General features: G+C 41.0%; 2 protein-coding genes across 10 annotated transcripts; one reads left to right on the forward strand and one right to left on the reverse strand.

Moving 5' to 3' along the window:
* Nucleotides 1-359: 359 nt before the first annotated feature.
* On the forward strand, nucleotides 360-69,289 carry RBL2 (RB transcriptional corepressor like 2). Of its 5 annotated transcripts, XR_014019699.1 has the most exons (24): nucleotides 868-1,984; nucleotides 3,927-4,057; nucleotides 6,086-6,286; nucleotides 10,254-10,318; nucleotides 14,618-14,746; nucleotides 16,999-17,159; nucleotides 17,481-17,545; nucleotides 18,252-18,438; nucleotides 24,902-25,068; nucleotides 26,336-26,445; nucleotides 27,986-28,089; nucleotides 30,393-30,530; nucleotides 31,834-31,998; nucleotides 32,486-32,597; nucleotides 37,555-37,824; nucleotides 38,031-38,311; nucleotides 38,399-38,575; nucleotides 44,415-44,486; nucleotides 45,008-45,107; nucleotides 45,597-45,802; nucleotides 46,307-46,471; nucleotides 54,800-54,971; nucleotides 68,429-68,600; nucleotides 68,841-69,289. XR_014019699.1 is itself a non-coding variant. In XM_081274799.1 (23 exons), the coding sequence occupies exons 1-22, from the start codon at nucleotides 1,721-1,723 to the stop codon at nucleotides 54,968-54,970; spliced, it is 3,441 nt and encodes a 1,146-aa protein (XP_081130925.1). In that variant the 5' UTR covers nucleotides 868-1,720; the 3' UTR covers nucleotide 54,971; nucleotides 68,841-69,289. The 5 variants fall into 5 exon arrangements, 4 of the variants coding, with proteins under 4 accessions (XP_081130926.1, XP_081130925.1, XP_081130924.1 ...); XM_081274799.1 differs by lacking the exon at nucleotides 68,429-68,600; XM_081274798.1 differs by lacking the exon at nucleotides 68,841-69,289 and having other exon boundaries at nucleotides 68,429-68,615.
* AKTIP (AKT interacting protein) lies at nucleotides 56,310-66,580 on the reverse strand. 5 transcript variants are annotated; one of them, XM_081274802.1, is made up of 10 exons: nucleotides 66,461-66,580; nucleotides 63,889-64,001; nucleotides 62,220-62,425; nucleotides 59,573-59,637; nucleotides 59,385-59,485; nucleotides 58,828-58,916; nucleotides 58,651-58,749; nucleotides 58,448-58,555; nucleotides 57,121-57,181; nucleotides 56,310-56,952 (listed from the first exon to the last, which is right to left on the reverse strand). In XM_081274802.1, exons 2-10 carry the CDS (start codon nucleotides 63,928-63,930, stop codon nucleotides 56,842-56,844), a joined length of 882 nt encoding a protein of 293 aa, XP_081130928.1. In that variant the 5' UTR covers nucleotides 63,931-64,001; nucleotides 66,461-66,580; the 3' UTR covers nucleotides 56,310-56,841. The 5 variants fall into 5 exon arrangements, with proteins under 5 accessions (XP_081130928.1, XP_081130930.1, XP_081130931.1 ...); XM_081274804.1 differs by having other exon boundaries at nucleotides 63,889-63,999; nucleotides 66,444-66,567; XM_081274805.1 differs by lacking the exon at nucleotides 66,461-66,580 and adding an exon at nucleotides 66,010-66,437 and having other exon boundaries at nucleotides 56,310-56,949; nucleotides 63,889-63,999.
* Nucleotides 69,290-144,179: the final 74,890 nt, after the last annotated feature.

Below are 144,179 nucleotides of genomic sequence, written 5' to 3' on the forward strand. Positions count from 1 at the left end.
TGAAAATGCTTTATACTATACCCAATAATAAAGAGGACTGGCAATTTAAAAACTTTAAGTGGAAAAAAGAAGATTGGAAATAAAGTGATTCAAGTCCACTAAAATGTAAAAATAGAAAGTAAAATAATAAAAATTAAAAGGAAATAAAGTTACGCCAATTGGGTGGTTGAGGATAGTACACCTAAGTCACAGTGAATGTAAATTTGTCATGTTGGGGAGGGGATGGAGAATTACTGCATTTAAAAAAATCAAATAATTACTTGAAAGGCTCACATAACACTAAAACATAGGAAAGAAATAGAAATTACAAGCAGGGCTGAGGTTTGAATTTAGGTGATAAGCTCTTCCTGTTACATTTTGGACAAGGACATCCAGATGATAAGGAAGTATTTCTGGGAACAGTTTGGATGAATCTTCTCCTGTCCATGTTTCTTGTACTTTTTTATCTTCAGAACAGCTTCTGAATGGTCTCACGATGGGAATATACTTAATATACGAAAAAGTAGCTTGTATTTCATCCCCCAAAATCAACACAAGCTGATCTTTTTCTTCATAGTTTTTGGCCCCCTTGAGTTTTCGGTTTGGACTACATTTCCCAGCGGGCCATGCTCAATACTACGGGTGCCTTCAAGAGGTCAAGCGCCGGTGGCGGCGACGCAGTCGCGGTACGGGCGACTGACGGGCGACTGACGGGCGGGCGCTGTGCTGTTTGAATGGCTACGGGCCCTGGCCTTCACCTCACCTGAGGACCAGCTGTCCAGGGGTGCGCTATGCCGTCCGGTGGCGACCAGTCGCCGCCGCCCCCACCTCCTCCTCCAGTTGCTGCAGGCTCTGATGAAGAGGAGGACGACGACGGTGAGGCAGAGGACGCCGCGCAGCCGGCTGGGTCGCCAACCCCTCAGATCCAGCAGCGGTTCGACGAGCTGTGTAGCCGCCTCAACATGGATGAGGCGGCGCGGGCCGAGGCCTGGGACAGCTACCGGAGCATGAGCGAGAGCTACACTCTGGAGGTACGCTCGGGGGAGGAGGCGAGGGGCTTCCTGGGCCTAGTCGGCGCGCCCCGCCGCGGGGATGGGTTGCCTTCCCAGTGGGTGTCGGGCGCCCGGCAGGGACCCCCGGCCGACCCCGGGTCTCGGGGCGCCCGGGTCTGCGGCGCCCGGAGAGCGAGTGTTCCTCTCTGCGCACCGTAGTACTGCAAACCGGCGTTTAAAGGGCTCTCGCTGCTCTGGAGGTGAACTCTTTCTCGCCGCTCTTGTGTTTAGGACGGGGTACACCTTTGTCCCCAAAATTGCACAACCAGGTTGAGATGCGCTAGGGTCACGATTACAAAAAAAAAGGGGGGGGGTTGCCTGTGTAATCATCTAATCTCCCACCCACCAAGGTGGTCGAACGAACAGGTGTCGTTGTCCAGACCGTGGGAAGAGTGGGCGAGACTCGTGCTAGCGCAGCGATGGGCCGGATCGGAGTGCTCGGGTCTCGAGGCTTCTACTCCATTTGTTTTCAATTTCGGCTCTACCTGATTACCTCTGCCCAGGTGTTGCAGACTTTTGAGTCGTTAAGTTTCGGGCTGTGTTTATGGACGTGTAAACCAATTAAGGCAACTCTTCCTCCGGCCAAATGAAATGGGCTTTCTGCCTGTCCGGACCTAGATAGACGCCCCCAGTTGTTGCTAAGAATCAGGACGGCGACTACCTTGAGGATCAGGGTGGTTGTCGCCGTGATGCGGACGTGTTTTGTCCCTTTCTTCAGACGAGGCTTGCATATGAGAAAAATAGCCCTCCTAGCCAGTGGCTGTCAACTCTGTAGGCGCCTCCCCTTCATGGGCCAATGGGAAGTGACACGGAAGTCCGGATTGTTTGTCGGCTGTTTGCCTGTGTGTGTGGCATTCAAACGTGAGGCCGTTCGATTTTCTCGAGTAGTTTTACGTGTAGCTTGTGGAAAGAGTAGGGCAGATAGGCTCCAAATACGAAGGCCTGCTACCAAGGTATGATTTAACTGTGACATGCTGCTTTTGCGTATGTGTCTTTCTGTTGACTGCTTAAAAAAAAAAAAAAAAGATCTTATATTAGTAGAATTTCAATGCGATCACTAATTCCCTCGCCCCATTGCTATTTCTACAGAAAAAGGCAGTAATGATGACTTTAGAACCTGACAGACCTGGGTGACTTTGAACAAATTACTTGACCACCGGAAAACTCAATTTTGTTATATGTAAACTAGAGATATTTATACCTACCCCACAGAACTGTCTTTAAGGTTAACTAAGGTAACGTGTGGCCCATCATGCATACTGCTTCAGAGTTTACTGAAGTATATTGAGGTGATGTGGCTGAAGAGGCTACTTCTCTGGGTGCTTTCCTAGTAGACTTTTTGTTTGTTTGTTTGAAGGACATACATGCCTCCAAACAAGCTCTAATTTTACCCTTAAGATATTCCTATAACTTAGAACAAGCATTGTCACCATACAGTTTAGGTATTGCAACTCATAAAGATTGTCATGTTAAGTCTAGTGTTACCTTAGCAACAGATGTTAGTGAATTGTTATTATTTTTGGTACTGGGACTTGATCCCAGGACCTTGCAAATGCTAAGCAAGGGGTTTCCTAAAGAGCTTCATCCCTAGCTCCTTTTTTTTTTTTTTTTTGTTAATTGTTTTGAGACTTGGTCTTGCTAAATTGCTCAGTCTGGCCTCAAACTTGAGATCCTTCTGCCTCAACCTCCCCACAGCTGGGATTACAGACATGTGCCACCACACCAGGCTTAGTAAATTAATTTTGAAAACATGTTTGGTTACTCGATTTTTTTTTGATCAGTGAGACTTTAATCTCTTCTTGGCCCAGAGCACCTAATAAATGCATGAATATTTGTTCATGTACCAAAAATTTCTTTAGTACCCATTACTACTTGCCACAGTATTCTAGGTGCTAGGAATAAATCGGTGAACAAAACTAAAATTCCCTGCCCTTGTGGAGCTTATAGTCAGATATGCTGAAAGGTAACATGGGATGGGAATCTCAGGTAAATGTACAATGAAAAAATAAAGTTCTGTGATATATTTAATACAGAATACTGGTTTTAGAATTTTACCTTTTTTAATTTTTATTTTTTGGTACCAGAAATTGAACCCAGGGTCACTTAACCACTCAGCCATATTCCCAGCCATTTTTTATGTTTTATTTTGAGACAGATCTTGCTAAGATCTTAGGGCCTCACCAAATTGCAGAAGTTTGTCTCAAACTTGCAATCCTCCTGCCTCTGCCTCACAAGTCACTGGGATTATAGGCATGTGCCACTGTGCCTGGCTCTTTGATTTTTTATATTTTCTGTGCTTTATTCCTGTGTTTCCCTTCGTTTCTAGGGATTAAATTCAGGGTGCTTTACTACTAAGCTACATCCCCAGCCCTTTTTATTTTTAATTTTATGTTATTTAAGTTGCCTAGGAGCCACAAACTTGTTGTCCTGCTTCAGCCTCCTGAGTCACTGCAGAGCAGCTAAGGATTGAGCTGCTAAGGACTGGCACAGCTGGAGAGCTCTTTGGGCATCTCTCTCTATATGACTGATCACATCATATGGTCTCTCCCCAGCATTGTGACTCAAGGTAGTCAGACTTCTCACATGTTGGTGTAGGACTCCCAAGCACATGTTCTGGAAGATTAAGTGGTATCACTTCAACCTGTGTTATTTGTTGAGGCAGTTAATCAATTTAAGGGGACATAGACCTATGCCCAGGTTCAAGGTGAGGAAACACTGACCTCCCACCACTCATGGAAGAATGTGTCACATTTTATGAAGAGCATGTGGGACAGTACCATTTTTTGAGAATAAAATGTCCTATAAGCATATAAACTACTCTTTCAATTTAAACATAAGAATTTTTGTATTGAAATATACATAGTTCATTAGCTAAAAATCTACTTTATTTTACAGGGAAATGATCTTCACTGGTTAGCATGTGCCTTATATGTGGCTTGCAGAAAATCTGTTCCAACTGTAAGCAAAGGGACTGTTGAAGGAAATTATGTATCTTTAACAAGAATCCTGCGCTGTTCAGAGCAGAGGTAATTATATTAGTTTGAAGTATAACTAATAAAAAAACTTATAATTCATAGTGATAAAAAGAATTCTCTGTCCATTATTCTCTGAGCATGTGGATTGCTGAATTTGGACACCAGATCATGGTTTTCCTTTACCACTTCAAAGTTAGTACTCATTATATTTTATTAATTTAATGAAAATATTTGCATTATATGTATTAGGCACTTGTGTGGAAGAATTTACTTTTGAAAGTTATTGTGTAAAATGTGGAGAAATCGAAATAAGGATATTAAGAACTTTAGGAGACACTCCAGATTGAAAAGGCAAATAAAATATTAGTCATATGGTATTTTGTTTATAACTATATGTACAGGACTTGTGTCTTAATGTGTATACATGGAACAGGTAGTAAAATCAAAGGTGTATGTTCTCTGACTCTGCTTCTTGGGATGGTCCCTAAATAAATTACTAAACACATGGACAAACATGGGTATTACAGCATTTTTGTTATAAAACATTAGAAACAACCTAAATTTCCCTTGGTTAGGGAATGAATGCAAAAAGTCATGGTGTGTTCATGAGTAGGAATGTTTTTAGCAATTAAATGAATGGATTAAATCTGTTTGTATCAACATTAATGAATTTCATAAGCATTGAGTTGAAAATCAGGTTGCAGAATGCTACTTAATGTATGATTCCTTACATATAAAATACGAAACACATGCAAAAGTGCTTAAGTTTATGGATCCACATATTTAGGTAGGAATCAGAGTAGCTTCAGTGTGGTTATCTTTCGGGAAGAAGGACTAAGGAGGGGAATTGGACTAAAATGAGGAGTACAAATGGGAATTTTGACTATTTATGTAGTGTTTTTAGTTTTTAAAGAAATCTGAAGTAAGCATGGCAAAATTTATTCAGTATGTTAATATTTGTTAATCCTGGAAGTTGGGTACGTATTTGCTAGTTATGTTACTCTTGTTCATTTTTAAGAGAGAGAATTTTTTAATATTTATTTTTTAGTTATCGGCGGATACAACATCTTTGTTTGTATGTGGTGCTGAGGACCGAACCCGGGCCGCACCATGCCAGGCGAGCATGCTACCACTTGAGCCAAATCCCCAGCTCTTGTTCATTTTTTTATATTTTAAAATATTTCATAATTTAAAAGGCAAACCTCAGGTAGCCAGATACAATGACACAACCCTGTAATCCCAGTTAGTCAAGAGGATCTCAATTTTCAGACCTGCCTGAGCAATTTAGCAAGATCTTGTCTTAAAACTAAATTGAAAGAGATTTTTTGGCACCAGGGATTTAACCTAGGGCCACTTAACCATTGAGCCACATCCCCAGCCCTTTTTTATATTTTATTTAGAGACAGGGTCTTGATAAATTGCTGAGGCTGGCTTTGAATTCACAGTCTTCTGCCTCAACCTACTGAGCTGCTGACATTACAGGAGTGCACCACTGTACCTGGCTCAAACTAAAAAAAAATTTTTTAAAGGTATAGGTATGAAACTCAGTGGCAAAGTGTATGCCTAGTATCCATGAGGCCCTGGGATCAATCCCCAGTACCAAAAAAAAAAAAGCCAAAACCAAAAAACAAACAAACAAAAAATCTCAGGTGTAAGGATCAGAGTAATAAACCAATCTGTATGATATTAAGCTAGTCAAAGACATGAGTTGTGACTTTATATTACTGTCACAATATAATATTATTTTTTATTTTCTTTTTTTGTGTTATTGGGGATTTACCCAGGGATACTTTACCATTGAGCTACATCCCCAGCCACTGTTTTTCTTTTTGGTTTTTGTTTGTTTGAGACAGGGACTCACCAAGTTGCTTAACTCCACTAAATTGCCCAGATTCCTCTTTCCTCAGCCATCCCCCCGCCCCTTGCCTGGGATTACAGGCATGCTCCACGGCACCCAGCTAAAAGTAATATAATTTAGTACAATAATTTTGGTTTACTTTTATCTGTTTGTATTGATATAAATATACTTCACTTTTTATGTTAGTCATGAAATTACCTCATTCATATCTTTATTATCAGCTTAATTGAATTTTTTAACAAGATGAAGAAATGGGAAGACATGGCAAACCTACCCCCACATTTCAGAGAACGTACTGAGAGATTAGAAAGAAACTTCACTGTTTCTGCTGTAATTTTTAAGAAATATGAACCTATTTTTCAAGACATTTTTAAGTATCCCCAAGAGGAACAACCTCGTCAACAGAGAGGAAGAAAACAGAGGTAGGTTTTTATATCCATTTCTTGGGAATAAGTGTTTGTCTTTCTGAGTTACAGTTTTGATACCTCTGTTAATTTTGCTAGTGTTAAAAAAGAAATGTGATTTCATAAAGAATTTTTTCCCAAGAGTTTTCTTTTAATAATGGTTTTTACTTTTCATTGTGTGTTATGAAGAGTTTGACTTCTTTCGTTTTGCAAAATGTATGGGGGTCTTTGTTGGTATAAACTTTCCCTTTTCATTTAATCAACCAAAAATGCAGACTACAAATCAGACATTTGGGGTATTCAGCAATCGGCTGTCCTTGGTATACACTGCATATTGACTGTAATATTTTCTATTATTGACTATAGAGACTATTCTTTAATTTGATTTTTATGCCAAATTGAGTAATAAATAACCCCCTGAAATGACTTCTCCATGTATTTTGATATTTATTATCAGAGTACAGAAACTGGACTCAAGAAGGCTAGAGGGAACTGAAACTATTATGAATTTGTGCTTTCTGATCAGCTCTGCAAAGTCAGTAACTTATTCTGGCTCATTGTCTTTTGTCTTATAGCTAAGGGCAATCAGAGGATACAAATTTGACAAAAGATTTTCTATAAAATAGAAATGGAAATTTGTGTTTAAAATAGAACTAGAAAAGTGTTGATAAAGTGCAGGAAAAGGAGTTATGTTTGACTGGAATGAATAATGTTTGCTTCTCATTATGGAAAAGTTTTCCCAAGCTATGAAGGATGTTTACAATAAGTACAAACTTTGGAAAATATGACAAACCACAATTTTTTTTTTTTTTTTTTTTTTTTTTTTTTTTTAAAGAGAGAGTGAGAGAGGAGAGAGAGAGAGAGAGAGAGAGAGAGAGAGAGAGAGAGAGAGAGAATTTTTAATATTTATTTTATTTTTTAATTCTCGGCGGACACAACATCTTTGTTGGTATGTGGTGCTGAGGATCGAACCCGGGCCGCACGCATGCCAGGCGAGCGCGCTACCGCTTGAGCCACATCCCCAGCCCACAAACCACAATTTTTAAAAAAAGTTTTTTAGTTGTAGATGGGCACAACACCTTTATTTTGTTTATTTACTTTTATGTGGTGGTGAGGATCGAACCCATGTGTCACATGCTAGGCAAGCACCCTACTGCTGAGCAACAACTTCAGCCCAGAAACCAGAGTTTTATATAGTTGACACTACTGATATGGAAGCAGCTGCTCTAGTTTGCTTGAAGTTTGGGAGATTGACTATTTGCAAATTAAGTATTTTAAACTTTGGATATAATTTTTTAAAAATTTATTTATTTTTATGTGGTACTGAGGATCAAACTCAGGGCCTTGCCTGTGCTAGGCGAGCACTGTACTGCTGAGCCACAACCCTGGACACAAGTTTTATTTTGTGTTTCAGCAAGGCCAGTGTGATTGTTTATAGAAAGATATAGAATATCTTTTTTCTTTGGAGTGTCTAGAAACTGATTTTATATTGCACATGTTTTGATATTTATTAGGCTATATATACTACCTGTTTCTATTTAAGAAAATTATAGCTGGCACTGTGGTGCCTGCCTGTAATCTCAGAAACTCTGGAGGCTGAGACAGGAGGATTACACATTCAAGCCTAGTCTTGGAAATTTAGTGAGACCCTGTCTCAAAACAAAGAAGTAAAAAGGGCTAGGGATATGACTCTGTTGTAGAGTACTCCTGGACCCAATCCCCAGTATCACACACACACACACACAAAAAAAAAAAAAAAAAAAAGAAAGAAAGAAAGAAAGAAAACTATAAAATTAATTTAAATTTTGTGTTTGGTGGGGTACCACAATTGAAGCCAGGAGCATTCAACCACTGAGCTACATCCCCTGCCCTTTTATTTTCTGTGTGTGTGTGTGTGTGTGTGTGTGTGTGTTTGTGTTTGTTGCTGGGGATTGAACCCATGGCTTTGTGCATGCAAGACAAGCACTCTACCAATTGAGCTATATCTCAGCCCTTATTTTCTGTTAGAGTCAGAGTCTCACCAAGTTGCCCAGGCTGACCTTGAACTTGTGATCCTCCTGCCTCAGCCTCCTGAGTAAATGGGAATATAGGATTGTACCACCTTGTTTGGTTATTAAAAATTTTTATATCACTTTTTTTTTTTTTTTCTGGTGCTGGGCATTGAACCCAGGACCTTGCCCAGGCTCTACTAAGGTACTCTACCCTCCCCCAGTCCTATAGCACTCTATACTTTTTATTATCATTTTCTGCTTACAATAATACTAACAATGTATAGCACTTACTGAGCATTTATTATGGGGGCAGGGACTCTTCTAAAACATAAACAGATATCATTCAGTTAATCTTCATGACAATCTTATGAGGTTGATATTATTGTTACAAATGGGGAAAATAAGCCTCTGGGAGGTAATTTGGCCAAGTTCACACAATTGATGAGTGTGAAGTTACTATTGAAACTAAGGTAGTCTGATTGCAGAATCCCTGTGCTTCACTATAACTGTATGCTACATCTCACACACATTATAATTTGAAAGTTTGTCATCAAGTATTTATTGAACACTTACCTAAAGGAAGTACTTTGTTAAGTTTTATGTAGGACACAGATATTCACAAAAAAATCCCATAGTTTCTGTCTTTTGAGCATTTACAGTGTTGTCAAGGTGAGGAGGCAGATAAAAAGACTCCCGTTTGTGTGATACATCTTATTACAAAAGTCACCAGAATGCAATAGATAGTAGAATATAGGATTCCTGAAGCAAAAATAAATCTAGATGAGTGAGTTGGGAATGGACTAACTAGAAATAGGTCTTAAAGGATGGGCAGGATTTTAACAGGTAAATTTGGAGAAAATGCATAGCCTTCTGTGTGGAGGAAAAACAATAGACAGAAGCAGCAAAGCAAGAGGAAATTTGGCAGCAAGTAGGTTAGTCAGATTTTTTTCTGAGTTTTTAAGTTACAAATCCAGAATTTAGAGCGGCTCGAATATTAAACTAAAAATTTTGAATTTTATCTTGATGGACAATCAAAGCTAGAAATAATTTATCATGTACTGTGGTAGGGAAGCTACTTTTAAAAGTAAATCACTGACTTTTAATTCTTTCGTGGAATTGCTGAATTAAGTACACAGTATTATATCCAAGTAGAATAAACTTTTGACAGATGGAGGACTAATGCTCAGGGAGAGAAATGTACCCAGCTAATGGGGGTACTGGAAGTAAACCCAATCTCCTGATCATCTTCAGGGTATTTTGCTCTTCTTGACACCCTGTTATAATAAGGCTTTTGGGATGTCTGAACATTGGCAGAGGATTTTTTGGAAAGCCAGATTTAAAGCATATCTGATCAGACAACTTGGCAAAATATAACAGGTACTTTCAATGAATGGAAGTGTAAGGGCTTGTAGGAAGGCCAGAATTCACCTTAACAAGATCTGTTTATGATTTGACGTAGCTGGGAATATTTTTAGGGAGATGTATTCTCAGCTATGAGAGTGGGGGCAGAGGATACGCGACCTCCTGTAGGAGTCTCGAAGCAACATTAGCTATGACGGTGTTATAAAGATGATTACTGTTTTTCACTTTATTTTCTACCCTATGTATCTTTTAAAAAATATTTTATTTTATTTTGAGTTGTATTTGGACACAATAACTTTATTTTATTTTTATGTGGTACTGAGGACCGAACCCAAGGCCTCGTATGTGCTAGGCAAGCGCTCTGCCACTGAGCCACAATCCTAGTCCTGTATCTTGACCTCAAAACTTTCAGATATTTTTCTTTCTGAGATGAGCTCTTTCCTTGGCTCCCAGTTATTTCCTCACAGTGTTTGGTTGGGGGTAGAATTTCTTACACATTTTCCCTGTGAAGCTGAATCTGGTATTATCACTCCTCTAACTGTGGGTTTTGTTTCACACCTAATTTGTAGTCATTTGGGATGTCTTTTTCTAATTCTTCTGTTGTCTCATGACCTTTTTTTCCTCCCCCAAAGGCGACAGCCCTGTACCGTGTCTGAAATTTTCCATTTTTGTTGGGTGCTTTTTATATATGCAAAAGGTAAGAAAAGAGTAATATTTACTTACATATTAAGTAGCTTATTTAAATTTTAAGATATTAATTTTATCAACCTGTAATATGTCTTAGGAAGAACAGATCCTCATTGAAAATTTTCTCAAGGATTTGAATCCCAGATTCTTTTTGTACCACCTTTTTTAAAAAAGGGTCTTTTGTAATTCTTTACACCATCCAAATCTTCTCTTATGAAATGGAGAATCCTTTAATTTTGTTCTTACTCAACATCTTTTGGACCCAAAGCTGTTCTTCTGAATTTCAAACTGAAAACACTTTCTATTATGAACTGTATTTTTCTTGACATGTCATTCAGCTGAGTGGGCCTGACCAGCCTAGAGTAGTTCAAGTTATTATCTGCATATTAATCAGCTAAATATACTTAACCAAATGTTATGTTAGGTTTATTTTCTCTCCCTTTCTTATCACCCCATTTCACTTATTCAAGATCCACATTCACTGAATTATGTTTAGACTTCTGTATTTCTACTTAGGAAATATTCTTAGATATCTAAAGGAAAAAAAAGAAAATATAACTGGTTAGTTACATAGCTTTTTTTTATATTATGTGGCATATCTTTGCCTATAAGATAGCCTAATAAAATATAAAGTTAAAAACAAAGTATCATAGAACTGGAAGGATTTTCACAGATAAGGTAGTTCCCCTTTATCTGTGGAGAATACATTCCAAGACCTCTAAGTGGATGCTTGAACCCATGCGTGGTTTTGTATCTCATGTTCTTTTCTTAAAATTGCTTTTATTTTTTAAATACATTAGAATGGAATGCATCACAATTCTTACTACACATATAGAACACAATTTTTCATATCTCTGTTTGTATAAAAGTATCTTCACACCAATTCATGTCTTCATACATGTACTTTGGATAATGATGTCCATCAAATTCCATTATCATTGCTAATCCTCTGCCCCTTCCCTACATGTTCTTTTTTTATACATACCAACATAAAGTCTAATTTGTAAATTAGGTATCATAAGAGATTAACAATAATAACATAATAAATTAGAACAATTATAGAATATAAGAGTTATGTGAATGTGGTCTCTCTCAAAATATCTATTGTACTTTAGATCTTAGCAACTTCAGCATACAATTTTTTTTCCTTATTAAGTCAAGAACTGTCACTTTTTTACCTAAAGATAGCACTTTAGGGCTTCCCTGTGGCATATCTAGGTTGCTGACATTACTACTTTTGCTTTTTAAGGTTATTATTAAGTAAAATGAGGGTGAACGAAAAACTGCTATACTGTGACAATGGATCTGATAACCAAGAAGACTACTAGTGGATGGATAGTGTGTACTGCATGGATACACTGGGTGGAGCAATGAACAGCAAAACAGATTTCATTTTACTATTCAGAACAGTGCACAATTTAAAACTTACAAAGTGTTTATTTCTGGAACTTTTCCATTTAATATTTTCACACTGTTGACTTAATATCTGAAATTGCAGACAGTGAAACCATGGATAAGGGGAGATTTTGTAGAAGAGATCCTCATTATTAGATCAAGTATCTCAATTTACTCACTTTAAAATTGGGCAACTGAGGCCCAGAGACTAGGTATTAGGAACAGAGCTAGAATTTGAACCCAGACCTCCTGGCTCCTGATTTCATGCTGAATATGAAAGCTTCTAGCAAGGATGTGTCATGCTATTTGTCTCTAGATGTGGTTTGTTTGGCTATAGCTGGTCTTCTCTAGTTAGGTGACAGACATCCGTACTTCCTTGAGCTGTGTGCTTGATACAAAAGAAGCCTTGTCTTCTGTCAAATGTGAACGATATGCTGTGCATCAGTCTGGCAGCTTTCTGTAGTAGGATAAAGGTGACATGATCTGTGGTGTGAAATAAAGGGTTAGGAGTCTATAAACCATTTTTATAATGGCTGCAACAAGTTTTAGCTTGTGGGGCTGATATTATATATGATAGTAATCTTTTCAGATGATTGTATTGGGAAGGTATGTCTGATTTTCAGGAGTTTTATCTGTTTTGTTTGTACTTACGAATAAATGTATTTGGTACCATAAAAACTATTAAAATAATATTTGTTGTCCTCACTTGATCAACTGAAGTGGTATATTTTTTGTCACTTCAAATAACTCAGTGTTTGAATCTTATTAATTCAGTCTATAACAACTTGATCCAAAGCTTTGTCCTTTTATAATCTACCACTGTGGGTTTGTTGTTGTTGTTGTTTATTTTTGTTTAGGGTTTTTTGTTTTTGTTTTTTGAGACAAAGTCTGGCTATATTGCCCAGGCTGTCCTTGAACTCACAATTTTCCTGCCTCAGTCTCCCAAGTAGCTGGGATTACAGGTATGCACCCCACCCGCACTATGATCTTTTATGATGCAGGAGAATCTTTACTCAGAAATCAGCTTAATTAGTTTTCTTCAGTTCTTGATTTATTTGGGAGGATGATGGCCTCTATAGACACTTTTCATGATGACTTTTTCTGCAGCATATGAGTATCCCAGACTCTCTCATTCCTGAACTAAGAAACTTTTTGCTTGCTATCTTTGTTGACTTCATATGGTTAAGTACAAACCAGTGGCCAGTTTGGGCTCATCACACAAAGAATTTTGTGGTCAGAAAACCAATTGGTACCACTTCCTATTTTATAGGAAATCTCAAATCTTCTCATTCTTGATAAATTAGCCAAGTCTATGGGTTAAACAGCTTTCCAACTAGCTGTTTTCTTTCTTGATTGAAATATAAAGTATCTCACAAGGTGAGATTTATTTATAAGGTCAGGGTATGGAATAGAAAGAATGTCACATTGAAACAGACCTAGAATTTAAATTAGAAGCCGATCTTCAGGGGCATTTCAGCTTTTTGTCAGAAATTACAGTACTAGTGGTTTTTCTTCCTGTGGCAAGTACATGTGAGTGGCAAGTTTAGACTTGTCAGTGTGATGGGCTTTGTAGCTTGAAACCAGTAGGTGCCACTTCCTGTTTTATATATGAGGAATTAAGTCTAATATTAAAACTCTGTAAAGCCAAGAAAGTTCATTTGGATATATCAGTATAGAATTTAATTCATTAATGATCATTTGCCATATGGCATCAGAAGATTTTTTTTCTTTTTAATTCATTTAAGTTGAATTGTTGAATTTTTCCATTTGTATGAAAAAAGAACCATATATCCTGATATGCTGAGGTAAGTGGTAACTTTCTTTGGGAGAAAGGAGAGGAAAACCTGAAATGAAGCTCAGTGTGTGTACATGCATGCATTGGTAGGTATTAAGTATGGAAATGCTGAGGTTTGGAAATAGTTCTCCAGATAGATTAGCCATTTACATTGAATTTATCTGATATTAAAAGAAGGTAAAATCAATATGAAGCATATAATGACAGTATTTTACCAAAAAAGGAACAGAATTTAAGTTGCCAAAAAAAACCCAAACTACTAGAAATATTTCTTAATTTATGAGAATAATAAAACAATTTAACAGCCTCTATAATATGCTTTCAGTATTAGACTTAAACAGCACTGCTGCAAGGACACACTTCTGTAGTTTAGGTTTAAGTTTCTTATGTGTTTGTTACCAAGCACCAACAGTTACCTTGGATAGTAACTCTGTAATTTAAATATCTTTGAGTCCCTGTCGCATTAATTTCTGTAAGTTTCTATCATGTAGAAAAGTATTAAAATGTTATATTGGAGTTCTGATGGTTTTAAAGTATGTACATGAGAAATTGATTATGAGTCATAATTTCTAAATAATATCCATGTCAAATTGTTTCTTACAGTTTGAGGTAATTTATAAATTCTCCTTTTTTTTTCTTTTTGGTACTGGGAGTTGAATCCAGGAGTGCTTTATCACCATATCGCCAGCCCTTTTTATTATTTTCAAAAAGAGTCTCCTTAAGTTACTTAGGGCCTTGCTAAATTGCTGAAGCTGGTCATTTGCCACCTTACCCAAGTGCCACTATGCTCAGCCTATAATTCTTTTCAGAAATTTCAAAATCTAATGATAATATTAAGATTTAGTTAGCTACTAAGTATTTAGTAAGTGCTTATTTAATGAATACTGAATGAATGCATGGCATTTTTAGTAAGGTTTTTGTTTGCATTTAACACTAGGAAATTTATTAAAATATATGAGTAATGTCTCAAAATGTGAACTTCCCAAAACACTTAATATAATTCTTGAGTCAACTTTGTATGATGTTGTATAGTGTCATTAAAATAAAGGAATAAATTATTTTTTAAAATATTGTAAAGTTGATGCTAATTTAATTCCATAACTGTCTATAATCCTGTAGGTAATTTCCCCATGATTAGTGATGATTTGGTCAATTCTTATCACCTTCTTCTGTGTGCTTTGGACTTAGTTTATGGAAATGCCCTTCAGTGCTCTAATCGTAAAGAACTAGTGAATCCTAATTTTAAAGGTAAGTGTTTATTTAAAAGATTCTTGGGCAACCCAGATTTCTACATTATGTTTATTACTCTTAGAGGTTGTATACATAATACAGATTTTCCAGCATCAGAGACCATGAGTATTTGAAAAAACTTCCATCATAATAGTTATCCAGGACATATATGATAAAGGGTCAAAGCTCTCTTGACATTTTTTGTTTTGGAGATATCACAGAGTTTCAAGTCTTAAGTGATAACTTTAGAAGTTTCTGAAATATGTACTACAAGGAGAAGGCATTTAGAAATTCAGAGTAACAGAAGATTACCCATGTTAAATATCATATGTTGTATATTTATTTGTCATATAAAAATATTAAAATATATATATTTATTGCACAGTTTTATAAAAAGAAAGAAACTCAGCAAAGATGACATTAAAGCTGGTATTATTTTCAACATTGGCAAGGGTTTATACCTCACACACTCTGTAGAGGTGAAAAAGGATTTACTGTTAGAATCTTCTTTCCAATTTTTTGCTATATAAGAGTAGTTATGGTTCTAAAATAAGTAAAATGAGCCAGGCACAGTGGCACATACCTATACTTCCAGTGACTTAATAGGATTACAAGTTTGAGGCCAGCCTCAGTAAATCAGTAAGGTCCTGTCTCAAAATAAAATTTTAAAAAGGGCTGGGGGTATAGTTCAGAGAGATAGCTCTCCTGGGTTCAGTCCATTGTACCACCCACTAATTATTTTGACAATGCATTTAGTGTGCTTTAATTTACATAATTTCTATGAAATCGCAGTTCAGAATCCAAACTGTAATTTATAAAGTATATATTAAAAAGTATTTATGTAACTAATATATAAGCTACTTTTAGTTGAATAATACCATAGTAGGATTCTAGAGAGTTGTTGTCAATTTTGTAGTGGTTACAGATACAGTTTTACCTTGTCTATCAGGAGCAGAGATTTTTTAAATTAGCCTAGTTACTTACTTCAGTTGCTCCTGATTTGGTAAATTAATGTTCCTTGTATAGGTTGAGCATCCCTAATCTGAAAATACAAAATCTGAAGTGATCTGAAATCTTGACACTTTCTGAGTTCAGACATGATGATCAAAAAGTTTAATATTTAGGGCTGGGTAGATACAGCACTTCCCTACCATGTACAAGGCCCTGATTTTGATCTCCAGCACTAACAAAAATAAAAAGTAAATTCAGATTTTGGAGCATTTCAGATTTTACATTTTTGGATCAGGGATACTTGTCTGGTAACATCTATGCAGATTTTCTAAAATCCAGAAGACTTCAAAATCTAAAACACTTCCAAGCATTTTGGAAAAGGAATAGTCAACCTACATTCTTTTTTTTTTTTTTTCAACTTAGTTGTAAGTGGACACAATATCTTTATTTCATTTTTATGTGGTGCTGAGGATAGAACCCAGGGCCTCACACATGCTAGGCGAGCACTCTACCACTGAGCCACACAACTCCAGTCCCTCAACCTACATTCTTTTTTGTCCTTTCTCTCATTCTCTGTTTTACTTTTTTTTAGTTGTAGGTGGACAGAATACCTTTATTTTATTTATTTATATGTGATGCTGAGGACTGAACCCAGGGCCTCATATATGCTAGGCAATTGCTCTACCACTGAGCCACAACCCCAGCCCCTCTCATTCTTTCTTAACTCTCTTTTTTCTTTCTTTCTCTCCTTACCTCTTCCTTCTTCCTCCCTCCTTTCCTTCTTTCCTTCACCCACTACCCCTCATGCTGGGCATTGAACCAGGGCCTGCCTCTTTGCTCCATCCCAGAACTATACCCATAGCTCCTTTTTATATTTTTTTAATGGTTGCTTCCCCCATTTTTTTCTTTTAATCTTTTATTTTTCTTTAACTTCTTTTTTTTTGCTCTTGTGCTGAGCCTACAACAAGAATAAACTAAATTAATATGATAAATAATCTAATTAAATCTAAGTATATAATCCTTGAACTGTAATTTTTTTTGAAGTGGTGTTTCTTGTTTGAATGTAAGCTTATTTGCAAAGTTGTATTTTTTTTTTTTTTAGGTCTTAGAGCAATAAATTAATTTTTAATCATATCCAAATAGATAACCAAATAAAATCTTTTAAGTTGTGATATACTTTTTTAGAGTTGAATTAGGAATATATACACTATTAACTATACATTCATATGCTATTCAGATCTTGATTAGATTCTGAATTTTGGCTTATTAAAATTTAATTTAGTGAGTACTGATATCTCCATTTTATTCTTTCATCACAGGCCTATGTGAAGATTTTCACACTAAGGATTTTAAACCTTCCTCTGACCCACCTTGTGTCATTGAGAAACTCTGTTCCTTACATGATGGTCTTGTTTTGGAAGCAAAGGGAATAAAGGAACATTTCTGGAAGCCCTATATTAGGAAACTTTATGAGAAAAAGGTTTGTAAGTAAAAAGAAATAACAAGAAATTATTTTCTAGAGAAAGACTTGATTTCGTATGATAATTTATCTACCCACCTACTTATTTTTGGTACCAGGGATTGAATTCAGGGGTGCTCGACCACTGAGCCACATCCCCAGCCCTATTTTATATATTATTTAGAGACAGGGTTTCACTGAGTTACTCAGCACCTCACCTTTGCTGAGGCTGGCTTTAAATTCATGATTCTCCTGTCTCAGTCTCCTGAGCCACTGGAATTACAGGAGTGTGCCACCGTGCCTGACTCATATAATAATTTAAAATCTCTTCTTTCATCATAGCTCCTCAAGGGAAAAGAAGAAAATCTTACAGGGTTTCTGGAACCTGGGAACTTTGGAGAGAGTTTGTGAGTACATCTGTTAAAGTATCTTATTTTAAATTGTGTACTTAGGAAACCTCAAAGTTTGATGTTTTTATTGTTTTGTACTCTGGGAATTTAAAATGTTTTATGAGAGAATATAGGAAGCAATAAAAATTCTGTTTTTAAATTTAGTGAAAATTGTTTTGGTTTTTTTTTTTTTTAATACTTATTTATTTTTTTAGTTTTCGGCGGACACAACATCTTTGTATGTGGTGCTGAGGATCGAACCTGGGCTGCACGCATGCCAGGCGAGCGCGCTACCGCTTGAGCCACATCCCCAGCCCAAAAAATTGTTTTTTGAATGATTAGTTACATCAAGCTTTTGCAACTTTATGGGTGAAAAGTGACAATGTGGAAATATTGAGGTTTTCAGAGGTTCCTATAAAAGCTGGGAAAGATAGCTAAGCTTTTCACCAGGAGTTGCATCTACCAGGCAGATTGGCACAGGGTATACACTATGAAACTGTCAGTGAGATACACTCCCTGTGCAGTGGATGCACATAGTGTAGCAATCTTATGTTTTATTCTCTTCAGTTTTTATAAACAGTGATCTCAAATGAAATTTAACTTTCAAAAATTATTAGAACTTTTAGTAAATAAAAAATGAAATAATTAAGTGGCCTGAAACATTAACTGAAATGGCAATTCTTTGAGAGAGAACATTTTGTTGTTTTTTTCTTTTTCCATACAGTAAAGCCATCAATAAGGCCTATGAGGAGTATGTTTTATCTGTTGGGAATTTAGATGAAAGAATATTTCTTGGAGAGGATGCTGAAGAGGAAATTGGGACTCTCTCAAGGTGCCTGAACTCTGGTTCAGGAACAGAGAGTGCTGAAAGAGTACAGATGAAAAACATTTTGCAGCAGCATTTTGACAAGGTGAGTGGAGTCATCTCAGGAGAGTACAAATACAGGTGCAGATAAGCTGAGGGTTCTATTTTATTTTTGTAGTTCTCTGTGTTTTATTTGTTTACTGAATGAAAAAAAAATAGTTCCATCCTACTTCTCTCAATTAAAAGTTATCTTGTTAATTTACTTTTGGTTGACATCAACTTTGAAAGGTTTTAGTTAGGTCTGAGCAAAAGAGAATTTATTGTAAATTAAAACAAAAGTATCATGCTGATAATTTTTGGTTTTGAAAAGATGGGCCAATAGTATATAGCCTATGCATGTGATGAACATAGTAGGGATTTATAAAATGTTAATAATTAACCTGAATTGTGGCCTTCATTGAAGAAACTGGAGAAACAAACTCTATTATTTAAGAAAATTCTGTTAAAATGAGTTTCAGCATTGTGTGGTGTTAGGTAGACTGATAAAGACTAAGAGTTTCCCCTCCCTTTAAGTGAGTTGCTTCAGATTTGAGACTTATCTGCCTTTTTATTTCTAAAGGTATTTTATATACCATATTGTGTCTTGGACATTGGAAAATATATCAGTGAACAAAATAACCATGTATATGTTGTTTTAAAGAAGCTTATAGCTAGAGTAGGGAGGTGGATCTCAGATAACCAAAGAGTTAAATGTATGTTGAATTATAGTATATGAAGAAAAATTAAATAGATTAGTAATGCAAAGTATTGGGGGTAGGAGAGAATGGATGGGCAGATGGAGCTACTATAGATAAGGTAGGAAAAGTGTTTGAGGAGGTAATATTAGCAGAGACCTAAATAAGTGAGGAAGCAAGTCATGGAAATAGCTGCAGAAATAAGTGTGAAGCTAAGAGAATAGCAGGCGCAAGGCTCTGAGGTAGAAACTCCATGTCATTTCTGAACAGTGAGAATATTAGTGCATAAGGAATGGAGTGAGGGAGGGGAAGAGTGATAAGAAGTAAAGGGAGGGAGGAGCAAGGGACAGCTGGGATCATGCAGGCTCTGGAGGCCTTTGTAGGAACTTTTCTTTTGCACTGATGGAAATGAAAGGTTTTAAGAGGGTGTTTTTGAGGAGTGACCCCTGCTATGTGATCTGATTGGCCTTTTTAAAGGTCTTGTGGGGAAGTGGGGTCCGGGGCAAGAGTGAAAGTAGGCAGTTAAGAGGCTATTGGTTATCACTAGTCTAGTGATAATCCATGGATGGTACCTTGATGGAGAGGGATGGCCGTATTTGGGTCACATTTTGGAGATGCCACAGGATTTATTGACATTTTGGATTAAGATGTGACAGATGAAAAATAATGACAATAGGGTGAGTGATATAAAAGCTAACGTCCTTACAAACGCCTCTGTGGTCTTAAGGGACCTGGCCCTGTTATCATTCTGAATTCATCTCTAATTTCTTTCCTCCTCACCCATTCCACTATGCCACATTAACTTCCTTTTTCATTTTTCAGATATGCCATGCATGCTGCCAACTCAAAGCCTTGGGCCTTGCTGTTTCCTCTGCCTAAAACATGTTTCTTCAGATATTCACGTGGCTTACTTCCTCACTTCATTATGATCTCTGATAACTTGATTACTATGTCAATTAATAACCACCAGCGTCCTCCAACCCTCAGGACTTCCTTTCTCCTGTACTCTGCTATTGATGTCATTTCAGTATTTATTGCTAGCAGTAAATAAGTAGATAGGTGGGTAGGTTGATAGAAAGAATTGTTATCTATCTCCTTGTACTAGAGCACAAGTTTCATGAGGGATGTGACCATGCTGTTTGCAGTGTTCAACATATAATAGGCATTCCAAATATATTTATGGTTAACATTTATTGAAAGGGAAGAACAGATCTTGGGAGTAGATCAAAAGTTAGGGTTACGGCTGGAAGGCTGGGGATGTAGCTCAGAGGCAAAGCACTTGCCTAGCATGTGTAAGACCCTGGGTTCCATACCTTGCACTGCCAAAAAAAAATTGGAGTTAAAGTTTAGCATGTTAAATCTGAGTTATGTCTTAGGCATCCTAGTAGAGTCATTGAGTAGGCAGCTCAGAAATTCATCACTGGAGTTCACAGCAGAGGTTAAGATTATGTATACATACATACATATTTTTTCTGGAGTCATCAGGATGTGGATGGCTTTTAAAGTTATGGAATGAAGAGAGATTACTTAGCAGTGTGAGAGAGAGGGAGAGAGAGAATTTTAATATTTATTTTTTAGTTTTTGGCGGACACAACATCTTTCTTTGTATGTGGTGCTGAGGATCGAACCCGGGCCGCACGCATGCCAGGCGAGCACACTACCGCTTGAGCCACATACCCAGCCCCAGCAGTGTGATTTTTAAGGACAGCTGCATTGCAAATTTTGGAAGTCTTCACTTGGAGAAGGAACAGCCTAGTATATATATGTGTATGTGTGAGTGTGTATATGTGTGTGTGTGTGTGTTTTTTTTTGCAGTACTGCAGAATTTGAAGCCAGGGTACTGTACCACTGACCTATATCCTCAGATTTTTTTATTTTATAGTTTAATTCAAGGTCTTACTAAGTTGCCCATGCTGGCCTTGAACTTGAGATCTTCCTGCCTCCACTTCCTGAGTAGCTAGGACTAGAAGAGTACCATTGTGCCCAGCAACATCCTAGTATTTTTAAACTATCAACTTCATATCATACTTGAGTTAAAGAAAAATTCCTCTTGGTTAGAATGCACAGGGAGCTTTAAGTAAGTTAAACACTTAAAACAGTGCTACCAAATAGCTCCATGTTGACCTTGAAGAGAATAGGCAGGAAACTGGTTGTTATATTCTGATTTTCTCTATAAAAATGCTGCCTGTGGGTGATGTGGTTAAATGCTGCTGGCTGCTGTTGACTTCTTAGGTGCACCAGGTATTTTTCTCCCTCAATTCAGGCACAGGTTCATATATGGTAAAGAAGTTGGCTCCAAGAGACCTAAGGCAGGGAGTTAATGCAGTTCATCTACCCAGATCATGTTATGAACTTAAAAAAAAAATGATAGGATGAATTTCCTCTAAACAAAATAAAATGAAGGTCTTAGCTCTACTGGTTTTTTTTTTTTCTTTTTAGTGAGACAAGGGACAAGGTCTTGCTAAGTTGCGTAGGGCCTCACTTTTGCTGAGGCTGGCTTTGAACTCCTGATCCTCCTGCCTCAGCCTCCTTAGTCATTGGATTACCTGTGTGTGCTGACATGTGCTGCCATGCCCAGCTAGCTCTACTGCTATCTGAGACACACAGAAAGCATACAGATTTACTGTAGAAACCACATAGATTTCTTAGTTTTTTTAAAAAAGATTTAAATTTGTTCTACTTAGTTGTACATGACAGCAGAATGCATTTCAATTCATTGACCACAAATGGAGTCCAACATTTCAATTCTCTGGTTGTACACGGTGTAGAGACACACCATTCATGTAATCATACATGTACCTAGGGTAATGATGTCCATCTCATTCTACCATCTTTCCTATCCTCATAACCCCTCCCAGCCCTCCCCTTTGCCCAATCCAAAGTTCCTCCATTCTTCCCATGCCCCACCACCATCATAGATCAGTATCCACTAATCAGAGAAAATATTTGGCCTTTGGTTTTTTGAGATTGGCTTACTTTGCTTAGCTTAATATTCTCGAACTCCATCCATTTGCCTGCAAATTATGCCATAATTTTATTCTCTTAATGCTGAGTTTTATACATTGTGTATATATACCACAGTTTCTTTATCCATTCATCTATTGATGGACATCTAGGTTGGTTCCACAGTTTAGCTAATATGAATTTAGTGGCTATAAACATTGGTGTGGCTATATTACTATAGTATGCTGATATTAAGTCCTTTGGATATAGACCAAGGAGTGGTATAACTGGGTCAAATGGTGATTCCATTCCAAGTTCTCTGAGGAATCTCCACACTGCTTTCCAAAGTAGTTGCACCAATTTGCAGTCCCACCAGCAATGTATGAGTGTACCTTTTCCCCCAACATCCTCTCCAACACTTATTATTGCTTATATTCTTGATAACTGCCATTCTGACTGAGGTGAGATGAAATTTTAGTTTTGATTTGCCTTTAATTACTGAAGATGTTGAACACTTTTTCATATATTTGTTGATCGCTTGTATATCTTCTTCTGAGAAGTGTCTGTTCAGTTCCTTAGCCCATTTATTGATTGGGTTGATTTTTTTCGGTGTAAGTTTTTTGAGTTATTTATATATCCTGGAGATTAGTGCTCTATCTGATGTATGTGTGGTAAAAATTTGCTCCCATACTGTAGGCTGTCTCTTCACCTCAGTGATTGTCTCTTTTTGTTGAGAAGAAGCTTTTTAGTTTGAATCTATCCCATTCAATAAATTCTTGATTTTATTTCTTGCACTTTAGGACTTGTTAAGGAAGTCGGGGCCTAATCTGACATGTTGAAAATTTGGGCCTACTTTTTCTTCTATTCAGTGCAGGGTCTCTGGTCTAATTCCTAGTTCCTTGATCCACTTTGAGTTGAGTTTTGTGCATGGTGAGAGAGAGAAGTTTAATTTTATTTTGCTACATATGAATTTCCAGTTTTCCCAGCACCATTTGGTGAAGAGGCTATCCTTTCTCCAATGTATGTTTTTGGTGTCTTTGTCTAATAAGATAACTGTATTTATGTGGGTTGGTCTCTGTGTCTTCTATTCTGTACCATTGGTCTACATGTCTGTTTTGGTGCCAATACCATGCTGTTTTTGTTACTACTCCTCTGTAGTATAGTTTTAGGTCTATATTGTGATACCTCCTTCTTCACTTTTCTTCTAAGGATTGCTTTGACTATCCTGGGTCTCTTATTTATCCAAATGAATTTCATGATTGCTTTTTCGAGTTCTATAAAGAATGACATTGGGATTTTTTTTTATATTTATTTTTTAGTTTTAGGTGGACACAATATCTTTATTTTACATTTATGTGGTGCTGAGGATCGAACCCAGTGCCTCATGCATGCTAGGCGAGCACACTACCACTGAGCCACAACCCCAGCCCCCGACATTGGGATTTTAATAGGAATTGCATTAACTCTGTATAATAGTTTTGGTATTTATGGCCATTTTGACAATATTGACACTGCCTATTCAAGAGCATGGGAGATATTTCCATCTTCTAAGGTCTTCTTCAATTTCCTTCTTTAGGTTCTGTTGTTTTTGTTGTAGAGGTCTTTTACTACTTTTGTTAGATTGATTCCCAAGTATTTTATATTTTTTGAGACTATTTTGAATGGTAGAAACCACATAGATTTATTTCTGAGCTTTTCTGTGTCAAGTGAGAATTGAACAGCTTGTTCTTATGCCAGATGAAAATTGTGCTAGGTGTTTTAAAAACTCTCCAGAGTAAGTACACTTAATACTTAGGGAAATGTGGCTTGTCTTTTTTAAATATCAAAAATGCTGCTGAGGACTGGGGTTATAGCTCGGTGATGGACTACTTGCTTTGCATGCACAAGGCCCTGGGTTCCATAATAATAATAATAATAAAAAGATAGTATTAAGCTACTTTAACTACTTTAACTTTTCAGAGTTTATGCAAAAATCAGAAAAGATGCTTTATTTGCAGATGTATTTATGCTTAAATTCTTTGTCTTTAAGTTGTATCTTTTTTATATTATATACAAGAATACATTTCTGGGAAGACTTGTCTATTCTAGAGAGAAAAAGTGTGATAGAGTCCAATAACTAAAGATAGTGGAGGGGCAAAAAGATTGATGAAGATTGCTTTTCCTCAGATTGCCTTTTTGGAGAATGTTTAATCGTCTCTCTGAAGGAGATTTGATGCTTTGGATGGACTTTGTTAACTCTTGGATTTTATTTGGGCCAGATTTAATCCATAGCTTTCATTTGTCCATCTTTTGAGATTTGTAGACATGATGGTGAATATGAGCTGTCAAATTCTGTTTCTCAGACCTGAGAATAATATTCTTAATTTTTAAAAACATAATGGTTTTCTTTGAGCTCAAGTTTTGAAAGAGAGATAATAGGAAGATATACCTTAAAGTTTTAACTTTTTTTTCCCTTTGGTACTTGGGGATTGAACTCGGGACACTTTAACACTGAGCCATATCCTCAGCCCTTTTTATTTATTTATTTTTTTTTTTGAGACAGGGTCTTCCTAAGGTGCTTAAGGCCTCCATGAGTTGCTAAGGCAGGCCTCAAACTTTCGATCCTCCTGCCCTAGCCTCCTAAGTCACTGTGATTACAGGCATGTGCTACCTCACCTGGCTTAAAGTTTTAACTTTTAAGACACAAACATATAGTTGGCTAAAATAAATAGTGTCTTGTCACATATCTTTACATGGATAATGGCGGCTCTTAGTTGTGTTATATTTAAATTCCAGGAAGGTGATAAATGAGTTGCTAAAATTTATTGATATTATAAAGATAAGGTCTGATTGAATTAAATTCCTATTTGTGAAGTAACAAAGTCTTTCTTACCTAATAATTTTATTCACCAGTCTAAAGCACTTAGAATCTCCACACCACTCACTGGTGTGAGGTACATTAAGGAGAACAGCCCTTGTGTGACTCCCATTTCTACAGCTACACATAGCTTGAGTCGTCTTCACACCATGCTGACGGGCCTCAGGAATGCACCAAGTGAGAAATTGGAACAGATTCTCAGGTTAGTTTGAGCTCTGTCTACCTTTCCAAGATCGGGTGTTGATCATTTTCCAATTCCTATATCAATTTTCACTATTATACCTCATTTTAATAATTGTATAGCAGTTGCATGCTCAGTCTTGTTGGTCAGCAGAGGACATAGCAATATAAGATGAATAAGCAGAAGATCATCTTTGCTCATATTTCTCTAATGTGATACAGGAAATGGTAAACTAACAATGCAAAACCCTGTATGATAAGGTACCAAATCTCATTATCAACTATTTTACAATTGTAGAAAAGGAGGTTATGTGGTCAGTGTCAATGAGAGTTGACATAGAACTTCATGAAAGGGATTGGACCTGAACAAATTTCTGAAGGGTGGATCAGATTTGAACAGATAAGATGAAGCTTTCTGTGTTCATAAAGCAAGAGTAAAACCACTGTTGCTTTTGAAAGCTCTCTAAACACTTGGCCTACAAAGAAAGTTAACTGCCTCCCAACTCTAATCTTAAATACCCTCAGTGGGGTTAAATATTACCAGTAAATACTAGGTAAAATCAAAGGGTTTTGCATTTGTAAAAAGGTAAGTGTGTGTCATAAATAAAATTCTGGTTATATACAATACTTGGTAATTATCTCTAACAGAATTATAACTGGTTTTTAAAAAAAAATTTTTCCAAGCTTGTTATGTTTTTACAGTGAAATGTATATATTTATGATCAAGATAAACACACAGAGGTTACAAAGGCCCATATGGTGGTATTTGTATAATCCTTCTGAATTTAATTTATATTGCTTTCTAATAAAAAAGAATTAATGACATAAACCTCATTTTGGTGAAAAAAAAAAGAATGTCAGTAATGGTTTATGTGAGTCTGCAGTATAGGTTACATACCTCTTCCTGTTTTCTTTCAGGTGTTCTTAAAAGCACCTATGTTCTCTAGGGAATCAATTGAAGGCAGTTTTTGGTTGTCATCAGTTATTGGGGATATGCAAGTTGAGTTTGGACCAGTCATGGCATTAGTTGGACCCCAGGGCCAAGATTGCTAAGTTTACCAAAGTGAAGGGTACAGTGCCTCACAAGATAGCATATGTACTTTTTCACTCCAAATAATAGTCTAGCCACCTTTGTAAAGGAAGCATGGGATCTTCTGAATTAACTTGGAAGGTATATAGTGTCCAAAGATTTTACATTTACATGTTAATGAAATTACAGAGTTGTAATATTTTACCCTTTCATAACCTGATACGACATTTATATTAGATAGTTTTTTATTACTTTTTAGGACATGTTCCAGAGATCCAACCCAGGCTATTGCTAACAGATTAAAAGAAATGTATGAAATATATTCTCAGCATTCCCAGCCAGATGAGGATTTTAGTAATTGTGCTAAAGGTAAGGTTTATTATTGTATTTAAGTACATGGAGTACTTTCTTGGTAATCCAGTCAGAAACATGAAAAGACTTATGACTAAATGGAGAGGTGTAGTGTGGCTATTTTTTCTTTTATCCAAGTGACTTCTAGGCTCTTCTCTGAAAGAAATTTTAGACTAGTATCTATATTATGTTAGATTTTTTGTTCTTTTTTTATTGGTAAATTCTTTTTCATGTGTGTGGTTTAACTACTGAGCCGCATTCCCAGCTCTTTTTATGTTTTGAGACAGGGTCTCACTGAGTTACTTAGGGCCTTGCTAAATTGCTGAGGCTGGCTTTGAACTTTCCATCCTCCTGTGTCAGCATCTGAAGCCACAGGGATTAACAGGTGTGCATCACCATGCCTGGTGACTATTGGTAAATTCTTTAGTTTTCATTTGTAAACTGGAAATTAAACAAAACTATAGTGATTCTTCAACATAGTACGAACAAGGATAGATAAATGGGTTGACTATCTCTTTTCTGAAATGCTTGGGACTAGAAGTGTTTCAGATTTCAGATTTTTTTTCAGACTTTTGAGTATTAGATATACAAATTGAAGTATCTTGGGGGATAGGACACAAATCTGAACACAAAATTTATTCATGTTTTATATATACCTTATAGCCTAATACTTTAATGCAATAGTTTTAGTGTATCTGTGTTTTGCCTGTGACATGAGTTCAGGGTTGAATTTTCAAATGACTCCATCTTGGTGCTTAAAAAGTTTCAGATTTTGGATCATTTTGGATTTTGGATTTCCACGTTAGGGATGATCAACCTGTAACTGGTCCATATGCCCAAACGTGGACTGGGAATTGTTTGATGTCAAAATGGAACCAAGTATGTGGAATAGTAAACCAATTACATATCTCTTAGCATCTGTCAGCTTCTCGTTACTGTAATAAAACACCCGAGAGTATTAACTTAGAAAAGGTTTATTCATCTCACTGTTCCATTCCATGATCAAGTAGCTCCACTGTTTTGGGTCTCTTTGGGGGGATTCTGGATAACAATGTCAGAGAGTATGTGGTGAGGCAAACTCATATCATAAGCCAGAAAACAAGAAAGAGACAAGAAGAGATGGGGATCCCAGTGACTTAAGGACTTCCAATTAGGCCCCATCTGGTAAAGGTCCCACCACTTTCCCATAGAGCCACTCTTAGGACCAAGTCTATTACATGGGTATTTAGAGGATATTCAACATCCAAACTGTAGCATCATAGAACTATTTTTTTTCCAAACAGAACAAAAATATGTGAATCTTAATGCAGTGATATTATAAATTTTTATATGCAAATTTCAGTTAGCAATTTTAGAAAAAATATGAATGTTACCATGAAGAATATAAGGAATTTTAGGGATAACTAAATAAGCTATTATAGAAAAGGCATATATCTGAAGTATGGTTTTGGTTTTTAAGTTTTATTTTGTGGGTAGAGAGTGAGTGATGGGCCTTCATTTTGCATGTTGTTTATTTTCTTGGTATTTGATTTTTGTGTTTTTAAAATTATTTCTACAGAAATTGCCAGCAAACATTTTCGTTTTGCAGAGATGCTTTACTATAAAGTATTAGAATCTGTTATTGAGCAGGAACAAAAAAGACTGGGAGACATGGATTTATCTGTGAGTAAAACAGTTTCCTTCTTCTCTACTCAAAAATTAAAAAAAAAAAAAATAAGGTGGGGTAGAGAAGAGGGAAAGAAAGGACAGAAGAGGGAGGAAGGTAAGGAAGGAAGAAGGAGGAAGAGCCATTAAAAAGAAATGATGTATGACTCTAGGGAATAAGATTGGCATCTCAGAATAGACTCAATTCAGGAAGATGAAAAGAGTTCTGGAGGTGGAGGGTGGTTATGGTTACATAACACTGTTACCATACTTAATGTCACTGAATTGTAAACTTCAAGATGGTTAAATGCTGTTTTGTTAAGTATATTTTACCACAGTAAAGAATTTTTTTTTAAATCAGTTACTTTGGTGAATATAACTTTATTGGCCTCTAAACTGTAGCTGTTTTTTATATATCCTTCAATATGTGCTTTACAAAAAATAAAGTCATAAGTCATAAAATAGCCCTTTAAATTCATACAGCAATTTATACACACATACACACACACATATACATATTCACACACACCTTGTTCACCTCTCTCTCTATATCCTTTGGTAACCTTTACTTAGTCTGTTTTCTGGCTGTCTTTTTATGAATTTATTTACCTATGCTAGGTATCTCATTTAAATAGAATTTAGTACAATATTTGTCCTTCTTAGTCTGGCTTAATGCACTTCTCAGGGTTTATCCACATTCCAGCATAAATCACAATTTTTCTTCCCTTTTGTTTAAACATGTTGTTTATCCATTCATTTTATGGTGGATATTTGGATCATTTCTACCTTTTGACTACTGTAAATAATGCTGCTGTTAATATTGGTGTAAAAGTATTTGTCAAGCATCTGTTTGAGTCCCTGCTAACAGTTTTTTTGAGATCTTCATACCTAGAAGTATAATTGCTAGATCATGGTAATTTTTCTTTTCCTTCTTTTTTTTTTTTTTTTTTTTTGGTGGGGGGCAGGGTTGGTGGGGGAAGACAGTTCTGGAGATCAGACCCAGGCTTTTGAGCAAGCATTCTATTACTGAGCCACATCCCTAATTCCATGTGGTGACTATTTGTTTAACTTTTTCAGGAACTGCCATACTGGTACAGCCATAGCAGCTGTACCACTTTCTTTACATTCTCACCAGCCCTACACCAGGGTTTCGGCTTTCTCACATCCTCAAAACATTTGTTATTTTTCATTTTTTGAAAAATATTCATCTTGATGGATATGAAGTAATATCTCATGGTGCTTTTGATTTGCATTTCCCTAACAATTTTTAAAATTCTAGATATTAATTCTAGATGTTAATCCTTTCTAGATTAGTTTTTTAAATTCTACATTTTAATCCTTTACCAGGTGTCCAATTTGCAAGTATTTTCTCCCATTCTGTGGGTTTTGTTTTCACCCTGTTGTTAGTCTCCATTCTTTTTTTTAAAAAATATTTTATTTATTTAGTTTTCGGCGGACACAACATCTTTGTTTGTATGTGGTGCTGAGGATCGAACCCGGGCCGCACGCATGCCAGGCGAGCGCGCTACCACTTGAGCCACATCCCCAGCCCTCTTTTTTTTAAATATTTTTTTTAGTTGTCAGTGTACCTTTTATTTATATGCAGTGCTGAGAATTGAACCCAGTGCCTCACATATGCTAGGCAAGTGCTTTACCACTGAGTCACAATTCTATCTCTCCAGTTTATTTATTTATTTATTTTGGTAGTGTTGGGGATTGAACCCAGGGCTTTGTGCATGTGAGGCAAGCACTCTACCAACTGAGCTATATCCCCAGCCCCATTTATTCTTAATTTTTAAATTTTGATGAATTCTCATTTATCCATATTTTTTCTTGTTGGCTGAGTAACTTTTTAATTCAAAAATAATAAATATTCATATACACTTTTGAGAAACTAATAAGCAAAGCAAATCACCTGTACTTATGTCACTCTACAATAAACATGTTTTTTGGCACATGGTCATCAAGCCAGTCACCTTCTTGCCTGCCTTCCAGCCGTCTTTTTGTGACAGTGCCCTCTTACTGTGAAAACTGTTTTGTAATATCTTTTTACATTATTCTAAGCATCAGGGTGCATTTGCATTTTGGTTAGAGATATCATATTTCATAGTATATAAGATTTTTGTAAGTTCTTATATATTCCTTTATATTTTTGATAAAAGAAAGCTTATTTATAGAGTTAAGAAAGGTTCTGTAAGAAAGTAAGCACATACTTCCACTAACTCAGAAAACAAGACCTTATCTGGTGTTTTTATTTTAAGTATGAAATGTCCTTTTAGAGTAGGCTAATGTTTCTAAATGTTTTTAACTTTGTTTTATAGGGTGTTCTGGAACAAGATGCATTCCATAGATCACTCTTAGCTTGCTGCCTTGAGGTTGTAACTTTTTCTTATAAGCCTCCTGGGAACTTTCCATTCATTACTGAAATATTTGATGTACCACTTTATCATTTTTATAAGGTATTTTTTCTTCTCATGTTTTTTTAATTGGTGCACTATAGTTGTATATAGTGATGGGATTTGTTACATATTCAAATATGCACATGATATTATAAGGTATTTTTTTAAAGTATGATATTAATGATCATGGATGAGATGAACTTCCTGTTGTTAGTCCTTAACAACTTTTTGTTTGTTTTGTGGTATTGGCAATTGAACCAGTGCTTTGCATGTACTAGGCAAGCACTCTATCGCTGATACAACTCCCCAGTCCTTTTTATTTTATTTGAGATAGGGTCTCACTAAGTGGTCCATGCTGACCTCAGTCTCCTGAATAGCTAGGATTACAGGTGTGTACCACCACACCCAACTGATAAAGGATTTTTAGAATACTGTGATTTCAGGAGTCTTACAAGGCTTTAAAAAGTAATGTGCGCATCACTAGCTAATCTTGTATTGCAGCCTTTTTTTGTTGTTGTTGTGAAAGTTAAATAACATTGAGAGTAGTTTGAAAAAGTAAGTTCTCTAGCTGGGTGTGGTGGCACATGCCTGTAATCCCAGGGACTTGGAAAGCTAAGGCAGGAATGTTGCAAGCTCAAGGCCAGCCTCAGCAATTTAGCAAGGCCCTGAGCAACTTGGTATGACTCTGTCTCAAAATAAAATATATAAAGGGCTGGTGATGTGGCTCAGTGGTTAAACAACCCAGGGTTCAATTCCTGGTACCAAAAATTAATAAATAATTTCCTGTCATTACAGAGAGGCATTAATCTTCTAGCTATTTACTTCTTTTGTTTGGTACTAGGGATTGAACACAGTGACACTTTACCACTGAGCTACATCCCCATCCCTTTTTTGAGACAGGGTCTTCCTTGATGTTAACTTAGCATATGGTCAAAATTAGTTTCTGTTTAAAGGGCTTTGATGTATTTTTTTTTTTGGTTTTTTTCTTTTGTGTGTATGCTGGGTATTGAACCCAGGGTCTTGTGCTGAGGCACACACCAGGTTCTTAGTATAAAATATTAACAGTAATGTTTTCATACTCAATATACAAAGGATATTTTTTCATTTACACATTTTGAAATATATCACTGTAGAAAATATTTTATATAATTTATGTATACATTAATTATTTACAAGATAGTAAAAGGAAGAACCACTGTTTCAAAATCAAACTTTTGTTAAATTTATAATTTTTGATATTTGTCTAAATATTGAAAAATATTTAAACAGATGAGTCCATTTTACTTTTATGCTTAGTAAAAATTTTTTGTGTGAAAAATCATAGTAATTATTAAATGATCCAAGGCCTTTTTCTTTATTTCAGGTAATAGAAGTATTCATTAGAGCAGAAGATGGCCTTTGTAGAGAGGTGGTAAAACACCTTAATCAGATTGAAGAACAGATCTTAGATCATTTGGCATGGAAACCAGAGTCTCCACTCTGGGATAGAATTAGAGACAATGAAAACAGAGTTCCTACATGTGAAGAGGTTTGTGAAAGTATCCTAACAGCTTTTTATAAGAAAAGTACATCAATATCTATCCTATTCCAGTACCCTTTCACCAGACAGCATTTAAATTTAGTATTTTCCATGTAGGGGGTGAGAGGTTTGATAGTTGGCATTAATATCTATCTACCTCTGTAAATATTAACAAGAACCAGGAATAATTTGAAATTGTCCCAAGGTTTCAGTGACAGTAAAATTCAATGGTTTTTCTTGATTCCGGATCAAGTTTCTGTTCATTAGCATAATTGCCATTCTAACTCTCCAAATCAGTAATAAAGGTTGATTCATATTTAATACCCAATTTTCAGTTTGGGAGGCTTTTTAGTTTTAGTATGAAAATGGAAAAAGCTGATTTTATTAAGGTGGAAGAACTAATGAGCCAAGATAGTTTTCTTCTTAGAGTATTACTATATTTCTAATGACAATGCTTCTTCAAATATTACCATTTTGTGTGAACAATTATTTATAGGTCATGCCACCTCAGAACCTGGAAAGAGCAGATGAAATTTGTATTACTGCCTCCCCTTTGACTCCTAGAAGGGTGAGTGAAGTTCGTGCTGATACTGGAGGGCTCGGAAGAAGTAAGTTCAAAATGTTAGAAGGAATATTTTGGAACCTTGCACCAAAGTCTGTGATTTGGTGCCACATGAATCATTTAAAAATAATGGTTTTAAAGAATATTTAATGAGGAAAATATATGACAGAACAAGAATCTTCTTTGTTGTGCTGGGCATAGAACCCATGGCCTCATACATGCTAGGCAAGCACTCTACTTCTGAGTTTTATCCCCAAGCCTCAAGTTACTTTTTAAAAGGATAGGATGCTATATATTTAATATTATCCTTATTTTTAAAGTGAATGTTTTCCTCAAAGCATAAAAATGGGCAGAAGTGGAAAAACCAACTTTTAAGAATAATTCTTGTTGGGTGATAGAATTCCCAGTGATATCTATACTTTTTTAAAAAAGGGAAATGGGTTATTTTTAAGATTAGAAGAAGTAGAGAAGTCTTCTTAAGGTTAGAGCTGCATGAACCAATTAGGTAGAAATACCAGTGAGATAAGAGAACTTGGTGGCCTAAACACATTCAGTTTTATCAGTTGAGCTGTGCTACCTGAATTAAGATGACAGCAGTGCTGGTCCAAGAAGTACAGAAAAGAGCAGGTTTGCTATGCATCTGGTTTATATTTTAATCAGCTTCTTAGATCTACTAGGTGCAAAATTTAAATTCACCCTATTTGCCAACAACATGATTCTATATTTAGAAGACCCAACAATGCCACCAGAAAACTTCTAGAACTCATAAATAAATTCAGTAAAGTAGGAGGATATAAATTAACACCCATAAATCAATTGTGTTCCTGTACACCAATGATGAATCAACTGAAAGAGAAATTTGGAAAACTATCCCAGTCACAATAGTCTCAAAACTAAAATACTTGGGACCCAATCTAACAAAAGAGGTGAAAGACATCCTCAATATGAACTACAGAACAGTATAGAAAGAAATTGAAGACCTTAGAAGATGGAAAGATCTCCCAAGGTTCTTGGATAGGCAGAAGTAATATTGCCAAAATGGCCATATTACCAAAAATGCTATACAGATTTAATGCAATTCCTGTGAAAATTTCAATGACATTCTTCATAGGTTTAGAAAAAGCAGCTGTGAAATTCATTTGGAAAAATAAGAGGCCAAAGCAATCCCTAACAAGAAGACTGAAGCAGGGGGCATCACAATACCAGACCATAAGTTACACTACAGAGTTATAGTAACAAAAACAACATGGTATTGGCACCAAAAAGACAGAATAGAATCCTCAGAGACAAACCCACATAGAGTTATCTCATACTAGACAAAGGTGCCATAAACATACATTGGAGGAAAGATAGCCTCTTCAACAAGTGGTACTGGGAAAACTGGAAATCCATATGTAGCCGAATGAAATTGAATCCCTATCTCTCACCCTGCACAAAACTCAAAGTGGATCAAGGAACTAAGCATTAAGACCAGAGACCCTGTGCCTACTAGAAGAAATGTAGGCCCAACTGTCCATCATGTCATTTTAGGAACTGACATCCTCCAGAAGACTTCTAAAACACAAGAAGTAAAATCAAGAATAGATGGGATGGTATCAAACTAAGAAGTTCTTCACAGCAAAGGAAACCATCAAGAACATGAACAGAGAGCCAACAGAATGGAAGAAAATCTTTGCACCTTATACCTCAGAGCATTAATCTCCAAGATGTACAAAGAACTCAAAAAATCCTAACACCAAAAACCTCAAATAACCCAATCAATAAATGGGCAAAGGAACTGAACAGATACTTCACAGAAGAAGTAATATGAATGGTTAAAAAAAAATCTGAAAAATTGTTCAACATCACCAGCAATTAGAGAAATAAACAGATTTCATCTCACTCCAGTCAGAATAGTAATTATAAAGAATACAAGTGGGGGGAAAAAAGGGGAGAGAATTGAACAACAGCAGAGGAGGTAGAGAGGGAAGAAGGGAGGGGAGGGGAGGGGAGGGGGGATAGTAGGGGATAGGAAAGGTAGCAGAACACAACAGTCACTAATATGCCATTATGTAATAATGTGAGTATGTAACAGTTGTGATTCTGCAATCTGTATTTGGGGTAAAAATGGGAGTTCAAAACCCAATTGAGTCTAATGTATGAAAGATGATATATCATGAGCTCTGTAATGTTTTGAACAATCAATAAAAAAAAAAGAATACAAGTAAAAATAAATGTTGGCGAGGTTGCAGGGGAAAAGGTACACTCATAGATTGTTGGTGGGACTGCATATTGGTACAACTACTCTGGAAAGCAGTATGGAGTTTCCTCAGAAAACTTGGAATGGAACCACCATTTGATCCAGTTATTACCACTCTTCAGTATATATCCAAAGGACTTAAAATCGGCATACTACAGTGATGTAGCCACATGAATGTTTATAGCAGCTCAGTTCACAATAACTAAGCTATGTAACCAACCAAGATGCCCTTAAACCGAGGAATGGATAAAGAAAATGTGGCATATATACACAATGGCATATTACTCAGCCATAAAGAAGAATGAAATTATGGCATTTGCCAGTAAATAGATGGAAATGGAGCCCGACATATGCTAAGTTTAATAAGCCAATCCCCAAAAACCAAAGGTTGAAGGTTCTCTCTGATATGCAGATGCTAATACACAATAAAGGGGGAGAAAGGAAGAATATAAGTTCATTGAATTAGACAAAAGGGAATGAAGGGAAGGGAGTAGAGATGGGAATTGGAAGCAGACATAACTTTCCTGTGTTCATATAGGAATACATGACCAGTATAATTCTACAACATGTTCAACCACAAGAATGGGATCCTAATTAGAATAAATTAAACACTGTGTATGTATAATATGTCAAAATACATTCTACTGTCGAGTGTATCTAAAAAGAGCATTTAAGAAATTTATCACAAAAATAAATTTACATGTAGGAGATAACACTGCTTTTTCTTTTGGTGCTGGGGATTAAACCGAGGGCCTTGCACATGCTCTACCACTGAGCCACACTCCTAGTCCCACAACTACTATTTAAAAAACAGTTTTTTAAATTAAGCAAGTTGTGTATGGTTGAATGCCATTCAAATATTCTTGTTCTAGATCAGTTTGATAAGTCCTGGCTGTAGAAGGATCAGTTTGTATTTTGCAGTACTAGCGATTGAACCCAGGACCTCACTCATGGTAGGCAAATTCTTTCCCACTAAGCTACATTCCTAAATTTTTAAATTTTGTTTTGAGACAGAGTATTGCTAAGTTTCCCAGGCTGGCCTTGAACTTGCAGTTCTCCTGCCTCAGCTTCCTGAGATTACAGGTGTGTGCCACTGTGCTCATTTTAGGTGGATCAGTTTTAAAGTCAAGAATCACTCTAGTCAGTGCAGTCAATAAATATGTATGATCCATATGAAAACTTGAAGAGGATTCACAGTGGCTTAAATGTTTTCCTGCTTATTATCAACTCGAATATATCTATGAATCTTAACACCTATTCTTTCTCATGTTTCTATAGTTTTTCCTTCCCTAATCTATGGATTGGGATTTGACATTAAACTTCATTTTCCTTTAACTTATTAGTTGTCCATTTTTCTCAGTGTTAAAAAAAAATATTTCACACATTCTTGCTGATTCTGCAGTTTTGTACCAAATGCAGACCTAGTAAGTTTATTTTTGGATCATCAGGTAAAGTTAAGGCACAGTCTCTCAGCACTTACTCCTGTAAACCCTCTTATGATCTTCCTACATATATTTTTAAATTTAAAAACCTTCTGATGTACAGTTTTTACAGGTGGACATGGAAGAGGGAAAGGATTGCTTCCTTCTTAGAAATAAACATTGGTTTGAATATTTAAAAATAAACTAAGCTGTAATGATTAGTGTTTTTGGAGTAATGAAAAGTTTCGGAAATAGTGTTAATGATTGTACAATGTTGTAGATGTGCTTAATGCTACTAAGTTGTACACTTAAGAATGGTTTTTTAAAGTGGCTAATTTTATGTTACATATATTACTACAATTTAGAAAAATTCATAATACACCAAACCCCATTGGTTTACACAACTTAAATGGGTGAAATGTATGGCATGTGACCCATATCTCAGTACAGCTGTTTTTTTAAAAAAGAAAAGTATTGCTGGACTTGGTGGCTCATAACCTATAATTCCAGTAACTTGGGAGGTTGAGAGGTAGGAGGATCACAGGTTCATAGACAGCTTCAGCAACTTACCTGAGACTGTCTCAAAATAAAAGGGCTGGGCATAACCTCAGTTCAATCCCTAGTATGCCAGGGAGGGGGGACAATTCTAAGCTTAGTTGAATCTAAACCGTGTATGTCCACCTTGCTGAAGAGCATAATATTGAAATTCAGTAATTCTGTTTATGTAGAAAAATACTAAGGTGAAAATTCATGCACAACTGGAAAATGCTGTCAGATGTGATACTACCATCATGTTCCCCTTATCAAGTAATGGCTTTGCAGTGAAAGTACACTGTGCACGGATGTTAGAATTTCAGTATGGGCTGGGGATGTGGCTCAAGCGGTAACTCGCTTGCCTGGCATATGCTGGGCGCTGGGTTCGATCCTTAGCACTACATACAAATAAAATAAAGATGATGTGTCTACTAAAAAAAAAAAAAAAGAAATATTAAAAAATTCTCTCTATTTTTCTATACTCTTTTTAAAGAGAAATTTCTTAACTTTCCTCTGTATCATGGAGTCTTTGTAGTAGAAGACAAAGCCTAGTTTTAGTGGAAAGTGGAATAGAGAAGGCAGCACAGTGAGAAAAATACAGAAACATTTCTTCATAAAATTTTGCTTTCAGTAGTGTTGACCTGAATTTTTTATTAGTTGACTGTAGGTACACTATGACTTCTGTAAGTTTTATTTGCTTTTTAAGTTTTTAATTATTTGAAATATTGTAGTTATTTTGAACACAAGAGCTTCGATGGAAGTGGATTTGTCTCATGTTAAATGGTTTGTTTGATTTGTTTTTACCCTAGGCATGACATCTCCAACTTCATTATATGATAGGTACAGCTCCCCAACAGCCAGTACTACTAGAAGGCGGCTGTTTGCTGAGAATGATAGCCCCTCTGATGGAGGGACACCTGGGCGCATTCCCTCACAGCCCCTAGTCAATGCTGTACCGGTACAGAATGTATCTGGGGAGGCTGTTTCTGTCACACCAGTTCCTGGACAGACTTTAGTCACCATGGCAACTGCCACTGTCACGGCCAACAATGGACAGACAGTGACCATTCCTGTACAAGGTAAGGAAGAGTTGGATATTGAGTTCTCTGGCATTTATTGGAAAGTTACTTAAGGTTTGGCTAGAGGAGTAACGTCTGGAATAGAGAAGTGATGGGGAGAGGAACTTTAGGAGGAAAGAAAAAAAGGAAACCTCTGCCAAGAGAACCTCATATTTTCAACATTTTCTTCATGTCTTTTTTTCCCATGTTGTAACAAACTGGTGTAGGTATTGCCAATGAAAATGGAGGGATAACATTCTTCCCAGTCCAAGTCAATGTTGGGGGGCAGGCACAGGCTGTGACTGGCTCCATTCAGCCCCTCAGTGCTCAGGCCCTCACTGGAAGTCTGAGCTCTCAACAGGTGACAGGAACAACTTTGCAAGTCCCTGGTCAAGTGGCCATCCAACAGATTTCCCCCGGTGGACAACAGCAGAAACAAGGCCAGCCATTAACGAGCAGCAATGTTAGACCTAGGAAGACCAGCTCGTTATCACTTTTCTTTAGAAAGGTAATTTTTTATGTACCCTAACCAGAACATGAGCTGGGGATATATAAGTGTTAAACAAAATTTTAAATATTCTTATTTATTTATTAGGTATACCACTTAGCAGGTGTCCGCCTTCGGGATCTTTGTGCTAAACTAGATATTTCAGATGAACTGAGGAAAAAAATTTGGACCTGCTTTGAATTCTCCATAATTCAGTGTACAGAACTTATGATGGACAGACATCTGGACCAGTTATTAATGTGTGCCATTTATGTGATGGCAAAGGTGAGTGCCATTCAAGGCTAAAAAGGCAAGGGCAAAGATGTTATGTCATTTCTCCAAACATTTACTTAGCAGCTTACTTGACATATAACCTGTCCATTTAAAATGTACAATTTAATGGCTCTTATTCACAGATATATGTAATCTTCACAAATTTATAGAGTATTCTGTTGTGTAGATATGTGGCATTATTTTTTTTCATCAAATGAAGGTCATTTGGGTTGTTTCTATTCTTTGGCTATTATGAATAACACTGCTATTAGCATTTGTGTATATCTTTTTGTGGGGACGCATGCTTTTTGTTTTTTTGGGTTATATACCTAGGAATGGATCAATGGATTATATGGTAAATCTGTTTAATCATTTGGGGGAAAGTCCAGACTGGTTTTTTTTTTTAATATTTTTTTATTTGTCAATGGACCTTTATTTTTTTTTTATTTACTTACATGTGGTGCTGAAGATCAAACCCAGTGCCTCACGCATTCCAGACAAGTGCACTACCACTGAGCCACAGCCTCAGCGGCCATACTGTTTTCTAATGTACTGTACCATTTTACCACCAGCAGTCTGAGGAGCCTTAATTTCTTAATTGCTGGGGATTGAACCCAGGGCCTTGTGCATATGAGGCAAGCACTCTACCAACTGAGCTATATCCCCAGCCCCATAATATAACAATACTTTTTTTTTCCCCATCCTTTCCAGGGATAGAAGTCAGGGGCACTCGACCACTGATCTATATCTCCAGCACTGTTTTTTGTATTTTATTTATTTAGAGGTAGGATCTCACTGAGTTACTTAGGACTTCATGCCCGGCCAATAATACTTTATTTAAATTAATGTTTTTAGTTGTAGATGGTCATAGTACCTTTATTTTATTTATTTATTTTTATATGATGGCAAGGATTGAATCCAGTGCCTCACACATATTAGGCAAGTATTCTACCACTGAGCTATAAGCCCAGCCCCACAATACCTTTTATATTTGTTTTTAAAAAATATTTTTAATTTATTGAGTTGAAATTCACATTACATATACTTAATCATTTTAACTTAAACAGTTTAGTGGCTTTTAGTATTTACTATTCAGTGGCTTTTTGATATTTCATATCAATGGAATGGTATAACAATGGAGTTGTGGCTTAGTGGTAGAGTACTTGCCTCATAAGTGTGAGTTTCAATCCTAGCACCACATAAAACCAAATAAAGGCACTGAGTCCATATACAACTTAAAAAAAAAATCCCAAAACGTTGACCTTTTGTGTATTGCTTCTTTCATTTGGGATAATGTTTCCAAAGTATATCCTTGTATCAGTACTCCATTCCTTGTTATAGCTGAAATAGCATCCATTGTGTGGATACATTAGAATTTATCCATTCATTTATAGAGGTACATTTGGGCTCTTTCCAACCCTTGGCTGTTATAAATAGTGCTATTGTGAATATTTGTGTACTTGTTTGAGTGCCTGTTTTCAATTTTTATTTAAATTTTTTTTATCTTGGGATAATGTCTAAGTTACTGAGGCTGGCTTTGAACTTGGAATCCTCGTGTCTCAGTCTGGAGTTGCTGGGATTACAGGTGTGTGCCACCACACTTGGCTGTTTTCAGTTTTTTAAGAGTTTATACCTAGAAGTGGAATTTCAGGGTCATATGGTAATTCTGTTTAACATTTTGAGGAATCATCATTTTACATTGCTCCTAGTAATGCAAGAGAGTTCTAGTTTCTCTATATCCTTGCCACCTTATTTTACATAGATATAATCTTTAGTTTGGGATATTGAGTGTTATCTCATTGTGGTTTTGAATTGTATTTGTTTAATGATGTTGACCATCTTTCATTGTGCCCTGTTGGCCTTTATATGAATTTTGATTCCAGCCTTTCCAGTAGGTATGAAAGACTTATGGTTTTGAATTCCTGACTGATGATGATAAACAGCTTGTAATTTGCTCATTGGCCATTTGTGTATCTTGTTTGGAGAAGTACCTATTTAAATCCTTTGCTCATTTAAAAAATTGGATTATTTATTTTTTGAGTTGTTGGAGTTCTTTATATACAACTACCTTGTCATACATATGATTTGCAAATATTTTCTCCTGTTCTCTGTTTTTTCTTTTCTTTTGGGTGGTTGATGATTGAACCCGGTACCTCAAACATGCTTGGCAAGGGCTCTGCTACTAAGCTTCCCTTCCAGTCCAGTGTGTTATCTTTTCACTTACTTGATAGTGTCATTTGAACCTTTTACAAAAGTTTTTAATTTTGATGAATTCCAGATACCTATTTTTTTTTTGTTTTCATATCTAAGACTCCACTGTCAAATCTTGAGAACCAATGTCATTTTACTTCTATGCTTTCTTCTGAGGTTTTTACTTTTATCTCTTAGGTTTTTTATCCATTTTGAGTAATTTTTGTATATGCTATGAAATAAAAGTCCAGCTTCATTCTTTTGTGGCTTTCCAGCTACTCCAACCCCATTATTAAAATGACTATTTTTCCCCATTGAATAATCTTGGCACCTTTGTGGTTGATCAGAAACACACAGACATTTAGGCTTATTTCTGCCCAATTAGTTCTATTATCTGTCCTTATGTAGTACCATACTCTTTTGATGACTGTTGCTTTTTTATAAGTTTTACTGGGAAATGCAAGTCCTCCTACTTTTATTTTCAATTATTTTGGTTGTGTTAGTCTCTTGAAATTCCATGTGAATTTCAGAATCAAGTTGTCAATTTAACAGTCATCTGAGATTTTGATCGGTTACACCGAATCTGTATTTTGGTTTAGGGAGTTTTGCCATCTTAAGTCATTTGATCCTTGAACATGGCATGCTTTTAACATTTATTTAGATCTTTTTTAAATGGTCTTTCAACAATGTATTACACTTTGAAAAGTATGACTTTTGCTCCATTCATTCCTACATATCCTTTTTGATGCTATTGTAAATGTAACTTTCATTTTTGGTATGTTCTCTGCAAGTGTGTAGAAATAACTGATTTTTGTAAATTGGTCTAATATCTAGGAACCTAGCTGAACTTATTAGTTCTAATAGATTTTAATTGATTCCTTAGACTTTTTCATGTATAATTTGATTTCTTGTCCAAATTAGATACTTTTTATTTCCTTTTTCCCAGCTACCCTTCCCAACTATCTTGGCTAAAACCTACAATGTTAAATACAAAAGCTGAGAGCAGAAATCTTGTCTTTTTAGTTAAAAAAAATTTTTGAGATACTCAACTATGAAGTCTGACTTTCATTATTTTCTTGGATGCCTTTTATCAGATTGAGGAAGCTCCCTTTATGTTCCTAGTTTGTTGACTGTTTTATCATAAAAAAGTGTTAGATGTTTTTTTTTTCTGATTTTACTGTATTTTACTTATTCTAATCCACTGATTTTCTTATGTTAGACCAGCCTTGCATCCCAATGTTAAGTCCTTTTTGGTCTCATTGATAATTTTTATGTTGCTAGGTTTAGTTTACTAGTAGTTTGTTGAATTTTGTCCTTATTGCTAAGGATAGTATCTTCAGATGGACTTTTTTCAAGGACTTTGTAAAGATATTTCTAATTATCTTAACATCCTTTTATAATGTAGGCATTAACAGTTATAACATACACTGCATCTCCTACGTATGGTGTATATTTATCCCTAAGTATTTTTGAATTTCCCTTTTGGTTTCTTTGACTTGTTATCTAGGAATATGTTAATTTCTACATTTTTCCTGAACTTCTTTACTGACTTCTAGTTTAATTTCACTTTGGCTGAAAAAGAAAACATTGTATTATTTCAGTCCTTTTAAATATATCAAGGTTTTATAGCCTTGTCTATGGTCCTTCTTTGAGAATTTCTTTTGGAGCAGAATGTCATTAGACTTTAGCGCTATGAAACAACTAGACCTATTTCTTTTTTGAGCTTCTGCCTCAATCATCTTTTATCCATATTGAAAGTAAATTTAAATCTCCAAATATTATTGAAATTTTCTGTTTTCCCCTTGTTTTGTGATACCAGAAATTGAACTGAGGGCTACCACTGAACTACACCCCTAACCTTGGTTCATGTAAGTTAGTACACTATTAACGTGTGTGCTTGTGTTTACTGCTTCCTAGTATAACTTCCTGATGGATTGATATTTTTATTATGAAATATCCCATATCCCTCTTTAACAGCTTTTGTTTTATAATGTGATACTTGTGTAGTTGTAGTCTGCTAAATCTGTCTTTTCAGTTTACTTTAAATATATGTGTTTGTGGCAGAATCACTTTAGCACTGAGCTATCCTCCAGCCTTTTTTTGAGGGTGTTGCTGAGGCTGGCCTGAACTTGAGATCCTGCTTCAGCCTCCCAGAGATTGCTGGGATTTCAGGCTTGTGCCACTGTACCCAGCTTGTATTATTTGAGGGACGGGGGTACTGGGGATTGAACTATGGCACTCAACCACTGATTCACATCCCCAGCCCTATTTTTATTTTTTAGAGACAGGGTCTGAGTTGCTTAGTGCCTCACTGTTGCTGCTTTGAACTTGTGATCCTCCTGCCTCAGCCTCCCAAGTACTGGGATTCCACCATGCCTAGCTTGTTTTTGAATCTAACACATCTCCTATAAACAGAATAGAGTTGGGTCTCATTTCTAGTCTGACAATTTCCACCTTTTGACTATTCAGTTCATTCACTTTAATGTTGATATAATTGGTTTTTCATTCCTTTATTCTTTTGCATTAAGTATTTTTTAATGTTCAATTTTAATTTTAGTAATGAATTTTTACACCATATTGTTTCCTTAGTGGTTGCATTGTTTACATATTACAAATCGAACAGCTACTTGGCATTGATATACTTGTATGACTTTTTAAAAAAGTAATGTATTTATAGTTTGCTATAATAACCTTATTTTCATTTCTCTTATTGGTTCTCATGAATTCTGACATCTGGAATCATTTTATCCAATACAGCTTTGCTCCTATGTACCTCCTTTCTTTGTAACAGCTCCAACAATACATCATATACATATTTTATATAATTGTTCTTAATCAAGAGAAAAATGCCTTTTTTAGTGTCTATAATTACATAGTCTTTGTGAAAAAGGTCAAGAACACTGACATATATTTGGATTACTGTCCAGACGCACTTATTTTTAGCTTCAAGAACTTTCTGTAATATTAAGCTGGTAAGGAGTAGCTGCTAGCAAGCACATTCTGGTTTTGAGGATATATTTCATTTATGGAAGATAACTTTAAATATGTTATCTCATTATCTCTTGACATGTGTACTCTTATTTTATCAGGGTTTCCCTATAAATGAAAAAAAGAAATTGCTTTTCTCACTAATGTTCTCTATTTGGCTTTCTGCCTTTTTACTATGATATATTGACGCATGGATCTGTGTATCCTTGGAGTTTCTTGATCTTCATAGATATGTACATTAATGTTTTAAAATCAATTGGGAAGATTTCACTCTACTTCTCTGAACTCTTGCTTCTCTATTCTCTCTTCCTTGGTACTCCCATTACACATAGTCTCAGAGAAATGTACATGCTATCTGTTCTTGAGATCATACGATCTCTTTATTCAATTTTGCTAATTCTTTTCTGGTTCAAATTTACTATTTTTCCCCTAGAGTTAGTTTTTAATTTTAGTTATTGTACTTTTCTACACCAGATTTTGGTTCACATGCTAGAATCCTCTTATTGAATTTTAGATTTTCTTGAATAGATGTTTTTTCATTTGCTATATACCCTTAGGACCATTTCCAGAGACTTTAAATACAATTTTTACTACTTGCTATGGAAAGCAGATTCACCGAGTTCCTCACACTGTCATGCTGGAAGTTGATCTGAGTACTCTCATTCTTTGCCAGGTCACAAAAGAAGACAAGTCCTTCCAGAATATCATGCGTTGTTACAGGACTCAGCCACAGGCCAGAAGCCAGGTAACTATAGGCTGAAAATTAAGCTTAAAGTCTACGACGAATACAAAGATTAACTACTTTAATCTTTCTTTAGTCACTAACAAAGAACTTCACATGTTGGTAAAGTCTTCTTTTCTTTCAAGGTCAACATTATGGAATATTTCTTAATTTCTATCTAGTGGTTCTGTGAATAAAGTTATCCAAGTAAACACTATTGTACATTTAACCAAGATAGTGTTAAAAGAAAAATGGGTTTAAAATTTTAATACCATTTCTCAAAGGCAAGACTGCTGGATCTTTGTAGATGAATTGAATTTTATGGTTGGGGGTTATTATGCTCTGTGGTATTTTAGGAAGTACATGGAATCTGAAGCTAGACAGGCTCTGATTAAATCCTGGATTTGTTATTTAATAGCTGTGTGCCTGACCGTGGCTGCATTTAATATCCCCTGAGAAAGATGACTCCTACTCACTGTCAAGGTTCTATTATTTAGGATGCATTTAATAAATACTAGTTTCTGTGACATTCTGTCTCTTTAAAGGTGTATAGAAGTGTTTTGATAAAAGGGAAAAGAAAAAGAAGAAATTCTGGCAGCAGTGAAAGTAGAAGCCATCAGAATTCTCCTACAGAACTAAACAGAAGTAAGTAGATCTTTATGACCTCAAACAAAAGTAGGCTCTTATTTTTTTAGGCCTAGGAGACTAAGAATTACTATAGAAAGTGCTTTCTTGACAAAGAATCTGCTAGAAAAATAAATTCTAAATTTAGTGACAGAGTTCTTCATTTCTTTATTCTGAGACAAAGTGCATACAATTTTTCTCCAGGGGAATTAGAAAAGGCTTCAGAAAGGAATCTGCTGGCATCTTATTTGGAGCTATGCTATGGAAATGCCATCCCTAGTTATTGATTTGCACCACTTCGTGCAGGGTTCAGATCCTAGGAAACTAACGACCGGTATACCTATGCTCCAGTTATGGCATGGGAGTAAAGTTATTTTCTGAGATTTGCTTCTTAGTGGGAAGGAAGTTTGTTTTTCATACCAAGTAGTGTAGGTAGCTGTTCAGCTTTTTTACTGAATTTTTTTTAAAACCATCAGTACTAGCAAACTTTGTGTTTAACACTCTTTGTAGCCAGTAGAGACTCCAGTCCTGTCATGAGGTCAAGCAGCACCTTGCCAGTTCCACAGCCTAGCAGTGCCCCTCCTACACCAACTCGTCTCACAGGTGCCAACAGTGACATGGAAGAGGAGGAGAGAGGAGACCTCATTCAGTTCTACAACAACATCTACATAAAACAAATTAAGACATTTGCCATGAAGTACTCACAGGCAAACATAGTAAGTTTCACAACAGTATTTGTTTTTTCACTCCAGAGGAATGAATAATCATTTATATTTGACCTGTTTATGTACAAACTAGATTTATAAGCAACTATCAAGTAAAACTAAGGAAGTCTTAATAAGATTGTATTGATTCCCTGCAAAATACGAGATAGTTACATGGATTCAAATTATCCAATATTTAATGGTGGTAGTGATCTTACCACTTATTTACTTCTATTCCCATTTTATGAGAAAATGAGGCATAAAGAAGTTTCCAGCTTATAAGGTTGTTGCAAGGATGACATGACAATAATAGATTTTAAAATGCTTAAAGTGGAGATGGGCATAAACTAAGCACTTAAGTTTGCTGCTCATCTGACTCTCTTTAGGGTCTGATTGTTGCTAATACATCACCGTTTACCATTTATAAAACTACTTGCTTATTACCTCTTAAAAACTTTCTAATCAGGTATTTTAAATAAATGAGTTTCTTACAATTACTGATTTTGTTTTTAACAGATGGATGCACCTCCACTCTCTCCCTATCCATTTGTCAGAACAGGCTCCCCTCGCCGAATTCAGTTATCTCAAAATCATCCTGTCTACATTTCCCCACATAAAAATGAATCAATGCTTTCACCCCGAGAAAAGATTTTTTACTACTTCAGCAACAGTCCGTCAAAGGTGAGATTGACATAAATGTCCTTTACAAACCCTAGAATGCTTTTAGGATGCTCCAAATAGGGTTTGGGCTTATCCTAGGCACTCACTAAAGTGATGAGAACTGCCAGGGAACAGTGGCCAGTAAGTCTATGCAGCAAAAACCAGAGTGTTTGATTTTTTTTTTTAATTTTTTAGTTGTATATGGACTCAGTGCCTTTAGTTGGTGCCAAGATTAAACCTAGTGCCTTACACTTGTAGCTCACTTGCCTTGCAACTCCAGCCCATGGTTGTTGAGAGCTTTGTGGTTGGAAACAGGTAAAGGACTCAGATTTATATTTATCTACCCCCCCATCACCACTTCTATTTCTGTATTGCTGTAAATGTGGAGATCGTAAAGTTTATAGGCTTGGAATCTTAAAAGTATCCCATTCCTTAGAAAAAATGTATAACTTATTGAAAATTAATTTAGTATAAATGAAGATATATCAGTGCTTCTGAATAAGACTCCTGTATTAAAAAGGTAAAGTTTTCAATTATATTCCAAGCTGGATTGTTAATGGAACTCAGAACTGGTAATTATAACCTCTTAAATGGAGTGAGGGGGAAATGACTGTTTGGAGTTTATTTGGTAAAAAGGAATCACTAGAATGTGGTACACAATGCTGCTTTTCTGACGACTGATACTTAGACAAAGGAGATGAACTAGAATAATTCAATAGGAAAAAGGCAAGACCAAACCATTTGCTGCTTCTAAATAACCTTTAAAATAAAAGGAGTGAACTACTCATACATACTTCAATGTGGATGGACCTGGAAAAATTTGCATGTTATGATTCCATTTATGTGCAAGTATATTGGCAGAAATAGATTACTGTTTGCCTAGAAGGGAAAAGTTTCCAATTATCAACCTAGATAGAAGCTACTTCCCCAAAGAGTCCACAAATCTAGGAAACATACCAAAACCCATGAAGTTGTTACACTTTATGTGGATGAACTATATCTAAATAAGGATGTTTAAGTTAAAGAATGGAAAAAGCTATACCATGTTACCGGTAATTAAAGGAAAGGTAGAGTATATTAATTAGCAATTAAGTTGATTTCAGGATGTATCAGTGATATTTTCTTAGATTATACAATCCTTAATAGAAAAGAAAAATTTCACAGTCTGGTGGCTGAGGACTGCAAGTTCAAAGCCAGTGTGGGCAATTTAGCAAGACACTGAAATAAAATGAAAGGACAGGGATGTAGCTAAATGGTAGAGTACCTGTGTTCAATTCCCAGTACCATGAGAAAGACAAATATTCAACATAATTGATAATATCATAAGGATATAAACAGCTGACATCTACAGAACATTCCCATAGCATCAACTATACGTGAAACATTTAAAAACAACCACACTCTGGACAAATCTCAAACTTTTTTTTTTTGGTAGTTCTGGGGATTGATCCTAGGGACTCACACATGCTACATCTTCAGGCCTAACAAATTTTAATAAAATTTGTTTTACTTGCTTTTGGAACTGAGTATTGAACCCAGGGGCACATCTCCAGCTCCTTTTATGTTTGAAATAGGGCCTTGCTGTGATCTGAGGCGGACTGTGTGTGTGGGATCCTTCTGGGATTATACACGTGCATCACTGTGCCTGGCTCTCAATACATTTTAATGTATTTTTTCAATTTTTCTGGTTATGACGGCATCAAATCTGATATCACAGGTAAATGTTATCTGGAAAATCCAGTTTTTGAAAACTAAATCAGATTTCTGTGGGTCAAAGCAACTAGGAAATAGACTATATTGAAAATGAGAACCCAGAATAAGCACCATGTTAGCTCTGTCTCACAAATTAAAGAGAAATTTATAGCACTAAAAATATATATTAGAAAAGAAGGGTTAAAATTAGTGATCTAAGTTTAAACTAGAAATCAGGAATCATTGAAATAGAAAACAGATCCCACCCAGAGAAATTAAGGCACTTTTAAAGGCTAGTTGTTTTTTTTTTTTTTTTGAAGAAAAGAATTTCAAAAACTGATCTCTGTAGATTCATCAGGAAAAAGAATGATGCATTACCAGTATACACTAAGGTATAATGAGGATTAAGAAACAATTTTTTTTTTGACAATGCAGATGAAATGAACCTAAACTAATAAAACTCACTCAAGTAGTAGCAGCCTCAAAGCTGTAGGCCCAGACAGCTTTTACTGGTCTATTCTACCAAACATGTAAGAAATAATGCCAGTTCTATACAAATGAAGGAAAACAAATGACAAAATTCAACATTCATTCAAGGGCAAACTGTGGGAACATCCCGAGAGAGGGTGATAATGAACACAAGCCAAAATATCTATAGACAATAACATCCTTAGTGGTGAAAGACCGAATACCTTTCCCCAAGATCAGGAATCGGGCAAGGACGTCCACTCTCTTCTACTCGGTATTGTAACCATGTGTAATCAGGCAACATAAAGTAGGCACACAGACTGAATTATGTACAGAAAAACCACCAAGAATTGAAGCAGTTTCTGAAATTAAAAGATTTAGGTTGTTATAAAACTCCATATTTCTATATACTACTAATGAAGAATCAGAAGTAAAAAAAAATTAAATGCCAAAAATAAAATTTAAAAATTAAGTATGAGACATAAAACTACACACCTTTGTTGAAAGCCTGACAAACTAGAGAAATGTTCATGATCTGGAAAACAGAATATCAGTTTTCGCCCAGTTGATCTACAAATTAAACCCCATTTCACCCCAAATCCTAGCACAATTACTTGTATAAACTGATGCTAAAATGTATATAGAAGGGCAAGGGAAATATAATGACTAAAAACAATTTTGAAAAAGTTGGAGGAGTCGCACTATCTAGTTTCAAGACTCACACTAAAGCTATAGTAATTGAAACAAGTGTAGTGCTTCTCAAAGTACAGACAGATCCCTGGAACATGCGTTCAGCCGATTTTCAACAAAGGTGATAAAAACCTGGATATCTATATACCATGAGAGTAAACTTAATCCTGTACCCTGCACCACAAAAATTCAAACCAAAAAGGACATCTAGAAAAACAGAATCTTGAATGACGTGTGTTGTGGAATGATTTCTCAGATACATCAAAGCACAATCCATTAACTGTAATTGTATTTTATCAAAATTAAGAACTTCTTAAAAGTCACTTAAGAGAATGAAGAAACAAATCATGGAAATTAGAAGGTATTTACAAATCCCAAATCTGATAAGGACACATTTACAATATATAAAGAATTCTCAAACTCAAATGGAAAGATAAACCACCTAAGGTAAAAAGTTGGCCAAACATTTGAACACACCCTCCCATTCCATGCCTACTGGAATGACTTTATACAATGACGGGAACAAGTCCTGGCAATGAGGTGAAGCAGCTGGAACTTCTCTGTGCTACTGGTGAAAATGCAAAATGGTATAGTCTTCTGGAATTACAGCGTGGCAGTTTTCTTCTAATGTTGAATATACCCTTACCACACAACCAGTCATCTTATTCCTAGGTACTTAAGTGAAAGCTTATGTTTATACATGAACATGAATGTTTATGGTGACTTTACTCCTAACCAAAAAGTATAAAACAATGGAAATGTCCTTCAGCTGGTTAATGGGTAGACCTGCAGTGCAGCAGAAAATGAACTACTTTACAATAAAGAAAGAAGTGATACACTTGGGGCTGGGGATGTGGCTCAAGCGGCAGCACACTTGCCTGGCATGCGTGCGGCCCGGGTTCGATCCTCAGCACCATATACAAAGATGTTGTGTTTGACGAAAACTGAAATAAATATTTTTAAAAAAAGTGATACACTCAACAATATGTATGAATCTCAAATGCATTAATGCTTAAGTGCAAGATATGTACCAGGCTACTTATGATTCCATTTCTGTGACAATTCTAGAAAACACAAAACGACAGGAAACATCAGTGGTTGCTTAGAAGTAGGTGGACCACAGGGAGATATGAAATGTTTTAGGTTTCTGTTATGGTATTCATACAACTAGGTATTTGTTTAAATATGCAGAAAGGCATTGTACTGTATGTAAACCCAAGGTGGGGAACTAGTATTTTATGTGAAAAGGAATTAAGCATCCAGATTATTTCAATCCTGCATCTGTAATATCACCAAAAGAAATTCTAACCCAGAATTGGGAGTTTCTTCAATAAACGATAGCAACTATTAAGCTGTTAGGTGGAGAAATAGTCATCATGACGACTTAATAGGTGATGACGGAGAACATTTCAAAGCAAGAAGTAATTTGGGTCTGCAGCCAATTTGTAGTAAACTAACATACTACCAGGAGAAAAGAATCAAGTATCACACAAGGTCAATTAAGATGAAGTTATCATTAGTAATTATAAGGGCTATTTCAGTGGATTACTACAGTTAATTGAAGAATAAGTCAAAGAATTATATACTTAATAGTAGTATAATTGTTTAACAGCATTAAGCAATTTTTTTTATTGGTTGTTCAAAACATTACAAAGCTCATGACATATCATCTTCCATACATTTGATTCAAGTGGGTTATGAACTCCCATTTTTTACCCCAAATACAAGTTGCAGAATCACATCGGTTACACATCCACATTTTTGCATAATACCATATTAATGACTGTTGTATTTTGCTACCTTTCCTATCCCCTACTATCCCCCCTCCCCTTCCCTCTCATTTTCCCTCTCTACCCCATCTGCTGTTGTCTAATTCTCCCTTTTTTCCCCCCTTTCCCCTCACAAACTTATATGTAATTTTGTGTAACAATGAGGGTCTCCTTCCATTTCCATACAGTTTCCCTTCCTCCCACCCCACTCGTCTGTGTTTAATGTTAGTCTTTTCCTCATGCTCTTCTTCCGTGTTCTGATCTTAGTTGCTCTCTTTATATCAAAGAAGACATTTGGCATTTGTTTAAGGATTGGCTAGCTTCACTTAGCATTATCTGCTCTAATGCCATCCATTTCCCTGCAAAATCCACGATTGTCATTTTTTAGTGCTGCGTAATACTCCATTGTGTATGCCACAGTTTTTTAATCCATTCATCTATTGAAGGGCATCTAGGTTGATTCCAAAGTCTAGCTATTGTGAATTGTGCTGCTGTGATCATTGATGTGGCAGTATCCCTATAGTATGCTCTTTTAAGGTCCTCAGGGAATAGACCGAGAAGGGCGATAGCTGGGTCAAATGGTGGTTCCATTCCCAGCTTTCCTGGGAATCTCCATACTGCTTTCCAAATTGGCCGCACCAATTTGCAGTCCCACCAGCAATGTACAAGTGTACCTTTTTCTCCACATCCTCGCCAGCACTTGTTGGACTTCATAGTGGCTGCCAATCTTACTGGAGTGAGATGGTATCTTAGGGTGGTTTTGATTTGCATTTCTCTGACTGCTAGAGATGGTGAGCATTTTTTCATGTACTTGATTGATTGTATATCCTCCTCTGAGAAGTGTCTGTTCACGTCCTTGGCCCATTTGTTGATTGGGTTATTTGTTATCTTATTGTCTAATTTTTTGAGTTCTTTGTATATTCTGGATATTAGGGCTCTATCTGAAGTGTGAGGAGTAAAAATTTGTTCCCAGGATGTAGGTTCCCTGTTTACCTCTCTTATTGTTTCTCTTGCTGAGAAAAAACTTTTTAGTTTGAGTAAGTCCCATTTGTTTATTCTTGGGCTATGGGCGTCCTATTAAGGAATTTGGAGCCCGACCCCACAATATGTAGATCGGAGCCAACTTTTTCTTCTATCAGGCGCAGAGTCTCTAATTTGATATCTAGCTCCTTGATCCATTTTGAATTAACTTTTGTGCATGGCGAGAGAAAGGGGTTCAGCTTCATCTTGTTGCATATGGATTTAATATCACTATTTGCGGACGATATGATCCTATACCTAGAAGACCCAAAAGGGTCTACAAAGAAACTACTAGAATAAATGAATTCAGCAAAGTGGCAGGATATAAAATCAACACGCATAAATCAAAGGCATTCCTGTATATCAGCAACAAAACTTCTGAAATGGAAATGAGGAAAACCACCCCATTCACAATATCCTCAAAAAAAAAGAAAATGCTTGGGAATCAACCTAACAAAAGAGGTGAAAGATTTATACAATGAAAACTACAGAACCCTAAAGAGAGAAGTAGAAGATCTTAGAAGATGGAAAAATGTACCCTGTTCATGGATAGGCAGAACCAACATCATCAAAATGGCAATATTACCCAAAGTTTTCTACAGGTTTAATGCAATGCCAATCAAAATCCCAATGGCATTTCTTGTAGAAATAGACAAAGCTATCATGAAATTCATATGGAAAAAAAAAAAGACCCAGAATAGCAAAAGCAATTCTAAGCAGGAAGTGTGAATCAGGCGGTATAGCGATACCAGATTTCAAACTATATTACAGAGCAATAGTAACAGAAACAGCATGGTACTGGTACCAAAACAGGCAGGTGGACCAATGGTACAGAATAGAGGACACAGAGACCAATCCACAAAATTACAACTTTCTTATATTTGATAAAGGTGCTAAAAGCATGCAATGGAGAAAGGATAGCATCTTCAACAAATGGTGCTGGGAAAGCATTAAGCAATTCTGATGATTAAGTAGTATATAATACATCAATAGAGGATTAATCTATGATAGTGACATACTACAAAATACTATAAAGCTGTTAGTTGAGATGGACCATATATACTGATATGGGAAAAAAATCTAAGGTGGTGTTGAATATGCAAATATTCTGAATAGTATATGAGTATACTATTTTAAAACCCCATTACCCCAGTACAATATTACATTTCTAGGAATGAGTGCATTCTTAGAAAACAGAAGGATATAAAGCATGCCAATTTGTTTAGACACAAATAGATGTGCATCTAAGTGGTTGTGACATGGCAATAACTATTGTTAAAAAAAAAAAAAAAAAACAACAAATAGTATGCATCCATGGGGCTTGGGTAAGGATAGAGAGTCTAGGTGTAGTCTGTATATGTTTCCTTTGGAATAAGAATTTAAAATGTTTTGTATTGTTTAAATGAATTATGTACAAAATATTGAGTATTAATTTATATACAATTAACATCACAATATACTATATTAATGTGCTCCATATATCTACATATTTTATAGTAACCTTTACACAACCTGGCATATAATTAGCATTATATGGTTAATGTATTCAGTAAATATAAGGAATATCTAGGTAAGTGGGACACTACAGAGAAAGCAAATGCAGACATACCAGAGTTCTTTTAGGGAGGCCAAAGAAGATGGAATAGAAAGGGTCAAAAGAAATTTCTTCAGATGTTAAGATTTGTGAAAGTGCATATGCTGATACAGAACACTTGTGATTTTATTTAAAATCTTAAGTCGATAATTGCAAAGTAAAGAATGAAGTGATAACTGGAATGGGGTGTAGATCAAATAAGACCAGCCAGAGTTTCTGAAGTGGGGTAAGGAGCATGTGGGGATTCATCATGTTGGTTTCTCTACTTTATGTTTGAAATTTCCTAAATTAAACGTACATGAATATGCTCAGTATGATTTTTGTGAAGAAACATGGATAATGAAGCAGCACATGAAAAATATATATATATTTTTTTTTAACCAAGGAGCTACCAGAAAATAGTATTGAGAAAAGGCTTGTAGGACTCTGGAGAAAATGCTAAAGGCACTTAAGAGTCTCTAGCACTTCAGCACTGCCTTGCTCCACTGGGCTTCCTCGTCTGAGCCACAGAGCACAAAGGAATTTGAGTAACTTCTCAGTTCTTCCAAGGATAACATACCTACCTAGCACCAAACTCAGCTTACTAATTCATTAAAATGAATTAGCCTTAGGGAATTCAGGCTTACTTCTCTAGTGAAATCCTGGTTGAGAAGTCTTGCTTTTAAAAAATAAAAAATGTACTTCATGTTTGTAGAAATATGTCAAAATAAATAGTAACACTAGCCTGAAAAAAAAGGGGGGGGCATGATACTACTGTAAGACCATGTTGTCTTTAAAAAAGGAAAATGTGCGCTAAATGATTGTGATGTGGCAATAGCTATTGTAAAAAAAAAAAACAAAAAAACCCCACAAATTTGTGAACTTGTACATTGTAGAGAAATGTACATCAAAACCACTGTGAAATTTGTCAAAAACATTCCACCCCTACCACAGTGTGCCAGTCTCAGCACTATGACCCAGTGAAGTTGGCAGAATATATCATTCTCTATAAAGGTATTTTTTCTGTAAAAGTTTAAGTTTTTAGAGGGAAGCCGATTTAACACATTTGAGATTCTTTAATACTGAGCTGTGTGGCACTAGCATTTTCAAGTTTTTATGTTTTCTCCCCCACCATAGAGACTGAGAGAAATTAACAGTATGATACGGACAGGAGAAACTCCAACCAAAAAGAGAGGGATTCTTTTGGAAGATGGAAGTGAATCACCGGCAAAAAGAATCTGCCCAGAAAATCATTCTGCCTTATTACGCCGTCTCCAAGATGTAGCTAATGACCGAGGTTCCCACTGAGGTTAGTCCCTGTTATTGAAACTGTCTTTCACAAACTGTTTTGCAGCATCATTTAATGCATGCTAGATTAAGGAGCCCGTTTCCTTAATCCAGCTAATTAGAGTCTATTAGAAATAGGAAGGGGCATTTTTATGAGAACTAGACTTTTTTCAAATGTGAGAGGTCTCTTAACAGGTTCCAGCAAAGGAATTGTATTTCAAATTCATTCCTACCTGTTTGTGGTCAGCTCTAGTTCTTATGAAAAGCAAAACAAAACTTAAGTACTTTGTTCTCAAACAGGAGTGTGAAATTTCTACATTTATGAAACAAAGGAGATGGCTCAGATTCCCCAGGTCACTATAGCATAAGTCTCCTGTCCCCTGTGGTGCACTTCTCCCCTTCCCCAGTAGTGTGGTGCAGTGTGAAAAGTGAACGTTCAGTTGTGCAATGTCTGAATGAACCTGTATAAGTGGCGGCACTTTAGGGCTGTAAAATGCATGATTTTGTATCCCAGATTTTGCTGTATATTTCTGATGGCACTTTCTACAATGTGAACTTTATTAAGTACAAAACTTCTAGGCTGAATAGCCAGTATTTTCTTTAACACTTTTGTACTTTTTAAAACTGTTCTATGCCCTAGTAGCCACCTTTTGGGCATGCTTTTTAAATTCTCCAGTTGTTGTTATTTAGGGATCAGCTGGCTAAGGAAACATTTTTAAATCAAGTTTAATTGAAAGAATTAATATGAAAAATTATGACCTCTTTCTTTAGGAGGTAGTTATCCAAAAGACATGTAAAAATATGTTTGGGTATGTTCCTGGCAGTCTAAAAAATAGGTTGGAGAATTTAGGTTTTTATTAGTACATAGTACCATTTATACGAATTAGAAAATTTTAACAGCTATTGAACTATCTATGTATACACCTTTATTAATCACTATTGCTCCAGCAGTTTTAAAGTTGAATTAATAATCTTATTAGGGAAAAAATTCAATTGTAAATTGAATCAGTATAAACAAAGTTACTAGGTAACTTCATATTGCTCTAAAAGAAATATGGAACTTACACTGTTCAATTAGAATAGTGTTCTGCAAAAATATTTATAAAAACCTCAAGATACTGCTACTGTAATTTTATATCAAAATAAGTGTATTTTTCAATAAAGCATTTATAAAGTCATTTTGTTTAGTTATATTGAGAAAGGGTGTTTAGTTTCCTGTGTAAATGACAAAGAACAATCATTTATTGGTTTATTTTCATATCTACTAAACACATTAGTCAATCATCTGACTTCATTAGAAACCGTTTTAACACTTTTTCTCCCTCCTGCCATAAAAATACAGTTAAGTAATTTGTTTAAAAAAAAAAAAAAACCACTAAGATCAAGTGTTCTGGTTTCCTCTCTAAAACATTCTTCAGAGATAGCAGTCTATAAATCAGTAAGACAGCAGGCTGAAGACTGAAACAATCTTTCACTTAAAAGTGCCAAGCTCTAGAATCTGCTCTCTAAACCTGTCCTCTCCATATGCTAACACATGTACAAATGAAACCACTGATTTAAAACTATTAAATAGTTCTGATTTCTGTCTGCTCAGTTTAAATGAATGCAACTTACCTTTAGCATTATATTCAGAAAAATACATAAGTCTCAAGGTCCCCAATAATTTGGAGTACTGAACTAGATAACCACCCTAAGACACTTCTGACAGAAGTAATGCATTACTTAAAGAGAGGTTTCCAAACCTGCTGTTAGAACCTACACATACATAGAAAACACTGATACCCAGTTATGGTTCACACGGTTTACTCTTCAGGCAGTCCTTTGCCATTAGTCTGCTTTAACTAGGCCAGAGTCCAGCAGGAAAGTGCACGGTGCACCAGATTCACCATCTCTTAAGTTGCTACTGTTTTCTCTTCTTTACTGAAGGGTTGAACTGAGCCAGGCTTTACCCATGACAGGCCAGCAACATGAACACTTTTATTGTGCTGTTCTTCAGGCTTCTTCTAGGCACAATCAAAAACAGACATTAAAAAAAGATGACTGATGAGGAGAGTGCAGCCTGGTACAGACTTGTTTCCCCCAAAGTTATTTGTGTGTAATGAAGGTCTCCAGTGAAGATGTTTTAGAAAAGAAACAGCAAGTTAACCATCTCAAAGATGGTTTCTACTTACTTTCTGAGTTAGCATCTTCTCTCTGGCTTCATCATGTACAGAAGGATTCCATGGAGTAAAGCTTAAGGGGCAGAAAGTATTAAAAATAATCAGTGGCTTTATAAACGTGTATAATCTCCATTTTTCAAAAATGAAGCCAATTCTAAAAACTTAATTAAAAAATATTTTATTGTAGATGGACATGATACCTTCAATTTATTTTTAGTTGAAGGACCTTTATTTTACTAATTTATATGCAGTGTTGAGAATCAAACCCAGTGCCTCACACATGCCAGACAAGTGTGCTACCATTGAGCCCCAGCCCTATTTATTTTTATGTGGTGCTGAGGATTGAACCCAGTGCCTCACACGTGCTAGGCAAGCGTGTTCTACCACTGAGCTACAACTCCAGCCCTTAAGGAATATTTTTAAAGAATAATCTTTCCTCAGTTGTTAAAATGTTTTAGATGTTACATATAAATGATCTTCTCATATTAACCATTCCTTATACAAGGATTACCTAAGCTTCACATCATCCCTAAAATACTATTATTTAAAGATGAAGAGCTGGATGCGTGCACATGCCTGTAATCCCAGTAGCTCTGGAGGCTGAGGCAGGAGGATCTCAAGTTCAAAGCCAGCCTCAGCAACAGTGAGGCGCTAAGCAACTCAGTGAGACCCTGTCTCTAAATAAAATACAAAATAGAGCTAGGGATGTGGCTCAGTGGTTGAGTGCCTCAGAATTCAATCCCCGGGTCCAAAAAAAAGGTGAAGAAAGCAAGGTATAACAAAATCAAGTAATTGCTCTGGGTCACCAAAGAAAAAACTACCAAAGCCAGTCCATCATCAGCTGAGCCCATGCTCTTAACAACTGTACCACTGTGCCTTTCTGGCAGTGCAAATGTTGCCAAAGAACTCACCAATTCCTTAGTTCTCCAAATTCTTTCAGCTGCTTTTCCCCAAGATCCAACATCACAGTGTTACAAGAACCCACCATGCTCATACCACTCAGTTTCCCTCTTTTTAACCAAACCTGAATGGTGGTAGGAGTATGGCAGTTAAAGAGAACAGCTCAAACTGCCAAATAAGAAGTCTTCACATGGGAATGAATTACCATATCACAAGGGTCCTTAGGAAAAGAAGTCACTACATATGTTGCTATTGGCACAACGTGCAGACAATATGAAGCATTAAGAGGCCACAAAGCCCTGGAAATTGTTCTGACACCAAGATACAAAGGCCATAGGCTAACAGATCATACAATTTTTTTTTTTCCATTCAAAGGCCACCTGGAAAATGTAACTGCAGTACTAAGAAGAACCATTCATCTAGATATTGTACCACTTACCTAATTGCATAGGGGTCTTCTATTTTAGGTTGGTCAAACAAACGAGCAGTGCACACCTTAACACTGTCAACCACTTTACTTTTAAAAAGCTGAATGTCCTTTTCATACCTGTGTTAAAAGTTTAAATCAAAAAATTATCAACTTAATCTACTTAGCTGGATTTTAGAATTTATCTTAAATAACCAAACAAAAAAGTCACGTACAGGACTGCAGCCTCTGGGTTTAGGGGGCTTGCTGTATCAATCTTGTAGAAAACTCTCCTTGCATACATTAATACTTGCCAAATATGATTATGGTTTCGCCTAAAAGGAAACATGGTATCATTACTAAGGCTTGCTCCTATGATCTTATGTCTCTAGAAGAAACGCTGATTTACTGACCTCCATTTTGCAAATGCTCTTTTCACATCCAGTTCACCCGAGGTGGGATCAACTAGCGGGTGAAAGACAGGAATATCAAACACCAAGCGCTGTGTTTAAAGAGAGACATGTCCTTTAATGGAAGCACCGGAACTTATGAGACAGATCCTTAAAGATAGTCACCAAAGGAGCTTCAAGGCAACAGGGCAGTCATGTTGTTTAAAAAGTCACAAAGCTGCTCCAAGAAAGATACTGAGCTACTTTTAACCATTCAGTGGGGAAAAAGGTCACTCCAACTGCAGCATGACAAGTGCTGTCCGTGTGTAAGTGCTGCAGTACAACATCCAGCCTCATTTGAACACCCCAAGCAGAGAAAGAATGAAGCTCAAGGCAGAGCACCCCATGACCAAAGACGCAACAAAGCACCAAAACTCCACTGGGAGGACAAATGTTCAGGAAAACTGAAATTGTTAAAGCATTAGGTCAGGAAGAGAACCAAAACGAGAAATCCCTAGGCCCTTTAGTTCCCCCTTGGTGAATGGGGCCCCACAAACAAAGCCACATTGTCTCCTACTTACTGGACAGTCACCATCTGGATAGTTATCAGGGATGTAAACTGTGAACTTGAACACACCATCCTGATAAAGCCCATGCCGTATGAATATTACTCCAAACCACACTGCAGGAAAAAAAATTAAAAAGGTTAAGCCCTAACTCTGTCAGAGGAACCAAATATGCTATAAAGTAAGAGTGAATCTTATCTTACTTAACGCAGAGCGGTAAGATGGCTGCACATAGACGCCTGGCAACTTCTGCTTCACAACCAAGGTACTAAAACAAAAGCAGTATAACAATTAACTTGTATGGATGCCAATGGCATATACAGATCAAACCATCCTAAATTGAGACTAGGAATCATCTCTTAAGGGGCAGGTGACACCCAAACCATACAAGCCGAGTCATCATGTCTTTCACCTGACAACTCTGATCACTGCCCGCTTACTGGCTTCATAACCAACTCACAGAATCTCAAGCCAGTGAAGGGCCCCATATTAAGAAAGTCAGGGAAGCTGGGCACAGTGGCGCACGCCTGTAATCCCAGCAGCTCAGGAGGTCTGGGGATGTGGCTCAGTGGTCAAGGGCCCCGAGTTCAATCTCTAGTAACTGCCCCCTTTGCAAAAAAAAGAAAAAAAAAGAGCCAGGGAGGGTTATACAATCAGGTTTTACTGCCAGAAATCAGCTTCCCAAAAATATCATCTTAGAAAAAGATAAGCCTATAGGTAGTTTTGAATAATACAAGGTGGTCAAAGTTCAAAACATTAAATTTGATGTAGATAAGAGTATCTATAAAATTATTGCTTTTGTTATTGTAGATGATGGATCTTATACACATTCAAAAGTTGTTTTTTATTAAGACATGATTAATATTTTCCTTTTAGGCTCCAGCAAATTATACCACTAATGCTAACAGATAAGTTGTATTAGAATAAAACACGAGATAGAAATATAATTTTTTTTTAAAGAAAGAGTGAGAGAGGGAGAGAGAGAGAATTTTAATATTTATTTTTTAGTATTTGGCGGACACAACATCTTTGTGGTGCTGAGGATCGAACCCGGGCCACACGCATGCCAGGCGAGCGCACTACCGCTTGAGCCACATCCCCAGCCCTATAATTTTTTTTTTTAAGTTGTCAATGGACATTTTTTTATATGTGGTGCTGAGAATTGAACCCAGGGGCTCACACATGCTAGGCAGGCACTCTACTGAAGAGCCACAACCCCAGCCCAGAAATTTTAAACTGCTTTTAATTGCAATTTTAGGCAATTGTTAAGATTCCACAAACTCATCACTTAGTTGTCCTTTTCAGTTTGAATCACCAGAACCACGGTGTCACTTGGTGAAGACGGGCATCATTGTGAATTCTCAAGCTGTACTCTACTCCCAAATAGCTAACTCCCTAACTCAGACACTTGAACTCTGGGGTCCTTACCAGTGAGTGAGAAACCGTGTTGAAAACAAGGAAAGATAAGTCTATCAACAGAGGTGTCACTAGTTTTTCTGGGACCCAGTAACCCACCAACAGCCATTGTGTCCTCTTGCTTGCAACTGCAGCTACGTGCTGTGATCTGACCTTGAAAAGAACACTGTTCACCTAGGGCTTAATGTTTACCTGCTGCCTGAATTCTATAAAGAAGTAGTTTATTGGGCCTTATTACTTTTATTACCTAGTTGCCATCACATTCATTTTTTTAAGTTCTTATCTATTCTAAATCACTAAAACTCAGCATGCAACAGCTCAGGAGATCTGAGGATGGTTTGCCAGAAAAGGCAATTTTGTGTTCTAATACACAGCAGATTTAATCACCACAATAGGAGCTTGTCTAACTCACTGCCCAGCCTCAAACACAAGGCCTCCATTATAAAACTAAAGGGATTGTTGCTACCAAATCACACCCAGCCAGTTACACTGGGGCCTCTCACCATGACAACATTAGTACATTGAGAGAGAGATTAAGGATGCTTTTTTAAAATAGCTTCATATACAAAGGAATTTTTAAATGATGGAAACTTAAGAATTCTCCAGACTTTCTGTCCTTTTAATACACAAGCAAGCCATCTGAATCTATGGGTTATTTGAGCCCCTCTATGCAAGGGCAAACTTCTGTGACCAGTCAATCCTTACCCAGTAGAGCCCAAATCTTTGTCTCCCTATAATTGCCAAACCCTGCCTTTGGGGGTCATATAAAATAAGTCAAATCCCTTCTAATAACAGACTTTTGAGTATATGAAGACAGCTTTAATAAGCACTTAAGTTGTCTCAAAGCCAGCAGTTCCAGTTTAATTGCTGATCCCTGAAATCTGTCTTCCCAACCCTTCCCCACCAGGACCATCTCCTCATTCTATCAGGATGCCTCCAACAAAGTGTTAACCAAAGTGGAACACAATCTTCCAGATGGGTCTGACCTAAGGAAGACGAGACCGCCACCATCCCACTACCCCACCCCCCCCCACCTCTTCAAGAGATCCATTCCTCACTTCACCTAAAGGAAAACTAAAATTCAGTTGCTAATTTCCTGATCCACTGTAGGTTCTTCATTACTTTTAAATTTTCTTTCTTTCTTTCTTTTTTTAAGTTGTAGTCGGACACAGTACCTTTATATATTTATTTTATGTGGTACTGGGGATCGAACCCAGCGCCTCACACATGCTAGGCGAGTGTTCTGCGGTTGAGCCATAGCCATAGCCCTAGTTCATTACTTTTAAGTTTCTTCCTCTTCTTGATCTCCAGAATGGAGCAAGAGGGGGATGGGATTGAGTTTTAAGATTAATCTACTGGTCCATCAAAAAACATTTCATTTTTCACCTGCAAGGATCTTTCATAACTGAACCAAATAGTCTCTTAAGAACTCACAATTCTGCCAGAAGAGAGTATTCCAGGTAGAAGGGTCCGTAAGAAGCATGTGTGCCATTTGCCGACTGTGCTGCTGGGGCAGGTGATGTAGGCTTAGTGATGGGCAAAGCATTTTTGGGAATAGAAGGTAGCTGTTTTTTTGGTGCAGTTCGTGGAGGACTGGTTTTCACATCCCCCGTTAATGTCTTCTCTTCACCATCAGATCGCTATTCAAAATGAAGTTGGGAGAACATTTGTTAAGATGATTTTTTAAAAATACTAATTTTTTAGTTGTAGTTGGACACAATAGCTTTATTTGATTTATTTTTATGTTGTGCTGACGATGAACCCAGGGCCTCACACATGCTAGGTGAGTGCTCTACTGATGAGCCACAACCCCAGCCCCATATTAAGATGATTCTTAAATCACAAGAGTATAGTATTAGGGCTGGGGTTGGGGCTCAGCAGTAAAGCGCTTGCCTAGCATGTGTGAGACACTGGGTTCGATCCTCAGCACCACATAAAAAAATTTTTAAAAAAGGTCCATCAACAACTAAAAAATGTTTAAAAAAAGAGTACAGTATTATTAGCTCCATGACCTAAAAGCCGGAATTCCTCTCTTATATGGATACTCTAAGGCCACGATTGAGATCTGAAAGTCCTCTAAGCAGGTCATATTAAGAGTGAACAAGGCTAAACAACAGCAAAGAATAGGAAACCCTTTCATCAGCTGCACTACAGAAGGACAGCAGTCATATTTACAGATTAATTGAAACAGAAAGAAATGGTTTCTCTTGGTGGCCCCAAGATGAAAATGTATTTTTAAAATACATTTTATTTAGGAAAATTAAAGAAATGGTTTCTCCTAATGACAAGGAGTTACTAAAGCCATTTGACAACTGAAGACGACTAGAAAAGTCCCTCTGACATATAAATGATAGAGAAAGGCAAGTGCTAAGAAGTTCAGAATAGTGTGGATGACAGAGCAGCCACTGCGTGATGTCATCACTAAAGGCAGAAACAAAGCTATTTTCTCACTTGCTTGGGTCCAATTTTGATTTTGTCCCTAATGGAAGATATTCCAAATGTGGAAAGACATCAGCATAAACTGTCATCCTCAGTCAATAAAAAGGACAAAATGAGTTAGAAACTAGGTACTTCCTTGACACAAGGTACAATCAAAGGCTGTATAAAAAGTAATATTCTCTTAGAGGTGGAATTAAGGGTGGTTTTTTCTTGCTGTTTGCATATTTTAAGCTTTCCTAAAATGAAAATGTGTTTTCAAAAGAAATATTTAGAAAAGTTAAATTAGTGGTCCTTAAAAAAATAAAGTCCGATGTGACCATATTGGTCTGGCATTTTCCAAAGCTGCTTTAACCTCTGACTCTTGAAGTTTAATACAGTCATTACTACAATCATAGATTACATTTATCCATGATGAAACTTAACTGAAAATAATTTTAGAATTGTGATTACCACAGTTTTTATTTGACAAGCAATCTCAGCATCAGAAACTGAGTTTAATGGACAAAATCATTTCTTCTCATAAACAAAACCTAAACTAGACAAACCGGATAATTTTGTTAAGGTTACTGGAGACTTTGGCTTAGATGACGTTAGCCTTCATCCTGGCCCTCTCTTCTGACGGAGGCAAATGGGTTTCCTCACTGCACTTACTGACTGTACCTACTTTGCGTATGGAGCTTGTAGACATGCTCCAGAAAGGGTTCATAACGTGTACTCCAGAGAAATCCAGTGGTCCTTGTCATCCAACTCTTCTGTCCTCAGCATTCACTTTACCCTAAAACCATATGGGAAAACACAAATATTCTAATGCCAACAGTTAAAACTTCTGAAATGGTCAGAAACAAAATCTGATACCCCAGAGATACAATAATGTTATATAATATATAGTTATGAAAGCCTAGGAAATGTCTTCAGGCAGCTTCAGAAATAATATTCTTCTATACCCCTTCCTATTCTGGTTCCAATTTCTTTTGCACCTTTAGATGCCTACAAAAATCTGCAACAAGGTCCCTGGCTAGGATTCAGAGTAGACAGTGACATGGTTCAGCTTTAGTGCCAGAAATTCTGAAAATATGGACTACAACAGTTGCTACTAGCATAATATCTAGGCTTAACCAATGGGAAAGCCAGATTTAGAATGCACTGTACCCACCTACACAAAAGTTATATCACTGTTCCCAGGGTCATGGGAACAAATGGTAAAAGAGCATCCAGGCTGGTTGATTTAAGAGTGTCTTTAAATGAGCTGTTTCAAGGACAAAATGATTCCTTCCAGCAAAACTATTAGCCAAAGATAAGAAAAAACAAGGCAGGCCACACATACCTATGTCAGTAAAGAGGACGGGGCATACCTGAATCCAGGCAGGACCACACTCAAGAAACTGCACGTTTTAAACCGGTAAAAATATGGAAAGTCTACAGAATTAGGCATTTAAGGAATTACCAGGCAATACACACAAATGCAAGGAAGACTGCACAAAAAACATCTCACAAACAAATCTTCCACTCGAATCTTCAAGTTGTGGATAGGAAAGCAAGTCTCAAAGGTCACAGAGTCAGTGGGTCATTTACTAAAAATAAGAAGCAGCAAAGGAAAACCAGCCAAATCCAGCTGTAAGGACAGCAACTTCTCTGGGCTGGCGATTCCCCCCAGGCTCCACTGTTGAACACAGAGCTCAGTTCTCTAAATTCCTATTTGTACCAATCAAAAGGCTGAAGGTGAAAAGGGTCAAAATTTAGCAAAATTTTCCTAAGAAAATTTTCTTAAGATTCTTAAGAAGCAAATCATGTAACAAGCCATGTGTTTTCTCCCTGATGAGCCTATGACATCCATGGGTGGGTACCAAGTCTACCATATCCTGCCAGTGCTTTGCTTTCCAAGAGTTAATGCCATCCAGTAATTAGAGGATGAGGGTACTAGTTGTTCCACTAACATACTGACAAAATGAATTAAGTAGCAACAGCTCTCCACAAATCTGCCTTTAAAGGTTACTGACACATGAAAATTGTTGGGACATCAAAAATTGGGAGGCGGGGTCCTACTTGGCCCAAATGAAAACATAGATTTTCTCCCACTGTCCTTTAGATACACCCGATTTAACAGGGACCCACATCTCTTGGGATCTAGTGCTCCCGGAATGGTAAATTCACTATAAAATCCCATTCAAGTCTTAACAATACATTACGATTCTGCAGCTTTGCCTTTAAGAATCCTATGAAACTTGCCCCCAGTTCCCATCTTTAAGCAAAAGGTATTTGTCGCTGGCTAGCATTGTGATGATTTTTTTTTTAACCCAATGGTCCCAGCAGCAACACAATCGAGAAACTTCAGCAGGCTTTTCAGAAATGACACCATTTATTAGATGTCTAATCCACGACAGGAACAATATGACATTCCAATAGGAATGACACAGATGGAAGGAAAGCTCACGCTATATCCTTGGCGTTAGGAAACAATTTTGGAATTTCTCCTGGTTCGGCTCTGAGAACAAAACCTGATTACTTTCCTTTATATCTTAACAGCTGAGAAGTCTGTGTCTTTGGCCCATACGAATGATCCCTTACACAGAAGGGCCAAACTAGACCCACTGCTCCTAACTTAACCTGGAATACCTTGAGCTCATTTCAGGGTAAGAGGAGACTGGGCATGGCCCAGGAAAAAGACAAAACAGCTCCGGCCCCGGACAGGCTCGCCGGGCACAGCCAAGACCGGCATCTGGCTGGGACGGGCACCCTTGCCTGGGGCAGAAATACGTTTCAGAGCACACAGAGAATCTGGACAAACCTGTCTTGAGGTGACGCAAGTCAGGGGCCGTGTCCTGGCCTTGCAGCTACCTTGAAGTCAGGGGTCTTCAAGACTCTGGAGTGGGGGCTGACTCTCTCCAGGTCTGAGAGACCACCCTCCCATCCCCCGCCGCCTGGAGCCACAGGCCTTGGCCTGGGAGGGCGGGCCCCAGACAGGTCCAGCGGCTGGGCCCGCCTTCCTTCCCTGGGCCAGCCCAGCCCAGCCCATTCAGCAGGCCCCAAACATGGACTGCAGGTTCCAAGACCTCAGTGCAGCAGGTGCCTGCAACGCGCACAGGTGCCCAGCCCAGCCCCGCCCCCGTGTCCCATCGCGGCCGCCGTCGCTGAGGAATCAAGACTGCTCAAGAGGGAGACGAGTGCCAGGCCCAAAGAGGCTGGTGGCCCCGGCTTACGGACTTCTCGTTCGCTGCATACCTACCAACTGGTTTACCCAGAGCCTTCAACGCAGAGTCCCCAGCTGCCGAGCGCCGTCGCCGCCCGACAGCATCTCTGGCTGCAGCGCCAGCCCGGCCCCTGCCCTATCCCCGCCCCGCCCTGCCCTCGGTGCCGGGCCCCGCCCCCTGCCCCCTCCCCTGGACCCGAGCTCTTCCGCCCAGCCTCCAGGCGCCTAGTGGCTCCCATACCTGTCCATCAAGGGCGCTCTTCCGGGGGTGTCTGGACAACAGCAGTGCGTCCTGCCAATCAAATCGGCTCCGCTCGGGTGGGGCAGCACTTGACCCTCCCCTTACGTAACAGGGCCTGGAGCGGACTGTCAGTCATGGAAGTGTCTGCCCCTTGGGGGGATGGGGGCGGAAACAAACAAGTACCGGGATACAATTGGTCACAACGTCCGCCAGTCACCATGGAGACCCCGCCCACGGGTTTGTGCCGGCAGCTGCAGCCATTCAAGGGCTGGGACTGCGGCGTTTTCTCAGCCCGGCACAGGCTGGTCCCTGAGTGCAGGCGGGGGCGCCACTGTTCGTGATGTGCTCAGCCGCTGCCGAGCCCGGCTGCCACGTAGGGACCACCAGGGTCCCAGAGGCCGGAACGGGAAGGGCTGGGTTAGCAGAGGGAAAGGACACTTTCAGGAGCGCCGAGAAATGCCGTTTTCTACACCGGAGACGGGGATAATGGCTATGGGCGGACCAGAGCTAAACTCCAAGTCATCGCTCGGCTCTGGTGCACCTAATGGGATGGGTGGGCCCGAGACCCAGCGATCTACGGTTGTCCCAAGTTCCCCTGGCAATTTGCCACACGCCGAGTTGAGAGCCTCTCCCACGGGGACAGGTAGCTCCCGCCCCCCCCCACCCCACCCCGCGCACCAGCCAGCACTTTGTTCTGAAACACCTTTACCTTTTGTGACCTTTTATGGCTTAAGAGCTTTCCATAGGAGTAGTTTCACGCCCTGATAAAATCCAAGCCTCGCCTGGCTTCAAGACCCAGCCTAGTCTGGCTTCCTTCCCATCATAGTCCCATCCTCTTTCCTATATCTGCCTCTAGCCCAATTCTGTGCTTTAGGCTGTCCTTGGTTTAATGCTTCCGTTTTAATGTCTGGGAAAGACAGATGTGAATGGTGGGAACACAAGGTTAAGAGAATAATTCTATCAAATGGGCCCACTCTGCTGCCCTGGACCCCCATATGCTTTCTTTTTCCAAGAAGTAATTTATCTGCAGCCCTGCCTGGCCTAAGTGGACAGGCTATGTCGCATTCCTCAATAAACTTGCTGTTCACTGCAGGAAAAATGCAAGCCCAATATAATGTTGATAAGAGGAGCCCAAGGTACCCTGAAGGACAACTTTCGTTACCATATCCTAAACTCTGGGAGATGAGGATAGTTCCTTCTAACCATAAAGTCTGTAAGAATGTATGGTTAAGAATCCAATTAGAACCAGTCAGATGGGCCAAGGTGACCTAGAGTTGCCATCACAGTGGGGATTTCTGACTTGATAGCAAGAATTAGGGTTTGAAAAGGGGTCTTTGAAGTGCCTCAGTTTCTCAGAAGGCCTCAGCTCTGTAATACTCCCCCAAACCTTTCCTCAAAATGATTCCTCCCTGTGGGATGCCCTTCCAACCCCAGATACCCCTGGCCACTCCCAACAACTTTCTGCCCCTTTTCCAAGATACCAGTGGCACTTTTTGTCTCTGGTATCTTAGAAGAGAAGGGAGATTCTCTGACCAGCTTGTTTGTTCCAATTTGGTTGCCTCTGAGATTCTGGTAAATGACTTACTTATTAAATGGCAGGAAGCCAAACTCCTGATGTTAATCCCAAGGGGTGGTTCTGAAATCCAACTTCCTCCTACAGTTAAAAACAGTCCTGAGCCACTTCCTTTCATCTCGTTTGGATACTCTTAGGAATGTTATAAGACCCTTAATATTGGTCTTAAAAGGAAGGCAAGATGAAAGTCTTTTTTTCCACAGGAAAGACGCCTCCATTGACATCTCTTTATCCTAGCTCCAACCCATCTTTGCAGATTTGCCATTCTCATCCTCCCAAGATTTCTTCTGATCTCATCCCTTCTCCAAGCTTCCATTTTCACCGAGAACTCACGTATTTCTCCAGCTCAGATCTCACCTCTGAGTTCAGATGCAGGTACCCAACTGTGCTCTTGGCAGTGGATGACTCAGACACATACCAAGGTCAGAACACTCACTGACTCGCATAGCTAGGGGATTTCTCTCACATGGTAAGGCATGCTCCGGGGGTGGCACCATGCTTGAAGCACTGCTTTCCATGGTGTTTCTGGAATTTCACTTCCAGACTGTTAGCAAAGGCTGCTGCCATTCAGGTACATCCAATGTCTACAAAATAAAGACTATCCCTTTCTTCCAGGTGTCCCCTTTGAAGCTCAAGAATTTCTTTCCCAGAAGCTCCCAGAAGAAATGTCCACCTGTGTCAATGACCAGAAATGCATCACTGGGTCTCTGCATACCACTGAAGCATCCAAAGGCCAAGGGAACAAGTCTGTCGTCGTGACTTGAGCTAATCGAGATTTACTCTGGAACCCCGGACATAAGGACAGATGTGATTCCATTTGTATTTTGAAAACATCACTTTCTTGGAGAACAGATTGAAGGGGCGGGAGTGTTCAGTCAAGAGATGATTACAGGAGTGAGATGGTAGAGATGGAGAACTGACCGTGTCCCAGAGATAAAATTTAAGAGATAAAGAGGACAGACCTTGCTCATGGATTAGATGTGGGGATAGCGGAATGAAGAAGGGGATATCATGGATGATGCCGAGATGTTTGGGTTGAGCTACTGGATGAAAAGTGAAGCCATTTGGTGGGGATGTGGCTCAAGCGGTAGCGCGCTCGCCTGGCATGCGTGCGGCCTGGGTTCGATCCTCAGCACCACATACAAACAAAGATGTTGTGTCCGCCGAGAACTAAAAAAAAATATTAAAAAATCCTCTCTCTCTCTCTCTCTCCTCTCTCACTCTATCTTTAAAAAAAAAAAAAAAAAAGAAAAGTGAAGCCATCTGGTGAGATGAGAAAGGCGGAACCATAAGTAGGTTGGAGAAGAGTGGGAAACAGGAAGAAGATGAGTTCTGAATGGGGTGGGTACTGTGGGGAGTTTCTGTAGACACTAAAGGTTAGGTACCTGGGGCTGGGATTGTGGCTCATTGGTAGAGCACTTGCCTAGCAAGGGCAGGACCTGGGTTCGATTCTCGGCACCACATAAAAATAAAGGCATTGTGTTGTGTCCATCTACACCTAAAAAATAAATTTTTTAAAAAAGTTTACGTACCTGTTATGGATTAGCTTTTAAGTATCCCCCAGAAGCTCATGTGTGAGACAATACAAGAAGGTTTAGAGGTAAAATGATTGGGTTATGAAAGCCTTAACCTAATCAGAGTTAACCCACTAACAGGGATTAACTGCCAGCAGATGGGGTGTGGCTGGAGGAGGCGGGTCATGGGGGTTGGCTTTGGGGTTTACATTTTGCCTGTGGTTGAGGAGGTCTCCCTCTCCCTCCTCCCCTCCCTCTCTCCTAGTGACACTTTCCTACCCGCCTTCTTCTGCCACACCCTTCTGCCTCGCCTTAGCTCACAGCAGTGGACTCAGCCGTCTAAGGAACATCACCTCTGAAACCTCGAGCCAAATAAACTTCTAAAATTGGCAAAGACCAAACTCCTCACCGTGGCTGGAGTCCTATCCCACTGCCCCAGGCTCCAGCCATTCCAGCATCCCTCAGTCCTTGGAGGTGTCAAGTTTTCCCCTCCTGCCCCACAAGATGGAGTCTTTGCTTGGACCATTCCCTTCTCTCCTCCCCTCTCAGCTCACACACAACTTCAGGGAAATGTGCTGTTGCTCTGGGGGATGACTCAACTGGTGTCCATCTCCCACACCGTCCTTTAAGCTTGTGAAGGGGAACCATATCTGTTTGGCCCTCCATTGTCTCCCCAGCCCCTAGCCCCTGCCTGGACGGAGAATGTACTTGAGATAGCAGAGCACAGTCCCCAGATCCGCACCAGGGAAGATGCTTGCTGTGGTCTGAAAGTGCCTTGTGCCTTCCAAAGCTCGCGATAAAACCCGATTTCCAGCCTAGCAATGTCAAGAGGTGAAGGGACCTTTAAGGGGGATTAGATCAAAGGACTGATTGATTAATGCAGTTCTCCGAAGCCTGGATTAGTCACCTGGAGTGGGCTGGAAGGGTAGAAGTTTAGGTGAAGGCTCTCATAACCTGATCATTTCACCTCTAATCAGTGCGCTGATCTACTTGAAAGGATGGAGTGGGTGGTGACCGTGGGCAGATAGGAATGGTTGGAGGAGGTGTATTTTGTCCCCTGTGAGCGAGAGCTTTCTCAGCTTCCTGATTGTCAGATCCTGAGCTGCTTTCTTTCATCATACCCTCCCACCATGATTATTCTGCCTCATCTTGGGCCCAGAGCAATGGAGCTGGTCATCTATAAACTGAGACCTCTGAAAAGAGTCCCAAACTTTTTTTCCTGTAAAATTGTTCTCGTTATGTATTTTTGGACACAGCAATGCAAAGCTGACTAAAACAACCTCTAGTCTTTATAAATCACCCAGTGTAAGGTATTGTGTTATAGCAACAGAAAATAGGGTAAACAGCTCACTATGAAAGTCAGGATGACTTATTCAAAGGGAAATGAGGCAGCCTCAAAAAGTATCACTTAAGACAAAAAGAAAAAAATTTACCTAAACCTTACCTATAAAAAAAAAAAACAAAACAAAAACCACTTTCAATCACTGCACAATACATTTGCTATTCTAAGTTTTTCGGAGTATTATCTGACACTTGTGTCAAACAATTCGTTGTACACCAGGACCTCATAGATATGTGATCTCTGAGTATTCATATGCTGATCATGTTCTAATCCTCAAAATATTCATTGAACCCATTATTTTCATCTCTGGAAAAATTGTATAAAGCAATTTAGATCACTGAGTTACCACTAATAATCTTAACCTTTCAGTTTAGGTTCGAAACAGATTTTTTTTTTTTTTGCATTACAATTCTTATTGCACATATACAGCACATTTTTTTATATCTCATATATAAAGTATGTTGACACCAACTCATTTCTTCATACATGTACTTTGGATAATGATGTCTATCACATTCTACCGTCCTTGTTAACCCCCTGCCCCCTCCCTTTCCCTCCCACCAAAACAAAGGAATTTGTAATGTGTGTGCCTTTTACATATATGTATACAGAGCCAATGTTTTCAGCTCAACCCATTTGCCCCTAAATCTCTCTCTAAAAGGTAGATTCCTAGGTTTATATCATTCATCACACATGTTATTCTATACATGAGATAATTACCTAGATATGCATTTAATATGGCAGAAAAATATAATTAGCACATTAAAACCATAATTTTATGGATAATTATTAGGATGAGACCAATGTGGGAGGATATTAAGTAATGGCCCCATAGCTGGTGATTCCAAGACATAGCAGAAATCACGTTTTTTTTTTTTTTTTTCCAGAATCATTGAAGTTCAGGAAACACTGCTATAGAGAGATGTGGTTTCTGTCTTATGTACATCCTTGCTGATTGTTACAATTTTTGCTTATAATCTCACAAATGAACTTTATATTATATTTATATTAGGTCACATAATGTTTTCTTCCTGCCTTATAATGAGTGGGTGGATGGATGGAGAGGTGAAGGGAGGAATCGTCTAGACAAGGACCTTTCAAAATGATGTTGGAGTAGCTGATGGACCACTGTGAATATTTATCCTTAAGGAAAAGCAACCAATATATAACATTGTGATACAGGGCTGGAAGAGAATTGATTTCCTTTTATAATCAAACGCATGTTGAACATGGCACGACATTACAAAAACCACCCCCTCTCAGCCTGCTGATGATTGTACCACAAGCACAAGAGCAATCTTCCCTTTGATTGACGTTATCTTTGGAAAACCACCTCACTCTGTGGTATAAAGCCTTTGGAAAGATGATAAATGCTCCAGTCAGTTTTAGCTAGAGTGGCAGATTCAGAAACAGAAAGCCAAAGAGAAAGCAATGTTCATTCAGCGACAAATAATCCATGGTCTACCATTCTAGGCATTGACCTTCCTTTCTTGCAACCGGTAAAGGTGAGCATCTCTGCTTTTCAGAGTCTCCCACATAAAGCCATCATCCCCAATTCCAACATCACAGAAAGTTTCAGTTCCACAGAAGAATGCAACACACAGCCTTATACTCATTATTTTTCCTCCCAAGTCATTTCAAAATAGCTGCAGTCATCATGACCTTCACCTCTAGATACTTCAGTTTGTATCTACTAAGAGAAAGGACATGCCCACCCCCACCCCACCCCCAAACTACAGGCTCACTCTCACGCAAGAAAATTCACTGCAGAGAAAAAAGCTTTTATAACTATTGCTATGGATTGAATGTTTGCCCCCCTGCCCACCACCAAATCCATATGTTGGGAACCTAATCAACAATGTAATGGTATCAGAGGTGTGGGCTCTTTGGGGGGTGACTGGTCATGAGGGAGGAGTCCTCATGAATGGGATTAGCGCCCTTCCACAAGGTCCCAGAAGGCTGCCTTCCCCCTTCCACCATGTAAGGACACAGCAGGAAGAGCCCAGAACCAGAAGTGGGCCCTCACCCGACACCAAATCTATCAGCACCCTCATCTGAGACTTCCCAGCGTTCAAACTGAGAAATAAGTTATTATTTATAAGCTGCCCAGTATTTTGTTATAGCAGCCCAACCAGACTCAGCTGGTTACCATTTTTCTAAACCAGGATTCAATCAAGATTAGTCCTTTGCACTTATTACATCTCTTTAATCTCTGCAGTCTGCAGCATCCCCTTGACCCCCACCCCACCACACAGATATGAACAGAACAGGATATTCTACATTCTGGGTTTGGCCGTTTTCTTGTGGTGTTGTTGAATAGAATATAGCCTCCATCTCTCTATTTCTCATAAACTAAAGGGCCTGAAGGCTTGATTAGATTCAGCACCTTGGGCGGGAATACTTCATGGGTGAAAAGTCTATCATGACCTTTTGAGCTACTGATTTAGAAGAATTCCATCCTAACAGCTATGCCTGAACCAAAAATTTCAAAAAAAAAAATCAACATGCACTATGCTAGCACAGGTTATCTGGCTCTCTGGTCCTGTACATATTCGTGGATTTTGAAGCTGTCCTTTGGGTCATTTTCTATGTCCCCTTTCTAAGGTTAACATTGTCAGCACCTGTTTTCACAAATATCAGTGAGTCCACAAATTAGGCTTGTTCTCACCACCACTGCTGGATACTTAGCGCTAGTTATTTTGAATTGGCTTAAAAATAAAAATAGAATAAACAAACTGTGGTTCAGAAGACACTGGCTGGCAAACTGTGGTTGCCATATTAGTAAATGTCATTGACTGGAAGTAGCAGGACCTCAAGGACAGCAAATTTGGGGGAATGCAGAGACCTTGCTCCCACCTGTAGTCAAGCCAAGGCCTCAGGTCCCTGTACACAGTAAACTCTATTTTTTTTTTTTAAGTTGTCAATGGACGTTTATTTTTATATGGTGCTGAGGATCGAACCCAGGGCCTCACACATGCTAGGTAAGCGCTGTACCACTGAGCCACACCCCAGCCCATTTTTCTTTGATGTGACAAGATACAAAACACTTTTCCCCCCAAATCATTTCTTAACGTGCACCAAAAGAGGAAATAAAGTCTGTAAAGGATTGTTTAAACCAGGTGTCCCATTGCTTTCTCTGGGAGTGTGCCAAAGAGTTCACACAAATGTAACTTGCATTTTCCCCAGTAACAGGCGGCAGCCTCTTCTGACACCCTCTATGTGGCCCTCCCCTCTCAGGCAAGGCGTCTCTACTATTCTGAGCCTGGAAAGGCTCTGGCGAGTTTAACCCAAGGAGAGGCGACTTTAGCTCCTCTTGGTGAGTGGCCGAGTGCCCTCTGGTGGGCAGCAGTAAGAATGCAAGCAGCCAAACAAATTCACTTACCCAAGTATATTTCTCATAGAGAACATTGTTTAAAAAAAAAAAAAAAAAAAAATCCTGAGTATATGTTTACATTCATGGAAAAAATTATTCCTAAAAAGGTTTTCTATTTTCCTTAAACAGTCTCAAGGAGGGTAGGACCCCATGGGGGTTCAAGTACACGGAGGCGAGATGTGGATTCAAGGGAAATATTTTTACCAGCCCTTCATCTAGGGTGCCCATGATTATCTCAAAAACCGTTCCTCAGGGCTGTCCCTTAAGAAAATCCATGGCTTTAACCCCCCAACCACAAGCCTTAGAATCTTCATTCCCTAAACTAAAAATGACAATAGAGTTTAACCCTCTACGCACCCGCAGGGCCCGAAGCCCTACATGAAAGGGATGAAGTGCTGCTGAGGGCGTTTCCAGCCGGCCCAGAACAGAGTGAGGGATTCAGTCCCCCACAGGCCGGGTCTGGAGAACCAAGGGGGCGGGGAAGGGCTGGGAGGAGAGGGGATGGCTGCACCCCAGCCCAGGTGCCACCCTAGGCATGCCCAGAAACACATCGACAGCGCCAGCCCCACATTTGCCCACTTGAGGAACAGGCTTACCAACAGGGGCACGTCACCTCTGACCAGGGATAGCTCAGGGGGGATATGGGGTGGAGGTGTCTCTGAGGAGCAGCACCTTGATGGCACAGTCGAGTGAGAGCTAGGCCATCACCCAAGAGTCGCATGACTCAACTTCTCAGGATAAACCTTGCTTTAATCACGGGGTGGGCCAAAGGTACCCCTCTGCCCGGTTTCCCTGGTCTCCAGGAATCGGCAGACTCCAGCAGGAAAACCGATGACCCTGGTGACGGGCCCTGGGGGGCAGCTGGGAAAATCCCCGCCGTCCTGCAACTGTCACCCAGCCACAGCTGCACCATGCATGTTGGGGCCCACTGGGGTCTTTGTACCACAAATCACACAGCGGGGGAGTGGCCGGAGGCCCCTCGTAGCCTCTGCTCTTCTCCCCTTCTGGAAGGGCCACAGTCCTTCAGGCCCAGCTACCTGTGCAACATGCAGCCCTTGCAGAAACGTGGGCTCATGACAGGGCGTGTCATAATTGCTTCCTGACCGGAAATATCACCCAGCCAGCAGTCCGATGCCAGATCACACGGAAAGGGACCTCTGGCCTGGTCTCCCCACCCCACTCAGTTGGCTGGTCCTCCACATGCAAGGGCACAGGCCCCAGGGCAGGAGTGGGCAAAGGTCCAGGAAAGGCGGAGTCCATGAGGCTGGAGGGGAAGTGTGGTGGGGTGGGGCCCAAGAGGGAGCTCAGCTCCTGGGCAGGAGTCCTGTGGCTCCTCCCCTCTCAGTTGACCTGTAACAGGTAAACCGGCCCCTTCCCGGCAAGGCTTAGTTCTTCATGTCCTTCTGTTGGGCAGCCCCAGTTCGCAGTAGGGGGAATCTGGAGGTGCTAGCCAGGCCTCCACTCTGGTGGGGTCGGGCCACACAACAATCGCAGATGCCTCAAAAACATGAGCTGATGAAATGAAGGTTGAGGCTCTTGATGGTACGACTGAAAATTAGGCTGAAAATGGGCCCCTATGTCTCCAATTCCTTTTTTGGGGGGGAGAGGTACTAGAGAGTGAACCCAGGGGCACTTAATCACTGAATCACATCCTAGCCCTTTTAATATTCAATTTAGAGACAGGGTCTCACCAAGTTGCTGAGGCTGGCTTTGAACTTGTGATCCTCCTGGCTCAGCTGTCTGAGCTGCTGGGATCACAAGCATGCACCACCACGCCTGACCCACATTTCCAATTCTGCGAGCCATCTTTGCTAATGGAGATTTGACAGAATTCTAAGCAGCAGGCACAATGTACCTGGCTCTAGGAGACCAGAAGGTCAAGTGACCGAGAATCCAGCCAAGTATGAGCCAGCTAATCTAAAACTCTCAGTGCTATGACCAGGCCAAACGCCCGTCTGGTTGCTTCAAAACTAACACAAAGAACAAATAATCAAAAAAAAAAAATGGTCCCCAGACTGTCCCTTAGCCACCTTGCAGCTAAATATTGTCCATCTGGGCTAGAAGCATACATTCCTGAGGGATTCTGGGTAATCTCTTAGCCATCAACCCGTTTGGGCAAAGGCACCAAGGAAACAGATTTACAAGACGTGTCCTTTTTTTTGTGGTATTTGACTTCAAAGAGCTTGCAATCTAAGTCAAAGGAAGTGACAGATGTCAGAGAAAGCAGTTAGTCCAGTCCCTCCCTGCCTGGGCCCTCTCTTGAGGGTTCAAAAGGTGATACCAGTAGGTGACCACACACCCATTTTAGTCATTTACACGTGTGAGTCTTGCCCTGGTGAGAAATTCACCTCTTCAGTTAACAAAAGCTCCCTCCCCCACAATCCTCTTGGTTCGGCCGAGTGGCCCCTACGGGCACCCATGGCCTCCCTGTGTATTCAGCAGAAGGACATTTTATTATTGGCACTCTGCAAACAAACCTGTGGGCGAGGCGCCACGGTGGGTATTCAAAACAAACTTTATATAAAGGAGAGAACAATCCCTCAAGCACAGGAGGTCACCTGGAGTCAGTCTTTGTGGTTCTGGCACCTCTGCCTGAGCCCAGGGACACTCTCCATCAGCGATTCTCTCAGAGCCTGTGTTGCAGGGAGTTCACAAGGACAGAGGCACACGTGGGACATCTGGTCACGCATCCTGAAAGGGGAGCTTGAAGGATAGGGATGTCAGCCCTCAATAGTTTGGTAACCATCAGTGCCTGGGTGACACTGGGCCTGGTTGGAGAGTCATGGGCACCACGTGAAGAGCCTCTGACAAATCCCTCTTCTAGTCCCTACCTTCTGCAAGTACCTGTTCAAGAAGCCCACCCAGCCATGGAAGAAGAGAGGCGTCCATCAAGCATGTTCTGAGTGTGGGCATGTTCTGAGCGTGCAGGGTGTGCACGCGCGTGTGCAAAGGAAAGTGGTGGGAGGCAGGGATGGGGCATGCAGTGAATGCCTCTCCTCCTTCAGATCACCCCAGAGATTTTCTCGACTTCACAGGTGGAACTGAAGATAAATGGATTAGCCAAGTGAATAAACCTGTATTAAAAACTTTCTGGGAAAAAAAAAATCAATTCGAGAGAGAAGATCTGGGAAAATAAAATATGATCAACTGTGTCAGATAGCTTGAATAAATCGATGCCTGCAACTCTGGTAAACAAGTTCTGATCTACGGCTCCCAGCGTCCCCCTCTGGTGATGGTTACCTCAGTAATTGGACCGTGGCAGGAGGCCAGGCCAGAATGAAAGGCATTAAAAATGATGTTTCTTCAAGTGAAAATTAATTTATTTGCTGACCAACAAAGACCAAAGTAATTTCAGGATTTTAAGGCTGGTGAGACATCATAAGATTATTTACACTCTCCACCCCCCTGTTTAAATCAAACATGGAAATGAAAGGGATGGCCCATCTGTCCACAGTCAAGCACAGAGGCAACCGGCTGATCATTAGCAGGTTGCAGGAGTGAAAGAAGGGGGAAGGGAGGTTCCAGGGTGGTGGGAGGGAACCTGTACCCATGCGTGCATCTGGAGGGACAGAACAGCGTGGACCAGCAGAGGGGTTTTATCTTCTACTTGGGTCCTCCTCCAGACACAACGGCACAGGGAGTTCAAGGGATGGAACTCTCCGCACTGGAATAAATCAGCCTCCAGAAAATGATCAAGTTCATTGTTGAACCAAAGTGAAGACCTCAGGCTGTGGTATGTACCCAGCAGGAAAGACAGGCAGTGACAGGGAAGGAAATATGACCAGCCTGCTAGCAAAAGTGGCATGGCACCCTGGGGCTGGAAGGACTTTAGCTCAGAGGCAGAGCTCGTATTTAGCATGTGCAAGGTCCTAGGTTCAATTCCTAGCACCAAAGAGAAAACGGCTCCCCCCATCAGCCAGAATGATGTTTGGAGACGGGGTCTTTCTGTTGTTCAGGCTGGACTCCAACGGCCAGGTTCAAGCAAGTCTGTGTCCTCAGACTCCTGTGAAGGTGGGACTGCTGGTTTGTGCCACCACGCCCAGCAAGCACCGGGTTCTAAACGGTCATTTCCTCAAAGCCCAACAGTGCCTGGAACGTGTCAGACTCCCACTCAATATAGTCACATACCACATGATGACTTCTTGATCCACAATAGGCCACATGTAGGACAGGGGTCCCCTGGGATAATTCTGCCTAGTGCATCCTAGGTATCTGAGCTGTGTAAGTGTGCTATGACGTTCACACAACAATGAAGTTCCCTAATGCTGCCTCTGTCATTTCCACTCTTAAGCAACACATTTCCACATTTCCACTCTTAAGCAACACAAGACTGTAGATGCAGGGCTCAATGAATGAATCAATACAGAGGCTCATACTTTGACGAGTCACGCTTTTGGAGAAAATATTGCTTCTCCATTTTTCTTCAATACTGGGGATTGAGCCCAGGGGTGCTCTACCATGGAGCCACATCCCTAGCCCTTTTTGATTTTGACACAGGGTCTTACCAAGTTGCTCAGGCTGGCCCCAAATTTGTAATCCTCCTGCCTCGGCCTCCCGAGTAGCTGTGATTACAGGTGTGCATCACCACACTTGGTTTTCATTTCTTAAATAATTTCAGGGAATATTCCATTTTTAGGAAGTAAAACCCTCAGGGAATGAGTTTCTCCAATTCCTCCCTGGCCAAAAAAGGTGAGAGCATGGGGCATCTATCTAGGGCACATGCTGCTCAGAGTTACTCTGCTGAGTGACACTTCTGGGAACTCTCAAGAATGATAGATAACCTCACCAGCAATAAAACACACACAGGCTAAGACTTCTTTCACACTTCTCAGAAAAGACAGAATAATTTGCTGGAAAATGTGTCAAAACAGGCACTTTTAACTTGTGGGAGCTGGAATCAGAACATCTTTGATATAATAAAAATAAATATTTTAGAAAAACCAAAGGTACATTTTCATTTTTTAGTTTTAGGTAGACACCATACCTTTTCCATTCATGTGGTGCTGAGGATCATGATGCGAGGCGAGTGCTCTACCACTGAGCCACAATCCCAGCCCTCGCACATTTGTTTTTTTTTTTTTTTTCTTTTTAAAGAGAATTTTTCAATATTTATTTTTCAGTTTTCGGCGGACACAACGTCTTTGTATGTGGTGCTGAGGATCGAACCTGGGCCGCACGCATGCCAGGCGAGCGCGCTACCGCTTGAGCCACATCCCCAGCCCCGCACATTTGTTTTGACCTAAAAATCCACTCCTAGGAATTTATCCAGCAGATTTATACTCATGCAGGTATGCAAGGTTAATAGCTACAGCTAAAGACTGGAAACAATGTCAGTGTCCAGGTGAGAGGGGAGGGGACGATTGTGCTGAAATTTTCTTATTAGCCAGCGCAGTGATGGAACACCTCATGGCACACGCCTCAGACACATCCCTGTGGCTTGGCAGCAGGCCAGTGACGACACCAAGGACAGCTCTAGAACATCCAAGCAACTGGGTGCCTGGCTGACTCTGGGGAAGGAGCCACGTGGCTGAGGGACATGGGTAAGGGAAACCCCTGGACCTTTGAATTTGGACCTTATGGTGAGTCTCTCTCTTATCTAAAATAAATGTTTAAACTTAGGCTATAGATTTGGTACCAGAGCAGTTAAGGCAAAGAAAATTCCACAGTTGAGTCATATAAATAAGTCAGTGGAACTTTTTTTCCACCCAACTTTCCTCCCTCCAGAGGGGGCTCCCCCACTCACTGGGGAATACCCTCTAACCCAGGGGGTCAATGGCCAACCATTCCACATGTCCCTGGCCTCCATGTTGGCTACCTCAGGACTCAGCCTGGGACCACTTTTCTGCCTATGTTCATGTGGTTGGTGACCTCTGCACACCTGAAGCTCCCAACCTGGGTCCCCAGCCATAACCTCCCTTCTGCACCCCCGGTTCCCGTGAGCATCTTCCCTCAGTTGTGGCCATGGCAAAGCCCACAGGGCCATTGGCCTCTGAGCCCCAGCTCCTGTTTTCCAATGGCCAGGCTCCTGACCTTCGTCGTCCTCTCCTCTCCCACCACCTGCAGCAGCAGTTCAGGGTCAGCCCCACCTATAGCTGTAACTAGGATACAGTCTCTGCTCAGCACCAAGCTTGCTTCATCCTGCCCTGCCCTGCTGGCTCACCTGGATTGGTGATGGCCTCCCGACTGCTCTCTCCATGTTTGCTCTGTAAACTGTTTAAAACCTAACCCAGATCATGTCACCCATCTGTTCAAACTCCCAGTGTTTCCCATCCCAAGTAAAATCCAGTGTTGCAATCCTTACGATGCCCCCAAAGGCCTTATGCGGTCCTCTCCTCCTTAGTGCAGTGCTGGCCACTGTAGCTTCTGTGCTCTCCCCACATTATACCAAACACAGGGCCTTTGCACTTGCCGTTCTTCCTGGAAATTTATTCCAGACAACTACATTCCCCACTTCCTCCAGACCTTTACTCAAACATCACCTTCCCAGCAAGGTAGGCCACTCTCTGCCCCCACAGCCTGCCTCGCACTGTCCACCTCTACCCACGCTCCTCTTCCTCCTGCTTTTCCGTGGCCCATCTCTCCTGAGAAAACCAGGTGTTGACTTGTTTATCTTGTCTTTATCTGTCTCTCCCATTTGAGAGTCCTCCCCAGACAAGCAGGAGTGCTTATCTGTTTTGTTCACAGGGGCCCTAGATCTGGAATCTGCACAGTGGGTGTTCAGTGAATACTTGTGGCATGAACAAGTCATCCTCTTGGTTGGCGCTCTGGGTGGCCACGTCACTGCCACAGGGTTACACTGCAGCATGGCTGCTTCCCGGGCTCCAGCTCCACCCACCACACCTCCGAGGCCCCAGTAACCACCTGGCCACATTCAACAGGCAGCACCCAGCTCCCTCCTCACATCTGCCCTTTTCTGTGCTGCACAGAGGTCACTCTAGAGCCTGGGGCCAGAAAGGGCACAGAAGAAAGGGATGGGGGCCAGCCAGGGGCTGGGCAAGGTACAGACATCGCCCGGCACCAGCCAACTAGGGCCAAACATGGACGTGGGGTACTTTTGTGGGGCTTTTGGTTTTTCAAGGAAAACTGGGAAATTGTAATTGTGTTTGGATGGCAGGTCTATACAAAACTAGAACATCCTTAAAATCGAGGGTTTCACTCCCTACATCTGCAGGGTCACTAGTCTGCGGCCTCTGTATAAACCTCGACCAGAAAGCTGAGCCCTCCTGACGGGTTAAAGAGGACAGAGATGCCCCGACAGACTCTAAAGGTAGCTGCGATATGGTAAGAAAAATGTGATCTCGTCTCCCATGGTTTTCTGGAGGCTTCTAAAGAACCTTGTTTGTAAAGTTCAGGGTCATCCTGTGTTACATGGCTTTTCAGTGGCCTTTTCTCTGCTTAAAAGACGGTAATCAGGGCTGGGGAGGTAGAGCACTTGCCTAGGATGTGAGAGGCACTGGGTTTGATGCTCAGAACCACATAAAAATAAAACACAGGTCCATCGACAATAATAAAAAAAAAAGACAGTAATCAATGAGCACACATGGGTGAGGAGGGGCCGAGTGAGTTCTGGTGCATTTGAGGGGAGCCAAACTAGAGACAGAAGTGGGTGGAGGACTGTCGGGGGTGCAGGCAAGGAGAGAAACTGAAGGTTCTTATTCACCCAGAACTGGGGAGCTCAATGTTGATCCTGTCCTTGGTCTTTATACAACATCTGTAGTAGAAAGATACACGGCCCACACCATGTGCGTCAACGGGATTCATTCTGGCGGAGCTCGGAGAGGGGAAGGTGACAACTGACATGATTCATTGTGGCAAAAATTAGTTTTAAAATCTTGATCCAAAGTTGGCTGCGGCTGCAGATGTAGCTCAGCGATACGGCACCTGCCTAGCACGTGCAAGGCCCTGGGTCCCAGCCCTAAGACCACAAAACAAAAGTTGGCAGCAAAAATCTGGCAACTCCACTCTGGATATATATATCTCCAAAAGCACCGACCACAGGCATCCAACAAAAACCCGGACGCTGACGTTCCTAGAGCTGCGATCACAACAGCAAAGGTGGAAGCGACCAGATGCCCATGGGTGAATGAGACAGGGATGATCATGCGACTGTGGAAAGGAATGAGATTCTGACAGGCAGTCCACATGGGAGAACCTTGAAAACCTCCTGCCAAGTCAAAAAGGCCAGTCGCCAAAGACCACGTGTTACGTGATCAGTTTCTTCAAAATGTCCTGGGAAGGCAATCTACTGGAACAGATAGTAAACAGTGGTTGCTTGTGGCTGGGAGGATACTCCGAGGGGCTACAGGGAAGAGGGAGGTTTTTTTAATATATATATTTTTAGTTGTCGATGGCCCTTGACTTATTTATATACACTGCTAAGAATCGAACCCAGTGCTTCCCACATGCTAGGCAAGTGCTCTACACTGAGCCACAACCCGGGCCTATGAGGGAGTTTTTGAGGTAATGAAAATGCTTTCAAGTTGACGTAGGTGACGTTTGCACAATTCTGTGAGTATACAAAGTCCACTGAATTGCGTTACATGGGAGGGTTGTATGGCAGGTGACACCTCACATACTTTACATCAATAAACATCTGGAAGTTGGTGCCATCCTGGGGACAATTCATAGCACCCCAGGTGCCGCTGCTCATCCACGCTAGGACGTGGGAGGGCCTGGGTTAGAAGCTCCCCAAAGGGACCCTGCACTTAGCCGCCTTAAGTCTCCACACCTTCACTTTTCATCAGTGGGACGAGCTCATCCCAGAAGGTGTCTTTACAGACTTTTAATGAGCTCATTCACAGAGGCACCTCCGAGGGAGGAAAGGTGGTTAATTGCCACAGGCACTTAATAAGTGGTTGCTCTGTGAGCAACTGTGGGTGGGAAGTCATGGTCCCTGGGTTCAACCACCCCCACAACCAGGCTCTGGCTAAGCTGGCAGGGTGACATCTCAGGTGTGGTGCCCGACCTTCAAAGGCCAGTCTGATGCTCCATGCAGAGCATCCCCTCCCTTTGTGGTGACACCAAAGCATCCCTGTTAACAACTTTGTGGTTAACTGTGGTCTCCCTAGCCACACCCCAGCAGGCAGAGAGCGTGGCCTTCTGAGGCACCACACCAGACCTGGACTCCAAGTCAGTCCATCCCAGGGCTCTGAGGCGGACAGTCCCTCCTGTCCTGCAGGCTGGCATCCCTGTGCAAGGCTGCTGTAGGTGACAGCACGGGACCCCACCGCCCGGGACTCTCTCCAAGCAGCTGCCCAACTCCAGTGCAGGTGGCTACGTGGTCTCCGAGTGCAGCCCACGGCCACCTGCGCGGCCCTCCCCTCGCTGTGCCAACCTGGGTGTCCGGCCACCATCAAGGTGATTATGAAGTACTGAGGCTGTGTGCTTTCCTTCCCACAGAAATAATCACCGGGAGCCCTCTGATTTCCAGGGAAATCGGGGCTTCCTGCTGCACTTCCTGTCAGACCGGCCCTTTGAATGAGCTCACTCCATAATTTAGAGTTTGAATCTCGTTTTAAATGGCAGTTAAAAATTGTATGTGGCAGTTCACAATGAAATTTAGCTTGACAGCTTGGACATAAAACTAAAAATAAATGACTTCACATCCAAATAATAAGTAATAACAATGTTAGCCTGCATAAGAATAGCAGGGCTGGATTCAAATACAATATTAATTTTAGGAATATGAGTGACTGGGGAGAGACAGAGGCAAAGAAACAAATCCTTCATATAGCAATCGTCTCCTCTTATCCCCCGGGCAACTGGCTGCCTTTCACCTCCGCGGCACAGCAATTATGTGGTGTAATGGAGGCAGCGCAAATAAGCAGAAAGATTTTATTAAACCAAATGAGCAAATCATCTGCGTATTATTGCGATTTGATTGACACTGACAAGTGTCGAGCAGACGCGGATGTGAATATGATAAAAAAGCTTGCAGAAAAGCTCTTGATAATGTTACTCTTGATAAAGTTGCCTGGCCACCCTCTCTAGGTAAATAAAGGGGAGAGGAATACGACGCATATTAATTCACCCTGTTTGCAGCCGACCGGAGGACGGGAGGGGGGGGAAAAAGTGGCAGTGGCTTCGGCGTGTGGCATTTGATATGAATACCAAAATTGCATTCATGATTCACACAGACTTTACGATAATATATTAATATTAAAACTAAAGGTCATTCCACATAACAGTTAAGCTGCCTGAGCTTCAACCTTTATACCAATAACAGACTCTGGAAAGTGAGAAATATTTGAATACTCTAAAAAAAATTTTTTTTTTTTTTTCCTATTTGGGAGGATTGCTGGCTGACGTTAGCTCAGGTGGCCCCTCACCCACCTGCCCTCTCTGGGGACAATTAAAGGGCTACCTCGAGGAGGGCTGCATCTGAGACAGCTGGTGCTGCCGAGGGAGGAAAGGTGATTAATTGCCACAGGGCCTTGGGGCCCTGGTACACTGCTAATGATTCCCTTATGAGGGGGCGGAGCGCACCGCCATCGTCCCTGCTCCAGCGTCAGCACAAAACTTTACTCGGCTGCTGGGGCGCTCAGAGCAAGCTGTCCAGCAGGGGTTAAGGCTGTGTCTAGGACGATTTAGGAGGAGACCTGCCTGGAGGCAGGGGGCTGGCCAGGATGACCTCTGGAGTTCCCTCCAGGGGGTGGTTTGCTCCCATTCTGTCAGGAGGCTGGTTCAAATAAAAGTGGCCTGGGTGGGTGGTTGGGGACTGAAGATTTTCCTGGAGGAGAAGCTTCAGAAAATGGGGACAGGTGAGGCCTGCTGTCCCCACTGAGGTGCCTGTGTATGGGGTAGAAGGTCATTGCCCTAGTCAATCAAACCAGCGTCTAGAGAAAGGAATTCTTAGTGACAGAAAGAATATTTGGCCCTTGGTCACAAAGTCTGGGCTGTTAAGTCAGGGTGGACAGAACCTGGTGGGCCAGGGCCAGCTCCCACAGGCCAGAGCCCATATACCTCTGGTTCAGTCCCTAGCTTCAGGGGTGGCTTGAAGTCGGTCATCCTGGGAGTATTTACACCACAGAAATGGGCAAATGCCGACCCACCTCCCCACCCCGAGACGGAGTTCACCACGTGGCTGGGTCCCAGGTTCACCAGCATTGCCTCCCAAGGGTCTAGAAGCATGTTTTACCTAGAACTGATGGAGTCGGTCCAACCTGGTATCAAGTCCAACCCGATATCATAATTCTAAGAACACCTCAGTAATTTGCTACCTCCGTTGGGAAAACAATTTGGGCTCTGATTTCTCCGTCTTCCACTTGCCCAGCTAATTCCTCTTTGCAGTGGCAACGGCAGATGGGGAGGGACATGGCGTATGCCTCGAGTGCGTGTCCCTTCCCTGCCCCTTGGTTGCTGGCCTCTTTGCTGGCTCCAAGCTGTGGACTCATGACCTGGTCTCCCACGATCCCATCATGCTCAGCCTCCCTGACAGGTGGGCAATGCGCAGCGCTCCCTCGCCCCAGCCTTCTGGCCCGCATAGGTCCCCCTCATCTCCTGATGTGGGGGGTCTCCTTGCCCTCCTGCAGGGGAGCACTGGGCTGCACCTACACCTCCAGGGAATGGAGGCACCTGGGGAGGGCTGTGGGCCTCCCACTCTCTTGGCAAATACTGGTGGCCTAACCCAAAGGCAGGGGCTGTCTTTCCAGGGTCTGGAGGGGAGTTGGGGAAAATGCTCTTTCTCTTCCCCATCCCCATTCCTTTCTGTCACATCTTTCACCCTCCAGACCTGGATCAGGGAGGTCAGGACAATTCCCAACTGCCTCTCCTGCCTACCTTCTGCCTCCCACATCTGTGAAGGTCCTGTCCTCTACCTTTTTCAAACTGAGTCATGACCCATTCCTGGGAGAAGAAAGAAAGTCAATGGGTCATGACCACCATTGATAAGAAAATAGGATTTTAAAAGTGAGAAAGGCCCAGCATGGGGGCATGTGCAGGTAATCCCAGGGCTCAGGAGGCTGAGGCAGGAGGATCAAGAGTTTAAAGCCAGCCTCAGCAACCCCAAGCAACTCAGTGAGACCCTGTCTCTAAGTAAAATACAAAATAGGGCTGGGGATGTGGCTCAGTGGCCGAGTGCCCCCGAGTTCAATGCGCAGTACCACCCCTGTCCCCCGGCCAAATAAAAGTGAGAAAATATCACCCATAATAAGATTAACAATTGTCTTCTAAAATTTGATGTGTCTTACTGTGGGTCATGGAAAGACATTTGAAAGCCACTCTTCTGCATCATATTCTATCACAGAGCAACAAACCACTTGTCCTGAGGGACATGGGGATGTTTCCTCCACCCTGGGAGGTCTCTAAGCACTGTGCTTTCCAAGCTTGGTTCTTGGTATATGGAGAAAATTAAAATGAAATTTTAAACGTTAAAAAAAGTCTAAGAATTCTGGATGGCCATGAAAAATTCAATTTTGAATGTCATGAACTGAGTGAGCATAATTCTCTTTCGTTTCTCTGTAAACATTATGATCTCTTGCTCCAAGGAGGCTCAATGCCTCCAGCCAACTAGGGAGAGGATCACACTCAGGCCAAAGAAAAAAGGTGTGATTTTTTTTTTTTTCAAACTACTTCTCCTGCTACATGTTCTCTGAGAGGTGGTTTTGTGGTGCCCTCCCTCATCTCCTGGGCCTTCCCTTGCTCTGTCAGGGGACAGGCTTGGCAGAGCCCAGCAGATTCACCAGAGAAACCACCACTCTTCATTCTGGTTGCTCAGGCCTACATGAGTCACTCTTGGTTTTAGTGAGCAGATCTTGAAACCCTGGATAAAAGCCAAGTCAAATGACCCCTAAAAGCCAGGGCTGTTCTCAGGGTTACTTTTTGTTTTGCCCTCTCCCCTCCCTTGCCGATGAGTTTCACGAGGGCAGGTGTGTATATTTCCTCCCTGCGCATGCCCACTTCTAACAGAAGCATGGGGCACTTGGAAGCACTTGATGAAGCTGTATGGAATGATCGAGCATGGACTTGGTGTCCCTGTTAGCCAGCCATGGTGATGCACGGCTATAATCCCAAGGACTCAGGAGGCTGAGGCAGGAGTGTCTCAAGTTTGAGGCCAGGGTCTTGATAAATTTCCTGAGTCTTTCTTAAAAAATAAAAATGGCTAGGGATGTAGCTCAGTGATAGAGCACCCCCCGAGTCTGATCCCCAGTGCTACAAGAGAAAAAAATAAAGTATATGTAATGGTTCCAGGGATATTTGTTAAATTTAGAACCCCAACAATGTCATATCATTAAACAAGTCCCAAACACTTTTTGTATATTCTTTTATGAATTTACTCAGGCAGAAACCTGAGACACAAAGCAAAGTGGTTTGTCTGTATTTTGTTTTGGTGTTTTGGAAGTACTGGGAATTGAACCCAGAGCCTCACATGTGCTAGGCAAGCACTCTACTGCTGAGCTTCATCTTCAGCATGCCAGCTCCCTGCTTCCCCCCTCTCCCACACTCCTTTTTGAAACAGGATCTCACCAAATTCCCAAGGGCCTCAGTAAATTGTCCAGTCTGGCCTCAATCTGCGATTCTCCTGCCTCAGCCTCCGAGTGGCTGGGATTACAGGTGGGTGCCCATGCATCTAGCTGTTGATCTTAACATGTTATCATTTTTGTTGTTCCAGAAGGGTATTTTGGGACTCCCACCATTTAAAAATGTATCTCTGTGATATGGTGGATGTTCTTGGTCTTTATACACATTCCATCACTGCTAGTAAAAGATGCCCACCAATATATTTGTACACCTATCTATTCCAGAAGATACCCGAATCATTGTCTATTTTGAATACTTGAAGGAAAAATAAATGAGGCTATATATTTTTGGAATACGTCTCTAAATTCTATGACACTTCAAGGGATAAGATCATTCAGATGCACTTTTTTTTTTTTGAGAATTTTTAATATTTATTTTTTAGTTCTCGGCGGACACAACATCTTTGTTGGTATGTGGTGCTGAGGATCGAACCTGGGCCGCACGCATGTGAGGCGAGCGCGCTTCAGATGCACTTTAAATGTTAGCTGCCACCTCTCTGTGTTCCTCTGTGAACAGAGGTGGAGACCACACTTGTCTGTTATCCCATGTGTGTAAGAGGTGCGTCTTTCCACCCTTGCTTTGTGGCCTGCTGTAACCAAAACTTTATTTGGAATGAAGAGATTAGTTTCCCAAGGTACCCTTTCAAACACAACTTTCTCATCACCTATGTATACTGAGGACTTGGGAACTTGGCACCCACAACTTACAAGCCAAGCCCAAGTTACTTTCCCTATATTGTTTACTCAAACTCCTCCCAGACACCAGAACCCCAGCTCAGATTTTGAGTGGACAGACAAGGCCCTTTTCCTCAAGAAGCAAAAAAGCAAACAAAACTCAGCCTCGGGGTGGGTGCTCTGGAGGAATTACATGGACCAGGGGACAGCCAGTACCTAATGGGGAGGGGTCCTTGGGCCAAGATGTCAGGTAGGCTCTGGGGGAGTCGGAGCAAAGGCTGGAGGGAATGGCGCATCAAGGCCAGAGGAGAGGCCACTCAGCCTTTGCCCAGAGACAAGAGGCAGGGAGCACCGAAGGGAGAGATGGATGTGTCAGTGACAGGAGCCAGCTCGCCTAGGGCCTTCAGAATCACAATGAGAAATATTGCCCTCGTGTTAAGAGAAATTTGAAGTTAAATATTACTTTTGAAGTTAAAAATTACTTACTTGAAGTTAAATATGTAATGACTTTTTTTCCAGAATTGCCAGAAGACAAGGAAAAATTCAAATGTCCTTGCCCTGGTGAATAGGTAACACCTTGCTCCATCTGTTCAAGTTATACAACTCTGGGAGAGAAAGAACTGCAGAACTGAGCAACAGTGTGGATGAACTGCAGATGCTTTATACCCAGTGACAAAAGCCAGACTGAGGCTGGGGAGTGGCTCAGGGGTAGAGCACGTGTCTAGCATACACAAGGCTTTGGTTCCCATTCCCAGCACCCCCCCCCACCCCACACAGCTTAATGTTACCTATTATCACAGAGCAAAATTGTCCCCAAACATAGCAGGGGTAGGGGTATAAAATCCTACCATGTATTTAAAGAAAGCTTGAGGAGTAGCCTGGTAGCCACTTGTAGAAGTTGCAACTATGTTGCTGTCTTATTTCTAGAGAGAAAGTTCTGTGATTTTTCAACAAATGGTCCTCCCCCTGAGAACTTGGTGAAGTCAGAGACAGAGCCCCGGATCCAAAGGACTCATTATTCACATTACTGGAGCAAGATGTTCTACCTCACCAAGTCAATCAGAGAAGAGAAGCAACCTGTGACACAATATTCAACCCTGTGATATGCAACCCTGCAGTTGGTACCCGGCCATGGAGCCCAGTACCAACCCCTACTGACACCTGCAGACACTTGACATTTTGGAGTCTCAATTTCCTCGTCTTGCAGGATGTGGGGCTCAGATCTGATCTCCTCTCCATCTATACATTCTTAGCCTTCATTCTGTGATTTAATAACATGCTGCTGCTTGTGCAACAAGCTGGGGTTCCCTCAGTCCCTGAAGCCCACCACGTGCACGTCCTAGGGTCATTTGGATACCACCTGCACGATTCTCACCACATCTGCTGGCCACCTGCTCTACTGTTGACTTAATCTTTCCTTTCAAACAAACACTTTTTTAAAATCAAATTTAAATGTGTATATTTTTAAAGTAAACTTTATCTCATGATGGTAAACGGAGAAAAAATTCAGGGTGACGCTGAATTAGAAGACAACTGTAAAATAAATACAGGGAAAGCAAAACAAGATTGGCGATTTCTGGTTCAATACTGTTGCAGTTCAAGATTTGCGTTTACGTCTGCATTCGTTTGAGGGAGGTATGATGGAAGAGAGGCATTAAAGACCTATTAGCACCAAAGTGAGACGTTCTCCTTGCTTTATCCAAAGGCTTAAAAGATAATTGAAAAGGGAATAACTGTCCTTTGGTGATTTAGTGTTATTTAATGCCACATCTACATTCTCCCTAATACTATTTCCCATTGTACACGGAGGTGCCTCCCAATGCTCGAAAAATGTGGAATCTGGCATGCTTTATAACTATTTATAAGTTGGTTTCTCCGCTTCCCTTGACTAAGCTCCCAGAGGCCAGGTGGGTTGGTTTCTGTCTCGGCATTTAGATCAGAGGTCCTTTCCCATCTCCTCTCAGAAAGCTTAGCAGTCTAAGCAGGTCGAGCCTTAGGGAGGTACACAGGACCGCAAGGTCATAGAAGAGGGTAATTGTCATCAGCAGCCGGATGTGGTGTTTTGGTCCCAGTTGTTTTTGTTTAGGGGGAGGATAGGATTGAGGAGTGATGGAGTTTCCTTCCGAGATGACAGTGCTCCAAAATTGATTGCGATGATTGGAAAACACTGAATGTATCGAAAACCACTGAATGGTACATTTACATGTATGAGTTGTATAGGATGTGAATGATCTCAAAGCAAACAGTTGTGCCTGCATGGGTGGTGGGTTGTGATGCTGGTGGAGAGCAGGGGCCTCCAGCCCTGGTCTAACAGGAGAATCAATGAGGGCTTCAGCCTATAGATGCTGGGCCAACTTAGAAGGCTCCCGTCAGCAGCCTGGGGCTGTCGCAGTCTGCCATAGTCTTAAAAGTTCCCCAGGTGATTCTTAGAGCAGAAGAACACTACATCAGAAAAGTTGCCAATAAAAAGGTCCCCTTGACAGAGATGGATGTCCTTTCTTGTTTACCAGATGGACCCCCTTGTACTGGGTAACTCCTTATTTCCATACTCCTGGCCCCCCCATCTCTTCTGTTTTGTGACCTTTGAACTTAAGTCAGCTACAGGTAAAGCTACATTCTCTCTCACTATCATTAGTCATTACAGAAATGCAAATAACAAAGATACTACCTGCATTCCTGGTGGAATGTAGAGGTGGGGGAGTAACATTGGTTTAGGATGGAGAAATCAGACCCCTGTGCATTGGTGGTGATGTTGCCAAATGGCGCAGCTGCCATGGAGAACAAGTATGGTGGTTGCTCAAAAAAAGCTAACCAGAGAATTACCATGTGACTGTCCAAGCCCACTCCTGGACCCATGCCCAAAAGGTCTGAAAACAGGCACCCAAGTAAGTGTGTGTACATTCGCAACATGGAAAGGTCTCATCAACAAATGAAAGGGTCAACAGAATATGATTCATACATACAATATCTAGTCAAAGAGAACTATAATTCCAGCCAGGTGTGGTGGCACACGCCTCTAATCCCAGCAGCTCGGGAGGCTGAGGCAGGAGGATCAAGAGTTCAAAGCCAGCCTCAGGAAAAAGTGAGGTGTTAAGCAACTTGGTGAAATCCTGTCTCTAAATAAAATACAAATAGGGCTGGGGATGTGGCTCAGTGGCCAAGTGCCTCCGGGTTCAATCCCTGGTACCCTCCCCCACCAAAATAAAGAAATTTAATTCCGATATGTACTGCAAAAGCCAAACAGAAGAATACTGTATGATTCCATTTATAGGAAGTGCCGAGACAAAAACAAACAAAAAAACTAATTATAAGTAGGCTACTTTTGGGTATGATAACGAAAGGCAGGCTATTTATGGAGAAAAAAAGGTTCATTTAACTCACCGTTTTGGAGGCAAAGTGCAAACAGCATGGCGCCGACCTGGGTGAGGGCCCCTTTTGACTGCGTCACCACATGGGGGGTGGCAATGGCAGGAGCTTGGATGGAAGTGAGAGATCACATCTTGAAACAGGAAGCCAGAGATCGGGGTCCCCCAATCCTGTCCAACACCAGGGCCCCCGGAGACCATAAGGACCTCCCATTAGACCCCACCACCTCCCAACTCTACCATCCTAGGGAACAAGCTTCCAGCCCCAGAACCCTTGGGGAAACAAGCCACATCCAGATCACAGCAGCTACCAAGGGCTGGGGGAGGTGGGAATGGGAGCTAGTGCTTCCGGAGTGCAGAGCTGCCATCTAGGATGAAAACATGCCAGAAGCAGATCGGGGCATGGCTGCATCACACTGTAAATGCACTTACTGCCCTTGATCGATGCCCTTGAAGATGATTGAAGTGGTAGATAACTTAGGTTGAACTCAGGGGCACTCGACCACTGAGCCACATCCCCAGCCCCGTTTTGTATTTTGTTTAGAGACAGGTTCTCACCGAGTTGCTTAGCGTCTTGCTTTTGCTGAGGCTGGCTTTGAACTCACCATCCTCCTGCCTCAGCCTCCCAAGCCACTGGGATTACACTGCACTCAGCTATTTTGCTACAATTTTAAAATTATACACATATACATACACACACACACACCCCAGGAAAAGAGGGGGGGGGAAATCAGCTACAATGGGCTTTGCAGGTGTGGAGTGATCTTTCCAAACTCCACAGGGGCAGACCCGCTAGCCCCTGGAGAGGGAGTGTGTGTGCCACTTGGGATTGGATTGTGAGGATGGTGGGCAGCTGCTCAGTGTTTCTGTACCCTGGTTCCTTCAACTCGTACTGCCCACCCATGTGGGGCATGGTGCAGACTGAAGTGTGGACTCCAGTCTCATGAATAGGCACCCATGCACACGTGTACATAATTAAAGCATTCGGCCCAGGTGTTCCGCTTCTGGTGTTTCCGTCTTTATACCCATGCCCACAACGCTGTGTACCTCGACTCTGATCTTCACTCAAAAGGCACGGTGTATTTTGGGGGTGATGACATGTTCTGGAATTAGCGGGGCTGGCTGCCCACCTTCCTGAATATACTACAAACCACCAGATTATACCCTTTGAAGTTGTGGGCTTTATGGTACACGAGTTGCATATATTTAGACATTAGGCAGGCGATAAAATCAGCGAGAAGTGCTCCTTAATGTGGTCACACATTGAGTGTGGGGCCTACGTATTTGCTAGGCAGCAAAGTCATGGCCACCATACCCAAGGCCTATTTCCCACGGTGGTCAAAAGAAAGCCTGCACGCTGATAGTGTGGAAGAGGTAGTGGCCGGGAGCCTGACCACCACGGTTCTCTTAGAGCTCTGAGAGGCCACTGCCCTTTCCCTTATAGCACCTAGGATGACCTCTTTGTGGGGCTGAAGCCTGCCACAGTGGCACCTGGCCTGGAAAGTGGCCCGCCCAATCCTCAGGTCCCTCCCACACTAGGCGGCACTGAGGCCTGAGCCCTGGCACTTACCGAAGTGTGAATCCTGCCTCTTGGTAGGCACTGGGCAAGACAGAGGGGACCAGCCATCTCCTGCCTGGGCTTGTCCCAAAACAGGTTTGGGACTATCCGGGTCCAGCTCTTTAGTTGCAACCTGAGCAGAAAAGGCAGAATCTAGACCTGTCTGGTGGCAAAATCCAACACCCCCCCCACCGCCCCTTCACCCCGGGAGCATGGACTCAGGCTGAAAAAGGCCTCAGCCACCCCCTGCTCCACACATACCATCTGCAGCTTTGCTGTTGCCTCTTCCACGGGAAATCTGGAAGACTCTGTGCCCGGCTATTGTCTGGATAAAGCCGCCTGAGGAGCAAAGATTGGAGGAAGAGTGGACCCTAAGCAGCCCTCCCAGCCTCGGCTGTCTCACTTTTAACCAGGGAATAATAACCCGGCTTTGGAAGACACCTGGGAGGCATCAGCCTCGAGATCTCGGCACAAGATGCTCAGGAGGGGCACCTGCTTCATGATGTTACCAAGGAGCAGCACCTGGCTCTGCTGAGCACAGGAATGGGGAGTATTTCCCCTTTCGGTGACTCAGGGCTTGAGCCTGGGACCCAAGTGGAGGACGGGGTGGGCCCTCACCAGAAGGTTGGGTACAGCAGGAAGTATTTGGTATATGGTATGGGAAGAGGGGAGCCGTGTGCAAGGGTGGATTCTAAGGCTTCTCAAAACTTACGAAAGAGTTCAAACAGGAGCATTCTTACCCACAATGATTGCGAGATAAGAAGGAAATCTAGCAACACCTGACCCAGTTCCATCATGAGAATTGTGGATGGAAATGTTCAGGGACTCAGTCAAGAGAAAGGCAGAAGAAAGACCGAGAATCTTGTCAGGCTGGAGAATAATCTCTGAGGCACAAATATAGTAGGCATTCGGGGGAAAAACTTGCCCAAAGCAATGAAAACTTCAATGTTATTATGGTTATTGAGGAAGGATGTTATGTTTTAAACATTCAGTTTATTATATGCCAATCACACCTCAAGGCACTTGAAATTTAGAAGATAAGCTATTACGGGCCACCTGCCCTTTGTAGTTTATGCATCAGGTCTCATTTACTTCTCAAAACAGGGAGAAAAGGCAGGTGTAACAGAGGCCAGGCACTCCTGGTGTTCAGGCGATGAGTGGCAGGCAGAGGGACGGAGCTGGGTGTCTGATTCCAGCCCCTGTGAAGCTCTTTGACTATTTATGAGCCTTTTGTCCACTGGATGGTGTGGAAAGTATCAGGGAAAAATTACAGGGATTGTTGAGAGGGTTGCCCGTGGGGATTTGCTCTCACTTTGGGCACAACTGACCAGCTGATTTCTCTTTGGACCTCACTTTCCTCTTCTGATCTCCAAGATCCCTCTTTGCTCTGGGAACCCATGGAGAACTCGTGAATAGTGTTTTGAATTTCAAAAACAATGTAGCCTCTCTTGCCACCTGAATATTGGGATACAAAGATTCATCCTCTTTCCCAAGTGAACCAACACTTTTTTTTTCCTCCTAATTATGTGTTGTGCTCTGAAATCAGCTTCTATCTGAACTCAGGATCCCAAAGTAAGGAGTTTTCTTATTCCAAGATCTTCATCACTGACAGGTGCTGGTGAATGATGTTTCTATGAATCAAAGCATGCTTTTGACTTTAAGATTTAAAAGGTTTGAATATCTGGGTTTGTCTGTGTGTGTATGAAGAAAAATGGTGAATATTAGCCCTTAAAAAATCAGCTCACTTTGAGACCTCCGTGGCATTATTGCCTCCTTTAATATTGCTGACAGTCTCTTGCAAATGTATCACAAGTTGGCATTTATTAGTGCGAGGCACAAGTAAGGGGCATGTTATTTGATTTGAATAACAGCTCGGAGCTACAGTTTGAGTCCAGAAATATATTAGTCAGAAACAATCTCATTTAATAACACAGAAACTAATAAAAGAAAAGTATTCCAACTGATTCAGAATTGAATTTATGAATATTGCTTTAGCAGGATTAATGATCAAAACCCCAACCTGTTTGTCACGTTATAACTGACTTTTTCCATTTAAATGCAAAACCAGAAGTCAATGAGTCCAAAAGATTGTATATTGCTTTGAAGAAAATCAGTTCATTTTACATGTAAGCTTCCAAATTGGCAATAAACTTTAATTACAGGGTCAGATAATCAAATTATAATCAAATAGCCTCACATAAAAACCTATGTTTGAAATTAATGAGACACAAGCCTGCCACTTGGTATCACCACACCTCTGTAACTTACTAACTGACATTTCATTTCCACTTAAAAGTCACCTTAAGGACTTTCTCCTCAATTTCCACCGTGTCGCTTAATTTGATTTAGAAAACATTTCATTCTTAGACCATGCAGTCCTTCTGATTTTCATATTCCTCTTCATTTTCCCTCCTCCTCTTACCTTGGGGAAGGTCTGCTTCGTAATTGACAATGGAGTTTCGAAACTGGCACTGTTGGAACGCTTCCCACCGGGGAGCTGAATCCACCTCTGTTGGGGTGGCTGGGAGAACCCTTTGCCCTGGGGTAGGTGTCCTCACTCGGAAGCTTGCACAGAGCTTAGAAACACTTAAGTTATTTTGATATCAACATGCATGTTGGTAAGAGAATGGCATTAACGCTTATAAGTGCTTGATTGTCTCATTAGATTTGAACGGCAGAATGCTAAGTTATCTTTTAAACCCCTCTCTTTCAGCTTTAAAAATGATCTCTTTGTCTTCAGTTACAGCAGTTACAGTAGGGTTTTTTTTTTTTTTAATCAGAATAATGAAGAGTGAGGCTTCTTCCTGGCTGGTAGGGAAGTGACGAGCTGAGAGGCTCATACAGAGGAGTTTAGGATGGACCCTCCTGGAATTAACGGGCTACTTAGGAGGCTGAGGCAGGAAGACAGGGTGAGTTGAGTTCAAGACCAGTCTGGGCAACAAGAAATAAAAAAATTAAAAATAGACTTTGCTTTAGTTTTTCCATACTGTAAAATAAATGGGGGTGCGAGAGCATCTGACAGGGCTGCCGGGCAAAACTGAACTTCTAATATATGTCCCAGATATTGCCCAGGATGTATGTGTGCACGCACGCGCGCGCGCGCGCACACACACACACTCTCACACACACACACACACACACACTCTCACACACATATTCTTGTTTATCTGAATTTTTATGGTGAACCAACTCTTTTTTCTCCTAATTATGTGTTGTGCTCTGAAATCAGCTTCTATCTGAATAATGGATGCTCCTTTGAGTGTTCTGAGCCTGATGTCTTCTGAAACATTAAAGGATTTCGTGGTGATGAACTCAATGTTTTCCAAACTTGCCAGAAAACCCCATCATCAGAACCAGCTGGGAACTCTCTAGACTCTAGATCCCAGGCTCCTCCTGAAACTGCAGATCCAGTGAGTCCAGGGGCTGGCTTGGGAGTTGGTATTTTGACAGGTCTCCCAAGGGATTCTTGGCATTGGACAAATTTAGAAAACACTGCAAGATATCTTGTCACTACATCCCAAGAAGCAGGGTATGGAGTGTGGGAGTCAAGGCAGAATTATTAACCTTCATTTCTATCTGGAGAAATCACAGTCGGGGAAGGTGCTTGGCTCTGTATGTAACCTGGGACCTGATGACATGTCAGCCAGCCTCCAAATATTTTATTTCATTGCCGTGTAAAGTAAAAGGTCAGATGGTCTAGAGACAGGGAGAAGACAACTGACCATGGAGGTTACTTCTACCAGTGTCTTCGTGAGCTCTGCTCTGTCGTGAGCTTTGCTCCAGGGTCCACGGTAAGCTACTAGGAATGGGGTAGTCGCCATCTCTGCTTTGGGTTGTTCTTCTGCAATGAGGAGATCCTTCCTGCCTCAAGTGCTCCCTATGATTTTACCACCTGGACCAGAAAGATGAAAGAGAGAGAGAGAGAGAGAGAGAGAGAGAGAGAGAGAGAGAGAGAGAGAGAACCTGTGAGAAGTTCCATCAATCGAGGGCACAAAGAGTAGGGGAGAGTGCGCTGCGGGTTAACTGCAGATTAACAGCTCTGTCTCCTGGTTAGCAGCCACTTAGCCCCTGCCCACCCCCTTCCCCCGACCCACAAATATGGGGAGAATGCAGAAAATCACTGAACCCCCCATGATACTCCTGTGTACTCTGGGCACACTTGTGCAATGGATGGAAACTGCAAGGATTCCGTGTCATGGTAATATTCAATAAAAGCAGACCCCTGGATCATGCCACTCTCGCCTGCTCTCTGTTACCACCAGGGCAGGAGCTGTGGGTTCAAGGTCAACCATTCTCTTCTTGTAAGAGGTCTTTACCTGCGGGCAGTGTTCAGAAGAAGCATGGCTGGAATTGTTTCTTCCCAAGACTCCAGCCTCCAGGACACAGCTCCTGGTACCCTGGTCCACCCTTTTGGGGTTTGTCTTGCTTTCCAAGAACTAAAGCGGTCAGGGTTTATGCTCACAGTAAAATCACCCTCTTTGGAATGGTCACTGGACCAGTGGTGAGAATTGGTCTCCACCCCAGCTCCAGCCATGACCACAACCTGTTGGCCTCTCCTCTGCCTCCACTCAGGTAGTTACTGTTGGCCTGGACCTTCTGGGCCTCTCTGCTGGGTTCTTCCTGGTTGTTGTTTTGTGGTGTTGTTTTTGGATGACTGAAGATACTCAGTAGACACACAGTAAAATTGAAGAAAGAAAGTTCAGTTTTCCTTTCCATCAATTATTTCTGCTCCTTCGTTTTCAAAATTGACCCCAGATGACTTCTGCTGCGCAATCCCACTGCTGTAAGATCCGCTTGTCACTATGCCTTGTGAACCCAGTGACTGAAGGAATAACATGGAAAATGTTTGGATTCCAAAGGAGAAAGAGCCTTCTCTAAGCCAGCATCTCTAGTTCTTAGACCACCTCTCATATCTGAGAGGAGCCCAGATTTTTTTTCAAAGGCCTAACAAACAATACAGCTGGTTCTCCATATCTGAGGGTTTCCCATCTGTGACTTCAACCGAAGTTGAGTTGAAAATATTAGGAAAAGAAACTTCATCTGCACTGAACATGTACAGACTTTAAGTTTCCTGCGAACACTATGCCATTTTAGAGAGGCGACTTGAGCATCCTCAGATTTTGGTGTCTGGGCGGGGGAGGTTCCTGGTTTCTAAAGGGTGAACTCTAGGTACCTCTGGGGCAAAGTATCCAACAGAGTATCCACGGAGAGGAGGTGGAGGAAGTCAGGCAGGGCGCTAGTACCCATGGGAAATGGTGGGGTTCTGGTGACGATGGGACAATGATCCTATCTTACTTAACCTCCCAAGCTCTTGGTGCTGCTCTATTGACTAAATACTTACTAGGTCAAAAACATGTCTTGCTGCCTGTTTTCCCAGAGGCACTTAGGTCTAAATCACCTGCCAGGTAAAGAAATTGTGAGAAACCCTTCTGAATCCCTCTGCCCTCCTTCCGCTGCGACGCTCTGCAGGGCTTCCCTTGGTGCCCCAGGAGGACGGCTCGCCATCGTGGCCAGGGCTTTCTGGGACAGTAAGTCCTCAGAGCTCCTGAAGTTAGATTTTTTTTAGTTCAGATATGATACAAAATTCTTGGAGATTGAACCTGGGCGACAACTTGAGATGCATCTCAGAGGGCTTGAAGGCATAGACTCTTTTTTTTTTATCCAGAAATTTCATGGTTAGCTCTTTATCTGAAGGAACATCATTTGTTCAAAGCTTATAATTGTGAAAAACCAATAACCACTTGTGGCCTAAATTATGGTGTGTTTATATGAAAGAATATTCTGTAGTCATTCAAAATCACATAGCAGAATACAGTGGATGGGTTAGTGAAAATACAGGGCTATTTTTATAAAGACCAATGACAACCGTTAACAATGGTCACCTTGGTTGATGGGATTTTTTCCCCCAGTACTGAAGATTGAACTCAGGGGCACTTGACCACTGACCCACATCCCCGGCCCTATTTTGTATTTTATTTAGAGACAGGGTCTCACTGAGTTGCTTAGCATCTTGCTTTTGCTGAGACTGGTTTGAACTCGTGATCCTCCTGCCTCAGCCTCCCGGGCTGCTGGGAGTACAGCCTTACTCCACCATACCTGGCTGGTTGATAGGATTTTGCCTGACAGACTGTTCCTTTTTTGACTTATTTTCCAAGTTGTCTGCACTAATCATCACTACTTTTACATGGCTTTTTTACTTAGGATAAACCTAAAGACACTTCTTTTTTTGGTTTCTCTTTTCATGTGTTTATTGGTGCATTATAGGTGTGCATAATGGTGGGATTTGTTGTTACTATTGTGAATGCACACAACATGACAATAGAATCTGGCCAATTCACTCCCCAGCACGTCCTCCTAAAGACACTTCTGAGGGAAACTATAATAGAACCAAACAAAAGTCTTACTTGTCATTATGGGTCTGGACTCCCAGCTTCCACTGCACGGTGAGTCAAGGGATCCTGTGTCTACTCTATTTCCAAGTTGTCCCAAACTCTAAATTCACTGGTTGTCTTAGTCCTTCTCCCTACTTTATTGACCCATGTGGAAATATTCTAGCCAAGAAGAAGTAGCAAAATAATAACACTCCGATGAATAAACTATGGGATGTATCCAGACCTGACTTATTGTATTTAACCCGGTAAAAGCCACAGAGTAGGTGCTAATTAAATGTTTGTTGAGTGAATAAAAGAAAATGCAATCTTGGTATTTTAAGGACTTTTATGTGTTTCATTGTTACAATAGAAGAACAAAGTGGTGAAAAAAAAAAAGACCCACTTAACTCAATTCATAACAAACAGTGGTTTAAAATAGAGATTCCAAACCAATTTTGGCTAAAAGCGTTCTAGAATATTCCTAACAGCTGCTGTTTTAGACATAGTCTGAAATAAATAACTTCCAGGGTAGCTCCAAGTCTGCATTGAATAAACAGCACAGATAGAGGAAAAGGCTTAATTAGCATTAATTGTAGTTAGCTTTGTGCAGCTAGCTCCAAGCCTGGACCCTGCTGCTCACAGAGAATCCTAGTGACATGCTCCTTCCTCGGGCTGTAGATGGAGCCATAGCATTACTAAATCTCATCAGAGCTGAGCTCTGGGGATTCTGTGCTACACAAGCCAGATGTTTGCAAGTTTTCCAGCTTTAGTTTCTAAGTGTGAACAACCAGAAAACTCAGACCTTTCTATTTTCTCCGAAGCTGACTGGGCTTGAAGAAGCCAAGGAGAGCCTGGCCTGGGTGGCTTCGACTCTCATCCACCTGGCAATTATCACCTGCTTTCTGCCTTCTCTGACGACTTCTCTGCTTGAGGGCATCCTGGGGCTGACAGTCCTGCCACCTGGTGAATTCATTTAGCAAGTCAGACCTCCATCCTCTTGTGTTCCCATTCTTCTGCCTTCTTTTCATAAGAGCCAGGCCAGGCCAGGGCCCTGGGACTCCCCTGACCTCCTGGGCCAGAGTAGAGATGAGGAGACCCACAGATGGGGGTCTCCTTCAAGGCCTCCCTGGCTCAGTCTACATTTTCTTTCTCTTCTAACTCCTGTCTTCTCTCTCCTCCTCTCTCCCTCTCTTCTCTGCCTCTCTTATCTCTGCCCCATTTCCTCTCCTGTTTTTCCACTCACAGATCCTTGTCGCCGGAGTCCTGACACGAAGGCCATTTTCACGCTCATCTTCTGTGTCTTCCCCCTGGCCAGTGACACCTCACATCATTCTCACCTCCAAACACCCAGTGGCTTCCTCCGTGCTCTCATCCCGCAAACCTGGGCTGACCTTTCCAGTGTCTGGATCTCCCTCTTCGCCCCGCCGCCCATCCGCATGCTTGAAACGCAGGCCACCCCTGCTCCCTGTGTCCACTGCCTGAGATTTCCCCCCTTCCGAGGCCAGGTCATAGGCCCCCGCCTCCATGCAGCCTTCTTGACAGATCTCCAGTGCGAACCTCTGTCTGTCTTCCCTGGAAGGACTTCATCAGGACATGGTCCCTATTTGCCTTGGAGTCCGACTCCCCGGTGCCTATCTGTATGATAAGGTGACCAATTGATGGGGACCTTGTATTTCCTTGTCAGCTGCAGCCCTTCCCATCCACTCACTGAACTATTTCTGGGCTCGTGGTTGCAAAGGAAGAGAAGGGTAGACCGTAGGGACAGAGGGTTCTCTTCCCTGGCATTTGTGTTGCCAAAGTGACTCCCCATGTCCCATCGGGGGATGAGGAAGAAAGTTGATTTAGCGACGGTGTATGGTGGAAGAGGGTGTCTTCACATCCCAGGAGGAGAGTGGGAGAAGATGGCTGTGTAGACACTGGTGGGTCCCTGAGAAGGCATCCTGTCCCTGTCCTGTACACCTAAGCTCAGAGCACTGGGGTGGGAAGCCCCTGACCCCCAGACAGCTTTGTCCGATCTGGGAGCAGAGAGCCCCTAAGCCTCACTGCCTAGGCAGAGCTGGGCTAGGGGGACAAGGCCCTGCTGCAGGATGGGCCTGGGTAGAAAAGCCCTTGGCCTTCCGAGTTTCCCATCTCCTACGGTAACCCAAGGGACTCAGGGACACACTGAGCCAAGGTTGTAGCCAAGGCCGTGGGTGCCCCAGCCCTTTGGCCCCTCAGGCTGTCCTCTCCTCTTTGTCATCCGGCCTGACACTCAGTGGCCAGCATCTGTGTCTTTGCCAGGGGGATTTCTCCGGTTGCCAGAGCCGGATGTGCCCATGCACATGGCCAGCCAAAGTGCTGGGGACGGGATGCCACAGCAGCACAACAGAAAGACTGAGGGGAGGTGGCAAAAATACCCCAGCTCCTCCCAGGTGCTAAGTGTGTTCCGCCTGTTTCCCAGAGTTCTCCGAGGCGCTGAGCTCTGGGTGGCCACCAGGTGACTTGCCGATAAATACTGTCAGCTTCCTTTCCTGTCCCTCTCCTCCACCACCTTCCAAATCGACTCCCTTGTGTTCTGATGCTGAAGGACCCAGAACTGACACAAACTCAAGGGAGGCTCCTGGGAAGGCCCAAGGAATGACAGGGAGGACCCCCTGGGGACCAACACCAGGGAGTGGGACCCCTGCCGCTGACTTCATTAGACAGGTCCAAACCTCTTCCGAACAGCCGGGGAGAAAGGGAACAGGCACTCGCGCCTTAGGCTGGGTTGATGTCCCAAGAGGAAAACTGTAGGTCTTTCCATCCGGGGCCTTCTCCTCCTCTCTCTCAGCTGCTCCAGGGCAGAATGAGCTCATCTCGTCTGCGGCCTCCTACAAAAGGGGCTTCTTGAGCCAAATTCAGTCTACCTGGCAACGTGACAAGGACTGCAGATGGCCTTAAGGTGACAAGGGTAGCCTCAGCCACAGCCAGCAGGGGAGCGGGCCCTCCTCCTATAATGGCAAGGAAATGAATCCTGCCAATGACCTGAAGGATCTCAGAAGTGGATTCTTCCCAGAGTCTCCCGATAAGCACCAGGCCAGCCAGTGCCTTCTTTTGGCACAAGAGGCCCTGAGCAGAGAAGCCAGACAGCCCACCCAGCCTTCTGACCCCCCGCACTGAGGGATAGTAAGCTTGGACGGTTTTAAGCCACTCAGTTTGGAGTACGTTGTTACAGCAGGGATAGAAAACTGATAATCAGGTGGTTAGGGCTGGTGAGGACCGCTGTTTGTGACCACTTGGATTAAAGTACTGCCAAGGTAGATCGGTAGAAATGCCTGCATCTGTCCTTCCACCAGGGCTGCAAGTCCACCGTGGTAGCATTCCATAGGATGGCTGGTTAGGAATAGTGAATGGATGAAGAAAGCTGACCCCTTGGGATCGCAAGTGGGGAGGGAAGACTGCTCATCCTTTGGTGTAACTGGAGGGAGCTGCTGTGTCAGTCAGAATCCATCACTGAGACAAAATACCTGAAAAGAAAAGCAACATATAAGGAAGAAAGCTTTCTTTTGGCTCAGAGTTTCCCTCCATGGCTGCTTGGCTCTATCAGTTTGGGCCCATGATGAGAGAGCACGTCCCTGGTGGAAGCACATTGTGCAAAGTCCCAATATCCCAGTAAGGACACGCCCCCCCCAATGACCTAACTTCCTCCCACTTGGCCCCGCCTCTTAAAGGTGCCACCACCTCTTAAACGTTGCACCACAGGCCAGGGACCAATCCTTTAGCACATGGGCATTTTGAGAGAACATTCCAGATCCAAGCTAGATCTCTGGGGATGAGGGGACGTTTGGGATGGCTTTGCATGGTAGAGCTTGTGAGTCCTTGGATGCTTGATTTTTAGTTTGGAATCTGTCAGGAGGCCTGATTTGGGGCACATGAGCAGCATCCTGTGAGTATGGTTGGCAGTGCCCTGTCCACTTCATTTTTCAGGCCAGGCGGTGTGATGGGCATGGAGTTTAGCTTCAGGTTTACCTAAGCTCTTTTGTTCCTCTTCCTCCCAGCAAAGGGTACTTGGAATCCAGGGTTGGAATTTGCTTTCCCTCTTCAACTAAACTTTACTGTTTCAATAGATTTCAAGCTAATGGTGGCTACAGCTGCCAACTGGAGCTGTTCACACATGTCCTGGGGGTTGTGGGAGGGACAGGCATTCACACTTTGATCTCTGCAGTGAGGATAAATAGCTTTGTTCAGTCCCCAAAATGGAGGAGGTTTCCTGCCTTAATCATAGAGCTCTGGAATCTACTTCCTGTCTGGGATGGGATGACTCGTACTTTTGGCTTGGCTTCCATGTTTCTCATTGGCCAAGACAGAAAGGACTGAGCTGGAAAAGTGACCAAGTCTTCTTTTGGTCATGGAAAATTCCAAACATATTCAAAGGTAGAGAGCATGGGATAATGAACTACCCACGACTCAGCTTTAACAATGACCAGCCTACCGCCCGTCTTGTTCCTGCTGTGTCCCCACCTGCCCCAAGACATCCCTTATTTCATCCACAAATATTCAGTGAGCATGTATCACCTTTGCACCTAGAAATGAAAAGAATTACCTGGCTCATTCTGAAACTAAATTCCCCATATTCTCCTGTAAATCACCAGAAAAGGCTGGAAATTAAACATGACTCAGTCTTGGGATTAGGAAGAAATATATTCTCTACTCATAATGTTAATACTTATGTTTTTAATATATTTATTTTTTAGTTTAGTTGGACACAATACCTTTATTTTATTTATTTATTTTTTTATGTGATGCTGAGGATTGAACCCAGGGCCTCAAACGTGCTAGGCGAGTGCTCTACCACTGAACCACAGCCCTATCCCCAATACTTATGTTTAATCCAAAGGAAAGAATCTCTAACAGTGAAACTTCTACTGTGTAGGGGAGAGGCTGCATTTGGGGGCAGGGAATAGGGAAACGTGGTCAACTACTTACTGTGTAGTGCCAGCCAGGGTAGGAAAATTGCTAGCAGATCATAAGTCCCCCAGCACTTTTTGCACCTCATACACCAAACTCCTTAGTAAGTCCTGAGAACATCTTTTTGAATTATCTCTTGGGAGTTCATCAGCTTCTCTGCCCTCATCAAACAATGGAAAGTATTAGAATTCCTGGGGATATGGCATGTCATCTCTGTCATCCAGTGTGCTTGTTAAATGTCTATTGGACTCATGGCTCTACCTGTCGCCCACTGGGATCTCTTGACTTAATACCAGGTGTGAATTATTCTCCTGCCTTGTTCATTTGGATTAGAAACCCCATGATATTAAACTGGGCTCATATGTTTTTTTTTTTTTTTTTTTTTTTTTTTTTTTTTTTTTTTTTGCTTTTTTTGAAGCCATAGAGATGTTTTGGAGGGACTCTGGATTGCATTAGCTGATAGTGTACAATTTTCGAGGGAGACATATGGAAAGACTCACCTCCACTGAAGGCTCATTTCCCAGGACCGGCGGCTCACGGTGGGGCACGGGGCGGGCATCACCACAAAAGACACGAGGCCTTCAGGCAGCTGTCTTGCAGCCCATCTCTGACCTTGGAGGACATCTCCGTCCTTGTCCTGCACTGTCCTCGGCACAAGTCAAAACTCAGCACATACAGGACTGAGACTGAGGATCCAGGCCCTGGGAAACTCTCAGGTTAGGGTTTCTCCTTATAAAACTAAGAAGCTGACTTCTTTGTTTTCTTGGATGGAGGGGGAAAGACTGCTGCGGGGGTGTGGTCCTCTGGTGCTTCCTTCTTGCCTATTTGAGCGAGTGGAGAAAAGCCATTCTGTGCTGCCTACCAAATAGGCTGTGTTTTCCTTGCAAATACAAATGTCAATCACCCCGGCAGAGAGAGTTTTCAAGTCTGAGTACATGTTTGACCTTCAATGAGATTCCAGAATTGAGGTGTTTGCATCATTAGAAAACATGACAAGTTCAAGGGGGACAGAAGTAAAGACGGATGAGATTGTTCATACAGGAGGAGGGCCACAGTTAGGGGGGGCTGGAAAATTTGGGGTCTAATTAGGATTCTCTGCAGAAGAAGCTTGCTGGAGATTTCTGGGGAAATCCTCTTCCCTGGAAACAAAAAATGCTCTAAAAAATGCTCCTTCCGGTGGGAGAAAAGACCCCATGGGTGGAAGTACACTCTGCTTGTTGGCAAAGAAGAGTGAGAGGTTTTTGGAGTGTAAAGAGAAGTAAAACTGCTTTTGTGCTTGGGGACTTAGATTGAGGGGGACAGGAACAGAGGTGACTAACCAACTGGGCTACAGATAAACCCGGAATCTTGGTGTTTTCCAAGACTGCTGTTAGGACTTGCTTTCTGCTCGATGGCTCTTGGTTCCACCAGATACTGATTGGCCATGATGCAGATGGCAGCCTGGGACCTGGGGTCATCCAGATGTATCTGGGTTACAGAAGTTCCCATGGCCCAAGTTTCCGGAAGAAGAGGGGAGGAAAGCAAAGCACATTTTGAAAACACTGCAAGGCGGATGTCACTAAGGAATGAGCTACCTGGGTTGGAAGAATAGGCCGTGTTGGCCATGGGAGGGTTGCGGGGACTCGGCCTGCTGTGCTGAGACCTGGGGCTGCGCAGGCGGAGTGGGGGAACGAGGCGGAGCAATGCAGGACGAAGTCACATGTCAGCAAGTCTTCCATCCCTGGGTCCTGGGGACTTGGAGGCCCAGCCAGAGTTTCCTGGCATTTGGTCATGAAGTAGGTAAGGCCAGCTGGCTCCAGAGCATTTCAGAAAGCTTATGTCAGCCTTGTTTGGGGGTCTTGTTTGCTGCCTGGGAGGTGACAGTGCTGCCTGGCCAAGGTTCAGCAGCTCCTCTGGGGGCGTATGTGGAGGTGCTGGACTGTGATAGGATCTTTCAAGCCAGAAAAGGCTGAGGGACAGGAAGGTAGGGCCGGGGATGGAACGCAGGGTGGGTCTCACAGCCAGAGCAGGTCCCTTGGGCTTCAGCTAGTCATCGTCCCTGGCAAGGAAGAGTTCTTAGTGACCCCAAGGCCAGACAAGTGCTCCTTCTCCCTCCTACTGTGAAGTATTCTGCGTGAACCTCGGCCTCCCTGGGGGGCTCTTCCATATGGGCTTCGAGGCGTGCTTTGAAAAAGCATCCGTGACCCGGTACACCCACCAAGCCTTCTTCCTTGGAAACAAAAAATGCTGTAAAGCCCAAGTTTTATGCAAACACTTAAGCAGGCAGTCTTCCTGCCTCTCTGCATTACTATCACCTCAACACATCTCTCCCCGGCCAGGCCTTGCATCCTTGCAGCAGGGAGCTTGAGTTTGCCTCTGACACCAGGGATCCATTTCCACAGAGGTTTCTGCACGCTTGGCTCCCCTTGCTCAGGTCATTTGAAAGGTCATTTGCCCTTAAGGTTTCTCCTTCCTGGGGGCACAGAAATCTTTTCCAGGAAAATTCTGATGCTACCAGGAATAAAAACACCCAGATCAACCAGGAGTGACCTGGGGAGCTTCGTGGTGTCAGACGCACTTCCCTTCCTGCAAGAGGGAGCAATATTGGCTGGATGTATGTCGTGTGCACTCTTCCAGGTGCTTAGCCAGTCCTATCTCATTTAACTTCATAGTGGTAACCACAGGGACTGGCAGAGGACACTGCGGCTTGGTGAGACTGCAACACACACAGGCTTCAGGCAGGGCAGCAAGGATTCTACCCCAGGCTCTTCTCTCCCCACCTGGGCAAACTCAGGAACTTGGGTTCTGTGCTGTGAAATCAGGAGCTCAGCATCTTCTGGGGTGGAGCTTTGATATAGGGGATGGGGCATGAGAATATCCAGGGAGGAGTGGGCAGAACTAGTTCTTCCTGAAAGCCCCTTGGGGCTCTGGAACCAAAGAACTCAGAATGGGCCACACATGTGCATGTCCACAATTTTCTTTCTTTTTTTGGGTAGGGGGTACCAGGGATTGAACTCAGGCCCACTGAACCACTGAGCCACATCCCCAGCCCTATTTTGTATTTATTTAGAAACAGGGTCTCACTGAGTTACTTAGTGTTTCACTTTTGCTGAGGCTGGCTTCAAACTCGCGATCCTCCTTTCTCAGCCTCCTGAGCCGCTGGGATTAGAGGGATGCACCATTGCACCTGGCTATGTTCATGATTTTCTATTTCCTTCACATCCTCTGGGTCACTACTGACTCACCCCTGGTATTGATGGATGTGGTCGCTTAAAGTCGCCTCACCCAGGATTTACTCCACACCAAGCCTAGCTCTTTGGACTGAGAGATGAAAATGTCACAGTCTTGGGCTGGGGCTGGGGCTCAGTGGTAGAGCGCTGCCGCAGTCTGGCTGGGCACAAATCACGAGCCACTGAAGCAGGAACAAACTTTATTTCTGAACTCCACCAGCACACTCCACACATGCTCCCCGGGAATTCTCCCTGAGGCCACGCGGCTCTCGAGGAACTGGCAACCGGAAATATCCTCCGGAAATCCCTCCTCCTGCACTTCCCCAACCAATGGGAACTCTCCGGGAATCCCCACAAGAACTCCAAAGTAGCGTGAGAACTCCAAAGTAGCCACTGAAGTGGATAGTAATGCCTAGCCTGTCAACCAATACTATTGGCAAAATGCCAGGGGCCATTCCAACTCAGCTGTGGCTCTCAGTAGAGTGCTCGCCTAGCATGCGTGAGACACTGGGTTGGATCCTCAGCACCACATAAAAATAAAATAATAAAATAAAGATATTGTGCCCACCTATAACTAAAAAATAAATATAAAAAGAAAAGAAAAAGAAAATGTCAGTCTTTACTACTGGTGACTCCAAGACCCTGTGCAGGAGATGCAATCCAGAAATGGGTAGGGAGGGATCAGAAGGTTCTGGTGAAAGTTTCAATTGCAACCAGCTAGCCTTATAGCATAATCCCTACAGAATTCCCACAAGTCTCACCCAGACTTGGAGAGGCCTCTTTGATGGGCCTCCTTGACAAGAAATGCAGATGCCCCATGGACATGACCTAGAGGAAGAGATTTGGACAAAGAAGAGCTCACCTGCGCATCTGAGGAGAGAGAAGGGGTTTTGGAGTTATCTGGTGAGACCTTGAGAAGGAGCTTGAGGTCTTGAAAACCAGACGGGAAGTAAAGGGCTTCCCCATATTGCATCCTTCTGCTCCAACCTGCGCAGGGTTTGAGGCAGGCATCGAATGACGAGATCTAGGAAGAGTGAGGACTTGAAATTTCCATATTAAAGCTGTTTCCAGCCAGCACAGTAATCACTGGACTATTATCACCCTCTCTCTCCAAAGACCTAAGTAAGTATGCGTCACAAAGCATAGTGTGCACTCGATACAGTGGTGAAATTCCAGGAGGTGGCATCCTCAGGAGGACCAAGGCAGAGCCCGGAAAGTGGGTTAGGAGATGATTAACCAAACAGGAAAAGGCAGTAGTGCCCTGACAGAGGACAGATTTTTAAATCTTTGTCCCCACCCTCCTGGGAAGGTGAAGGTCACAGTGTGGGATCGAGAGGGCGTAGCAAGGTCTCCCTGTGGCATAGCCGGGGCAAGCAAGTGGGCCCCATGCCTCGGGCACAGCAGTTCAGGGTGTGCCAAAAACTTACCCGTCAAGTCACCTTTGAATGTAATATTAGAAAGAAATATATGAAAATGAATGCATATGGGGGGGGCTGGGGTTGTGGCTCGGCTATAGAGTGCTTGCCTAGCATGTGCAGGGTCCTGGGTTCGATCCTCAGCACCGCATAAAAATAAATAAGTAAAATAAAGGTATTGTGTCCAACTACAGCTAAGAAATAAATTTTTTTTTAAATGAATGCATATCACTTTATTTACAAAGGAGGAAACAGAGCCAGATACATTCACTGACTCCCGCTTCGTCCCCCATTCTCCTCTCACTGATCACAGTGAAACTCGGACCTAGGAGAAGCCCAAAACGTCAGGTTAGGAATCGGCCAACGGGCTTTCATTTACACCACTGATCCTTTACATGTGTATGTGTTTTAATGAAAATTTGGTCTTTCTGGTAGAATTTAGCAAAGCAAAATCTATTTCTACTTTCATTAAACCTTGAATTCCTTGGAAAAAAATGAATGCCAAAATCCATAATGAACAAAACGTCAAAATTTTGCATGATGACAAAATCAGCATCACTGAGTCTTCCCTTTGCCGCAGGTTCCAATAGAGCTGAGCAATGCCATGTTACAGATCCTTTATTTAAAATTTTGATGGCTTATTTGTTTTTTTGCTTTATTTTATTGCAGTCCTAGGGATTAAACTCAGGAAACTTCTACCACTGTGCTACATTCCCAGTCCTTTTTATTTAATTTTTTTAGAGAGGTTTTTGCTAAGTTGTCCAGGTCGGCCTCAAACTTACAATCCTTCTGCCTCTACCCCACCTCCCCAGAAGCTGGGATGACAGGCATGTGCCCCCCACACCTGGCTGCACTGATCTTGATTTTTAAAAAATCAAACATGACGAATGCTGATCGCTGAGTTTGTGGGCACACCCCTAGTGTTATCCATTACTCCCCTCACCCCAGTCCTGGTCCTGGCTGTGAAGGACAGAGTAACCCTTGTGCCAGGGGGTTCATGGGGAAGGGCAGATGCCTGGGTGATACCAACTCTTGCAGGATACTATTGGGGCTCAGAAAAGGAGACCCCCAAGGTGTAGCCTTTGGCATGCTGAGTGCAGAACTGGAGTAGCAGCCTGAAGTTCTCTGTGACAACCTTATCTCACCCCTACCCCTACCTTGGGATCCTCTTTTTCTCCAGAAGTGCAGGGAGGGGCTTCCTCCGAGGTTTTCCTTGTCCTACCAAGGGAAGTCCCTAAGGAAGGAGTGCCATTGGTGTTTGTCATGGACCCTGTCCCTGGAATCCACATTAGCCAGAGATTAACCGACACGAGAAGAGACAGAAAGTCAAGCGCCACTCTCGGAGTCCAGGTGAACTTTGTTCCAGGTAATGGTTCACTCTTTCAGTTCCTTTATCTCCTCTAAAAATCATTTACTTTTCCTTTTAATTCCCTATAGCTCCCACTTCTCTTTTCCTTTAGTACAGGGTATTGAAGTTTCAACCATCGGGCCCTTTGTATTAGTCCATTTTCTGCTACTGTAATAAAATACCTGATTCTGACTATGTTATAAAGAAAAAGACTTAGCTCACAGTTCTAGTGGTTAAAAGGCATGGTGCCAGCATCGGCTGTGCTCCGGTGAGGACCTCATGGTCAACGATTTTATGATGAAACATGTGGGAAGAGGAGAGATCACACTATGAGACAGGAAGTCAGAGGCCTGGGGGAGCCAGGCTTGTTCTTTATAACAACCCTCTTTCCACTAAACATACCTCTTAAAGATGTTACCAGCTCCCACAATGCCACACTGGGGACCAAGCTTCCAACACATGAAACATGGGAGACACACTCAAACTGTACCGAACCATAGCATCTATCTTAGAATTTCATACTTCATGTGACTCTTATGCATATACACAATTAATAAATGTGTATGCTTTTCTCCTGTTCACCTGTTTTTGGTTCATTTCTGCAGATTCCATTATCAAACCTTTGGAGGGTGTAAGGGATGATGCTTATCTCTCTAATACCTCCAGAGACCCTGGATCACCACTGACAAAACCCTCCTGCCCGTTAGTGCCCCCACTGGGGGCGAGTCTCGTGTTCACACATCACTGTAGGCTGTGGCCTCCCTGGGACTCTGGTCCCAGATGGTGGGCACAGAGCCAGGGGGCCCAGTGGTCCAAGAGGGAAGTATTTGGGGAGTGGGGGTTGATTTGATTTTGTCTCAATGGGAACTTTCTTTGGATCTCTTTCCTTGACTTCGCTGCACATTTCAAAACAACATTCTTTTATGAACAAGCACCCGGACATCAAATACTTCCACACCCTATGCTAGAAGTGCTCCAGGCCATGTTGTTCTTTTTCTTTTAAAGAGTTCCATGTAAAATCAGATGTTAACTCTCTGAATAACCCGAGTGGAAAGGTTTTTTTTCCTCTTTAATAACACCAACGACAATCAGAACAGGTGGAAAGAATATGTGCCCTTTACAGAACAGCATACAACAGTCAAGAAGAAAAATACCAAGTCGTTACATATGTAACAAAGTGCTCTTATTTATTGATGCTGAGAAAAATGAATAACAAAGCCTTGAGGGAAACCGTTGTGGGGAAAACATTAGCACAAAGAATGATTTATTTCTTTGAACGGGGCCTGTTACTTGTGTAAATGGATTTTGTTTTGTATCTTGGTCAACACCAACTTCTCCCACTTCTTCCTGTTAAACCTTGTCCTGGGCCCATCATTTATTTTAGCCAGCAAACCACAAACTAGGAAGGAGGACCAGGATTCGGGACTTCAGTGATGTGCATGTGTCCCCCACGTTCTGAAGTTAGAGTAAGAAGATGGATGGGATCTTGGAAGTCAACTGGTCGAATGGCACAGTACCACCTCGGCCATGTCTACACTTTCTTCATGATATTGGGATTGGAAAAGGAGACTAAGAAGGAAATGCAATTCAGCTGGGATCACACAGTTGGCTGGTGATGGAAATGCACATTTCTTTTTCTTTTCTTTTCTTTTCTTTTCTTTTCTTTCTTTCTTTCTTTCTTTCTTTCTTTCTTTCTTTCTTTCTTTCTTTCTTCTTTATTTCTTTTCTTTCTTTCTTCTTTCTTTCTTTTCTTTCTTTCTTTCTTTCTTCTTTCTTTCTTTCGTACTGGGGATTAAACCCAGGGGCGCTTAACCACTTGAGCCACATCCCCATCCCTTTTTTTTTTTTTTTTTTTTTTTTTTTTGAGACAGAAGCTGGCTAGATTGCTTAGGGCCTCACTAAGTAGCTGAGGCTGGCCTTCAACTTGTAATCCTCCTGCCTCAGCCTCCCAGGTCTCTGGGATCATAGATGTACACCATTGTGTCCCGCCGGATCATTTCTCCAAGAGATTCCAGGCCTAGATTTCCAGTCTTTGTTTCTTTCCTTTAATTTTTCCCTAAAGTACTGTATGAAAGAACAGCTTCATTAATTGCTATTGACTAGAGTGCAGGTGGCTTTGATAGTCACTCATAAAACCCCCAGGAGCATTCAAATACTTGTTTCCTTCTAAAGATTGTCTCGCCTACGTAAGTGTTGCATTGCGATTTCAAACACTTGAACTTCACACAGAGGGCTGGAAGGAGCCTCGGGAACCTTAATTGTTGCTGGTGGTGATCAAAGTGAATGTTAAGTTCTGCCTACTGCTGCAGGGCAAGATAAAGTCGATCATCTTTGATGATCTCTCTGCCTGCAGCCCTGGGCTTGATAGAGCTCCAAACGTGTGTCTTGAACATTGTTGAATCTGGAAAAATTCACACTGAGCAACTGCTTCTTGTTGAAGGAACATACATTCTTCTCTTGGTAAAATAGCAAGCAGAGGAGGAAAAGTCCCCACCTGCATCCTTACAGAATTGTCCCAGGCTCTGAGAGCCAGCCATCAGCTCCCGCCAGGCCGCTCAGCACAGTGGCCTGCTGCCTTCTCCCCTGACACCTGAGTTTTTGGGCTTGTTCCTTTCTTACCTTTTGTTGTGATTTTGGATGTTAATTTGTTTTGTTTGAAGAACTTTTATTTCACATGTATTCATGTTAGAATCAGAAAACACAGATAAAGGGAAAAAATACATATTACACATAGAAGTAGCTACCTACTAGCACTTTGGTGTGTAAATATATATTTTGGGATTGAACCCAGGAATGCTCTACCACTGAACTATATCTCCAGCACTTTATAGTTTTATTTTGAGACAGGATCTCCCTAAGTTGCTGAGGCTGGCCTCAAACTTATGATCCTCCTACCTTAGCCTTCCAAGTTGCTGGAATTACAGGCATGTGCCAAAAAATTTAAGTCATTTCTAGACTACTTATAATACCTAATGCAATGTAAATTAAATGTTAATAATTGTTAGAATGTATTATTTAAGGGATGATGGCAAGGGGGAAAAGTCTACACATTTAGTACAGACACAATTTTTTTTCTGAATATTTGTGATCCATAGCTGGTTGAATCCTCAGGTGAGGAAGCTGTGGATACAGACTATAAAGATGGCTGTTTGAAAGCTGGAAATAATCCCACTTCCTGAAGATGGCTGAAAACAATTCTTTGGATGATCATAGACAGAACATGAAGAGTGGAAGAAAATTCACTAGGTGGGTCCCTGACTCTTGTATCCTGAAACTTTTGTCTTTGTATTGAAAAGAATTAAAACGAGAACACAGCCCAGGGAAGAGTCGATGTCAATCTTGGCAGGTTCTAAAACAAGGACCCCGTGTGTGAGAAGAACAATCACTCAGCCAGGCCTAGTGGCGACACGCACGTTACACAAATACAAAACATCAGTAATTTTCAGAGAAATATAATGAATCCAGGATCTGCTACAACATAGCATTCATAAAATCAGGGATAGTATCCAAAACTGCTAGACACAGAAAGACAGAGGAAAATATGCTCTGGACTCAAGAGAGACGGTAACAAGTGGAGACTAATACCCAAATTACCCAATGTTGGAATTGGCAGACAGGATTTCAAAGTAGCTGAATAATGTAAAGAAAATGTTTCCATAATGAAGAAGCTAATAGGCAATCTCAGCAGAGAGATGAAATCCTAAAATGAACAAAGAAAACATTTTAGAACCCCAAAGTAAAGGGTCTAAAATTAAAAATGTACAGCTAATAGTCGGAGGGAAAACCATTTAGGGTAGAGGAAAGGAACTGGGGGAGGAGAAAAGAAGAGTAAGAGCAGGTATTGGGGAATGGACTGACCAAATTACATCACCTGCATGTATGATTATGCCACAATAAAACCCACTGCTCTGTATAATTAATATTCATCAACAAGAAGATGCCAAGAAAGAAATTGTTTTGAATGAACCACTTGGATGGGAGGAAAAGATTGTCAGAGATTTTTAAAAAACGCACAGCTGAGGGCTAGGGTTGTGGCTCAGCACTAGAAAGCTTGCCACACATGCGTGAGGCACTGGGTTCGATCCTTAGCCCCACATAAAAATATAGAGATATTGTGTCCACCTACAACTAAAAAAATAAATATTAAAAAAAATGCACAGCTGAGAGTAGATAACAGAAGAGTAAGTGAAATCAAACGTGCATCAATAGACACTGTCTAATCTCAGGAACACAGAGATGAAAAGATTTTAAAATATGAACAGAGAATGAATGATGCATGGGAAAATATGAAAAGATCTAATAGGCATGTAATTGGAATTCTGAAGAGAAGAGACGAGATGAGAACGAAGCCAGACAAAGATATTTGAAGAAACCAAAAAAAAAAAAAAAGTAGTACAGAATCAATTGTATCAATCAAATCTAGGCATGTGATAGTCAAACTGCTGAAAGCCAACCACAGAGAGAAAACCTTGAGTAGGTGAAACAAAAGGACACATTACACAATGGTTCAAATGACTTTATCACTAGAAAAGATGGACGTGAGACAATGGAATCATGCCTTTAAAATGTGGAGAGAGAAGAAAGGCAACTCACAATTTTGTATCCAGCAAAAATATCCTTCAAGAGTAGGGCAAAATGAGAGCATTTTCTACAACGAAAATGCAAGAGAATTTGTCACCAGCAGGCCTGGACAACGAAGAACACTAGAGGACATTCTTTTTTTTTTTTTTTCACAGAGAATTTTTTTTTTATTGGTTGTTCACAACATTACAAAGCTCTTGACATATCATATTTCATACATTAGATTGAAGTGGGTTATGAACCCCCAATTTTACCCCAAATGCAGATTGCAGAATCACATCGGTTACACATCCACAATTTTACATAATGCCATATTAGTAATTGTTGTATTCTCTACCTTTCCTATCCCCTACTATCCCCCTCCCCTCCCCTCCCATCTTCTCTCTCTACCCCATCTACTGTAATTCATTTCTCTCCTTGTTTATTTTCCCATTCCCCTCACAACCTCTTATACGTATTTTTGTATAGCAATGAGGGTCTCCCTTCATTTCCATGCAATTTCCCTTTTCTCTCCCTTTCCCTCCCATCTCATGTCTCTGTTTAATGTTAATCTTTTCTTCCTGCTCTTCCTCCCTGCTCTGTTCATAGTTGCTCTCATTATATCAAAGAAGACATTTGGTATTTGTTTTTTAGGGATTGGCTAGCTTCACTAAGCATAATCTGCTCTAGTGCCATCCATTTCCCTGCAAATTCTATGATTTTGTCGTTTTTTATTGCTGCATAGTACTCCATTGTGTATAGATGCCACATTTTTTTTTATCCATTCATCTATTGAAGGGCATCTGGGTTGGTTCCACAGTCCAGCTATTGTGAATTGTGCTGCTATGAACATCGATGTGGCAGTATCCCTGTAGCATGCTCTTTTAAGGTCTTCAGGGAATAGTCCTAGAAGGGCAATAGCAGGGTCAAATGGTGGTTCCATTCCCATCTTTCCCAGGAATCTCCAAACTGCTTTCCAAATTGGCCGCACCAATTTGCAGTCCCACCAGCAATGTACAAGTGTACCCTTTTCTCCACATCCTCGCCAGCACTTGTTGTTGTTGGACTTCATAGTGGCTGCCAATCTTACTGGAGTGAGATGGTATCTTAGTGTGGTTTTGATTTGCATTTCTCTGACTTCTAGAGATGGTGAGCATTTTTTCATGTACTTTTTGATTGATTGTATATCCTCCTCTGAGAAGTGTCTGTTCACGTCCTTGGCCCATTTGTTGATTGGGTTATTTGTTATCTTATTGTCTAATTTTTTGAGTTCTTTGTATATTCTGGATATTAGGGCTCTATCTGAAGTGTGAGGAGTAAAGATTTGTTCCCAGGATGTAGGCTCCCTGTTTACCTCTCTTATTGTTTCTCTTGCTGAGAAAAAACTTTTTAGTTTAAGTAAGTCCCATTTGTTGATTCTTGCTATTAACTCTTGTGCTATGGGTGTCCTATTGAGGAATTTGGAGCCCGACCCCACAGTATGTAGATCGGAGCCAACTTTTTCTTCTATCAGACGCAGAGTCTCTGATTTGATATCAAGCTCCTTGATCCATTTTGAGTTAACTTTTGTGCATGGCGAGAGAAAGGGATTCAGTTTCATTTTGTTGCATATGGATTTCCAGTTTTCCCAGCACCATTTGTTGAAGATGCTATCCTTCCTCCATTGCATGCTTTTAGCCCTTTTATCAAATATAAGATAGTTGTAACTTTGTGGATTAGTCTCTGTGTCCTCTATTCTGTACCATTGGTCCACCCGCCTGTTTTGGTACCAGTACCATGCTGTTTTTGTCACTATTGCTCTGTAATATAGTTTGAAATCTGGTATCGCTATACCGCCTGATTCACACTTCCTGCTTAGAATTGCTTTTGCTATTCTGGGTCTTTTATTTTTCCATATGAATTTCATGATTGCTTTATCTATTTCTACAAGAAATGCCGTTGGGATTTTGATTGGCATCGCATTAAACCTATAGAGAACTTTTGGTAATATCGCCATTTTGATGATGTTAGTTCTGCCTATCCATGAACAGGGTATATTTTTCCATCTTCTAAGATCTTCTTCTACTTCTCTCTTTAGGGTTCTGTAGTTTTCATTGTATAAGTCTTTCACCTCTTTTGTTAGGTTGATTCCCAAGTATTTTATTTTTTGGGGGGATATTTTGAATGGAGTAGTTGTCCTCATTTCCGTTTCAGAGGATTTGTCGCTGATATACAGGAATGCATTTGATTTATGCGTGTTGATTTTATATCCTGCCACTTTGCTGAATTCATTTATTAGTTCTAGTAGTTTCTTTGTAGACCCTTTTGGGTCTTCTAGGTATAGAATCATGTCATCCGCAAATAGTGATAATTTAAGTTCTTCTTTTCCTATTTTTATGCCTTTAATTTCTTTCATCTGTCTAATTGCTCTGGCCAGTGTTTCAAGAACTATATTGAATAGAAGTGGTGATAGAGGGCATCCCTGTCTTGTTCCAGATTTTAGAGGGAATGCCTTTAACTTTTGTCCATTCAGAATGATGCTAGCCTGAGGCTTAGCATAGATTGCTTTTACAATGTCGAGGTAAGTTCCTGTTATCCCTAGTTTTTCTAATGTTTTGAACATAAAGGGATGCTGTACTTTGTCGAATGCTTTCTCTGCGTCTATCGAGATGATCATATGGTTCTTATCTTTAAGTCTATTGATGTGGTGAATAACATTTATTGATTTCTGTATATTGAACCATCCTTGCATCCCAGGGATGAATCCTACTTGATCATGGTGCACAATTTTTTTGATGTGTTTTTGTATTCGATTCGCCAGAATTTTATTGAGGATTTTTGCATCTAGGTTCATTAGAGATATTGGTCTGTAGTTTTCTGGTTTCAGAATCAAGGTGATGTTGGCCTCATAGAATGAATTTGGAAGAGCCCCCTCTTTTTCTATTTCCTGAAATAACTTGAAAAGTATTGGTATTAATTCTTCTTTAAAGGTTTTGTAAAATTCTGCTGTATACCCATCCGGTCCTGGGCTTTTCTTGGTTGGTAGTCTTTTGATGGCTTCTTCAATTTCATCCATTGATATTGGTCTGTTCAAATTGTGTGTATCCTCCTGACTCAGTCTGGGCAAATCATATGACTTAAGAAATTTATCGATGTCTTCACTATCTTCTATTTTATTGGAATATAGGTTTTCAAAATAATTTCTAATTGTCATCTGTATTTCTGTAGCATCTGTTGTGATATTGCCTTTTTCATCCCGTATGTTAGTAATTTGAGTTCTCTCTCTTCTTCTCTTCGTTAGCATGGCTAAATGTCTGTCGATCTTATTTATTTTTTCGAAGAACCAACTTTTAGTTTTGTTAATTTTTTCAATAGTTTCTTTTGTTTCAATTTCATTGATTTCCGCTCTGATTTTAATTATTTCTTGCCTTCTGCTACATTTGCTGTTGTTTTGCTCTTCCTTTTCTAGGGCTTTGAGATGAAGTGTGAGCTCATTTATTTGTTGGTTTTTTCTTTTTTTGAGGAATGACCACCAGGCGATGAATTTTCCTCTGAAAACTGCTTTCATTGTGTCCCATAGATTCTGATATGTTGTGTCTGTATTTTCATTTATCTCTAAGAATTTTTTGATTTCCTCCTTTATGTCTTCTGTAACCCATTGATCATTCAGTAACATATTGTTCATTTTCCATGTGATGTAGGATTTTTCCTTCCTTCTTTTATCATTGATTTCCAGTTTCATTCCATTATGATCAGATAAAATGCAAGGTATTATCTCCACCCCTTTATATTTACTGAGGGTTGCCCTATGGCATAATATACGGTCTATTTTTGAGAAGGATCCATGTGCTGCTGAGAAAAAAGTATATCCATTTGATGATGGTTGATATATTCTATATATGTCAGTTAAGTCTAGGTTATTGATTGTGATATTGAGTTCTATAGTTTCTTTATTCAACTTTTGTTTGGAGGATCTGTCCAATGGTGAGAGAGGTGTGTTGAAGTCACCCATAATTATTGTGTTGTGGTCTATTTGATTCTTGAACTTGAGGAGAATTTGTTTTATGAATGTCGCAGCACCATTATTTGGTGCATAAATATTGATAATTGTTACGTCTTGTTGGTGAATGGTTCCTTTTAACAGTATATAATGTCCTTCTTTATCCCTTTTGATTAACTTAGTCTTGCAGTCGATTTTATTCGATATGAGGATGGCCACTCCTGCTTGCTTATGAGGACCATGTGCATGGTATATTTTTTCCCATCCTTTCACCTTGAGCCTGTGTATGTCTTTTCCAATCAGATGTGTCTCCTGGAGGCAGCATTTGTTTTTTTAATCCATGATACCAGCCTATGTCGCTTTATTGGAGAGTTTAAGCCATTAACATTCAGAGTTACTATTGATACATGGTTTGTACTTCCATCCATGTTTGATTATTTATCCTTTTTTTAAAAAATTTAGTTTGTTTCTCCATGATTATCTTTCCCCTCACCCTCTGTCTTTACCGAGGCACTTCCTACTGATGGTTTTGGTTATTGTTTTTCATTTCTTCCTCGTGTAGTGTTTTGCTCAAAATGCTTTGCAATGCTGGTTTTCTGGCTGCAAATTCTTTTAACTTTTGTTTATCATGAAAGATTTTTATTTCGTTGTCATAGCTGAAGGTTAATTTTGCTGGATACAGAATTCTTGGTTGGCATCCATTGTCTTTCAGTGTTTGAAATACATTGTTCCATGACCTTCTTGCTTTCAGTGTCTGTGATGAAAAATCCGTTGTTAACCTTATTGGTTTACCCCTGAATGTAATCTGTCTCCTTTCTCTTGTAGCTTTTAATATTTTCTCTTTGTTCTGTATATTGGATATCTTCATAACAATGTGTCTTGGCATTGGTCTACTGTGATTTTGTGTGCTCGGTGTCCTGTATGCATCTTCAATTTGTATATCTGTTTCCTTTTTTATTTCTGGAAAGTTTTCTGTAATTATTTCATTCAGCAAATTACTCATTCCCTTGGTTTGAATCTCTGTACCTTCTTCTATCCCGATGACTCATAAGTTTGGTTTTTTATGTTATCCCATAACTCTTGGATGTTTTTCTCGTGATTTTTTACCAGCTTTTCTGAGTTGGCTAGACTGTTTTCAAGATGGTATATTTTGTCTTCATTATCTGACGTTCTGGCTTCTACTTGCTCCACTCTGTTAGTGATACTCTCAATTGAGTTTTTAATTTGGTTTATCGTTTCCTTCATTTCTAGAATTATTGTTTGATTATTTTTTATAATCTCTATCTCCTGATAAAGATGCTTAACTTCTTCTTTTATCTGTTTATGTAATTCATTCTCAATGTGTTCTTTCGCTGCTTGAATTTGCTGTCTTGTATCCTCTTTAAGGTTCCATTCCATCTGTATAAGGTGTTCCTTGAGTTCTTTATATGACCATTTTTCTGATGACTCTAGGTCCTCCTGAATATTTAGGCTGTCCTGCATTGTTTGTACTCCTTTTCTTCCTTGCTTTTTGAAGCTGCTCATGTTACTTCTTGTTCTGTTTGACTGATGAGTTACTGTTTACTCCTATAAATTTATTAGATGCTTGGGAGGAAAGGTATTAGAATGGAAGGGAAGAAGTCACTAAAGAGAATGAGTGTAAGCAGGTAGAATTCAAGGAAGGGGGGATAAGATAATTGAAAAGAAATGAAAAGACAAAAGAAGAAAAAAATAGGTAATAAAAAAAGAAAAAAAATTTTAAAATAAATAATAAAAAAAATTAAAATTAAAATTAGAAGAAAAAAAAGTGTAAAAAACAATTTAAAAAAACAACAAGAAAGAAAAATGAAAATGAAAGAAAAACCCAAATCAAAAAAAAAAGAGAAAAGAAAAAAAGAAAAAAAACTAGTAAATGCAGTCTTAGAGTTTGATTACCTTCTCTTCCAGTAGGTGGCGCTGTGCCCACCAGGCCAAGTTTCTCCTGTCAATACACGGGAACCAATCACTGTGCAGCAGCTCCTCCCAGACTGGGCGAGTCTCCAATCCTGAGTGCCTAGGGCCTCCTCTTGTGTCTAGTCACTTCCCACTTTTCCTCTAGCCAGGCCCCTCTCATGGGTGCCGCTCACCACAATACTGGCTACACGCCAGGTCTGCTGCTCCCGGGAGCCCTGTTTTCATGAACGACTGGGCACACTCTTCCAGTTTGCCATTCCCTCAGACCCTAAGTTTGTAGAGCTTGGGGCTGAGAATCCTCAGCGAATTTTACTTGCCCTCCGGTAGCCACGCCCCTGGTAGCTGGTGCAAGAGACCTCAGCTGTCAGCACTGGTGGGAGCAGTAGTTCTGCGCCACGAGTCCCGCGCCACCTCTGATTCCCTTGGTCTGGCTATCGTGCTCACGGGAGAGCTGGGAGGGGCCCTTACGGGAGAGCTGGGAGGGGCCCTTAAGGTTTCCTCGATGTGTGGAGAGGGAAGGCTAGGGAATTACACACCTGTAGCCACAGGTTTCAATGAGGTTATCTCCTCCGCCACAGTCTGATGACATCAGTTCTCTGCCATGGTGGTATCTCTTGCAAATGGCGACAGTTCGTTTCCCTTTGCCGGGCGACCAATGCAACGGGTGGGTCCTTACTGTCTCTCCCAAGCCCCGTTTCAAACCTGTGGCCACTACCTATGAAGGCTCGGTAGGCATTTACCTCCGTAGGATCAGAAGGGCCGACCAGTTGTTTCAGCCGGATGGATTAGTGCGGAGTCACAGCTGTTTGTCTGCGGGAAGCAGGCGAACAGAAGCTTAAATTCAGCCGATCCAGGCTCAGTGTGTGTTCTGAGAGGCCCAGACTGTTCGCCCCATATCCACGTCAGCTCAGCATTGCCTAGTGATCCTGAGCAAACAGATTTAGGTTGTTTACGACTCCCTATGCCCGCACAGCTGAAGAGGTCAGAGACTTGATCTCTCTGCGCCCGCCGCCATGTTGGAATCCTTAATCTCAACCTAGAGGACGTTCTTGAGGCTGAAGGGAGACAATACTAGATCAGACTACCTTGACACCTGCCATTAATAATGTGCAAAACCCAAAACCCAACATCTCCTTGATGGGTCCGCTGGTCCCATGATGGAGGTTAATGAAAGGTGAGGTGAGCGTTAGGGCTACTCATCAAAATAGTTCTGGTTTTCCTCTGTAAGCGAATGGCTGCTCTGCCGACTCCCCTTGCTGGGGTCGTGTGGGGCAGTGTGACTTGCTTTAGTCAATGAAATGGGGCAGAAAGTACTAGAGGGTGAGATTTGCCTCGGGTCCTTTCCTTTGGCCTTAGCCCTCATTGTTATTAATCCAGGGTCTCTGGAGACACAGAGCCTACATATACATACCCTTCCTCTAGTTCATGCTTGTTTGGGGGTTTCTCATGAGCCTACAGATTTCAGTTTCTGATATTTTATCCAGGAGGTTGTAGCTATTATTCTGCCATTACTGGAAGCAACTGCCTCTTTTTATTTTTTAAGATGATAAAATTTGGAGCTGGCGTGTGGCTCAGTGGTCGAGCGCTCGCCTGGCACTGGGTTCAATCCTTAGCATGACATAAAAATAAAATAAAGATAAAAACCTATAACTGAAAAAATAAGAAAAATGATAAAACTTGATACATAGTTGCAGCTTTTTTACCTTCTGTTTTACAGAGGTTTTGGTCTTGTTTTTGGTACTAGGGATTGAACCCAGGGGTGCTTTACCACTGAGCCACATCCCCAGCCCTTTTTATTATTTATTAATTTTTAAGTTTTGAGACAGGGTCTCAGTAGGTTGCTTAGGCTGGTTTTGAACTTGTGATCCTCCTGCCTCAGGATTCCTGGCTTACAGAGCTCTTCCTCCTGTCTGCAGTGCTCGTTGTGTTCCTGTAGGACACCTGTCCTGCAGTGTTCTCTCAGTTCTTCCACCCTGAAGTGGAGTCCATCCTAGAAAAGCTCTCGGTGATCTTCCAGTGGATCTCCCGTCTGCTCCGGAGCCCTCTTCTGTGAGGAGAGAGCGCTGCCAGGGCCACGTGAGCTGGCTGAAGTCTCCTGCCTGAGCCCACAGTCTCCAGGCCGCTCCGCCCCCCCCCCCGCCCCCGTTCATCCTGTCTAAGTGGTTGCCTGACTTCCAAAGTCATTTCCCCTCTAGAATACCTGGGTCTAGTGTGACAGTGACCCTGAAGGCTTAGCACCTTCTGACTGTGAAAACAAAAAATGAAAAATGCAAATAAAGGCATGCCATTTTAAAGGTGTGGGTGGTGTTGGACCCACCTAGTCCAGTCTTTTCATATCCATGTTGAGGTGCCAGACCCAGGGTATTTGGACTAATGGTGGCTGTCTGCTCACTGAGAAGCAGAAGCAGTGGCGCTCCACTGTGGACTCGGTTGTCTCAAACTCATTTTGTAGAGTTTGAGCTATATTTTTCTACTGTCATCCGAAAGTCTTATGTGAAAGACCCTCTTAACATCCAAACATTCACCTATGTAGTAGTTAAGGACATCATGGTTGCTCCCAAGTATGGACAGTTATGTACAACGTTGCTATAAACACTTTGTGTAGTTTTTTTGTGTGAGTGTAAGTTCTCAATTTCTTTGGGTAAATACTAAGAGTGCAATTGCTGGATCACATGGTAAGAGAATGTTTAGCTTTGTAAGAAACTGCCAAACTGATTTCCAGTGTGGCTGTACCATTTTGCATTCCCACCAGCAATGAATCAGAGTGTACCACCTTACCAGCATTTGGTGTTGTCAGGGTTTTGCATTTTGTCTGTTCTGATGGGTGTGTAGAAATAACATTGTTTTTGTGGTTCACTGGTGCTGGGGATCAAACCCGGGGCCTCAAGCATGCTAGGCAAGCACTCTTCCACGGAGCTATAACCTCAGCCAACCTCAGAGTTGTTTTAATTTGCAATTCCCTCATGACAGAGGATTGTTCAGCATCTTTTCATATGCTTATTCACCATCTGTATATCTTCTTTGCTGAGGTGTCTGCTTAGGATTTTTTTTTTTTTTACTTATTTTAAAATCATATTGTTCATTTTCTCTCTCTCTCTCTCTCTCTCTCTCTCTCTCTCTCTCTCTCTCTGTGTGTGTTTGGATAATAAGTCCTTTTATCAGATTTCTCCCTTGCAAATATTTTCTCCCAATCTGTGGCTTGTCTTCTTATTCTCTTGACACTGTCCTTCACAGAGGAGAAGCCTTTAATTTTAATGAAGTCCACCTTATTATTTCTTTCATGAATCCTGGCTTTGGTGTTATGCAGGATTCATAATAACAAAAACAATGACAGTAACAAGACTGAACCAAAGTGGGATGTTAATTGCCATAAAAGCAATCATTTGGTATGAGCTTGAGCTCGATGGTAGTGTTTTACTTGGCATTTAAGGATCCTCCATGCAGATCATTTCCCTGGACATGTAATATGAAAACATGAATATTTACAATTACACTGTGCATCACTGGAAGGATTTCAAGTGCAATGTCTGCAGTACAAACAGAGAAGCCCGCATGTGCCGGCCCTGACGTGCGGCTAACAGGGAATAACCATTTCTTCACCTGCTGCTCCTGACGTCTTGTTTGACCAAGGCCAGGTATTGTCTTGAGAGGTGCTGCTCCCTCTGCGGGGAGGTGTCCCATAGAAGAACACCTTCCTTCACCTCCTTAGAGGCAAAGACCACTGCTGCTGATGAGCATACTCGATAGACATTTTGAAAATGGGGATTTGTTCCATGTCGCAGAGGAAATGATAATGACTGTCGCATTCCGGGAAAGAATCCTGCTTTGAGAGATGGTACCATGTCAAGAACTGTTCTTTCAGGCTGAGCAGGTAGCAGAACTAGGAGCAGCCTGCCGAGAGGGTGTTCCACACGTGGCCTCATCCCTGTACCCTGGGCAGTCCATTCCTGATCTTATTGAGTTGGTGCTGAAGGGCAAAGGAAAGAGATCAGCTAGCACTCGCCATCACCTCTCCAGGGTTCTTGAGGGCCTTCTCTGTGGTAGATACTTTCTGGTGTGCATTGACACAGACACAAAGATGGCTACCCTTCCTGCGCATTCCCTTGCTTCTTCTCCAGACCTCTTTGGTTTTGATCTGCTTATTTGTTTCCTCTCCTGCCTTTTCTGGGTTTTTGGCCAATCTATCAGCCACTTCCACTATCTAGGAGTCAGGCCACTTCCTCCTCCATCAAACGACAAGGGGTGCTGCTCACAGATCTGCCCACCACTTGTCCTTTGGGGCCATCCTTCAGTGACGCTGAAGTGTGCAGCATCCCATGGCCAGCTCACACTAACACATAGAGCCCACTGATCCATAATCCAAACCTGATTTGTTTCCCTCTTTCTTCCTCTGATCTGTGGTTGCAGGGAAGACACATTCTGTCCCACAAGCCCAGAGCTGTGAGTTGAGGAAGAGGCACTGTGTATCACAGTCGGGTGGCAGGGAAGTCTAAGCCGTCTGTCTGTGTATTGCTCTGTGGTTCAGGCTCCTGGACACTATCCTGAATGTGTGTTTTCAAGACGGAATGCCTGGCTGTAGTGTGTGCACACGTAAGTGAACGCCTGTTCCAGAGCAGAAGTAAAGGGCACAGCGTGCACTCGAGGCAAGATGCTTCTAGGGTGAAGTGAGTCGAAGCCTTGGCAGAAGTGGCCACCGAGGCCACAGCTGGAATTTGAGATGTGGTGGGGGAGGGGGCGCGGGGACATGAGCAAGGCCCTAATATGCACCCCATCTGCTTTGGTTCTATTATTAAAACTGATTTAAATTCCCTGCCCCTGATTCTCATTTTCGCTTTGGAGGAAACACAATGACCAGACTGCGAAAGCCGAGCAAGAGACCTTGGAGGATCTATCCCCAGCCCGAGAAGCCATGGAACACCCATTATACACTCCCACAGACTGTGCCCACAGCTGAACATGTGTTTCCCCCTTGCTCATCAAAGAAAGCTTGACTTTCATTCAAGTTGCTGTCTAAGATGCAGGAAAAGAAGATACAAATATTATATAGCCCTTTCCCTCTTCCCCCAGCACACCCACAGCTTTGGCAGCAGAGCAGGTTAGTTACCTGGAAAACACCTGCATGGGACCAGACGGCCCTCTGATCACGTGGTTCTTCCAGCAGCTTCTGGTGGGGGGTTTTCTGGCTTTCCTACGCTTACCTGAGGCCACCTCCTACAACTTATTAGAATCTTGGGCTTCCTGGTTTGCACTGTGACTGCGCCGTAGGGCCTGAGCCATCCACCTCCAAAGAAGCTTGGTGAGGCCACCCGTGCTGGAGACGCGCAGGGCCGGGAAGCAACAGAAGGGCACACCTTTGCTCCTACAGCGCATTCCAAGGCCAGGCTTCTCTGAGGCCAGAGGCTCTTCTTCCTGGCTTTGGATAATTGCAGGATGACCTTGGCAAGGTAAATAGGAAGCACAGGCTGGCGGTGGAGTGTGGCCTGTCACCAGGAAAAGGCCCTGCTGCACAGTAGGGTGTGTTCCAGCTTCTCTGTGCCTTGAAACAGGCAGATGATTCCACTTCCAAACTGTGCCTTCATGGAGGCTGAGGAATAACAACATTCCTATCTGTCCCCTATCCAGAGGGACAGCAAACGACTGCTGACGGAGGACTTTGGGGTTTGTGAGCTCCTTTCCTGGGTAGATCGACACCCCCATGAGGACCCATGGGGCAGGGTGCAGAACTGATGGACCATACCCCAACCCGGAAGCTCCCTGGAGGCTCCAGTGTCCTGGCCACCAAGCTGCAAGCTCATCTGAAGATGGACCTCAGCCCCCACCCCACCCCTAGGATGGGGCTCATAGGAGATGTGGCCTGGGAACACACTCATGTCTCAATCACCTACAAACTCCAAACCCGAGTCTCTGTCCCCAGTCTTCCTGCCTGTGTGGTAGAATGTGTCTGGGCTTCAGCCTCCTGTGCTGGGTTCTAGGTTCAATTAATGCATCATTATTTTACCTTCTCCCCTCCCCCACTCCTCTTTTCCCTCTTCCTTTCCAAATCACTGTTGGCACTCTTGGGTTCATCCTTCTGTACATTTCTCCTTGCTCATATGATCTTTCATTTATACCTACACAGTGTCCTTGGTAGAATCCTGACTTTATTTGCATCACAATGTGCTCAGCATTGGCAATGGGTCAAGATTGGTTCAAACCAATAATGATAATGCTTTCCCCATATTCCCTAGTCTATCTTGAAGCTAGAGGTAGCCGTGTGATCCAGTTTGGGCCAAGGAAATATTACTGGAAGATAGTTGGGGTTTTTAAGAAAACATTTGCTGGCACATTTAGCAGGGTCTTTGGCCCTCTGTCCTTCTCATTCATAGAAAGCAAGTGTGTGGCCTGTTAGTGCTGCAGGCATCTTGTAGCCAAGAAATGACAAATCAACATGTTAAGGACGGTGGTGTCGAAATATAAAAAGAACGGGTCCTTCAGGGACCTGCTGAACAACTGAATGGATGCCAGAAACTAACTTCAGGCTAAAAATCATGGTAGAAGAGCAAATCCCTATTTGTTTAAATCACAGCTAGGGTGGTTTACTTTTTATAGCTGATACAAAATGATATGCATGCACATTCATGAATTTTTTGGTCTTCAATTAACAAAAGTACATTGTTATCATTGCATATACAGCCGTGTGTCACATGGTCAAAGACAAACTACATATGATGGTGGTCCCTCAGATACTCTTGCCTTAGCAGTGTTGTAGCCATCAGTGTGTGTGGGTACACTCTACATTGGTCCCACAATGATAAAATCACCTAACAAGACATTTCTCAAAATGCGTCCCTCCATTAAGTGTCGCATGACTATTCCTCTCATTTGATAGTATCTTTCTTTAAATCATAATCTAAATGGAAACCTAAGTCCATGGGCACAACTCTTATTTATTATTTAAAAATATTTTACTGATGGCCCTGAAAAGGCAATACTAGTACATGGCTTAAAATTCAAAATGTATACATGGAAAAGAATTCAGCTACTTTGGAAAATCGGTAGCTCCACAAAAAGTTAAATATAGATTTTCTATATAACCCACAATTTTCATGCCTAGTTTTATACCCAAGAGAATGAAAACATGTTACTCATGCATGAAAGTGTGTACACAAATATTCATATTAACTTTATTCATAATAACCCAAAAGTAGTAAAAAAAACCTAGATGCTTATCTACTGATGGAGACATTATGGTATATTCATAAAATGGAATATTAGTAAGCAACAAAAATGAAATACTGATGATGCTACAATATGAATCCACCTTGAAAGCAATATACCAAGTGAAGGGCGGCAGACACAAGCATACATATGATTCCATTTACGTGAAATGTGCAGTCTGGGAAACTTCATAGAGACAGAAGTAGATTACAGTTATGTAGGGCTGGAGGAGGGGACATAGAGAATGACCGCTAATGTATATGTGATTTATTTTGGGGGTATTGAAATGTTCTAAAATTAGATTTTGGTGGTGGTCAAAGAAGTCTGTGAATACATTTTAAAAAAATCAATGAACTGTAGTCTTTAAATGGATGAATTTTATGGTATGTGTAATGCGTTTCAAATAAGTTGTAAAATACAGTTTTAGACACAGTAAAAATGTTCTCTTCTGCTTCCTGCCCTAGCCAGCCAGTTTCCCTTCCTGGGACAGTGACCACTTACCGGCTTCTTGGTACGCTTCTAAAGATATTTTATTTATACTTAGGCACACGCACAAGCATTTTTACATGATTTATGGCATATACCTCACACCATTCTTTATCTTTTTTCACTTAAAAAATGTGTTTTGGAGACACAAAAACAGAGAGGAGAATGTTCTGGGAAGATGGAGGCAGATGGAGTGACGGGTCTTCAAGGCAAGGAACACCAAGGAGTTACCAGCACTGACCGGACACTGGGAGAGAGGCCTGGGCACAGCCTTCTCTGGAGTACTCAGAGGGGACATGGCCTTGCTGACACCCTGCTCTAGGACTCCGAGCATCTAGAATTGTGAAAGAATCGATTCCTATTGTTTGAAGTCTGAAACAAGCGGACACTAATGATCTTGGAGATGATTCCACATCGACACAGTTACTGACTCTTTTCAAAGCTGCATGTTATTCAATCTCTTAATTTATTTGAAGAGTTCCCTATTGGATATGTACAGTATCTCCAATTTTTGCTTTTTCAAACAATGATGAAATAATGATCTTGTCCATACATCATTTCTCACCTTTACAAGTGCATCTGTGGGATATATTCTTACAAATTAAAGGTAAGTATATTTTTAACTTTAACAGAATCACCAAATTGACCTCCATAGTGTTTGTGGGGAACAATCCTCCCATTGGTGATGCATGAAAGTCTGCTTCCCCACAGCTTTGCTAATACCTTGCCTTATAAAATTATTGACCTCATAATTATAAAAAATCATAAATCATTGTGGTTTTGATTTGTATTTTTAAATGTATAAGCATGTTAAGCATGTTGAACATCATCAATCAATACCACCCCATTCAATAATATTAATATAATATTCACTTCATTAAATCATTTGAATTTTCTTTTCTAAAAATGATTTTTCTTGTAATTTATTCATTTTTCCTGTGGGCTGTCAATCTTTTTCTCATTGTTGTTTTCTTGGAACTCTTTATGTATTAAGGATACAAGCCATTTGTCCCATTTTTAGCAAACTTTCCCCAAGTTTTTCATTTGTCATTTGATTTTATGATTTTTATTTTTGCCTTGAAGACACTTTTTATGTAGTAATGTATTATTATTTTCTTTGATAGCTTCTTTGTTTTGTGTCATACTTAGGCCATTGCCATTTGATATTGCAAATAATAATTTTAAAAATTCCTAGTGCTGTTTCTCCCCACTAATTTGCTATTCCACCTTTGCATGTGTTTGGATCCGTTTCTAGACCTCTGAGCTACACTGTTAGCATTCCTGAAATAAGTAACTCTTAATCATGATGTATTATATTTTCAGTGTGGTGTTCAGTTCTACTATTGCTACTATTTTGCTTAGGACTTTTGCTTCAATGACCTGAGATTAATCTACACAAATACACTTTCCATATGTGTATACAGTGTTTATTGGGTGTACATATCAAATTATATAGTTACTCTGTTAGAAGATTATGAAAAGCCAGGCACGGTGGCATATGCCTGTAATCCCAGTGGCTTGAGAGGCTGAGACAGGAGGATTGAGAGTTCAAAGCCAGCCTCAGCAACAGTAAGGCTCTAAGCAACTCAGTGAGACCCTGTCTCTAAATAAAATATTAAATAGGAGTGAGGATGTGGCTCAGTGGTTGAGTGTCCCTGAGTTCAATCCCTGGTATCAAAAAAAGAAAAAAAGATTATGAATAAGAATATTTATCTGAAAATCCATGTAGAAAAATCACTGATTATGCAGCAACATCAAACAATTTGTCTAAGTTGTTTCAGGAACTTGTCGAATAGGGGTAGTCTTAACTATTTGACATTAAGTGTAGATATGGTTATTTATGGTAAAAATCGCTATTCCAAAACCTGTCTGACCTACTGTTTTATATTGTAGCTAGCACTTTTTATTTGAACCACCATTTGCTCATAAGAAGCAGATGGTGAAGTCAAAATGATTTCCTAAAATCCTGCTGCTTATTAACTTTTTCAATGCTGCTGGGTTATGTTTACTTTTTTTTGAGATTTTTTGAAAGTAGAAAATATTGATATGGAGTTTAAGAAAAAGATTATGGAAGTTTTCCTTTTTTTTTATTGTTGGTCGTTCAAAACATTACATAGTTCTTAATATATCATATTTCACAGTTTGATTCAAGTGGGTTATGAACTCCCATTTTTACCCCGTATACAGATTGCTGTATCACATCAGTTACACTTCCATTGATTTACATATTGCCATTCTAGTGTCTGATGTATTCTGCTGTCTATCCTATTCTCTACTATCCCCCCTCTCCTCCCCTCCCCTCCCCTCCCCATTTCTCTCTCTACCCCCTCTACTGTAAATCATTTCTTCCACTTGTATTATTCTTCTCTTACCCCTCATTTCCTCTTATATGTAATTTTGTAAAACCCTGAGGATCACCTTCCATTTCCATGCGATTTCCCTTCTCACTCCCTTTCCCTCCCACCTCTCATCCCTGTTTAATGTTAATCTTCTTCTCAAGCTCTTCGTCCCTACCCTGTCCTTGGTTACTCCCCTTATATCAAAGCAGTCATTTGGCATTTGTTTTTTAAGGATTGGCTAGCTTCACTTAGCATAATCTGCTCTAATGCCATCCATTTCCCTCCAAATTCTATGATTTTGTCATTTTTTAATGCAGAGTAATACTCCATTGTGTATAAATGCCACATTTTTTTTATCCATTCATCTATTGACGGGCATCTAGGTTGGTTCCACAATCTTGCTATCGTGAATTGTGCTGCTATGAACATCGATGTAGCAGTGTCCCTGTAGCATGCTCTTATTAGGTCTTTAGGGAATAGACCGAGAAGGGGAATAGCTGGGTCAAATGGTGGTTCCATTCCCAGCTTTCCAAGAAATCTCCATACTGCTTTCCAAATTGGCTGCACCAATTTGCAGTCCCACCAACAATGAACAAGTGTACCCTTTTCCCTGCATCCTCTCCAGCACTTGTTGTTGTTGGACTTCATAGTGGCTGCCAATCTTACTGGAGTGAGATGGTATCTTAGGGTGGTTTTGATTTGCATTTCTCTGACTGCTAGCGATGGTGAGCATTTTTTCATGTACTTATTAATTGATTGTATGTCCTCCTCTGAGAAGTGTCTGTTCAGGTCCTTGGCCCATTTGTTGATTGGGTTATTTGTTATCTTATTGTCTAATTTTTTGAGTTCTTTGTATACTCTGGATATTAGGGCTCTATCTGAAGTGTGAGGAGTAAAGATTTGTTCCCAGGATGTAGGCTCCCTGTTTACCTCTCTTATTGTTTCTCTTGCTGAGAAAAAACTTTTTAGTTTGAGTAAGTCCCATTTGTTGATTCTAGTTGTTAACTCTTGTGCTATGGGTATCCTATTGAGGAATTTGGAGCCCGACCCCACAGTATGTAGATCATAGCCAACTTTTTCTTCTATCAGACGCCGTGTCTCTGATTTAATATCAAGCTCCTTGATCCATTTTGAGTTAACTTTTGTGCATGGCGAGAGAAAGGGATTCAGTTTCATTTTGATGCAAATGGATTTCCAGTTTTCCCAGCACCATTTGTTGAAGATGCTATCCTTCCTCCATTGCACGCTTTTAGCCCCTTTATCAAATATAAGATAGTTGTAGTTTTTTGGATTGGTTACTGTGTCCTCTATTCTGTACCATTGGTCCACCCGCCTGTTTTGGTACCAGTACCATGCTGTTTTTGTCACTATTGCTCTGTAGGATAGTTTGAAGTCTGGTATCGCTATACCGCCTGATTCACACTTCCTGCTTAGCATTGTTTTTGCTATTCTGGGTCTTTTATTATTCCATATGAATTTCATGATTGTTTTATCTATTTCTACAAGAAATGCCGTTGGGATTTTGATTGGCATAGCATTGAACTTATAGAGAACTTTTGGTAATATTGCCATTTTGATGATGTTAGTTCTGCCTATCCATGAACAGGGTATATTTTTCCATCTTCTAAGGTCTTCTTCTATATCTCTCTTTAGGGTTCTGTAGTTTTCATTGTATAAGTCTTTCACCTCTTTTGTTAGGTTGATTCCCAAGTATTTTATTTTTTTGGGGGATATTGTGAATGGAGTAGTTGTCCTCATTTCCGTTTCAGAGGATTTGTCGCTGATATACAGGAATGCATTTGATTTATGCGTGTTGATTTTATATCCTGCCACTTTGCTGAATTCATTTATTAGCTCTAATAGTTTCTTTGTAGACCCTTTTGGGTCTGCTAGGTATAGAATCATGTCGCCTGCAAATAGTGATAATTTAAGTTCTTCTTTTCCTATTTTTATGCCTTTAATTTCTTTCGTCTGTCTAATTGCTCTGGCCAGTGTTTCGAGGACTATGTTGAACAGAAGTGGTGAGAGAGGGCATCCCTGTCTTGTACCAGATCTTAGAGGGAATGCCTTCAATTTTTCTCCATTCAGAATGATGCTGGCCTGTGTCTTATCATAGATTGCTTTTACAATGTTGAGGTATGATCCTGTTATCCCTAATTTTTCTAGAGTTTTGAACATAAAGGGATGCTGTACTTTGTCGAATGCTTTTTCTGCATCTATCGAGATGATCATATGGTTCTTATTTTTAAGTCTATTGATGTGGTGAATAACATTTATTGATTTCCGTATACTGAACCAGCCTTGCATCCCAGGGATGAATCCTACTTGATCATGGTGTATAATTTTTTTGATATGTTTTTGAATCCGATTCGCCAGAATTTTATTGAGGATTTTTGCATCTAGGTTCATTAGAGATATTGGTCTGTAGTTTTCTTTCTTTGAAGTGCCTTTGTCTGGTTTAGGCATCAGGGTGATGTTGGCCTCGTAGAATGTATTTGGAAGTTCTCCCTCTTTTTCTATTTCCTGAAATAGCTTGAAAAGTATTGGTGTTAGTTCCTCTTTAAAGGTTTTGTAAAACTCTGCTGTATACTCATCCGGTCCTGGGCTTTTCTTAGTTGGTAGTCTTTTGATAGTTTCTTCTATTTCCTCTATTGTTATTGGTTTGTTTAGGTTGTCTATATCTTCCTGACTCAATCTGGGCAGATCATATGACTTAAGAAATTTATCTATGCCTTCACTATCTTCTATTTTATTGGAGTATAAGGATTCAAAATAATTTCTGATTATCTTTTGTATTTCTGAAGTGTCTGTTGTGATATTGCCTTTTTCATCCCGTATGCTAGTAATTTGAGTTCTCTCTCTTCTTCTCTTCGTTAGCATGGCTAAGGGTCTGTCGATTTTATTGATTTTTTCAAAGAACCAACTTTTAGTTTTGTCAATTTTTTTCAATTGTTTCTTTTGTTTCAATTTCATTAATTTCAGCTCTGATTTTAATTATTTCTTGCCTTCTCCTTCTTTTGCTGTTGTTTTGCTCTTCTTTTTCTAGGATTTTGAGATGAAGTATGAGATCATTTATTTGTTGGTTTTTTCTTTTTTTAAGGAATGAACTCCAAGCAATGAATTTTCCTCTTAGGACTGCTTTCAATGTGTCCCATAGATTCTGATATGTTGTGTCTGTTTTCATTTAACTCTAAGAAGTTTTTAATTTCCTCCTTGATGTCTTCTAAGACCCATTGATCATTCAGTAACCTATTGTTCATTCTCCAAGTGATGCATGATTTTTCCTTCCTTCTTTTATCGTTGATTTTCAGTTTCATTCCATTATGATCAGATAGGATGCATGGTATTATCTCTACTCCTTTATATTGTCTAAGAGTTGCCCTGTGACATAATATATGATCTATTTTTGAGAAGGATCCATGTGCTGCTGAGAAAAAAGTGTAACTGCTTGATGTTGGGTGGTATATTCTATATATGTCAATTAAGTCTAGGTTGTTAATTGTGTTATTGAGTTCTATAGTTTCCTTATTTAACTTTTGTTTGGAAGATCTGTCCAGTGGTGAGAGAGGTGTGTTGAAGTCTCCCATGATTATTGTATGGTGGTCTATTAGACTCTTGAACTTGAGAAGAGTTTGTTTGATGAACGTAGCTGCACCATTGTTTGGGGCATATATATTTATGATTGTTATGTCTCGTTGGTGTATGGTTCCCTTGAGCAGTATGCAGTGTCCCTCTTTATCCCTTTTGATTAACTTTGGCTTGAAATCTATTTTATTAGATATGAGTATGGACACTCCTGCTTGTTTCCGCCGTCCATATGAGTGGTATGATTTTTCCCAACCTTTCACGTTCAGTCTATGTATATCTTTTCCTATAAAATGCGTCTCCTGTAGGCAGCATATTGTTGGGTCTTGTTTTGTGATCCATTCAACTAGCCTGTGTCTCTTAATTGGTGAGTTTAAGTCATTAACATTTAGGGTTATTATTGAGATATGGTTTGTTCTTCCAGCCATATTTGTTTATTAATGTTACTAAACCTGATTTGTTTTCCTCTTTGATTACTTTCCCCCCTTTATTGTCCTACCTCCCACTGTTGGTTTTCATTGTTATTTTCCATTTCCTCTTCCTGTAATGTTTTGCCAAGGATTTTTTGAAAAGATGGTTTTCTAGCTGCGAATTCTTTTAACTTTTGTTTATCGTGGAAGGTTTTAATTTCATCTTCCATCCTGAAGCTTAATTTCGCCGGATACACGATTCTTGGTTGGAACCCATTTTCTTTCAGTGTTTGAAATATATTATTCCAGGATCTTCTAGCTTTCAGAGTCTGTGTTGAGAGATCAGCTGTTATCCTGATTGGTTTACCCCTAAATGTAATCTGTTTCCTTTCTCTTGTTGCTTTTAAAATTCTCTCCTTATTCTGTATGTTGGGCATCTTCATTATAATGTGTCTAGGTGTGGATCTCTTATGATTTTGCACATTCGGTGTCCTGTAGGCTTCTAGGATTTGGGATTCTGTCTCATTCTTCAAGTCTGGGAAGTTTTCTCGTATTATTTCATTGAATAGATTGTTTATTCCTTTGGTTTGGAGCTCTGTGCCTTCCTGTATCCCAATGACTCTTAAGTTTGGTCTTTTAATGTTATCCCATATTTCTTAGATGTTCTGCTCATGGTTTCTTAGCAGACTTGCTGAGCTGTCTATGTTCTTTTCAAGTTGAAATACTTTGTCTTCATTGTCTGATGTTCTATCTTCTAAGTGATCTACTCTGCTGGTAGTATTGTCAATTGAGGTTTTAAGTTGGTTCATTGCTTCCTGCATTTCTAGGATTTCTATTTGTTTGTTTTTTATTACCTCTATCTCCCTGTGAAATTGATCTTTTACTTCCTGGATTTGTTTATTGTAGTTCCTTGTCAAAGTGATCTTTCATTGTCTGATTTTGCTGTCTCATGTCTTCCTTGAGACTCCAGATCATCTGAAGCATGTATATCCTGAACTCTTTTTCTGACATTCCATCTGTTGCAGCTATTACCTATTCTAAAGTTGAGTTGACCTGCATTGCTTGTGGTCCTTTCTTTCCTTGTCTTTTCATACTGCTCGCGTTTCTTTCTGCTTGGTGAAACCGTTGTGTTTTTGAAATTTTCCCCCTATTTATTTATATTGCTCTTGTATAGTTGGAAAATCTCCCTTGCAGGGCGGGTAGTGGCTGTGCTCCTCCTCTAATTAGGGTGATCTGTCTACCACTCTGGTCGGTCGCAGTTCTGCCCACCCTGCGGGCGCGGGTGGCGGCTCTGCTCTGTCCGCACTCCAATTGTGGTGACGTAACTACCATGCCCTCGGGTCGTTGGTCCTGATCCAGATGTGGGCGGCGGCTCTGCTCCGCCCCTACTCCAATTGGTGTGACGTGTCTACCACGCTGGCAGGCCTCTAGGCCTGTTCCGCCGGTGGGTTTCAGGTGTGCCTACCTTGCGGGCTCGGGTGGCAGTTCTGCTCAGCCCCCACTCCCAATGGGGGTACCTGACTGCCTCTCCAACGGGTCGCTGGGCGCTGGGCCTTTTCCGGATACGGGCGGCGGCTCTGCTCCACCCCCGCTCCAACCAGTGTGACATGACTGCCTCGGTGCTATGTGTCCACCACGCTGGCAGGCTACCAGGCCTGTCCTGCCAGTGGGACTCAGGTCTGCCTACCTTGCAGGCTCAGACGGCGGCTCTGCACAGCCCCTACTCCAAATGGGGTGACTTGGCTACCACGCCATCGGGTCGCTGGTCCTGTTCTAGGCGTGGGCGGCTACTCTCTTTGGCCCCAGCTGTAGTTGGGGTGTCGTGATACCACGCCGGCGGGTCACTTGGCCTGCTCTGGGCGCAGGCGGCAGCTCCACTCTGCCCCCCTGGCCCCCACAGCACCCAGGAGGACCCGGACCGAGAACCAGTCACCGCAGGTTCCCCAACCCTGGGCCAAAGCAGCTTCGGGAGCCAGAACCCGGCCTCTCCGATCCCGGCTCACGCTCCGCTAGGAGCAGGCTCCAAGGAGCGACCCCCGCGGGTTCCCCTGCCCCAGGCCAAAGCAACTCCGGGAGCCAGAGCCCGGCCGCTCCAAGCTCTCCGAGGTCGGTGCACGCTCCGCTGGGAGCAGGCTCAAAGACGCAGTCCCCGCGGGCTCCCCAGCCCCGGGCCAAAACTGTTCGGGGAGTCGGAACCCAGCTGCCCCGAGCTCAGCGCACGCTCCACTTGGAGCTGGCCTCAACACGCAGTCTCCACAGGTTCCCCAGCCCTGGGCCAAAGCAGCCCTGGGAACCAGATTCCGGCCGCTCAGAGCCCAGCACACGCCTTGCCAGGAGCGAGCCCCTAGGAGTATTCTCCACTGGTTCTCCAGCCCCGAGCCTGAGTGATCTGTCTGCGAGACGCAGGCAAATACCAGCCTGAAATCACCTGTTCCATAGCTGAATGAGCTGAGATCAGTAGAAAACAGGGATGATTTCATCAGCTCTCCAAGATGGCGGCTGCTGTCCTCCTCTGTGGTCCGACCGGTGTCGAGAACCAAACTGGACCGCTTCTCTCCTCTGTTTGAAAGCCGGAACTCAGCACTAAGCACGGCCATTGCACCACTGGCAGGAGCCCCCAGAATCCGCATCGCTGCACCCCCGCTCTGGCACCTCGCCGCTTCCCAGCGCGCGCCGCAGACTCCAGCAGCGGGGCGCGACCCTCCATGCGGAGAAATCGCCCGCGTCTGAGCCCCCACAGCCGAACCTCGTGCGATGGAAATCCGTCCACTAGATTCTGGAGCACCTCAATTTCACTGGAAATTCCCAACAAGATAGCCTTCAGCTGTTTCACCTCGTCTTTCTCCTGCACAGTGACATGGCGCACTGGGGTGATGCACTCCCTTCGCCGCCATCTTCTGCAGTCAGTTTTCCTTCTTTTTATAGCTCTGGAACAGTTTGGACTACATTAAAATTAGCTAGTCTTTGAAGGCATTTTAGAATTCCTCTGTAATCTCCTAATTCTGTTGCTTTTTTGAGCTTCGTTTGTTAGTAACTTCGTTGTCTATGGAAATTGATCTTTTAAACTTGCTATCTCTACTAGGGTCAATTTTGGTGGACTGTATTTTCTAGAAAGTCATCTATTTCATCTAGGTTTTCAAAGGTAATTGCATAGAATTGTACAATTGAGACACATGCTATTTCAGGAATCCTGATTTGATGGTTCTCTCTCATTGTCATGTTTTAATTCGTACGAATTCTCTCTCTCTCTTTAAATAATGATTAGTTCTATGTGGAGGATTATTTTAAAGAACTACCTTTTTAGTCATTATGTTTATTATTTGGTTTTAACTCTGAATTTCTCCCTTTACCTTTGTTATTTCCTTCCCTCTACTTTCATTAGATTTACTTTTTGTTCCTTTTCTAACTTTTCAGATAGATAATTCGCTTATTTAGTGTCACACTATCTTTTATTCTTATATTTAATCTGGGCATTTTCTTTCTACCTTTGCTGTAATTGTACCTCAAAGATTCTGGTATGTGGTATTTTCATAATCATTATTATTTTTTTATACTTTTATTCTATTTATTTATATGTGGTGCTGAAGATCGAACCCAGGGCCTCACGTGTGCTGGGCGAGTGCTTTACCACGGAGCCACAACCCCAGCCCTCATAATCATTATTTTTAAAAGAAATTGTGTGGTTTCTATTTCGAGTTCTCTTTTGACTGAAGAGTTGCTTAGTAATTTTTTAGAAATTCAGATGGAAATGGTCTTTCACTTCTTATTTATCTCCAGTTTTATTGCATTGTGATAAGGCAATATTGTTTATTTCTTCTTAATAGAACTTAGTATACATTTGTTGGTGATCTCACAGATCATGAATACCTATGGATGTTCTGTGTATTTGAAAAGAAGATACATTTTCTCTGATAAGGCTGATGTGTTTAACTCATATTCACAGAATTTATCTTGAAATTTTTTTTCTTCTCCTTGTTATTTTTTTCCCCCATTTGTTCTATCTTGAACTGAGTGAATCCTTCAGTCTCCTCTAATTAATGTTCTTCCACGTGTTTTCTTCCTGTCTCCTGTATCGTGCTCCATGAAGGCCACTGCTGTGAGGTTCCCTGTGGAATTATGGCCTTCAGTGGTGTGAGAGTCCTTCATTATCTAAGCACTTTTTCCTCCACCCATGAATTTTATCTTGTCAGATAATCAAGTCCATGATTCCTGCTTTCTTCATGTGCATTTGTCTGGTATAGTTTTGCTCTTTCTTTAACTTTATTGTTCTATATTTTGGACGAGTCTCTTGCAGTATAGGGTTGAATTTTGCCTTGGAAGCCCATCCAAGGATCTGTTTTCTTTTCCAAAGTTAGTTACGACCATTTACATTTATTACTTCAAATTAGAGGCTTGATCTTAGTTTTAATCTTCATTTATGCTATAGTTACAGTTCATATTATGTTTGCCATTTTTTAAAACTCTGTAGTCTGTTTTCTTTGCTTCTTTCAGTTAAAACCTATTTTTGGTGATTAGAATAACTGGGTTTGTTTTGGTAGTTATCCTTCCACAAATACACAATGCCAGTATTTTTTTTATAGACTCCAACTACATGGTTTGTCTGCTTTGACTCACTTATAATTCATGCTAAAATCAATGAATATATTCTATTTTCCCATTTCTTTTTTCCTTTTCCTCTTAAAAAATTTTTGACTGGGCATAGTGGCACCTCCTGTAATCCCACCTTCTTGGGAGGCTGAGTCAAGGAGGATCACAAATTTAAGGCCAGTCACAGGTTCTTAGTGAGATCCTGTCTCAAAATAAACATCAGTAAGGGTCTGGTATAGCTCAGTGGTACAGAGTTTCCCTAGCATGTGCGAGGCCCTGGGTTCAATCCCAGCACCATACACAAAAGTTTTATGTCTACTTTGTCAGAGCACCCAGCTATAATCTTTTCTCCCACCTTCATCCCCACCTTTGGTTTGCTTAAGAGCTACAGTTAAATATGGTCACCACCAATCCTTAACAGCTTCCTGCTACTTCATCTCTTACTTAGACGAAGGTTATTTTCTAGAAAATTCCTTATCAATACAATATTCCCCATTTTTCACATTTAAAATTGTTTTTTTTTTCTAGAAATACGCCCATGAAAAGATGTTTAACATCATTAGTCATTAAGGAAATTTAAATAATAACCACACAAGATACCACTTCACAACTTGTGAGAATGGCTATTAAAAAGCAGAAAATACCAAGTGTTGTAAGGATGTAGAGAAATCAGAATTCTCATACCCTTTAGGTGGTAATGTAAAATGGTTCAGTTCTTGTAGAAAACAGTTTGATGTTCCTCAAAAATTAAACATAGAATTTCACATGACCCAGTTATTCTACTTCTAGATATGTACCAAAAGATTTGAAAACAGATACTCAAATATATCTTTGTACACAAATGTTCATAGAAGCACTATTAACAGCCCAAAGGCAGATACAAACCAAATGTCCATCAACCGATGAATGGCTAAAAAATTGTAGTATATTATGGAATAATATGCAGTCATAAAAAGGAACGAAGTACTGATACATGCTAAGACATGGATTAACACTGAAAACACTATGTTAAGTCAAAGAAGCCAGACACAAAAGATCATACATCATGTTATTCCATTTTTATGAAATATTCAGGATAAACCCATAGAAACAGAAATGAAATTGGTCAAAGGTGAGGTTATAGGGAATAAATGTTTAATGTGTATGGGTTTTTATTTGGTGAGGTTGGAGTATTTGGAGTTAGAGGTGGTGGGTGCATAACATCATGGATGTACTTAATGCCATTGAATTGTTCACTTTAATTTTATGTTATGTGACGTTCACAGCAATAATAATTGTTTTCCTGTACTCTCATGTTTTAAGGACAGCTGAGTGGGGTAAAACAATCCTTGGTTCATGTTTTCTTTTCTTTGTGGTACTGGGAATTGAACCCAGAGGCGCTTTACCACTGAGCTACATCCCAGCCTTTTTAATTTTTTCGAAAAAACGGTCATGCTAAGTTGCTGAGGCTGGCTTCAAACTTGTGCTCCTTTTGTCTCAGCTTCAGAGTCACTAGTACTGCGTGGGCCACCATGCCCGGCTATCCTTGAAGGGTTTTTTTGACAAGACTATTTCACTACTGTCTTGCTTTGTAAATTGCTTTTGAGAAACCTAATGCCAAGCTGACTTTATATTCTTTTTTATAAATGCCTTGGTCTTTTGCCTGAAGTACTTGAGGATTATTTTTTCTTTAACTGAAACTTCTAATAATTTCCTTAGCATATGTTTCAGAGTTGACTGCTTTGGTGCAATTTTTCTTTCAATATTCAAGATTCAAGTCTCTTATTTCAAGAAAGCTTTCTTGAATTTTTATATTAGTTTTGTTTTTGTCTTTAACATCATGGATTTTGCTTACATGTACCTGTCTACCATATCTCTTCTTTTCCCCCTAAGATTCTTTCTTCCTCAGTAGTTCAATACCATTTTCTTGGCACCTTTTATCTTTATTCTTCTTGAGTCTACTTTCAGCTATATTTTTCTCTTAGATAACTTATGATTATTTTCAAGGTTAATTTTTTCTTCAACTTCTTTTCTAAAACCAATTTCCCACTTTCTAAGTTTCAGTTTGTCGATTTCCATCTTGAGTTTTTAAATTCCTCATCTGTGTTTTTATCCCATCTGTAATGGATCATTTCCTTTTATTTATCTCAGGTTGGAATATTGTGTTACATTTTCTTTAGCATAATGGCTGTTTTTATTTCTTTTGGAATTTTTCATCTCCAGGAAAGTTTTTCTTAAACTTAAAAAAATTTGAAGTACAAGTTCAGAAAAGTAAATAGCTGATAACCAAAATTTCCTTTCTCCTCTGCACATATCTAAATTCACCACCATTAAGAATCTATCGAGCCAAGTATGATGGCACACGCCTATAATCCTAGCGGCTTGGGAGGCTGAGGCAGGAGGCTTGTGAGTTCACAGCCAGCTACAGGAATTTAGCAAAGCCCTAAGCAACTCAGTGAGACCCTGTCTCTAAATAAAATATAAAAAGGGCTGGAAATGTGGCTCAATGGTTAAAAGTCCCTGGGTTCAATCTCTAGTACTAAAAAAAAAAAAAAAAAAAAAAAAAAAAAAAAAAAAAAAAAAAGCTGTGTCATGTGCCAGGATTATCTGAATTCCACTTACCATAAATAATGTTTATCCTTTTTGTTTTTTTCACCTGATTAGTGAGCATAGTGCTTTCAGAGTATCAACTTGATATTCTGCTTTTTCTGAAAGCTGGTTTTGAAATAATGCTGTGCAGGCAGTTTATTTGGGCTCCCCGAGACAGGATGAAGAAGATGTAAAACAGATGACACAGAAAAGCCAATGCAAGGTTGTATTATCGACTGGATCACCTCTATAAGCAATTGCGGTTGGATAGCTTCATAGAATGTACCTTTACTGTCCGTCAGCGGAATGGAAGGGTGTTGATCCACCAGCTCCTGATCCCGTTAGTCATGAGATTCTCTGGACTATTAACTATCTTGTGTGTGGAAGGAGGATGTGATGTAAGGTCCAGGATGTGTTTCTTCCGTTTCCTAATCCATGCACTGTTTCAGTTTAGACTTAGTGTTGCTCTTTTGAAGATATATCTTTTGTCTCTAACTCCTTGTAAGAATTCCTTTTTGGGGCTGGGATTGTGGCTCAGTGGTAGAGCACTCGCCTAGCATGTGTGAGGCCCTGGGTTGGATCCTCAGCACCACATAAAAATAAATAAAATAAAGATATTGTGTCCAACTACAGCTAGAAAATAAATATTAAAAAAAAGAATTTCTTTTTGTCTTTGTTTTTCAGTTTTCTAAGATATGTCTTAAGCGATTTGTCTTTGTGTTTATCCATCCTGGGCATAGAGGATTTAGTCATTCTTAAATCTGTGCCTTCTATTTTGGAGAATTCTTAGCCATCATCTTTTGGGATACTGGTTTTGCTTTTCCCCTTTTTCTTTTCCTCTCCAGGATCCTTAAATATATGTTTAACTTTCCATATGCTCTTGTGTCTTTTATCTTTCCCTTTCTTTTTAGTATTTTTCATTCTTCTTTCCATGCATCAAGATGGACAATGTCTTCTGAATTTTTATTTTTAAAGTTCACTTAATCTCTCTTTAGCTGTGTCTAATTTACTGTTAGACTCATCCAGTCAGTTCTTAATTTCAGCTATTATGATTTTCATTTATAGAATTTCTATTTGGATCTTTAAAAAATGATGTCCAATTCCGTGTGAAATTTCTCCAAATTGTCTTTTACCTCCGTGAACAGATCAAAAGCTTGTTATGTGGAAGTTCATAGATGATGACTCCATTACCTGAATTACTCGTGTTTCAGATGTCTGTTGTTATTTTGGTTTTCAGTCATGTCATCTTGTCTTCTTGACTAGTTATTTAGAAATGTGTATCAAACACTGTACATAAAAATAAAGGAAATATTTGAGGGTGTGGATGATGTCTTCTTTTAGAGATGTGTGTTAGTTTCTGACAGGTGGCTAGGCTGGTGGCTCTAGCAAGCTCAGATCACCTTCATCCATGAAGAGACTATGATGAATCAAACAGGACTTCAGTGCCTGGGTAGTCTATTTCTCAGACACTATTATTTGACAAATTAGCTTTTGAAAGACCCAACTCCAAAGCTGGGGGATTTACTTGGGCCTCTTGTCTCTGGTGGGCCCTGAATTTTGGTTTTATCCTTTGAATTTTGGTTTTATCCAGAGTCTGTTTAGCCTTGCATCCACGCTTGCATCGGGTTGGCAGATGCCCTTGGGAGAAAACCAGCCTCTTCGCCTGGCTCATCCTCTGAACTTTCTTTCACATTGCAC

This window comes from Spermophilus citellus, assembly GCF_964194105.1.
Source record: "Spermophilus citellus genome assembly, chromosome: 18".
Taxonomy (NCBI): Eukaryota; Metazoa; Chordata; class Mammalia; order Rodentia; family Sciuridae; genus Spermophilus; species Spermophilus citellus.

Coding starts and splice junctions, on each gene's coding strand:
- RBL2 (XM_081274799.1), top strand. CDS start 1,721: ATGCGGACGTGTTTTGTCCCTTTCTTCAGACGAGGCTTGCATATGAGA. Junction 32,598..37,554: donor TACTGGAGGGCTCGGAAGAA/GTAAGTTCAAAA, acceptor TTTTTACCCTAG/GCATGACATCTCCAACTTCA. Junction 45,108..45,596: donor TCCTACAGAACTAAACAGAA/GTAAGTAGATCT, acceptor CACTCTTTGTAG/CCAGTAGAGACTCCAGTCCT.
- AKTIP (XM_081274802.1), bottom strand. CDS start 63,930: ATGAACCCTTTCTGGAGCATGTCTACAAGCTCCATACGCAAA. Junction 59,486..59,572: donor ATCTTACCGCTCTGCGTTAA/GTAAGATAAGAT, acceptor TTTTTCCTGCAG/TGTGGTTTGGAGTAATATTC. Junction 58,750..58,827: donor AGAGCATTTGCAAAATGGAG/GTCAGTAAATCA, acceptor GTTTCCTTTTAG/GCGAAACCATAATCATATTT.